This window comes from Danio rerio, chromosome 7, assembly GCF_052040795.2.
Source record: "Danio rerio strain M-AB ecotype USA chromosome 7, GRCz13ab, whole genome shotgun sequence".
In the NCBI taxonomy this organism is placed as follows: Eukaryota; Metazoa; Chordata; class Actinopteri; order Cypriniformes; family Danionidae; genus Danio; species Danio rerio.
The window spans coordinates 41821087-41942062 of NC_141027.1; the positions used below are offsets into that span (position 1 = coordinate 41821087).

General features: G+C 36.4%; 2 protein-coding genes across 5 annotated transcripts in view; both read right to left on the reverse strand.

Moving 5' to 3' along the window:
• Positions 1 to 2740, reverse strand: part of nfx1 (nuclear transcription factor, X-box binding 1) — a 21381-nt gene extending 18641 nt beyond the window's left edge. For both annotated transcript variants that reach the window (XR_015496036.1, XM_087261628.1), the window contains exons 1-3: positions 2646 to 2740; positions 1225 to 2121; positions 1 to 73 (exon numbers count right to left, since the gene is read on the reverse strand). The exon at positions 1 to 73 is cut by the window's left edge and continues 92 nt beyond it. Coding sequence is in view for 1 of the 2 variants with exons in the window: in XM_087261628.1 (XP_087117754.1) it covers positions 1 to 73; positions 1225 to 2121; positions 2646 to 2667 (992 nt within the window). In the remaining variant the exon portion in view is untranslated. The remainder of the gene's footprint in view (positions 74 to 1224; positions 2122 to 2645) is intronic.
• A 4292-nt stretch (positions 2741 to 7032) lies between these two features.
• Positions 7033 to 117804, reverse strand: plxdc2b (plexin domain containing 2b). Of its 3 annotated transcripts, NM_001146305.2 has the most exons (14): positions 117440 to 117804; positions 64436 to 64638; positions 54749 to 54895; positions 50559 to 50628; positions 48036 to 48158; positions 46530 to 46648; positions 43806 to 43905; positions 40644 to 40739; positions 38560 to 38641; positions 30825 to 30885; positions 28817 to 28970; positions 20928 to 20966; positions 11956 to 12116; positions 7033 to 9891 (listed from the first exon to the last, which is right to left on the reverse strand). In NM_001146305.2, the coding sequence occupies exons 1-14, from the start codon at positions 117540 to 117542 to the stop codon at positions 9772 to 9774; spliced, it is 1578 nt and encodes a 525-aa protein (NP_001139777.1). In that variant the 5' UTR covers positions 117543 to 117804; the 3' UTR covers positions 7033 to 9771. The 3 variants fall into 3 exon arrangements, 1 of the variants encoding a protein (NP_001139777.1); XR_015494464.1 differs by lacking the exons at positions 7033 to 9891; positions 11956 to 12116 and adding an exon at positions 17270 to 18424 and having other exon boundaries at positions 20072 to 20966; positions 117440 to 117753; XR_015494465.1 differs by lacking the exons at positions 7033 to 9891; positions 11956 to 12116; positions 20928 to 20966; positions 28817 to 28970 and having other exon boundaries at positions 30825 to 33057; positions 37878 to 38641; positions 117440 to 117753.
• Between the last annotated feature and the right edge of the window lie 3172 nt (positions 117805 to 120976).

Below are 120976 nucleotides of genomic sequence, written 5' to 3' on the forward strand. Positions count from 1 at the left end.
GCCATGACCCGAATCACTTCACAACAGACCATACACTCATACTTTTCCTCTGTCAGCTGCTCAATTAGACAACCTATATATGCCAAAACACAATTTTGAAGAGGTTAAAAAAGCAAGTCAAGAGTCTCTGAAAATTAAATTTCACTACAGAGGTAGCAAAAAATGACAGTCCATGCAAAATTCATGCCATGTGACAACAAATGAATACAATTAACAATTCTATTAAAACAATTCAATTCTTAATATCAAATTGAATTGATGATATCAAGAATGCATATCCTGAAAAAAAAAAAAGTCAAAACGACTGTATATGAATTGTTGATATCAAGAACCGAATCGTTAATATCAACAATTACATTTTTGATAACAAGAAATACATATTTTTTACTTACATCAAGAACTGAATTATTGATATCAAGAATTGAATCTGACATATCAAGAACTGAATAGTTGTTTTTATAAACTGATATAAAAATGCAATTAAATGTAACTCCTATTATCAACAATTAAATTCTTGACCACAATTAAATGTTTGTTAAATTTGAACTATCAAGAATTAATAAGATCAGTGAGATCAAGAATGCATTTCCTGAGAACAAATATGTAAAAACTGCTGTGTATGAATTGTTGATATCAACTATTCATATTATCCAGCCATTTTGACTTTTATTCATTCTCAGGATATACATTTTTCATATCAACAATTTAATTGTTTGAATCCATGATCAGCATTCTTGATATCAAGAACTGAATTGTTGATATCAATATTTAGATTGCTACTAGTAAAAATTTCAATTCCTGATATCAAAAATTCAAAATGTCAATTCTTAATATCTGAATCTATATTTCAACATGCTACATTTGTTATACATATCTAAAGTATTTTTGACATCAGCAATTCATGAATCAGCAAAAAAGTAATTTCTTATATTTAGAATTAATCAATTCACTAGTAACAATTACTTTCATGATATCAGAATTTAACATTGCCATTAGTGGCACACATCAAAAACAAACATTTTACTAGTAGCAATTCAATAGCTGACAATTACATTTCTGATATAAACAATGAAAGAAATCAATTCTTGATATCAACATTTAGATTTTAATGGCAGCCTATGGTGAAAATAAATTGCTGATGTAAAAAGTCAAACGGTATGCCACAGAGAATCTGTAGTTTAACAATCTGTAGTGCAGTAGTAACAAGCATGCAGATCACCTCACCTGTCTGTGTTTCTTTGCTTTTGGGAGGTTCTATGCGTTTCACCGGTCCTGTTCTTCGCTCAGGACCTCCACCTCTCTTAGGACCTGGATTCTGAAGTGGTGGCTGTTTTCCCCTCATTCCCCTTCTATTCCTGTTGGCCTCCTCGGGTCTCTCACCCTCCTCTTCAGCCCCTCTCCTCTCGTCCTCTTTCATCTGAACAGGTTCCCTCTCTCTCCAGTTACCCTCAATTCCATGGCTAGGGCCTGGTCCTTTCCTCCGGAAATTGGGCTGCATACGGTGTTCGCCACCCCTCCATCCCTTATGGTTCCTCTGCTCAGGCTCGGGGTGTTCATAAACAGCTACAGGCTTTGTGTCTTTTCCTGCAGCCTGGTTTTCTAGGTTTTCCTCCTGGTCTCTGGACATAGGCTCCTTCATCAACCTCTCAGCTCTTGCTTTATTGGGTTTCTTCCATCGGTTGTCTCGATAAGGCTCTCTTACATCGACTTCAAAGGTTGCTCTTTCTTTATTCTCCTCATCTGTTGATCTATTAGAAGTGGGTGTATTAGGTCGATCATGACCACGATCACTGACTGGTTTTATCCATCTCTGGCTCTGAAGTCGACGGTCAGTGTCACCATTACCTCGTCCTCCTCTTGGTCTTCCTCCTCTGCCTCTGCCTCTTAAGCCTCCTCTGAAGGCTGGTTCAGGAGAGGGTAATGCATTATCAGTAGGGTTTTCGAACTCATTGCCGCCATGATTAGCTGCATTGGATTGTCTAAGGTGATGGTGAGGCCTAACATGATTCGCCCTCCAGTCCTGATAGTGGTTTGACTGTCTGTAACTTCTTCTAGAGTCGGGCTGATTGAGTTTAGCCTTTGGAACAAACTCTGCAGACTCTGGATTCAACTTTGATGTGTCTAAAAGTGAAAATCAAACGGTTAGCATGTTTTTTTTTGCACTTTGACTTTTTTTTTTTTAGTGAAGCGTTACGTTATCTATACAGTCATGATTGTCTTACACGCACTGTACAGTCAGTGTGTGCTTACTGACTCAGCTATTTCTGCAACACGCTGTAACATCACATGACAAAGATAAAAGACATCACCTGTTTTCCAGTCGACTGCTACAAAATTAATCTACTAACGTTAGATATGAATATGATTTATACATTTAACGACACTCTTTCGTGCTTTTATCTTGTCACAGAATGACAAAACTACTTCCACTTCGTCATAATAGACTTGGTAACGTGACGATGATAAAATATAAATTGCTAAACGGCTAAGTAAATTCGGGTAACAAGTGATAAAACACATTTGTATTCTATTTTATTTTTGATATGGCTAGGTTAGAGGCTGTGTATATGGCCAGGATCATAAACACGCTCACTTCTTCACAGCTAACGTTAGCCGTTAAGAGGAAAACAGCCAATATCGCTTACCTGTAACTGAGGCTTCTGCCATTCAGCCGGAACTCGGGGCAATTTAGATGAGATTTCCTCAGATCTATTAAGCAAATAATAATAACCGAGAAGCCGATAAAAAGAGTAGGCCCTTGTTTATAAACTACACCGCCTGAGTTCTGCTAGTCGTTCTGAAACTGCTCGTCCAATCAGCGCTCGCTGACGGCAAGACACGTGACTGCAGCGTCACAGTTCTATGCAAATAATCTGAATACCTTATAGATTTTTTGGTCCCTTTCATATAATTATATTTTGCTTTTTGTACCTATTTTATTTAGAACAATAAAAATACTAGGTATGAAAGTAAATCTCTTTTTTAAATAACTGGTTTAATAAAAATATAATTTAGTTATTAAGCTCTCAGATGACTGTGGTTTATGGAGGATGAAACCTGCAAACACAATAAATAAATATATAAATAAATAGGCAAATATATAAATGAATTAAATAAATAAATACACAAATTCATGCATAAATTAAACAATAAACAAATAAATATGCAAATTAATAAATACACAAATTCCTGCAAAAATAAATAAATACATTCCTGCAAAAATAAAACAATAAAAATCATATATGCAAATAAATAAATACACAAATTCCTGCATAAATAAGTAAATAAATACACAAATCCTGCATGAATAAAACAATAAATAAATATGCAAATAAATAAATACACAAATTCCTGCATAATTAAAACAATAAATAAATATGCAAATACATAAATGAATTAATAAATAAATACACAAATTCACACATAAATAAATACACAAATAAATAAATGGGTAAATAAATAAATGAATAAATAAATAAATACACTAATTCATGCATTAACAAAACAATAAACAAATACACAAAGAAATAAAAAAATGAATGAATAAATACACAAATTCCAGCATAAATAAATAAATCAATAAATAACTAAATATACAAATAAACAAATAAATGTTAAATAAATCTGCAAATTCCTGTAAATACATGAATACATGATAGTGTGGTGTGAAAGTGGGAAAATCTACTTTCAGTTTAGCATTTTCTTATGCTCTCAACATCCAAGTAGTTTTTAAATTAATAATCTGCCCACACTATTTATATAATTTATTTATGCAGGATTTTGTGGATTAATTAATTAATTAATTAATTTCCATATTAATTAATTCATTGTTTTTGCAGGTTTTGTCCTCCATAGTGGTGTCCCTTTCTTAAATGAAACATTTATGCTTCGGTTTTCTTTTCCAGTTCCCCCCAAAGAATGTGCCATTGTTTTTGGTGCAATCCCTGTTTGTATACAGTACCTTTGGCCAAATCTGTCCCTAAAGGTTCTTTAGATTTTTTTCTTTTTGACAGCACATTTTTGTTGTCCAATCTCTTGCAGTTTTATGTCAAACACAGATATTCACTTAGTTATTAAAAGTTCTCTTTACCTGCTTGCAGTTTTTTGGAATAATATATTTGGTGACAGATTGGGAACAGTTTTGGTTTAAAAGTGTCTTACTCCTGGGCTTGTAAAGTGATATAATGTAAACTTTATAATAAAAAAATAATAGTTGGAAACATCATCAATTCATTATCATCATTATATATATATATATATATATATATATATATATATATATATATATATATATATATATATATATATATATATATATATATATATATATTATATAATATATATAATATCATACAAATTATTTGAAGCACGTTTTTAATGGACCGTTCATTTTTTAAAATGTACCATGGAAAATGACTTATTTAATGTATGAACTATAGCAACATTAAGATTAACATTAACTGTTTAGCTAAATTAACATATACCATTACTCTTTGTTTCTGTGGAGCAGTTGTAAACCAAATTGACCCACAAACAATCCTTTGTATGTGGTTTTATGATCTTAAATGAGTTAATCACACACAAACAGTAGTTTTTCCAATAATATAACACAGCCTTTAAAAGAGAGCTAGAAATAACACATTCATTATGAAGACCGTGGATGGGCAGTATTAATGATACATGTATTTCAAATATGTATTTTAAATACAAAATAGCAATTTGTCATTTGTATTTGATAGCGTTTATGAAAAGGGATTCATATTTTGTATCAAAATACTTTAGTGTCTGGTTTTTTAAAATACTGTAAAACACTTTGTGAGAAGTCTTGATGATGACATAAAAATGTAGTCTTTAATAGTGGCGTTTGCTCAGTTATTTGCCAAGGCTTGAGATCAAACTAGAAAATGAATTGATATTGAAGAAGTTGATCAATGCTTGGAGTACAGATGGAAATTCTGCATCACATATAAAGAAAGTAACAGACAAATCGCAGGGGTAGATTTGGGAGCAGCTCAAAAACAGGAAAATAAGACAAACTACATCTTACAACATCATACCTGCCAATACTTCAATGGCTGTTTTTAATGCCAGTAGCTGATCTGCAGGAAGCAAAGAATTCTGGCCCAGATTTGGCATAAAGCTGGCACAGCAGGCATTCATCTGGCACTGGCATACAGCATGTGGGCCAAACATGGTTCAGGTTTGGCAGAGGCGGCAGACAAGACATGGGCCAGATTTCAAATGTAATATTTGTCCCAGATGTTGAAAATTGATTTGTGGGCCATGTATGCTTGGTCAATCTTGACCCACATTTAAAATCCTTTAAATTATATATATTTTTTTGAGATAGGAAATATTTCAATACACCTTCCTGTTTGCATCCTCTAATGCCTTTATTTTAATCCAGAAAACAATCAAGATTTAATCATTTGAATTATTAATCTATTCTTTTCTGTATGTTGCAACTAAATTTAACCTACCCACATAGCAAAATTTTCAGGCCCAGCTCTGGACCAAGTCTGGCTTTCAGACAATAGCCATTCTTGCATATCTGCTCCAGCTCAGGCCCAGTTATGGGTTATAAACTTGGCTGAGACCTGGGCCAGATTTGGTCGATGTTTGGCCCTTTCCTGGAAGCCAGACTTGGTCCAGTCATGTACCGTAATTCACTGCGGCATGTGGCCCAAGTAAAAGCTGATTGTGTGAGCCAAAGCAATTTTGCTTTGTGGCTAATTATAAACTTTGACAGTTAATCAGTATAAGACAAAAATATGAAATACCCCATACTACTGGTCAAAAACTCCCACATTTTCAGAAATCATGATTTTACATTGACTATTGAAGATTTCAATTGCAAAAATAGTGAAAAATAAAACTTTTAAAAGATGGTGGCGATTTTCAGAATCATGAGATATAGTATATTCCAACTCATTATCTGATTTCAATGATTTTTACAGTGATTAAAGACATAATCTTTAAGACAGGACTTTCTCTATGAAATTTGTTCAAAATCTATTGTAAAATAAAGAGAAACACAAGTTTTATGAATAAAACTTACACAAGTTACATTTTCTTATACATACCTCCTCATGTACATTGGCAGAGAAGCTAACTTAAACTTAGAGAAACACTGTTGCTGTCAATCATTGTTTACCTTACTAATTCAGTTTAATGGTGAAGGGATTGATCCAATATAGAAGGCTTGTGAAAAAAATGCCACGCTCCCTTGTAAAAGTATTTTGTAGTATTTTCAAAATACAGTGTTTTATTTTGATACATTTGTGGCTGCTGTAGTTTGTTTTGTAGTGCTGTGCTGTGCGGTTTTGTAGTTTATTTTGATCGACTTAAAATGTAGGTATTTGGTATTTTATTTTAAGTGTAGTTTATTTATAAACTAATTTCGAGAGGATCACAGGCTTATGACCAACACGACTGGCACCTCATTAGCTTCGTAATCTGCCCTATTAGATGATTACTGAAGCATTATAAATAACCAGAGTTTTTCACTCCAGTTATCTTCGTCTTGAAGCCTCCCCCCCAACCCCCTTCCACCCCAACTTCTTCCCCTTTTTTCCGATATGGCGACACGGTGGCCCAGTGGCTAGCACTGTTGGCTCACAGCTAGAACACCGCTGGTCCAACCTCCTATCAGGCCGGTTGGCGTTTCTGAGCGGAGTTTCCATGTTCTCCCCGTGTTCGCGTAGGTTTCCCCCGGTTTCCTCCCACCGTCCAAAAACATAAACCATAGCTTATCTACTAAACCAACTTATCACCCAAAACAACCTTAGTTTACACTTCTCACACGGCGACAAGCAGGGGAGTTCTCGAGACCTACCTGAGCTCGAACTCCTCTCTCGCCCTCCTGACGGGAGGGAGCCCCAGGCTCGAAGATATTACGAGCTTCGGGTTCGCTCCCGGGAAAGCATACCAATTACGCTTTATAGATCATCAGCTAAGTGTAAACTCTTGAAAATGCATTTCAATGTTTTTTTGCCAATCCCTGATGAAAACCGAATGCACGATGCCAAATCATCATTTTAAACCACTTTATTATTTAATCAAATTGTACTATGTAGTCAAATTGACAGTAGTAACTCAAGAGTACACAGATTACAGCATTGTGTGTTTCACTGTCTCTCAAAGTGTGGCACGACATGACGATTACGCTTATCAAAAATTCAGCTCTCTAATATCTTTGTTTCCCCAAATCTCAAGATCAGGTGTCACTGCGGAGCACAAAGCTGGTCTCATTCAGCGTATCATTTGAGATTATTTCACAAAATAAACATCCACTTGGACCTCACATTAGTGTGCACTCATACACAATAAGATAGGTTCATTTATCACACACACACACACACACATACACATTCAGGTTACGTCTGCAGAAAATAACCAGGTCTTCCAGTGAAGAAAGTTGATAAAAATAGAATTTAGACCTTGATATTTGGTGGACCACCCTGTTATGAGGATTAAAAAAGAAACAAATGCTGCATGCATGAAACACCTAAGAGACGATAAAACGTGAAAAGAAATGCTCAGGAAATATGCATAGCTATGCTGAGACAATCAAACTGTTTGATTGGCAAATCAATTGGTATTACAGTAATAAGGAAATGTTTTCCAATTGTTTTTGATCTATAGATATACATTTACCGGCCACTTTATTAGGTACACCTTACTAGTACTGGGTTGGACCCCCTCAGAACTGCCTTAATCCTTTGTGGCATAGATTTAACAAGGTACTGGAAATATTCCTCAGAGATTTTGGTTCATATTGACATGATAGCATCACACAATTGTTGCAGATTTCACTACCACAGATCCGGCTGCACATTCACGATGCGAATCTCCTGTTCCACCACATCCCAAAGGTGCTCTACTGGATTAGGATCTGTTGACTGCGGAGGCCATTTGAGAACAGTGAACTCATTTTCATGTTCCAGAAACCAGTCATGATTTACTCCACATTTTTCCAATTTTCTATTGTCCAGTTTTGGTGAGCCTCTGCAAATTGTCCTGTTCTTAGCTGACAGGAGTGACCCGGTGTGGTCTTTTGCTGCTGTAGTCCATCCGCCTTAATGTTGGACATGTTGTGCATTCAGAGATGCTCTTCTGCAGACCTCAGTTGTAATGAGTGGTTACTTGAGTTACTGTTGCCTTTCTATCAGCTGGAACAAGTCTGTTCATTCTCCTTTGACCTCTGGCATCAACAAGGCATTTGCGCCCACAAAACTGCCGCTCACTGGATATTTTCTTGTTTATGGCCCATTCTCTGTAAATCCTAGAGATGGTTGTGTGTGAAAATCCCAGTAGATCAGCAGTTTCTGAAATACTCACACAAGCCCGTCTGGCACCAACAACCATGCCACATTCAAAGTCACTTAAATCCCCTTTCTTCCCCATTCTGATGCTTGCTTTGAACTGTGGGAGATTGTCTTGGTCATGTCTACATGCCTAATTGAATTGAGTTGCTGCCATGTGATTGGCTGATTAGAAATTTGTGTTAACGAGCAGTTGAACAGCTGTACCTAATAAAGTGGCCGGTGAGTGTATATTTGTATATGTGTGTGTGTAAGGACAGCTCTTTGGTCACGATACTTGAAATGTCTTCATGAGACATTTTTAAAGGATAAGGTAATATGTGACATAATTAATTAGGTTTTATCAGGATATATATCGTAAACATTCATAGTCAAAATCCAGATTATTACAGAAATATGTAGATTAATGTTTAAGGTTGGGATGTGCTGTGTTACTCTTTCAGTACAGTAATAAATCACATTTCTGAAGTCAAAATCAACTCATTATTGCAGTTTTCAGTTTGTTGCTTCCACTCTTTCAAGCTGGGATGATTTAAGTGAACAAATATTATAATCTGATATTATTAAAGAAATCAAGGTCTCGGTCATGATAACAGCTCGCAGTCTCACTTCCTGTCGTTCAAAAGGAAATCAGTACAAATTCTTGATTTCTATTATCTGTAAAGGGAATCATTGTGTACAACAATTGCAAAAAATAAAAACAAAGATATACACGCACGCAATCTCACAAGCGCCTGTCTTGTAAATATGCATTAGTACTGTGATATAAACCAGAAAAAAAGCAATATATGTGCGTTAAGTGAATATGTGCAAAAAAGTCCTAAATGGTTTGCGTATGGATGAGGAGTGTTAATCAATACTATTGACACAATTGTTCACAGAACATTTTCCGATTGTATCCAAACAAGAGGAAGAGACACAGTATCTGTAACTGAAGTCATCCAACGTGCTCCAAAACACCTGCTGAAATCATAGAGAGAGAAACATAAAACCCCTACAAACCCTTTCGGCGATATTTAAAGGCCTATATAAGATTTTCAACAAATCAACTGAATGAATGTGCATTTCAGAAACTGTCATGAAAAGAAAAATCCCTCCTGGAGGCACATCAGATCAGAGAACCAAACAGCTCGGTGGCCATTTTGAGGGTGAAAGGCTCAAAGCCTCAGTCAAGGTTAACAGAGCTGCTTGACACGTCCTGCCAGGAACTGAGCAGAAGCCAAAATACATCCAGCTGACTGACAAACTTTCCTCTGTGGACAGTGTTTTTGAGTGTTTCCCAAGCATTTGTTGAGTGGACGTCTCTTCCGCTCAGACTCCACACCCTCAGTGTTTTCAGCTGCATCAGGGTTCTGGAGGGTTGCTGGACTTTATCATAGAAGATGTGTGGATAGACATCAGGAGGGTTGCTGGATTGTGTGTGACTTAAGAAGTCAAAGGTCAAACCTCAGCACTGCTCGGATTCAATAATGCCTTCTTTTTCTTGGCCCATGGGCTCTACCTCTGCGTATGCTGGATGACCAGAACCTCGCCGAAATTTCATTGCTGGCCATCGGCTGGGGCGTCTCTGTAAATATACATGAAGTTCAAATGCGCTCAGCACAGAGACAATAAATACATATTCTACCACAAGTAGAAGTAGATTCTTAAATCAACATATACATTTATGTGTAAAGTAGTCTTGTTTATTATCTACAGTTGAAGTCACAATTATTAGCCCCCCTTTGATTTGTTTTTCTTTTTTTAACTATTTGGCCAAAGGTGATTAACAGAGCAAGGACATTTTCACAGTATGTCTGAAAATATTTTTTCTTCTGGAGAAAGTCTTTTTTCTTTTATTTCGGCTAGAATAAAAGCAATTTTTATTTTTTTAAACACCATTTTAAGGACAAAATTATTAGCCCCTTTAAGCTACATTTTTTTCCGATAGTCTACAGAACAAATAATCGTTATACAATAACTTGCCAAATTACCCTAACCTGCCTAGTTAACCCAATTAACCTAATTAAGCCTTTAAATGTCACTTTAAGCTGTATAGAAGTGTCTTGAAAATATCTAGGCAAATATTATTTACTGTCATCATGGCAAAGATCAAATAAATCAGTCAATAGAAATTAGTTATTAAAACTCTGGTCTATAAAACTCTATAAAAAAATCTGGTCTCTGTTAAACAGAAATTGGGGGCTAATAAACAGGGGGTCTAATAATTCAGGGGGGCTAATAATTCTGACTTCAACTGTAAATAAAGTTAGTTTATAATTTATTCTTGTTTCAACTTTGAACAATTTTTTTTATTCCATTTCTCAAAAAGCAAGAGTTTATTTTGTATTTAAAGTAAACCCTGCAGGCACAGGATGTCAACATGATGTAAGATTGACATTTTAACCCAAACTCGTGGGCACGTTGCACTTTGTTTTGAAACGCCCAACCTAAAAACAGCCAAATATCAACATATAATAATGTTACAGCTTGACGTTGTGTGGATGTTACCACAATGACGTCGATCAGACAGATGTTGGATTTTGGTTGTTATACCAGAAGAATAAATGTCAGTATTTGACGTCAATCTGAGGTTGGTTTAGAATGTTGGATCGACGTTGGATTTTGGTCACTTTACAACATAACCTAAAATCAACCAAATATCAACGTCATTTGATGTCGTTTTTGGACATCAAAATAACATTGTCCTTAGACCCTGGCTAGACATTGAATTTTGGTCACCAGACGTCTAAATCAAACCTAATGTTAAAGTCTTATGGTGTTGTGTGCCTGTTGGAAATGCACCTTCATTTTAGGATGCTTAGAGATTATTATAGCAATACAAACATTTTTAGCAGTTTAATAAATGTTCTGACAAGAAGTTCTTATAATTAGCAGATTTAATTTAGGTTTTTATACTGATATAAATATTGATGCTTCACCAGTTCTGCTTGACACATGTAAAAAAAACCTCACTGGTTCTTGCATAATCTCAAGTATGCAAAAATGAACCTCATTTAGAAAACTGCACATCAACGAACATGCTGCTCCATAACTTTATCAGTGACCCAGAGGTCATTATTGCTTATACATCTATATACTGGGAACCTATTTAAAAATCTGAAAGAATTACCCAGCTGTTAAGTAATCTGTATATATCTTTATATCCACTTCATGGTGCTTTGTGTTTAATTTAGTTTGTCCTGCAATTTATTTTTTATTTGTAATTGTTTTTCCATCATTGCTGTTATGTCACAACATGCATGACTCCAGACTTTTTAATTATTGTATTTGACTCTAATTATTGTTAAGCTGCCTTAGGATGTTCAGGTTTTAGAGTGGGGCTTGGGTTAAAACAAAAAAATAGAAGGAAAGGAAACAAATGTTTATTGTTGTATTGCATTAAAATGTTCTTTTTCTTCAATTAAACATGCTTCTGAGACAAAATCTGTTGGGCTGTAATTCGTAAACAGCGTTCACTGATCAATGAATAAAAGCCTATTAAACCTGTTCGTCCCATTTAGTCACATCCGATTATGAATCAGTCTCTTATGTGACAAAAATCTTTCAGAGTTCATTTGTGTATCTCAAAGTTTTGTAAAGACATGAGGTTGAGTGTTTATTTGAAGGGAACTAACTAAAACTCTCTCACCTCAATGAAGAAGAGTCCCGCAGTAGAGCTCGGGTGGTGGTAGATGTAAACAGTCACCAGGACTATGACCACCATTACGAGGAGCAGCAGAAGCATCCCGAGAATCAGGCCCATGTGCAGCGGGTGAGTGCCGCTGTCTGCTGTACTTTTCGCCGCAGCAGCTGAAACACACACATTATACCATATTTAATACAGTTCAATCACTCTATCAGGCTCAATTAGTCTGTGGTTGTACACGCTGCTTTTTAAAACCAAACCGAACAAAAACTCGTTTTCCCTCAATAATCGCATCCCTGCCTTATAAGCCTTGCAGTTCCTCTGTTGAACAGAAGAGAGCGCTGTGTCCACGCCTGATTTATGCCCCTTATGTATTGTGATTTTAAGGCTTCTGTGGTTTGTATATCTGTCCAACATGGAGATAAAACGATTAATGACGGAAAAGAGACAGAACCGTAAATCTTAATTTTGTATCGCGGACATTTCCAAGCGGCTCCTGAAAGATTTACTGTGGTCTGCAGTTCTTGTGCTTTTGCAGTAAAGCCAGATTTCTATTAAAACCAAAAGCTGCCGAGCAGAGTCTGTGCGAAAAATCTCTTTCCTTTTTATATAATGTCAGTTACAGATGTATAGATATCAGTCAAATTCAAACATAGATTATATAAATATCCTACGTCTTTTTCATGTAATAAATGCATTGCTATTAATGTAAACATATACAATCCTCCTACTCCTGTCAAAAATGCTTAAAGAAAAAATTTACCTAAAAATAAAAATGAACTCACTATTTAATCACTCTCAAGTGATTCCAAACCATTAACCCTTTCTTCTCTTAAACACAGAAGAAGATGTGTTGATGAAAGCTGAAAAACAGTAACTATTTAAGAACCATTAGGGAAACAAAAACTACAGAAGTAAATAGTTAACGGTTTCCATCTTTCTTTAAAATATATTCTGTTGTTTTAAACATTGAGGATCGAATTGTCAGTTTACAGTGGGTGAACTATCCCTTATGTAATGTAATATCATGGAACCTATAAAAGAAGATATTTTGAAGAATGAGTTTACTTTGTTTGAGTCCAATTTGTTCCAACAACACTGATTTTCAGTGTGCTGACTAAATAAATGAACGAATGAACAAACAAATGAATGAACAAACAGCAAATAAGACTTTTTTTAAAAAGCCTTTTTAGGTCCTTTTAACTAGTGCTGCACAATATATTGTTTCAGCATCGATATCGCAATGTGTGCATTCGCAATAGTCACATCGCAGCATCTGCAATTTTAATGAGTAAAGGTGATCAGCAATGAAGAATGTGCAGAGTTTCCATTTTCCATTATATATAATTATTCACTTATAGTGGCAGGACAAAATATTGATATGATGTTTTATTGTGAACATTCTTTCCCCGATATATCAATGTAGTCAAGTATTGATATTTATTTAACGGTACAAAAGATCTGATTAATTTCAGGTCTTTAGACCTCCGAGATAGGACTGTCTCGACACACAAGCCTGGGGAAAGTTATAGAAAAATTTCTGCTGCTCTGAAAGTTCCAACGAGCCTAGTGGCATCCATCATCCATAAGTGGAAGATGTTTGGAACCACCAGGAGTCTTCCTAGAGCTGACCGGCCATATAAGCTCAGTGATCGGGGGAGAAGGGTCTCAGTCAAGGTGGTGATCAATAACCCGATGGTCACTGTCTGAGGTCTAGCTTTCTTTTGTGGAGAGAGGAAAACCTTACAGAAGGACAACCATCTGTGCAGCAATCCACCAATCAGGCCTGTATGGTAGAATGGCCAGACTGAAGCCACTCCCCACCTGGAATTTGCCAAAAGGCATCTGAAGGACTCTCAGACCATAAGAAACAAAACTCTCTGGTCTAATGAGAATAAAATTGAACTCTTTGGAGTGAATGTCAGGCGTTACGTTTGGAGAAAACCAGGCATCACTCATCACCAGGCTTATACCATCCCAGATCTAAATCCTATTGAACATCTCAGGACAGATCTGAAAATGGCTGTATACCGTCGCTTCCCATCCATCCTGATAGAGCTTGAGAGCTATTGCAAAGTGGAATAAGCAAAATTTCCCAAAGACAAGTGTGCTAAGCTTGTGGCATCATATTCAAAAAGACTTGAGGCTGCCAAAGGTGCTCAAAAGTATTGAGCAAATACTTATACTTATGAATACTTACGAATACTTATGTACATGTTTTTTATTTGTAATAAATTTGCAACAATGTCAAAGAATCTTTTTCACATTGTCATTATGTGCTATTGTGTGTAAAAAACAAAACAAAAACAAATACCTTGCTAAGAAATATTTGAAAAAGAAATCCAATTTTGCATGAGAGGTAATAATTGTTTTTTCACCTGTGCTGCTTCTTTGCAGATAAATGTTCCCTTTAAAACAACTATACAGTTATTTGTTACAGCATATTTTAGTAATGGGCTGTCTATATCAAGCATTGAAAAAAAACTTGTTCTGCGCCCATGCAAAAATACCATAAAACAGAAAAAAAAACAAGCGTGAAATATTAAATGTTAGAATACAATTATAACAAGTGTGAAAGATTTCAAATATTCAGCAACATCATGTTTTTCAAAACTGTAATGCTAACACTAATCAAACTATAGTTGTTATGCCCATATGTCACGTCATTTCCAGAAATGTCCAATAAATGTGACTTTAAAAGAAGGAATCCTTTCTCTCTATCAAAATAAGGAACACATTAAGTATATTATATAGTTATTCAAGCCAAGAGGTGCCAAAATGATTGACAGATATCACAGGGCAGAATAAATGAGAAGACAGGATTTTTGATGTTATTCATTCCAGACGAAAGAGCCCATGACCACTTAAGCATGGGAAGTAATTTATTCTCAATAAGAGAGGGACTGAAGCTTGGCAGCTAAAGACAGCCTGGCTCGACGACTGTCATACTGAAACAAAATGAGGAAAACTGTAACCACACAGTGTGCTGTGAAGCAACTATTTAAATCCCTTGAAGGTTTTGTCACTCTTAACCTTCAAATACCTTCTAGACTGCTAGACTTCTGTGAAATTAAATCACATGTCGACATCTCCGGTTAGCACCAGCAGAGCTAATGGAAACATTATGTTGAAATCGATTATAAAATCAAATGTGACATTTTCTGAAGATTTGATCCCACTTGTTTAATTGGTGTGGACCCCAGGCACCACACATTCATCAGAACATCTTCCAGATTCACCCCAACTGTAGTCTAACGATGCTGGGTCATTCAAAATGCATGGGTTTGATCTGGACTATTTTTTTTCTCTCTCTTTCTCATACACTGTACAGAAACAGCAACAGGATGTTTCATCCCAAAATTAACATTTTCATTACTTTGTTCTTCGTTGAACACACACACACAAACACACACATGCACACACACACACACACGCACGCACGCACGCACGCACGCACGCACGCACGCACGCACACGCACACACACACACACACACGCGCGCGCACACACACGCGCGCGCACACACACACACACAAAATATACTTTGAAAATATAAAATCAGCACCCCCAAGTCCGCAGCCATGGTGCTCCACCGGAAAAAGGTGGCTTGCCATCTCCAGATGGGAGGAAAGTCCTTACCCCAGGTGGAGGAGTTCAAGTATCTTGTGATTTTGTTCATGAGTGAGGGAAGGATGGAACATGAGATTGACAGAGGAATTGGTGCAGCGGCAGCAGTAATGCGGTCAATGTAGCGGTCTGTTGTGGTAAAGAAGGAGCTGAGCTAAAAGGCAAAGCTGTCGATTTACCGGTCAATCTACGTTTCTACTCTCACCTATGGTCATGAGCTTTGGTTCATGACAGAAAAGACAAGATCTCCAATACAAGCGGCCGAATTGAGTTTCCTTCGCAGGGTGGCAGGGCGCACCCTTATGGATGGGGTGAGGAGTTTTGTCACCCAGGAGGAGCTCAGAGTAGAGCCGCTGCTTCTCCACATCGAGTGGTCAGCTGAGGTGGCTCGGGCATCTGTTCCGGACGCCTTCTGGACCCCTACCTAGAGAGGTGTTCCAGGCATGTCCCACCAGGAGAACACCTCGTGGAAGACCCAGAACACGCTGGAGGGACTATGTCTCTCGGCTGGCCTGGGAACGCCTCAGGATCCCCCTGGAGGAGCTAGAGCAGTGGTTCTCAAACTGTGGTACGTGTACCACTAGTGTTACGTGGGCTTACTACTAGTGGTACACGGAGGAATCACTGAGTAATGAATTGGTTGCGTACAATAACACCAATGTGATCAGCTTTTCAATTCAATTGGCGCAAAACTAGGTGCGTGGTGCTTGCAGAGCAGATACTTGCTAGAGCAGTGTTCTCAAACCCTCAGGCCACAGACCGGCACCAGTCTATAGATCAATTGGTACCGGGTTGAACAAAACATCATTAATGATTTCAGTTTCATTTATGATCTGAATCTGAACGATCATTTATTTTGAAAAATGACTATTTTGAAAAATGACTATTTTCTTGTTACTCTCTGTCATATTTTGTATGGAGTACAATTTCGTTGAATGAATATGACTCTGCCTCCTTTTCAAACTGTGCAGTGCTGTAGCTGCTTAATTTGGCCAACTACGTTACTTTATTTCAATACTGGTGATTATGGTGGTACTTGGAGAGACTATTTTTTTTCTGAGGTGGTACTTGGTGAAAAAAGTTTGAGAACCACTGAGCTAGAAGAAGTGTCTGGGGATGGTAAAGTCTGGAGTTCTCTCGAGGAAGAGCATGAGTGAAACACTTATTATCTCCTAAAAGATATTTGATTAACGTTTACGTTTAACTTTAGTATCTCATATATTTAGATTCAAAGGTGTTAAGAACAAAAAATCATCAAACTAACTCCACATCTTCAGGTTAAATGTATTTTTATGACACAATAAATGTGTCTATGGTTGTAAACATATTGTTGGAGATTTACAAATCAGAATTGGGAACATAAAATCAGCTTAAAGGCATAGTTCATCATCCAAAACTGAAAAATCGTCTATCATTTATCTACCCTTCAGTTGTTACAAAACCTGCTTGAGTTTTTTTCTGTTCTGTTGAACACAAAAGAAGCTGTTGCTAGTGAAGAATGTGGTAAAGCTATAACTAAGCAATTGACATCCATAGTAGGAAAAGCAAATATAGGAACGTCAACATTGTAATATTCTTCAAAATATCCTCTTTTATGTTCAACAGAACAAAAACAGTGATACACATGATGGCAGTTTTCAATTTTGGCTGCACTCTCCCTATAACTTGGACACTTTAAGCTGTATTGCATGTTTTTCATTTACTTTTCATCATTTTTGCATTATCAAAGCATTAACAGTTGCAGGAATCTTTGCACAAAAACACCACATGATAATTCTTAACTACATTTTTCAGCTCAAGCTGCTAGAATTCCAAGTGTTTCCACATGATGTTGCAGTTTATAAGTTGTAATTACGAGTTATTGGAGGATCATAGAATGCTTTTACTAGTCTAATATACTGAATTTAGTAAGAATGATTCATATTTAATCATATGTCTTGCATAAAAGACATTTTTTATATGTTTCTTTCCATGCTTGTTTATATAAGTCCTATTTTCATTTATAGCACTTCATTTTCGCATTGACTTTTAATATCTCTTGTTCAAATACATTATAAACAGCTGCTACGCATTTTTTTTGTTCTCTATTTCCATCTGGGGATGCCCATTCCAAGGCCTCTCAGGATTGTGCTGCACCATTTATGGGATCCAAGACATGTGAAGAGATAATGCAAACCAGCAAGGACTTCGAGGACAACACACACACTTAATACAGAAATGCAATTCATTGAACATGTACACATAAACATAATCTATAAACTATATAACTGCAGGTTAACTAAGCTTATATAAAATAACTTTAACTGTAAAAAGCTATTAGTTACTAGTTAATTAGATACAATTATTAATAACTAATAATGTGATGGTAACTAATATCTTTAACTTTTCAGAATTTGATTGTAATGCATTAATGTGCACCTATTTAAAGCTGCTTTGAAACAATAACTATTGTGAAAAGTGCTATACAAATAAACTTAAATTCAACTGAATGAAAGCAGCATATATAGAGGGTTACTTTAATTGTATTTACTGTCTATAATATATACACATACCTCTGACCATTGCAAGTAGGTTGAATGGGACATGAATGGATTAATATAAGAAGGGTGGTGGTGGTGTATTCACTTTGACTCTGCTTAGTTCCCTTATTAATTTGGGGTCGCCACAGCGGAATGAACCGGCAACTTATCCAGCATATGTTTTATGCAGCAGATGCCCTTCTAGCTGCAACCCATCACTAAGAAACACCCATACACTTCCATTCAAACACATATACTACGGACAATTTAGCTTACCCAATTCATCTATAGCGCATGTCTTTGGACTTGTGAGGGAAACCAGAGCACCTGGAGGAAACCCATGCCAACACAGGGAGAACATGCAAACTCCACACAGAAATGCCAACTGACCCAGTCATTGCTCGAACCAGCACCCTTCTTGCTGTGAGGCGAGAGCGCTACCCACTGCGCCACCGTGCAGCCCATGTTTCACTTTGACTCTTGAAGTCAAAAATTTGCTTAGTTAAAATACTGAACGAGTATTGCTTAGCAAATTCGTCAAATGTGTGTGCAGTAATTTAAAACAAAACATCACGTCTTTATGAGAGAACAATGCACTGCTCACATTAATATATCATTTTTTAAAAATCGCAGATTATTTAGGGAATGCTAGGTCTGGTGTCTTTGGGAAGTTGTGATGTCATGAAAGATTGAAATTTGTACACAGACAGCTGGCAACCGAACCACATGAACAACAGGCTTCCCCTCAATCAAATGAAAATCGTCATTCTTCCTTTATTGTGTCAAGATGGCCTTGCAAAATCAGACTTGTATATTACTTCTGACAGGGTGTGAACTCAATACAGATGCTTCATGGTTCATTTGATGTGAGAAGCAGTACAGTTTCCAGCTGCATTGAGATTTTACACCAGAAACAAATATAGGTAGCATTAAAAACAGCCCCTGAATTTAATACACCCAACAGTCAACTTTATCAAATGAAATGAGAGTATAGTTAACTCAAAATTGACTGAAAGTTAATTCTACTCATTTGAAAAAAAGTTTTGAACTAAGTGTTGAAGGTAATGAGCTAATTATAAACCTCATTACTTCAACTTAAATGGAGTGAGTTCACAGTACTCATATAGATTCCTTTTTAACTCAAATGGTTTGTATAAATCCGTTTCCTCAAATGGTTTGAGTTGCTTTAACTTATTAGGTTTTACAGTACTCAGTTGGGTTGAGTTCTCTGCATGTATTGGGTTTTACTGTGCTCAAATTGCTTCATTACTCAATTGCTTTATTACAGTACTCATCAGGATTAGTTTTTGAACTGAAATGGTTCGTTGCAATCGGTTTCCTCAAACGGTTCGAGTTACCTTAACTTTTTGGGTTTTACAGTGTAGATTTCAATTTGAGTGAATCCTAATATGTGTTATATTCTATAAAGGTCTGATAACTTTTTTTCTTCATTTCAAACTAAAATATTGTCATTTTAAGACTTTATTTATTCAGAAAGGGACCAAATGTTTTCAGTTATTGTTATTGAAAATTAGGGTTAGTCCATCAAACATTGTTTTCTTAACACTTCTCAAGTTAAAACATGGTTAATGACTATTGTGTTGTGCATAAATTATTAAAATTCTGAAACTTTCTAATTATGTTTACTAATTTTCATTGTAGATACTAGATCAAACATTTTCTTACTTTCTTTTTAATATTCAGAGTCATCATAGTTTAAAATCAACGGAATTTCCAGAACAGAGCAAAAGGTTTTATGCTCAAATCCAGAAAAATCTGGATTTCTACCATAGTTTTTTAAATAACAACTTAAAATTGTTGTAAACACGGTGGCTCAGTGGTTACCACTGTTGCCTCAAAGCAAGAAGATCGCTGGTTTAATTCCTGGCTGGGTCAGTTGGCATTTTTGTCAGGAGTTTGCATGTTCTTCTCGTTTTCACTTGAGTTTCCTCCGGGTGCTTCAGTTTGCCTCACAGTCAAGACATGCGCTATAGGTGAATTAAATAAACTAAATTGGCCGTAGTGTATGAGTGTGTGTGTATGGGTGTTTTCCAGTACTGGGATTCAGCTGGAAGGGCATCTGCTGTGTAAAACAAATGCTGTATAAGTTGGCGGTTCATTCCGCTGTGGTGACCCCTGATGAATAAAGGGACTAAGCTAAAGGAAAATTAATGAATAAATGAATTTATATGTCACTGAATAGAATTTAACAATAATTTTCATTTTTATGTGAGAAAATATTTGAGCATAAGCCATCTATTACAGCGACACCTGCACCCTTTTACCAAATTTAAGAAGGAATTCCCACATTTTTGTTATTCTGCATTAAGTTAGAGAGCGCTTTCCTCTGGCTACATGTTTTCATTGGCTGCATGTGCTGTTTTCTGCTTTATTGATGAAATGTTGAAGCCCTGACTGCCGTTTCCGACTGGTAAAGAAATACTGAGCCCGCTCCAAATCAAAAACACATGACCTGGATCTGACTAACACAATTCTGGGAATAAAGAGAGGGAGAGACAAAAGTGAGAGATATCAAGCTAATAAAGTACATCAAGGGAGAAAGAAAGACCCTGTATGTGATGAACAGAGAGAGTAGAAGATGGGAAAAAGTAAAAGGTACGAAACAAAAATCTGCTGTTGGACAGGAAATGAACTGGCGCAATACACTGCTTCATGGAAAAGACATTTAGTTGGAAATTTTGTACTTACTACCACACACACACACACACACACAAACACACACAATTTGACCTTATTTGGGCAAGAGGAGGAAAAGCTCAAGCGGAAGAAAAGCTGTAGTGCAAAGACAAACTTTGAAAACACATCTTACCTCCGTTGTCTTTGAGATGCAGCGCAATCTTGGTGTCATCTATAAAAGCAAACAAGAAAACAGACAGAAGAAGAGAAGTACGTAAAAAACTCAGTTTACACGTAAACAGTTTCTATGTTACAGTGAAATGTAACATCACAGACCATAAAAACACAACCCCATCTTATAAACAAATGGGTCACACATGTGTGAGGAGCACTTCAAAGAGATGTTATGGAGCAAGTTATGGATTTGTAATGAATTTTTAATGAGCGATCTACTCCAGCATTCCTGAATATGATTTGTAGTGAGCAGAAAAGCTCCTGTGTGCAACAGACAGGTCAACATCTGCTGTAGGCATTTCTGATGAGGACTGAAGCGGCACAATAACTGCGGAATATCCATTGTAGACAGAGTCAATTTAGCAAGGTATTAAGATTCTCATTTACATTGTTACATCAAAGTTTCCCAATCACACACATGTATTCTATGATTAACGAGGGATAATTATAATTAGTTAATTGAATTACTAGAAAATAATGTACATGTTACTCAGTTCCAGCCTCTCCATATGTGTGTATCACTCCAACCACATCGAGTGCCAAAAAGAGGACTAAACTTGGTCAGAATACACAAGATGCGTCACTCGTATAGTTTTGAATTGGGAAAAGTGTAATGGTCAATATGGCGAATCAAGCACCACTTACTAATACAGGAACCAACCAGCAATCGCTATAGACTGATGTTTCTCCATGGGAGAATCTCGGACCAGACATGTGCTTTTATGACAGTTTGGTGGTCAAAAAACACACTGAAAACTTAGTGAATACTTGCTTCACACACAAGAAATATATCCACATAAAGCTTCAAATCTCTAGTTTTAAATAAACCACGTGCACTTGAAAACAAAAGGTTTTTGTAATCTGTATGAAATGACAATGAGGTACCGTCAGTCCTGTCAAACGCAACTACTCAATCGCCCACAAACTTGTAAACAAAGAGTCGCTGTCATTCCTGGAAGAGATTCGCCATCAAGATGTTGATTACTTCAGAAGACCAGCATGATCTGATGAAGCTTTATCTAGAGCAAGGGTCTCAAACTCAAATTGGCTGGGGGCCGTTTCAGTGAACGACAATTCACAGGAGGGCTGTAAATTAAATATTTCTTTTTTGTAAAACTACAACAAAGAAGGGACAAGTATGTATAAATATGCATATTTACTTTAACATGTTTAATTCAGCCAGCGGTACAATTTTATACAATTCTTGATATGCATACTAGTAAAATTTATTAATGAGACCATTTGATCCAAACAATGGCAAACTGTTCATATTTACACCACCAGCATAACGCTTAAACCATGAAGATGTGTTTGTACAACAAAATACAGGCGGTATAAAACTTAATTAAATCAGCCCTAGAAAAATTCTACATTTGCGTTACTCTTGACCACAAAGAAACTGAAAGTAACACGAATATATAGTACAGTACTTTAAATGTCCAATAGGTGGAGGGCAAAAACCACAAGTGGCTATATGTGACTGCACAACAATGATACTGATTCAAAAATATATGCTTTGTTGGGCGGAATCTCGTAATATTTTTAATGTCAGTTGCGGGCTGGAAAGAGGAGGAGAGGGCTGCAAATTGCCCGCGGGCCGGCAGTTTGTGTCCCCTGATCTAGATGATTATAATGTGTAACAAAGCCATAAATGAGGTATGTGCCGTGATCTCGCTTGCTTTAAGTTCACATCAATTCAGGCAACCTAAAAAAACACAGTTTTGTTTGAACATTTAGAAACTAAACTTTTGAGTTAGCTATTGTTTAATTTTATTGGTGATTCCAAATACGTAGTGTAATCGTAAGCTCGGCAAACTTACGCTTGGAGAATGTGATGTTTCCCCATTCAGACAGAATGCACGAGCATACTGCCCAAGAGGCATTTCAAAGATGGCAGCCGAGTGAAATGACTTGCCTTAAAGGGACTTTGATATAGTCTGACAAATACTTCTCCTCTTGTACTTGATAATGTATTTTGAGGACTTTTTAGGTGAAAGTGTAGTTGTTTAGATTTTCAAATATGCAGTTTATTTATAAGATATAGTGCCTTTATGAAAATGTGTTTAGATGATTTTGAAGGAGAGACTTACAGCCTTTCAGCTGCTAATTGTCTACAAGAAAATCTCATGACAGACACTTATTCTGGAGTAGAGCTATGCAATTAATCGAAATTCAGTTTCAATTTTAACTTTAGCCTCTAACGATTATGAAAAAACATTGATTGAGATAAAATGATTATTGCAGCAGTACACATTTGTTCCCCTGCAAAGTTAATTTCACATAAAACCGAGTAAAAGCATGTTTTGTAATGTGACTTTTGCAGCATAGGAGGGCTTCATTTAATGATAAATTGTGTATTTGATTAATTCATGTTATTAAAAAATTCCAAAGAGAATGCATCCTATTGAGTAGACATGCTGAGCCTCTGAAACGAGCAAAGGACACACTTCTAAAGTCACCTGAGCGATTTAATGGTCAAATACATGCAAAAATGTGTCAAAACACAGTGTTTGGAGATTATTCACATTAACTCTCATTTGTTATGTAATAAACGAATGTAATGAGTTGAGAATGACAAGGCATGTAAATTGGAACTGCATAGCTCTTAAAGCGACAGTGCCTTATATTCCTGCTGCCGACTGTTTTTATCAGAACTAATCAAACAAAAAACATGGACAAAATCACTCACTGCTCCTGACGTTCGTAGCTTTGATAAGAAACAAGTTAGGTTTTTTCCTACAGTGAAGATGCCTAAAGCACAACTTGTTTCATATATTTATCCTATTGTATGTTTACATATTCTATTATTTCATGAACTTTTTGTTAGTTTGTTTTTTACTTTGCCCCTTTTTGCTATTGTATTAAGAATTGTGAAATTAAATGGTTTTCGAAGATGTGATAGCAAACTTATTTACAGAAAGGAAAAACTTTTTTTTACACAACTGAAGTCAGAATTATTAGCCCCCTTTTAAATTAGTTTTTCATTTTTAAATATGTCCCAGAGTGTTTAACAGAGCAAGGAAATTTTCACAGTATGTCTGATAATATCTTTTCTTCTGGAGAAAGTCTTATTTGTTTTATTTTGGCTAGAATAAAAGCAGTTTTTAATTATTTAAACACCATTTTAAGGACAAAATTATTAGCCCCTTTAAACTTTATACAGAACAAACCATCTTTATGCAATTAACCTAGTTAAGCCTTTAAATGTCACTTTAAGCTGTAGAGAAGTGTCTTGAAAAATATCTAGTCAAATATTATTTACTGTCATCATGGCAAAGATAAACTAAATTAGTTGTTAGAAATGAGTTATTAAAAATATTATGTTCAGAAATGTGTTGAAAAAAATCTTCTCTCCATTAAACAGAAATTAAGGAAAAATAAAACAGGGGGCTAATAATTCTGACTTCAACTGTATATCCTTTTAAATTATCATTTATTAATTAATTTTCCTTCCTCTTAGTCCCTTTATCCATCAGGGGTGGCCAACTGCAAACTAGCCCAGCCGGGACTCGAACCAGCGACCTTCTAGCTGTGAGGCGGCAGTGCTAACCACCGAGCCACCCTTTAAAACAATTATGATTTCAATTATGCCCCAAATAATTGTGATTATGATTTTTTACATAATCAAGCATTTAGTTGGATGTCTATATTGTGGTTAAATGTAAAATATACTTAATTTTGAGTTTGCCAAAAGGAAATCTTTAGTTGTAATCATCTGTTACTTGCTCCAGAGCAGATAGAATTGACTGCAATGCTTTACAGCTTTACATGTAATAAATGTTATATGAAAACTTAGTGGTTGTTTATTTTTTATGATGTACTTAAATTATTATGACTTACTGTTTCATATTGTTTTTGTTTAATGTAACTAATCAATAAATGACATCTGATATAAATTGCAGAAGAATTTAATAAAAGTACTTCACATGACATGGTTTAGTGATTGGCAGATGATGTTGTATTGTTCTGACATGAGAAATACAGGACAAATTTGTTAGATATTATGTCGTTCTGTGTTATAATCCTAAGCTGTAATTTTTATTTATTTATTAAAACTCAGTTCTTTCTCCCTGAAAGCATCCTACCTAATATGTGTTTTTTACATGCTAAGAAAGTCTATTTATTTGTTTACTTGTTTATATATATATATATATATATATATATATATATATATATATATATAGTGATTCAGGAAAGTGCAGTGAGTGGTTTTGCCTTTTTATGGTGTTGTCATTATCACCGAATGAACAGAGCAGCAGGAACACCAGACTGCGGTCACTTTACGAGCTGAACAGTCTCAAATTAATGACGCACAGATTCCTTCTCAGCTGTTTTTATTCGCCAGGACCTGTGTTTACCTACAACTGTCTTTATAGGAATATTTACCGACATGGGCATTTTCAGCACCAGGGTATTGCAATACTTTTTAATAGCACCAGTATATAATGCAATAGATTCATACACAGAAAAGGTCCACAGAGGGCGGTGGGGGTGATTACCAGAATAGGGAAGTCCCAGAGTAAAATGAGAAAATATGATACACCAGTGTTTTTGAATAAGGAAAAACTGTCTTTACGCTGTTTGCATCTGTTTTTATATTATTTGTTTTTATTTTATTTATACTTGTCTCTTTTATTCCGGTTTATGTAAAGCACTTTGAATTGGCACTGTGTATGAAATGTGCTATATAAATAAACGTGCCTTGACAGTTGTAAATTTTTTTCTTTGATAGAGAAAGGAAGATATTTAGAAAAGAAAACATTTTTGATTCTTACTAGAGTTAACAATAACCAAAACTGGTTATCAACAATTACCCAAATGTACTTATTTGCTTTCAGTTAAAAAAACTAATTTAAACACGATGTTGCATAAATTATGACAGATTACCACATTTTACTGTGTACAACTCAACCACAGTTATATAGTATGCATCAATTTCTTGATTATTCCATATGGACCTGTCAGCATTTTAATTCTCTTGTCATAATAACATAAGTGGCCTGTTAATGAAATAACCATTCAGTAATGAATAGGGGATGAAGGACAGAGAGTAGAAACAAGAGCTATATGCCTTTTCAATGACCTCATAATTCACTGGCTTATTGAGTATTCTGAGAAACTGTTAATGATGAACAGATTGTTTCGTGTACTTAATCACTTTAAGTGGACCCCTGGCAAAACAGAAACTAATGTAATCTTTGTAGCCAGATCCAGTCCTGCCTGTAAAAACAGAGCGCGCTACTGATTTACGTGAAGTGAAGTGAGCAAATATTCATAGTTAGCAGCTTTTAGTTTTGAGACATGACAGAACAAACACCAGCATCATATTTTATACAAGGCTTCATAAAAGCCCCACTTACCATGAAATTTCATTGCTCCTCATAAATGTGCATTAATAATCAGAAATGTTCTCAATGGCTGTGACTGTCATGCAGTTCAGTAAATACAAACAGTGTGACATTACTGGAAATTCCCTGAAATAGCAAAACTGCCAAGAATTGGGAAAAAAATCCCTTCATTATGTTGACTAGGCCTGTCGTCTAAAAATGAATTGCCATACAAGTAATTGCAAAACAATTAATAGTATATGACATAATTTCTAATAAAATTGTGTCTATTTAATGTTTAACAAATGTGTTTTAAGTCTTGATTTGAACGTGCCTAATGTTAGAGCACATCTGATCTTTTCTGGAAGCTGATTCCAGCAGTAAGGGGCGTAATAGCTGAAGGCCAGTTCACTCAGCTTTAACTGAACTCTGGGAATTTCTATTTTTCTATCCTAATGATCTGAGTGATTTGTTTGTATCAGTGAGCATATCTGTCATGTATTAAGGTCCTAAGCCATTTAGTGATTTATAGTCAAGTAATAATACTTTAAAATCTATTCTGAATGTCACTGGGAGCAAGTGTAGAGACCTGAGATGTAATGTGCTCTGATTTTCAGGTTCTCGTCAGAATCCTGGCTGCAGTGTTCTGAAGGAGCTGCAACAGCCTGACTGTCTTTTGGGGAAGACCAGTGAGGAGGCTGTTACAGTAATCCGCTCTGCATAAAAGCATGAACAAGTTTCTCTAAGGCTTTGTTTACACTGCGAGATTGCTGATTTTTTCAATAGAGTCTGGTTGCAGATTTGCACTTGCACCTCCATGCTTGCACGCTTGGACTTACACACTCAGGCAACCACGCTTCCTCTGCAAGTGCTGTCATTTACAATCACCACCTGTGTCCGCTTGCATGAAAGTCCTTCGGTAATTTAACTTAAGGGTGTCTCTGAGGCGGAAAAATCTCTGAGGTAACGGATTTCATTATGATCGTTGCAACAAACTTCTTTTCTGTCACCCTTACTCAAGAGCCTTTTTTCTAAGAGTTTCACTGTAATTTCTGGCAACATATGGCGACGGGCACCACAGTTGTTATAGAATGAACAACCAACTTTCTGTGGTAAAGTTATTGCCCTGTGTGCCATTCTACTATGCTGCAGAGGAGTATGTTGTGTGCATGTTTGTGGCACAGAATGATGACACATGCCGCTCAAAAATTATGTAAAAGTCAGATGAAATCCTGCATAACTGTTTACACTACAGTCGCATTGCAAAACATCAGATCTGTGTCTGATTTAATACTACAAATGAAAGTGGCACAGAGTCTGAATTAAAAAGATCAGATTCTATGCAGTTTGGGTTGTTCACACTATCATTACCCGAGCCACATTTGGCTGTAGTGTGAACCAAGTCCTCACTGGAAACACAGTATCTAATTCTTGCAACGTTTTTGAGATGATACTATGCTGATTTACCTACTGCTTTGACATGACTACTGAAACTCAGATATGACTCCAGAACTACTCCAAGATTCATGACCTTATTTTTTGATGTTTGACCCCTAGAGCCAAGGTACGCATTCACCCTGAGAACCTCATCTCTGTTGCCAAATATCTTCAGTTGGATGGCAAATTGAAATGTAATTAAAATCGCACAATTACTACTGTTTTTTCCAGTAACCGCTTAGATTATTACAGACAATAGAACATTAACAGTTGCAACAGGCCTAGGCTAAACAAACAAGGAGAGAGAAAATTAAATAAAAAGTTAAATCAAACTCGCGCTGAATTTTGTATAAAAAACATTGTTTCTGTAAATAATTATAGGTGCGCTCATAATTCACAGACAAGACTGATCATTTATGCCGTGTTGCTGTGTCTGGTAATGTGTTTGTGTCTATCTTGAAGAAAAATAAAGCGAAGCACACAATATGACGCTGAGATTATATAACAGCTAAAGTGATAGTTCACACAAGAGTGAAAAAATACTTAGTATTTCCCTACAGTGTTTCTAAACCACGAGTGTCTTTTTTCTGTTGAACAAAGAAGAAGATATTTAGAAGAATGCACTCATTCTTATGCAAACATTTTCCGACATCTTTCTGTATCCTCTTTTGTGTTCAACAGAAGAAAGAAACTCAAAGAGGTTGTGAACTGTCCCTTTAAGCGGTGAATGGATGAGAGTGTGTGTCTTCATAAGTGCCAGTGTTTATTTAAGCAGAAAGACGAGCATGATTATCTATTGAAGCCATTTATGAGCAAAGCCCTTTAACCATGTTCTGAATGTTCTTACACACTGAACATTTCTTCTCCAGGAATTGATTTTCCTCAAGCGCATAAAGCACAAATAAGCCTTTCTTTTTCCGTGTCTATTGATTTATGTAGAATCCATTGGTGCCCTCTTAACATTATCCTGCCGCATTCTTACCACGAGCAGTCACTTGTAACTAATGGTTCAGATCACTGACCCGTTTGTTTCCTTTCTCTCAGAGGATTGTAAGATCAGTTTAATGTTCTGTGGTGTCTGTACCTTCTGTCGGTATGCTGGTGGGCATGTGTGATGGGGCTCGGCTCGAGTGACCCTCAGTAGTTCCTCTGTTCCTTGTGCTCATCTTCACCACTGATGCAGTGGTCAGCAGATCCATATTAGTGGTGCTGATAATGTCACACGAGTTATCCTTAGTCTGCCAGTGAAAGACAAGTGATATTAGCAGTTGAACCAAAACATATGTGACATAAGCAAAAATGACATTGCTTATCAGTGCCAATAGGTCAACCTCAATGACATGTCTTATGTTGCATAGCTATAATATAAAAAAATAGCCGACAATGCATTAATTATAGATTTTTCTTTTATGCCAAAAATCATAAGTATATGAAGTGAGGGCCATGTTCCATATATTTTGTAAATACACTTAGTGGCCACTATATTAGGTACACCTTACTAGTACTGGGTTGGACCTACTTTTGCCTTCAGAACTGCCTTAATGCTTCATGGCATAGAATCAGCAAGGTAATGGAAATATTCCTCCAAGATTTTGGTCCAAAATGACCTGATAGCATCATGCAGTTGCTGCAGATATGTCAGCAGCACATTTATGTTTAACCACATCCCAAACGTGCTCTATTGGATTGAGATCTGGCGACTGTGGAGGCCATTTGAGTACAGTGAACTCATTTGTCATGTTTAAGAAACTAGTCCGAGATGGTTCATGCTTTATTACATGATCCTGCTGGAAGTAGCCATCAGAAGATGGGTACACTGTGGTCATAAAGGGATGGACATGGTCAGCAACAATACTCAGGCAGGCTGTGGCGTTAAAATGATGGTACTAATGGGCCAGAAGTGTGCCAAGAAAATATGCCCCCCACCGTTAAACCACCACTACCAGCCTGTACCGTTAATACAAGGCAGGATGGATCTATGCTTTCATGCTGTTTATGCCAAAATTTGACCCTACCAGCCGAATGTCACAACAGAAATTGAGACCTATCACACCAGGCAACATTTTTCTAAACTTCTGTTGTCCATTTTGGTGAGCCTGTATGAATTGTAGCCTCAGTTTCCTGTTCTTAGCTGAAAGTAGTGGCACACGGTACCAGTAGATCTGCAGTTTCTGAAATACCCAGACTGGCACAACAACCATACCACGTTCAAAGTCATTTAAATCACCTTTCCTCCCCATTCTGATGCTTGGTTTGAACTGCAGCAGATCGACTTAACCATGTCTACATGCCTAAATGCATTGAGTAGCTGCAAAGTGATTGGCTGATTAGAAATTTGTGTTAACGAACAGTTAGACTGGTGGACCTAATAAAGTGGCCAGTTAGTGTATATCAAAACTCATTTTTTTAATTAGTAAAATTATATTTGGAAAATTTTTAAGACAATTTTCTCTCTGTTTTTTTTTCAAAGTCTCAGATTTCAGATTTTCATACAGTTGGCAGTTATGTTGTTCTGACATTAAATACCCAAATACGGCTGAGTAATACGAACTGAACTTTGGAGATTGTTGCTTTGATTGTTAGACTTTAGATTTAGATCTGTTCTCTCTAAACACCAGTATGAAAGCTTACTCTAAAAGCAATGGAACATCAATTAGGATTCCTTCATTTTAAATGTAAGGCTACCTTATCAGCTCTACAGTTCACAGTGATACAAACAAAAACACTAAATAATTATTTAATGGAGAGCTTTAATAATGTCAATAACATGTAAAGAGGTCAGAGTCTGTAGACAGACAATCAGTCTGTACAAAGACATAAATAAAAAAAAATGTTATAGACCCTCCAAATTATGCATTAGTAAATGCATTAAATAGAAATAAAAAAACATTTACTGCTAGAAAAGCTAAAATGTGATGCTACACATGTTTTTACTTAATACTGGGTTTCGCTGTACATGTAGTATTTTAGTGAAGGCAGAAGAAGAAAGATATAGTGAACATGAGGTATCCTTTTCTCTCTGCAAACTGCAGATGAATTCATACATCATGCAGGCAGAGATTTATGATAGAAAAAAATACAAACAAACACACCTCATCTGGGCAGCTGTTATCCACCCAGTCCTGCCGGTGGCGATCAAAGCCGCTGGAACATCTGAGGTGAAAAATGAAAACCACTCATTATCATTTAAAGATGGACAAGTAAAATACAGAAACAAGATGACCATATTAATTGATATCATTAAATTCAGGGAAATCGTCTTCCACACATGGATTTAAAATAACAAAAAGACAAGTAATCATGAAATCAGGTTTAATTTTAGTTCTCCCAGAAACTTCTGTTCAGAACACTCTGTTCACTGTGGTCGCAAACAACAGGAAATTCAGGCCGATGAAATATACGAAGGACTGTCTGCAGCGGTATATCACTGAGAGATGCTGGCTTATAGAGTCTAGAGCGAGGCAGTTCAGCTTCAGACAGAATGAAGCACAACAGAGCTCAGCTGCTTGGCATTCCTGATGTTTGCTGAGATACAGTCACCCTTACTCCAAATCCTTCAGCTATTCCCCATTCGCCATTCATCTTCATGTGATATCTCTTTTCAGGTCAGCGCAATTCAGCATAAACACACTCGTATCACCCCTCTCCCTGTTTCATGCTGATATATTGGGGCTTAGAAAAGAAGACACATTTGTTGCCCAGCCACTTCACATGCTTTTGTAAGATTTTTTTGGGGGCCTGTCGCGGCTCATCAATGTAAAGCAAAATCAAAAGGATCCTCTTCTTTTTTTCTGATCGCAGAACTAAGGGTCTGATAAAAATGGACAAAACAGTTATTCAAACATGGAAGGGAAACTTTCATCTATGCAAAAAGAAAATATAAACTGACAGTCAATGGAAAATGAGTCTTAGAACAGCAATGTGTTTTCAGTTTTTTCCCCTGGTAATAGTGTTTGTGAGACTCTGCTCTGAACACGTGGACAGAAGCACCTTCAGCAGCTGTGTCAGGGGGCACACAAAAGCTTTGGATCAGAGATTTCGTGACCCGTGGACAGGAAGCAGAGCTCTGCTAAGAGCCACCGCTGGCTCAGACACACACACATACGAGTCTCTGTGGGCCAAAGACATGAAACAGAACAGCCTTAAGCTTCAGTTCAAAAAAGAACATTGGATCAACTTAAACAAATTAGTCCAACTTGTTACACCTAAAAGAATTACGTTTATTCAACTTCAATTATTACTGAAAATTGTAATAAATTAGGTTGATTCTTTTAGGTGTAACAAGTTAGAGTAATGTGCTCTGGTTTTCACTTTTTACAGCTCAGTGTTGTTGTTCTTCTGTTATAGCAGATTTTTTGTGTTTGTTTATCTTTACTTACATATCACTAACAGCCAAGTAAACTTGTTGATCAAGAGTAATGCAATCAATAGTATCATTTATACATGTACATATTTATACATGTATCACAATATATTATCATCATATCATTCTCCAACTAATATTAGAAATATTTTGTGCTTCAGAATTTTACACCAACACTGAAACTTATTATTTTTCAGTTAATTTGCCAAGTAATTTAATTTAACTCTGGTTTCATTTTCATCCTCCTGGTAATGTTGGTGTTGGGTTGGGTTGCTTTCTATGCCGAGAGATTTCAGCTGCTGTCTGGGCTTTTTACACCTCTTTTTCTTTGGGTTCAATACACTTTCACTGTGTCATTTTATTACAATACACATAACTGAATTTTTTAAGTAATTAGTTTTGTTTTCTTTCCTGATTACTTTGGTTGCAGGACTATATATAATGTATTCAAACAATCACTTGCTCAATTATCTTAAATTAACCCATGATGGGCAACTTTGATAATCTTTTTCACGTTTAAAAATGTTTACATTTACCCATGTCCTGTTCTAATCAGTGTTGAGGAAAGTTACCTTTGAAAGTAACGCATTACAATATCGAGTTACTCCGCAAAAAAGTAACTAGTTGTGTTACTTGGTTACTTTTTTATAGTAAGTAATGCATTACAGTACTTATGCATTACTTTTTCATGGCTGAGGAGCTCTACAATTACCAATGCACTATATAACCTCCATTAACTTAAACATTCATTCATTCATTCATTTATTCATTCATTCATTCATTTTCTTGTCGGCTTAGTTCCTTTATTAATCCGGGGTCGCCACAGCGGAATGAACCGCCAACTTATCCAGCGAGTTTTTATGCAGCGGATGCCCTTCCAGCAGCAACCCATCTCTGGGAAACATCCACACACACATTCACACACACACTCATACACTACGGACCTAGCCTACCTAATTCACCTGTACCACATGTCTTTGAACTGTGGGGGAAACCGGAAAACCCGGAGGAAACCCACGTGAAGGCAGGGAGAACATGCAAACTCCACACAGAAACGGCAACTGAGCCGAGGTTCGAACGAACGACCCAGCGACCTTCTTGCTGTGAGGCGACAGCACTACCTACTGTGCCACTGCCTCGCCTAACTTAAACATATCAAAAGTAATTTAGGATAATGTTATCTTCTGACAATGTCCTGACCCAGAGCTATACATGTCATTTATACAGTTTAATGAAAGTTTAAAGCAATGTGTTTGCTACTTTTGCACTTTTTGTTTTACTAGTTACAATAAAATCACTGTCCACTGAGACAATTCTCGTTTCCTTTTCTTCAATGTGTTCAGAATAATGTGAATACTTCCATCGCAGGAATGTAAGGCTCTGCCATCTTTGTTTCTGTCTGTTCCTGTGAATTCTCACATTCTCTTATTGAGTGCAGGATTAATTTTTAATTCTGCATTTTTTTTAAAGCTTATTAATTCAACTAAAAAGTAAGTTGCATTAAATTTTTTGTAAAAGCATTGCATTACAAAAATTCTCAAAATATAAATATAAATATAAAATATAAATACTCAAATATTATTTGCTTAATTTAAAAAAAAGTAATGCTTTACTTTACTCGTTACTTAAAAAAGTAATATTATTACGTGATTTGGGTTACTTGTAATGCGTTACCCCTTAACACCGATTTTAATGCTCTGCTAAGCAAACCCAGCAGGCACACAACAACATAAGACTTAGCTTAGCTTAGATTTAGGTCATGATGCCAGGTGACCAAAATTTAATGTCTAGTCAGTGTCTAAGGACAACGTTATTTTGACATCCAACAATGACACCAAATTACGTTGATATTTGGTTGATTTTAGGTTGTTTTGGAAAGTGACCAAAATCCAACGTCTGATAGATGTCATAGTGATATGTCAAAAATGTCATAGTGAATGTCCTCACAACGTCAAGGTGTAACATGATTATACGTTGATATTTGGTTGATTTAAGGTTGGATTTTGGACATTGACATTGGCCTGACGTTGGGTTCTGATGTCAACCCAATTTCATTTGCAAACAAATCCAACGTCCCTATGACATACAACGTCAATAGGACATCATGTTGACGTCCTGTGCCTGCAGGAAAATTAATATTAAAAATAAAAAACAAATAACAAGAATTAATAACTTATAATATAAGTGTGCATAAAAACAAATTCATACTAAATGTGTATTTTATTGTTCCTTATATTATTTAATGTAATAACTGTCATTTTGAACATAGACAGATTTATAATTATGGATGTAAAGACACTTATTGTTCATGAATAGTTTGCAAAACAAACCTGATTGGTCTCTTTTTAAAAAAATATCTGATCAGATTATCTTATTTTATAATAACAAAAGTATAAAAAGAAGTGACGCAAGCTTCAAACATGCACAAGGTAAAAAAAAGTCCAAGCTAGATTTCAAATAACTGATTTATTTGCAGACATTTCCATCAACACTTGACCTGTTATACTTGCACTTTCTATAGCACTTTCTATCTACTTTTTTCTTTTCATCTATAAAAAGTCCTTGCTAATAATACCATATTGGATTAGCTGGGACTTACATTTACCAAACAAATTTGATTTTGAGTCATTTACTTTTATAGCTTTGCCACGGTCATTATGCCTGCTTTTCTTTTCTCTCCCAAGCAGTTAACCTGAGCCCCAATGAATCACACAAGGAAGACAAGTAAAAGTGCAATACATCTCTCTGGATTTGAGTTCGCCCATCCTTCGTCAGCACTTCTCCATCCTTTCATAATCTCATTTACATGTTAATGGCTGCAAAAGCAGTCAGCTCAAATTTATTCTCATCCAGTAATAATCTGACCTTCAGGGTGAAAGAAGGCTTTTCCGAGAATGCAGATCTATGTTTCTGATGCACGTAATGTTACAAACAGACTCATCTGTTAAAGTAATCTCATTATTTCAGCCTAATGAAATATGAAAGATATCATATTCAACACCTGCTAACAGTCTGACACCCTTCCTCTCCTCAATTAAAACTTGCTTTTTCGGATTTTGTGTGCTTCAGATCAGACCTCATCTCCTTTCTCCAAAGACAAAGGGCAATATGTTTATTATTTGCATTGGGAAGACCAGGCTGTCATTATTAGCTTAAATCAACTGAGTTACCTGCATTTACTGTATCATTACCCTGCTCTTTCTCTCTCTCTAGCACACAAGCACACACATACATATACAGTGTTTATCAAGCCAAAAAAAAAAAAAAAACTTTAATTACAGTAGCAATTTCTAACTGCACATTGTTTCCATAACCTCCAGCCAAACAAACGTGGTTATGAATATTGATGAAGTCTGAATATAACTCCCTTGTCTACTAGGAGAAATTTCAAGACTGTGTTTCCCATTTAATTATCCAGTCTAGCCGGTTTAGAGGCACATTTTCTTGGATTGATGGAAAAAAAACACGATCCCACTGACTGAAGATGTGCATGTGCATCATGTTACTGTATGTATTAAAAGCGCAACTAATATGCAATTTTCGACATACTATATTTTGTAGAAAGTAATGTGCTTAAGAATAATCAGAGTGCACAGCAATTATTATTATTATTATTATTATATTAGTCAATTTATTCTAAACGAGTGGCCATCAACGAGGTTCACTTCTGTAATTAATGTATGTAGATCTGTAACACATTTGCATGATCTCTTCTCTGGCTGCCCAAAAACATTGTCAGCTTTAGCCCCCAAATACCGCAGTTATACTTAATTTATTTGTGTCCAATTTGCAGTATGTACACTACTCGGATCCATCTTGCTTAACTTGTCTTTATGATGGGAGTTCAGGCTGATTACCTAATGTTTGATCATTGAACTGATTCTTGAATTGATACAACAGTAGCTATGTTTCCATCCAAAAATGCAAATTAATGATGTGGAAAATTGAAATATTGCATAAAAAACAATTGAATAAAGCAGCGTTTCCATCCAAGAGAACAAATCATCCCTTCCTGATTAACTGGCGCCAAATATCAACATATCATCAACATATCAATATATTTGCTATGGTAGGAGAAGCTGCGTCAATCTTTTCTTTATTTAATAACTGACTTGCAACTCAGATGACGATGCCGTCATGCAATGAACACGTAGTGGCTTTTGAAGGCGTGAGACGTGAAAGACAGGTGCTCTTGACAATTCTGGAGGTCATTAATAATATAATAACACTAAACTCTAACAGTTAAGGCATTTAAGAATCATCAAAACAACTTTTCAGATGTTTACCAGTGTACTCAGCCTGCTGGTTTGTCCATTCACACACATTTTCATCATCAGATGATCTCTTTTAACAAAATCACTACATTTTTTAAGCACATACTGGAATTTGTTTGGTGAAAGTGTTTTCATCGTAGTTTATATATTCTTATTAAATAAAAAGTTTATCCTACTTAGTTATGAGCATATGTTTCTTATGCACATTAAAAAGTATGTGTATCTTGACGTTTCCATCAACTGTCTTTAATGCACATTTTGGATAAAAAAAATAGGTGGATGGAATCATAGCTAGTGTGTACAATTGCCAAGGGTTTGTGCAGGATTTATGCGGGTAAATTTAAGAGGTTTTAAAGATCTTTTTAAGGCCAATACCAGCAGGCATCAGACATCAGGTGACTAAATTTTAATGTCTAGGCAGCATCTAAGGATAACACTAATATGACGTCTAATAATGACATCAAATGACGTTGATTTCTGGTTATATCTGATATCTGGTGATTTTAGGTTGTGTTGGAAAGTGACCAAAATCCAACGTCTGGGCAACATCTTAAACCAACTTCACATTGACATCAAATACAGACATTCAGTTGTCAGGTATGGCAACCAAAATCCAAAATCCGTCCGACAGATATAGTACTAACGCACACACAACGTCAAGCTGTAACATCATTAGATGTTGATATTTGGTTGATTTTAGGTTGTGTTGGAAAATGACCAAAATCCAATGTCAAGCCATCATTTAAACCAACCCCATACTGACATCAAATACAGTAATTTATTCGTCAGGTATGGCAATCAAAATTCAATGTCTGATAGGTGTCATAGTGGTAACGTCCACACAAAATCAATCTGTCACATCATTAGATGCTAATATTTGAATAATTGTAGGTTGGATGTTAGACATTGATGTTGGGTTCTGATGACCGGTTTCCCCAACAAACCAAAGACATGTGGTACAGGTGAATTGGGTAAGCTAAAATTGTCCATAGTGTATATGTGTGAATGAGAGTGTATAGGTGTTTCCCAGTGATGGGTTGCAGCTGGAAGGGCATTCGCTGATTAAAAACATATGCTGGATAAATTGACAGATCATTCCGCTGTGGCGACCCCGGATTAATAAAGAGACTAAGCTGAAAAGTAAATGAATGAATGAATGAATCAATCTATATACCCCTATAGGTCAACAGTTGCTATAAATTAAATACAACTCTTCATCTGCTCCCTAGACATTAGACATAGTGAAAGAGATTAGTTTTTAAAAAGTTTTGTTCAACTACTGAATATAGTAGGTTATTTTAAATGTGAATTATCAACAAATAAGCTGTTTCTCAAACTTGTGTGTATAAAATTATATTGTAACTGACATCCAAAACAAAATTAGGAGGAAGCTTTAAAAGAAAAGCATCATAGGAGCACTCTGTAATGATTTATTGAACAATAACACGTGCACAGATAAATGCTGCGTCTTGAAATTCATAAGCACTTCATAAACCGAAAACTGAAACCTGTACAAAGACCTCAATACCTAAATCTCACAATAAACACCAACTGGGATTTTATACTCCTGAATCCGTGAGAAATTAAGTATGCGTGTGGGTGTGCATATATCTGCCTGAGAATAAGAGCGAGGGATTGAAAGTCTGCAGATGGAAAGATTGCCAGGAAAATAAAGCAGAAGGGGGTCGGGCGTCTCGGTCTCGTCTGTTCTTTGGTATGTGATCTACAGAGTAAAGCTGTCTGGGCTCAGGAGGTGAGAGAGCCCGGGCATGAATCGGCAGGAATGCGACTTTATTTTTCCTCTTTCGCACTTTAAGAAAAGAAAAAAGCAGTCCTGGTATAAAAGACTCAATGTCACTTTGGTGTTATTTTGGAAATATGTAATGTAAGAGGTATTTCATTAATGCAGTCGTTTACGTGTGATGTTTACAGTTTTTTTGATTTTAGTCTATCTCTAAATACTGAGGCATCTTATAACTCTGTGTGGCTGCTGAATCAGAAGTGGTGAATTCTTTCTGCACATCTCGTGAATGTCTGTGTCGGGAGCACTTCTGTTTCAGTAACTGCTGACAGAACTTGTAAAATGTAAATTACTCCCCTCGTTCACTGCACCACCTCCAGGCATCTTTAATTCCAGCAAAATGGCATTAGACTAGTGAAGAGAGAAATGAAGGAGACTTGTTTTCTCACCTATTGAGCCGGTGACACCAGCTGCAGTTGAAGTTAATCTGTGATGCTATGCAAGAAGTGCAGCTTGTGAATTGAAGACATGCTGTGAAAGAGAAAGAAAGAAACATGTAAAACACGTAAGCACAGAACCAGTTGTGTATAAACCAAAAGCCTAATCTAACAATGAACTGGACTTTCATATAGCGCTCAGCATAAACTTAAAAAAATTTGTTGTTTTACTTTTTTTCTGGCAGCTTTTAAATTACAGACATTTACTGTAAAATAACAGACTTTGCAAATAACGGAAATCTAAATTTAAGGAAATGGCGGTAGCTTACGGTCCATTATTTTACGGTTAATTTCTGTGATTTAACCGTCATTATATTATTATTTTACCCCAGCTGCTGAAAAAAGTAAAATAACGATTTTCTTTACAGCTTATAAGTACATTCTTCTCAAATCTATCTTTTCAATTCATATATTTAATAGGAAGCTATACAATGTTATATTTGTGCATATTAGATTAGTCAGTACTGAAGCCAAAACTGGAGCTAATCTAACAAAATAACTTACAATAACACTCCAAAAACTAGTACACCCAAATGTACATGTTATAGAAAAATATTAAATACAAATTTAAAAAAGAGGAAAAATCAAGAGATGCAAAATAATTTAACATTTACTTGAAATTTTATAGGTTGTAATTTTATTTTTGCGACTTTTCGTTTGAATTGAATTGCATTATCTTTCGATTTATAAATATGTTTGATGAAGAAAATATTACTTTAATAAATATTATTTTGTTTATATGCACCAAAATACATTGCCTATATTCACTGAGAAATTGATACAACTATTAATTTTAAAATGGGCTGTACTAAAATTATGCTGAGCACTGTATGACCTAAGAGAAATGTTCAGTATACAGTCTATTATGAAAATCTAACATTGCAAAAAAATGTACAGGCCAAAGTATACTTCAGCTATTTTTGGGGAGATCTGTTTTGTCCTCAAACCGTTTGCACAACATGGCTTTTGTATGTGATCATCAGTAACGTGTGCTCAGAATACATTATGATCAGATCAGATGTAAGCTTTAAATTGTGGCTTTACAGAGGGGAAAGAAATGGACATAATGCTGAAGACAAAATACTGCAGTTCTTCTTAAAATGAGTACAAAGATATATTATTGCAATTAAATTTTGCAGAAAAAAGCTCAGACACTGCATGAGGATGAGCATGTTGAATGTCTGTACATGTACGCTATGATATAAAACTGGGGTGCCCAATTTTTTTCTTTTAAAAAGCCAAAAACCAAATTTGATTGAGATCTGTGGGCCAAAGGTAAGTATACCAAACCATATACTTTAAATTTGCCATGGTTGGTTTCCTAATTTATTTGCTAGAAAACTTACATAAATTAACATACTGTAATAATTAAAGATGCAGTATCCTTTTTTACATTTTATGATGAAATCATTATAATACAAACCTAAACAATCCCATTTATAACACACTGGAGTTCAACGCTGAATACACTAGTCAAGCTGCTCCTGCCTTTGTCTTGATTTGCTCAACTTGTGCATTCTCCTCATTTGTAAAGTGGCATTATTTACATTTTAAAAGTCTGATTTATTTACAACAGGGGTGTCCGAACTCGGGCCTTGAGGGCTGGTGTCCTGTTGAGTTTAGCTTCAACTTGTCTCAACACACCTGCATGGATGTTTCTAGGCAGCCTAATAAGAGCTTGATTAGCTGGGGTTGAAACCAAATTATGTAGGACACAGTCCCCCAGGATCGGGTTTGGGCACCCTTGATTAGCAACAATTAACTGAAACATAAATTTTTTGTAGCTCCTCAATTAAACAAAGAAACTAAAGGTTACGTTAAATTTGAAATGATGATCTCTGTCAAAGGCATTTGCCCCAACCAACTCCCCATCATTCTCCCTCTCTTTTCAGATGGGATTCTCTACTTTTGGCACCTCTGATATAAAGCTTTCATATATATATATATATAAATGAAACAGTATAAGGAACATGGCATTTATATTTTAAAATATTGTAAGTTTGTGTATTTGAGTGTGTGTATTTTCATTGGCTTACTGCGTAGTGGCATCATTTCCACAGCTGTAGAGTTGGTAATTTTGGTCTTTAACAGCTCCACTCTGTGGTACTCATAGATAGTCTTCCTCCGCACATCTAGTGTCACACAGATAAATATTACAGTTAGCATGGGAATCATTTGGATTGCTGAACTGCTGTCTTGCACAAGGAACTAGTGAGAGAGAGAGTTGTTGAGTTTCAAGTACAACACATTTATCATACTTTTAACTTATCCACCTCATTTTTAATGGTCATTCGTGACTTGAATGTGCAAGACTTCTGGTATGAGCCACTTCCAGTTAATTTAGATGTACTAAAACAGTCTGTTATGCTGCTTGAAGTTTAAAATGATTTTCTGCCAAGGAGAGCAGGGTATTTTTCCACAGAGCAAAAATAAAACAGCACCAATTGGAAATATTACAGAAAATATTTACATATTTAAAGTGTTTTTCTGTCCCACAGAGACACCAGTAGTTAATGTTACAGAAGGATTCAACATATCTCATTATTTACAACATTGCCTTTTAGTTTCTTCTTTATGTTTTTTTTTAAATAAAACCAAAAGCTGTTGACTTGCATCATAGTCTAAATCCCCAAGAACCAAAGTTTCAGATAAAAAAGTTATACTAAGAGAAAAAAAGTCACATAAATATTGGATAAATAAATTAAAAATGACATTTTCCTACTATTCCTTTACTCATTTATCCCTTTATCCTTGAAAATGTGTCACCATATAGTCTAAAATCATGTTCCATGAAGATATTTTGTAAAATTCTCAATGTAAATATTTATTAAAAATAGTTTAGAAATTTGAAAAAAATTGAAAAAAAAAAATTGAAAATTGAAAATGTTAAAGGCAATTTTCTCTCTATTTTGATTTTTGTAACCCTTATATTCCAGATTTCCAACAGTCACTTCTTTGCCAAATATTGTTCTATCATAATAAATCTAAAAAATAAATCAGTTATTAGAGATGAGTTATTAAAACTATTATGTTTAGAAATGTGTTGAAAAATCTCTCCGTTAAACAGAAAACGGAGAAAAAATAAAAAGGGGGGCTAATAATTCAAAAGGGCTAATAATTCTGACTTCAACAGTATATAATGGTCTCCGAGTTAAAGTTAAGCCCACCATCACTGACACATACTGGATCAAATGCATGTACACGCATGCATGAATAAGGCTGCAATACAGATGCATTCAGTTATAACCCATCTACGTGACTGGTAGCTGAATTGCCTAAAAGCAGTGAAATGGAAAATTGAATTAGAATGAAGACAGGCTGTGTACTGTAGCAAGATTTCTCGATGTGTACAGATTTATAAAGGCTTTCCACACTGAATTAAATCACCAAAAATCTAGACGGTGTCATGGGATATTATTGCTACACTTGGTTCATAATTTACCTGAGGTTAACAATTCATCCAGGGTGTTCATACACTGACATTTCACACTCTGAATTCTAACCAACAATATGTCCTCTTTTGAACTTTGATATGTGACCTATAATGTTGTGTGCCTTGTAATATTTTAAGCAGAACTGTGATACTACTCTGCGAATTAAACCATCACACTTTGCTCTTACTGGTGGAACGTGCAATCAATGAAGATTGGCCACCAGGCTGGTCAAATGTTTCATTTCAGTTTCATGGTTCAACCCCTGGATGTGTGTTGGAAGTAAATGCCCAGGTGCTGCGTAATTAAGCTGTATATTTAATAATACACATTACCAACAGAGTATGTGTGCTAAATGTACACAGATTACATAAAGTTGTGAGTTGCAAGTTGGAACTTGAGTAATCATAATTTGTCAAACATAACATAACATAATCTAAACTGGCTAGAAACTTAACACCATTTTTAACCTCATTAACCAGAATTTTTCCTTTGTTACATCCCTAATTCAAACAAAAGTGAAATTAAACTAAAGACATGCAGCAAAGTTGAGTTTACACAGATTCATTTTGCCGACTGTTGCTACAGAAATGTATTAGCCCAATTCGAGGACGAACAGTTCCAATTTAATTGATTGTTGTCTAGTCAGAACTACAGAAATGTTATGGTTCAGATGATTTATTTTGAGTTGACACTAATTTATGTTAGGCAGTGGCCCTCAACAAACAAGACTGGATGCCCATGAGTCAAAGTCAAACCCAACTGCTTTTGTGAGTGTGTGTGGCTTTTCATGTGTCAGCTCTCCAGCTGAATGTGCACGGCAGGTCAGTGTATCTCTCAGATAAAGTGACTGTTTGTCTGCAGCTGAGGAAGTAACTGCCTGACCTTGCTGGAACCCACATCTCCAGTGTATTAATACATAAAAGAGAGGCTAAACTTCAAGGCAGGAAATTGCAGCTTGTTCATTGAAGGCTGTTTTTCTCTTCCTGTGGGTAATTACATTTCTTGCCCATGGGGTGTCAGAAAACTCCTCAGTAGCATGCTGATATTGCCTGGAGAAACGTAAGTCTTCGTGAGAGCATCTTAAACAGTGTCACCTGATGAGTCTCCAGACACTAATTAGCCAACGGGTAGCTTAACTATTAAGCTCTCACAGTAAGTCTATCTCATTCTCATCTTCCCCTCAGAGTCGTCTCTTCCCATATTGTGACAGACAGAACGACAGAATGATGCAAATCCTGACCTTTCTCAGCCGACAGTCACAAACAAACATACGCTCGGAAAGAATAAGCTGTCTTGGAAAATCATAAGCCTCCATTCATGACGTCCCGACAGCAAACAGCTCCTCTCCTCAAACACACTCACTCACTGCCCGACTCCAGACATATTTATCTGCTAATTTCAGCTCAGGTTTGGTCCTGCTGGGCTCACAGTTACTACTACATCAAAGACTGTTCCTGCTGGGTACGGCAGACAACAAACAGACATCCTGAGAATGAATGAAGATGGAGGTTTGAATTCGTCCCTGAAGTACTTGACTGTCAGAACAAACATATTCACAGTTGTCTGGAAGGCTGAAGAGCATCTGTCAAATCCAGCCATCAACTCACGTCTCAGAAAACAACACACATGAAGAATATGCAGATGGTTTGCTGGTGTTTTGATACATTATTTGTGTGTGTGTGTGTGTGTGTGTGTGTGTGTGTGTGTGTGTGTGTGTGTGTGTGTGTGTGTGTGTGGGTTTGGTATTTGGTGTTTTTCACTCACTAGGGATCTGCTGAATCTTGTGGACCACCACAAAAGCATCAGAAAGCCCAACCTTTACTGGATGATTGACAGAGCTTATCTTTGCGATCTGTACTGGCACCTGAAATAAAAACATTGTTTATGTAATTTACTGTGACATGAACTGGTAAATTTGGAAGGAAACAAACAAACAAACAAAAAAGAAAGAAAAAAAGAAAGAAAGAAACAAAAAAAACCAAACAAAAAAGAAACAAACAAACAAAAAAGAAACAAACAAACAAAAAGAAGAAAGAAAAAAGAAAGAAAGAAACAAACAAACAAAAAAGAAACAAACAAAAAAGAAAGAAACAAACAAGCAAAAAAGAAAAAAGAAAGAAACAGACAAACAAAAAAGGAGAAAAGACAGAATGAAAGAAACAATCAAACAAAAAAGAAAAAACAAACAAAAAAATACTAAAGAAAGAAAACAAACAAAAAGAGAAAAAGAAACAAACAAAGAAAAAAAAACATAAAACAAAGAAAGAAGAAACAAAGAAACAAAAAGAAGAAAGAAAAAATAAACAAACAAAAAAGAAACAAACAAACAAGCAAAAATGAAGAACGAATGAAAGAAAGGAGAAAGACAGAAAGAAAAAAGAAGGAAGAAAGAAAGAAAGAAAGAGTCACACAAAAAATAAGAAAGAAAAAAATCTAACAAAAAATATAGAAGAAAACAAACAAAAAGAAAAAGAAAGAAACAATCAAAGAAAAAAGAAAGAAAAAACAAACAAAGAAAAAAAGAAAATGAAATAAAGAAAGAAGAAACAAAGAAAGAAAAAAGAAGAAAGAAAGAAAGAAAGAAAGAACCAAACAGACAAACAAAAAAGAAAGAAAGAAACAAACAAAAAGAAAGGAGAAAGAAAGAAAAAAGAAGAAACTAACAAACAAACAAAAAAGCAAAAAGCAAACGGAAAATACAGAAGAAAGAAAACAAACAAAAAGAAGAAAAATAAAGAAACAAACAAAAAAGAAGAAAGAAAGAAAGAAAGAAAGAAAGAAAGAAAGAAAGAAAGAAAGAAAGAAAGGGAATATATGGAGTGTGTAATGCAGAAATGCAAAGCGAAAGGAGCCTAATTCAGTTAGGAGATTTGCGGGCTGAATGAGTTTTGCAATAATCAAATCAATCTCAGCAGCATTCCCAAGAATGCCTTCTGACTAGAGGCTTACCATTTTGTTATATATTTCTATCAACAACATTACACATACATAGTAAACATTTTTGTTATGGGTTTTTGCAACTCATATGTCATATTTGACAATCTAAGGAATATTCAATGTATAAGTAGTTTTTATTTATTTAATTTAAGAAATGTAATATTTACAATGGTGACACAGGGGCTTAATGTTTAGCACAACCGCCTCACAGCAAGAATGTCATGGGTTTCCATGGGGTGCTCCAGTTTCCCCCATAATCCTATAAGACATGAAGTATAGGGGAAATGAATAAGCTAAATTGGCCGTAGTGTATGTGTGTGAATAACTGTGTATGGGTGCTTCCCAGTACTGTGTTGCGGCTGGAAGGGCATCCGCTGTGTAAAACTTATGCTGGATAAGTTGGCAGTTCATGTCGTGGCAATTTTGTAGAATTTTTTTGGCGACCCCTGATTAATAAGGGACTAAGCCTAACAAAAATGAATGAGTGAATGAATGAATAATATTTAAAATATGTAATTTAACTACATATAAAATGTTGTGCAGAAATTACCCAAATTAAGTGTGTTAAATGCAAAAAGTATCACAGTCTTTACAAAAAGCAGCTTTAAAAATAAATTATTTGATTAAACAGAATTAATTACACACAAGCTTGCAGAAGTTGCATATGAATTAGTATTTGGATTTAGAAATGGCTCAGGTTCACTTGGTTCATTAAGAATGTTAATTCATTCAAAAATAAAACAGACAAGGTTGTGTCTAAAATATAACTGTTGAACAGAATCAATATCACATGTGCAGTTGAGCTATTTGGGACAAAACAGCCCTTTTAAATTTGCACTCATTGCTTGCTTGAATAACTTATTGCTAACTTAAATATATGAGATGTAAAATTAGATGTTTGTGGCTCAGTGGTTAGCACTGTCAGCAAGAAGGTCGCTGGTTCGAGTCTTAGCTGAGTCAGTTGGCATTTCTATGTGGAGTTTGCATGTTCTCCCTGCGTTCACGTGGGTTTCCTCCGGGTGCTCATATTTCCCCCACATTCCAAAGACATGCGGTACAGGTGAATTGGGTAGGCTAAATTGTCCGTAGTGTATGAGTGTGTGTGAATGTGTGTGTGGATTCTGTTTCCCAGAGATGGTTTGCGGCTGGAAGGGCATCCACTGCGTAAAAACGTGCTGGATAAGTTGGCGGTTCATTACACTGTGGCGACCCCGGATAAATAAAGGGACTAAGCCGACAAGAAAATGAATGAATGAATGAATGAATAAACAGGATGAGAGCATTTTATTTTCACGTGTGATTGCATTTGGTTTGTACTAATGCTGTTGGAATATTTTAACTGAACTGGTTTCATTTCAATTTGACATTGCATGGTGCCCGACTGTGTTTGTAAAAGGCAAATTGAAAAAAGAATGGCACTGACAAAACCACACAAACTCTGATGGAACAGAAAGTAATCACAGAAGAGACGATTTACAGAGGCCGAGAAAAACAGAAAACAGAATCAAAGACACATGGAGGATGAAAAACGAAACACAAAAAATATCAGACCTCTTTGTAAGCAAACACAATTCGTCCATCATTGTGTAATGTGGCCTGAAAGGTGAAACTTCCCAGATTATAAGAATCCTGAAGATGAACGTGATCCCACTGGACAACCAAAGCCGTTCCTATAAAACACACATACACACCATGCAATTGTAACATTCAATATTAATATTACAGGCTTCATATGAACATCTTGAAAGTATAACTTGATCAATAAATGACATATTTGATTTATGAAAAGTCCAGTTTTTTATGTGTGAAGACTGGTAGTTCTATATACTATATGATACAGAATAATGAACAGAATAATGAATGAAACTTGTTCAAACTGCAAGCTTAAAATGAGCTGAAGCAACACTATTCTACTAAATAAATTAAAAATGAAAGAACTGTGTTGGAGAATGAGGGGAAAATGATGACAATGAAGGTAATCTTAGATGTCTCTTAGGAAAAGACCATCTAAGACATATCATACACCCAGTGCAATAAGGAGCAAGACATGTTTGGCGCGATTTGTTGCTATTTTCAGACCAGCAGAACCCTAATTTTCATGTTGTTTAAATAGCAAATACATTTGAGCCCCTTTGTGGACTCATTGGTGTGCCGGTCTAAAAAGAAGATTTGTTAAGGCACATTGCTATTTTGAGAAACTGAAATAGACTGCGCCGTTGACCAGCTAAAACCTGGTCTAAAGTCCAGCACAGAGCACGTTAGTTATACACTTATGCAGGTTTAAACACTTACATAACTTGCATACTTACAACACTTGCAAAATGTTATTATTATTAGCAGTATTATTTATTATATGCATATTTGTCCACCTGTCTGTATCACAATATGGAGCATTATTTAGAAGTAGTTTTAAAACAAATCTTTGCGCTTACCAAACAAAATTAAATATAAAGGCTAATGGATGTCTTCAGTAAAGTGCATAAAACACCATTTCTTTATCCACGAAAGTAAAAAAGCAAAGTTAAGAGTAAAGTAAAGAGAAGGTAAAGATGCCAAATGGAGGAGGCTCGTTCTTTATCCTTGCGCTGCAGATGGTCTGTTAAAGTGTTGTCTCACTATTGAAGAGTTCAGTTTTTCCACTTACAAAGTCTGCAGTGTAAATAGCAAATGTGCCATGACACAACGCAACTGACTCTCGCAGGGAACTTGAGATGAGAATTAATTTAATGCACGTTATGCTCAAAACACACCCATAACTCATTAAGAGAATAAGCACAACTCTTTTAGACCATGCGCAAGGGTGCAGATCATATTTTCCATCCTTCCATCCTTTGGTTCCCTTTGCCAAAAATAAGTTGAATCACATGAGTGGAAATGTGTGTCATAATTAAATTATGTGTCAACTATTTCTTTTTCAAGTCTATATTATGGTATATTTCCATTATTTATTACTGTCACCCTCTGTGTATCTCAGTTTCACTCAAAATGGAATGCATACATTCACGCAAACACACAAGCACACACAGTCAGTCAGTCAGTGCAGGCTCTATCTCTCACCATTGTCAAAATAGATGACGGTTGAGTTTCTCGACAGGCTGGGGTCAAAGTTTGCCATAAGTGGAGCGATATATTGTGTGGCTGTCAACATTCGGTGAACCACATCTCCTGTGTAGATGAACCCTGAAAGCACACACAATACAGACTATTACAGTACATATCAATGCATTCTGAAAAGGAAAAAAAGTCTTATTTAGGATGGAAATAAGATAAAAGCACTGAGTTTATTTATGGATGAAATGTTTTTGGCACCAATGCATGAACATGTGCTTCTCTTGCCTTTTCTTAATCTCTGTTCTCTCCTTCTTCCTCATCTATCCATCCTGGCAAGCAGCCCTGGCTTGTCTCCAAAGTGATTAATTCTCTAATTAGCCATATAAATGCCTGCTTCCACACCACTCACCAAAAGCAGAGAGGACTTTCCAAACATGCATACGTAATCTAATAATGCATTTGTTTGCTTAAATCAATGCAAATCTTTCCACAGGAGATCAGCCAACATGGACTCTGCTGACCACCCCACTATAAACACACGTGCACTTATAAACCCATTAAATCCAGCTCAATTGAACATTTAATCGTTATAATATATTTCACAACAGGAAAAAACAAACACATTTTCAACTCATATTGATTATGGCATTCATAAACTAAAGGATCTTCACAAATAGGGTTGCATGATATTGGAAAAAATTATATTGCCATATTTTTCTTTTCTGCATTAAATGTTGCAACATAAATACAATTTAGCAAGACAGTTTGAATAGTTGATGGTTTTCTGGGGAGTCTAACAGTTTTCAGATGCAGAAATTGAATAATTACAATGGAATAAAGGCTTTTCTTTTTTTGCTTTGCTTTTTTGGTCTAAATATCTAAACATTCGTAGATCAAGTAAAAATATTGTTTGTGTTCAACTTGAGAAGAAAGAAAGAAAGATTTGAATTAACTCCACAACAAATACATCAAATAATCATTGGGATTGTTCTTAATGTAGTATTTCTTATAAACATTAGGTGAGATCTGCCTCCTTCACGTCTGTTACTGTGCTGTTTATCTGACGCAGCCAGAAATTGAGACACACTCTTGGAAAACCAGCACAGGCACATTCTACAGACACAAAAGACTTAAATCTTGAAAAGACGTAAAAAAAAGGTGCCCTTTAATAATGAATTTGGTTTCATTTAGAGTAGTTCAGCTTTGTTCCAAATATCGACTGTTACTTGTTCAGGACTAACGATAATACAGATGTTTTATTATATATTTAGTTAAAAAAAAAACTTTTTTGCAGATATCTGCATACTTGAGGTAGCCTAAATGTCATGTAAATTATTTTATCTTCGTTTTATAATAAATTATTTTTTATATTATTGTGCAGAGACTCAGTAAAAAGTATTTCCAAAAATCATTATTATACACATGACTCTAAATAAGAAGAAATAAGTAAAAAGAAATAGTAATTATAGTCAAAAACATCATAATTGTTTCATTGTATACTCCACACTTGTTGATTTTCACTTCCAAAAACCTTTAAATTAACAATATTTTACTCTTAAATTGCTTTAAATAACACAGTTATTGACCTTATATATTAAGGAAACATACTGTTTATCATAGTGTTATTGTTACACTCTTTTAATAATTAGATAATTATTTACATTATCTATCTATTATGTTTAGTGCAGATAAAAACTGCACCTCAGTTTTTTTTTTATAATCACAAATGATATGATATGAAATCAATGTAATAAAAAAAACAAAATTTTCAGCTGAGACAGAAACAATGTGATCATGTATGAAAATGTATCTCAAAAGACAAAGTTACTGCCCTTACTCCTTCACTGTCCCAGTTACCAAAGAAGTTTCTTTTGTAATTATGTCCGGCTCAGACAGACAATGGTAGGCTGAAGGAGTGCAAATAACGTATGTCAAAAAGTTGACACTTGAAGTACTGTGTTCTGGACACTCAAAAGTTAATAATCCAGTTTCTTTCGTAAGGCAGGAAAGTACCTTTATTATCACCGATACAGTGCATGATTTTTCAATCACCAGAAAGTGTCTGGGAAAACTGGGAAATTTAGATCACTTGTGCCTCACCGTTCATAACCGCAGAGCGATGGCTGATGTAATTACAGGGAGAAATTATATGGTGGTTTTTTCTCTCTATCTTCCCCTCTCACCCGCCGCTTCATCTCAGATGCATTCCAGCAGCCAGTGAGTCACATGAACCACGATCATAATAAAAATCCCCACACATGCCCTCATATCTCCAGCCGCACAAGTCAGCCATTATTAAGAAGAGCCTCTGACAGCTGATAAACACATCCGGATGCCCAAGAACATTAGTGTGACTCACAGTCAAGCTCTTATGCCTACAAGCAAGAACCAATCAATTATAGATTCCTCTTCAAGCTCATATACATCATATGTTCTGCTTCAGCCATATAATACTCATATCGCAGTAAGGCAGGCTGATGCTTTCATGTAACCTCACCGATTGAGCTCAATTCACTGCTGTTTACTTACCGCCGGTTGCAACAGTGATCTCTCGCAACAAATGCCCATAGAATGGAAAATCAAAGGACAGATTGACCCTCTGGGGAGGAAAAGAAGACACTGTTTAGCTTGCAGTTAGTGAAAAAACAAGCAGAATCAATGTAAAACGAATAGTCTCAGAGAGAGGTGGTGAATAGAGAATGAAACACACAACAAGTGTACAGTACATCCAGACAGACCCCGTGGACTCATTCTGTGGTCAACTAAAGCAAGCATAACTCTGCTAATAAATTTGACTTTTCTCCTAAATCTACGCTGCGCCTGTCTGCTGCGGTTTCTTTTGTTTGGAAAGTGCAGTGTGGGGATATCGAAGTCCGTTCCAGTAATGGGATGGCGACGCACCAAAATCTGATCATATTTCTGAGAAATCTGGCACTCAGGGATCAGCACTTGGTACTGTATGTTTCCTTCATAATCCACAAAAGCATACACACCTATACCCAAACAACAAATAACAGGATTATTACTATTATTATTATTATTATTATTATTATTATTATTATCATTATTACTATTTTTATTATTTTATTGTTATTTAAAATCTTACAGAACCCAAACTTTTGAACTATTGCTGTGAGTCTTTTCTCTTCTGCCAATCTTTCTCTTCTGACAAGACAATTTATAATAACATAGAAATGTTTCATATAACTCATGAAGAAACAAACCGCTGAAAGCTGTGGGTTTGATTCAATAGTCTGCGGATAAGTGTTTTTGGGTAGACTACGCCAAACTATTTGAAAATGAGTTTTTTAAAAAGTGCTGCTATTATGATTTTTTTCAAATACCACCCTTTATGTAGTCTGTAATATGCTTGTCGCTATTTTGAGGTGCATGACAAATAAATGTATTGTCTCCTAAAAAAGCTTAAATTGCATAAATAAGTCATCAGGAATTCCAGATTCACCTTCATAATTTTAAATCTTGCGTTATTTTCTTTTGACTTGTACTCAAGCACTTTAGTTGCTCAGTGTTAAAAACATTAAGTTGAGAAGTACGCTTTATTGTTGAGGCAAAAATGTATTCTAGCATGACTTACATGAAGGGATAGCCCACCTAAAAGTGAAACTTTTCAAAATTTACTTGTCATCCACTTCTTCTAAACCTGTTTGAGTATCCTTCTTCTGTTAAACACAAAGGAAGATATATATTGAATAATTCTGGAAACTGAAAGTTTAAGATATAGTATGTTTCCATCAAGGGGCGACACGGTGGCTTAGTGGTTAGCACTGTTGCCTCACAGCAAGAAGGCAACTGGTTTGAGTCCCAAGTGGGTCAGTTGGCGTTTCAATGTGGAGTTTGCATGTTCTCTCCATGTTCCGCCAGGTGCTTCGGTTTCCCAGATAGTCCAAAGACATGCGCTATAGGTGAATTGAATAAAGCTAAATTGGCCGTAGTGTAATTCTGAGAGTGTTTCCCAGTACTGGGTTGCAGCTGGAAAGGCATTCACTGTGTGAAACATTTGCTGGACAAGTTGCCGGTTTATTCCACTGTAGCAACCCCTGATAAATAAAGGGACTAAACTGAAGGAAATAAATAAATCAATAATTGTTTCCATCAACCTATATTTTTACGCACATTTTTATATATAAAAATGCATAAAAATGCTTAATGGAAATGGCAAGATGTGCATAAAAACTACAATAGGAACACATTTACAGAATAAATTCAGGCATTTGCATCGAAAAACATCATGTGATTTTAATTTAACAGGTAAATTAAGACATTTTATAAAGCACAATGATAATCTGCTTTCATGTCGGATCTGGGGCGCATTTAATAGACAAACCAGAGGACTGACCACATTGCACAACATCTGAAATGTTGTTTTGGTCATTTTAAAATGCCTTAGCCAGAGTCCGTCATCAAAATCTCACATAGTCTTGAGAAGCTGTGGTTCCACAGAGTGGTTTTGCATTTCTAAAAGCCCGTTCATTCATTGCGTTTCATCTTCTGAAGTGCAAATAATTGATTATATAAGAAAACATTCCCCAGTGAATTCCATTTTTCTTTTTGATATTTGGTGGCAGTTTATCAGTAAGTTACAGTTTTGTTCTCTTTGAATCACGGGATGGAAAATGGATGGCTTTATTTGACATTTTTCTACAAAATATTCCAGTTTTGCACATAAGTTTAGTTTTCATCTTTTGGATAAAAACAACTAATGACATCTAGAGCAAGAAAAACAATTACTATGGAAGTAAATGCACTCAAAAAAGGGATTACTACTGCTTGTTCAAAATACATGTTTAAAATGAGTTGAAACAACACAATTGTTGCAATTTCTTTGGCTAATTTATTAGTTTTATGTTCAGTCCACTTAAATATGTAAATCATTAAGTTAACTTAAGCGTTTTGTGTTGGGACAATATGAAGGAATTGCGTTGACCCAATAGGGTATATGCACAACTTGTGTTTTTCAGCAAACGGTAAACTATCGGTAAAGGTTTCAGTGACTATTCTAAATTTTATAAGTTTCCTTTAACAGTATCTATACCGTAATGTTGTTAAAATACATTTAGTTCAATAAACTTAAGCATTCATTTGTTCAAGCGTAAAACAAGCTAAAAGACCGTGTAATTGATAGTGTCGTACCAGCAGGCTAGCGCAAAAACTCCATTTTAAAATACTGAAGTAAAATTAATTTTATATTTTTAAGGCATGGCGGGGAAAAATGAAATTTAATGTCTGGTCTGAGACCCAATTTATATCGTATATCTATCAGGCAGTAAAGATCGCAGATTTTTTTTTTTTAAAGAAATCAGACCTTATAGGGCTCGAAATTGCGACCATTTTGGTTGCATATGCGCCCGAAATTTTGTCTATGCGACCTCAAAAAATATTTGGGAGCATTTGTGCGAGTGCATAAAATTGTTGTGTGCAGCCAGTTTTTACTGCAAAATGTTCACCACATGCGCGGATTTGGGAGACATTCACGCAGAATGCATCTCTGCACTTCAAACGGCAAACGCAGCGCTCAGTAATGTTTTAAAATAGTTGTCATGTCAACTTGCTGCAGTAAACAAAGCCAAGCCCGTAAGGATTGCCCCGCCTTCGCGCTTTTCTTATTGGCCCACTGCTCTAGCACTGATATCAGCTGTTATCAGTCTCAATCAACAATATATTTAACTCATGAAATTTGCTTTTAGCTTATTTAGGTTATCTTCAAATATAACCAAGATACTTTGAAATGTACGACACATAATAGACATACATGATATTATCAGACCTTTGAGTTTAAGTTAAATAAAAATACAAATATATTTAAACTTTTATTTGATAAAATCATTTTGGAAAAACTTAAATGCATTTAATTGAGTAAATAGTTTTTTTTTTAATTAATGTTAAACAAATTTGTTGGATGAAATCCTGCCTTCAATTAAATTGAGTTTATCCAATGAGTTATTTTTTAAGTGTGGCCACAAGTTTTTAACATTTTTCAAGTATTTTCTTTTGTGTTCAACAGAAGAAATAAACTCAAAGCAGGCTTGAAACAAGCTTGAAAAGTAAATAACATTTTTGGTGAACTGTCTCTTTAATGATCATTTAATGATGAACACTTGTTTAGGACTACCGACTTCAGTCCCTTAGCAAGTGTGTGCACTCAACAATATATTTTTCAGCATGTTTGTAGGCTATTCATTTATGTTCATATTTATAGCCATTTTGGCCATTTATCACTGTGATGAATGTAACTCAAACCGTTTGAGAAAACCGATTGCAACAAACCATTTTAGTTCAAAAACTAATCCTGATGAGTACTGTGAACTTAATCCATTTAAGTAATGAAGCAATTTGAGCACAGTAAACCCAATAAATGAAGGGAACTCAAACCAATTGAGTACTGTAAAACCTAATTAGTTAAGGCAACTCAAACCATTTGATTAAACCGATTGCTACAAACCATTTGAGTTAAAAACTGATCTATATGAGTACTGTGAACTTTATCCATTTAAATTGAAGTAATGAGGTTTATAATTAGCTCATTACCTTCAACACTGAGTTCAAAACTCTTTTCAAATGAGTTGAATTAACTTTCAGTCAATTTTGAGTTAACTACACTCATTTCATTTGATAAAGTTGACTGTTGGGTTTTACAGTGTACAACAAACACATTTTACAAGTGTGACAGATAATAAATGAGTGAATAAATGCTCTCTTACCGCTGCTTGTCTGTGTGTATTAGACAGTATGCCATGAATCTTCACCTTCTCCTTGTCCATCTGATCAATATTTACCCACAATTCTCTGCTCATAGGGTCACTGGGACCATAAGTCTTTGAGGTGTAGTAGTTATGATCTATGTCCTCCTACAAGGGAATAAAATGACACAGTACTTACTCTCAACAAAGAAACAGTCTGATAGTGTGCAAGTAGACAAAATGTTTCCCTTTTCTCTGAACTCTCCATTTAATAAAGAACACAATCCATAGTTGTTTATGGCAGGCTTTTTGTAGTCGGGGCAACGAGCCCATTCTGATTATCACATCACAAGCAAATACCATTTCAGGTCTTTCACTATTAAAAACAAACCCAAACTCTCTCCCAAATGAAAAAATGTGCACACGGAGGCATGTTTACAACAAACCGAGCCAATCTCCGTCTGTCTGTATGCATTTTCATTGAAGGGCACATAATTAGGAGGGACACGAAGGGGTATAATGAACTGAGCATTGATCAGAAGCACGTGTAAAGGTGTTTCAGCCTTGGCCTGGATAATATGATGATATCAAAAAAGCAAAAGGGTCAATCGAGTTCCAAGTTTTCCATTCACCAACGCACAGCTGGCAGACAGAAAGACTTGAGATAGAGGTAGACAGTTGATTGAGACCAGGGCATGTATGCGACATCTGTATTCAAACTAACAGATGTGCCGAAACATGAATTTACAAGTCACATTCAATAAGGTGACATTAAACTCCATAAACAGGTCTGCAGGTTACATCTGCCAAGCAAATGGATGGAAAATGTTTGGAGAGCCAGAAAAAAAAATACACACACACAGAACAATGCTGCTGATTGGTAACAGCATAACGCTTTGGACAGGAACAAAAGAGCTTGATCAACTCATGGAAAGAGAATCAGCTCACAGAAATTGTATTCCTTAATTTGCAGATCATTACAAATCATTTTCTACAAACACTGTTATCAGTGCTCCAGTTATTAAAAACTTATGGGTTTTAGAAGCAAAAAAGAATTATTACCTTTTTCACTAGTGCCAAACCGGGTTCTTTCTTCTGTTAAATACCAAGGAAGATATTTTGAAGAATGTTAGAAAGCAGCAGACATTGATTTCCATGCTGTTTTTTCCTACTATTGATGTCAGTGACTGCTGGCTTACAATACTCTTTTCAAAATGTTTTTTTATGTTTAAAAGAAGAAAGAAACTTAAGTTTAGAACCGCTTTAGTTGTGTGAAAATATATATTTTGGGCATTTATTTTGGTAATAAATATTTTTGGTCCAACTGATCATTTGAAGCTATCTGAAATCTCATTTTCTTCTCTCTTTTAAGTCAAGAAGACTGCAAAAACAACTTAAAAATGTAAATGTTCCCTTTTAGACACATGCTACACTCTCAGAAAAAAAGGTACACGGTGGCACAAATAATGTTCCTTGAGGAACAGTTGTGTACTTTTGTAAAAATTGTACCTTATCTGGTACAGAATAGTCCATATAAAAGATCCAAAAGTGTTGAACAACTCCTTTTATTACAATATCTATGAAAATAAATATGACTGGAAGGCAAAGTGATTTTATTAATAATCTCCATATTAAAACACAAATCATCATTTAAAAGCATATGTTTAAAGAAACTCATAAACATTAATTATTAAGTTCTATAATACAAAACAACTGGTAAAACATAACACTATAGGTATTGAAAGCTAAACATTTAAGGCATTTTAAATGTTTGGTGAGCATTTCAGATTTGTACCTTTGATGAAGGTACAATATTGTATCTGCAGATTTTTAAAACCAAAGGTACATTTTGGTTTCCCATGGTACAAATAATGTCCTTAAAGGTACAAACTGCAATGGTACTAATTTGTTTCTTTGTCTTAAGGTTTAATTCTGTTCCATAAAAAGGTACTGCCCCAGTGACAAGGGTTTGTACCTTCTTTGGTACAATATTGTACAATGTTTTCTGAGAGTATAGATTATTTCAAGACATGATGAATAATGGCAAACAAATAATCAAAAAGAGGACCTATTGGTTCATAACCCAGTGAACAGCCTCTCAAATTGTATTTACTACTGGCAAGAGTTTGAAGTCTGGAGTTGGGCAGGCCGTAAACTTTAAACATGGTGGAAAAGAAAACAACTCCTACTGTGACCTAATTTTTAAATAGTTTTTTCCACAACTGCTAAACTGCTTAGTATGGATGTTAAAGCATTAATGATGATGATGGGGCAAAATCATGAACAAGTTGTCTATCTTAGTAGCACAGATTCAACAAGGTACTAGAAATATTCCACTGAGATTTTGGTCAATATTGACATGATAGCATCCAGCTGTGAATCTCCCGTTCCACCACATCCTAAAGGAGCTCCATTGGAATGAGATCTGGTGACTGTGGAAGCCATTTGAGTACAGTGAACTCATTGTCATGTTCAAGAAACCAGTCTGAGATGATATACACTTTATTACGTGGTGCATTATCCTGCTGGAAGTAATGCGATTTTAGGACATAAAATTAGCAATACTCAGGTAAGCTGTGGCGCTGACCAATGCTCAATTAGTACTAATGGTCCCAAAGTGTGGCAAGAAAATATCCCCCACACTATTACACTACTACCACCAGCCAGAACCACTGATACAAGGCAGGATGGATCCATGCTTCCATGTTGTTGACGCCAAATTCTGACCCTACCATCTGAATGTCACAGCAGAAATTGAGACCAGGCATCAGACCAGGCAACATTTTTTCAATCTTCTCTTGTCCAGTTTTAGTGAGCCCTTGCGAACTGTAGCCTCAGTTTCCTGTTCTTCGCTGACAGGAGTAGCACCTGGTGTGGTCTTCTGCTGCTGTAGCCCATCCGCCTCAAGGTTTGATGTGTTGTGTGTTCAGAGATGTGTAACTTTAGATCTGCAAACTTTTGTGGTAACGAGTGACTATTTGAGTTACTGTTGCCTTTCTATCAGTTGGAACCAGTCTGGTCATTCTCCTCTGACCTCTGGCATCAACAGAGGATATTTTCCCTTTTTCAGACCTTTCTCTGTAAACCCCAGAGATGGTTGCGTGTGAAAATCACAGTAGATCAGCAGTTTCTGAAATACTCAAACCAGCCTGTCTGGCACCAACAACCATGCCATATTTAAAGTCACTTAAATCTCCTTTCTTCTCCATTCTGATGCTCGGTTTGAACAGTAGCAGATCGTCTTGACCATGTCTACCTGCTATTAAGTACAATTATACTTGTGGTGTATTTTTGCTCTGAGGCCTTGTATGGACAGCAATTGTTACTCATGAGGACGTCTGTAAAAGTAAAAAAAATCTCCATAGCTCCTCAGTGATTAAACTTGTGGTTTGGGACAAAAATAATTTTGCAGTGGACATCTGAGTTTGTAATCACTTACATGCTTAGTCAGATGCTAGTAACAATATTTATATATGGGATCCTCAAATATGGCCCAAGAGATTAACTTTCCTGCAGAGTTTAGCTTCAACCCAACTCTGATCTGTTCATGACAACAACCAGTTACTTTAAGTGAATGAGCGTAAAACTATATACTTTTTGCTGACTTTATTGTTGTTTTTTTGTTTGTTTTTACTTTCTTATATTTACATCTGATGATAAATTAAGTTTTTGTATAATGTAATGTATTCATATATAAGTATTGTATATATGATTAGTAGTTGTATAAATGACACCAAGTGCCTTCTCCATATTAGTATATTCATATAAATGCTTACTGACTTTGCCTTTGTTTCAGTTTTTAAAAAAAAAGTTTTACACTGTGATTTGTGGTGATTTTACTGACCTTAATTTGACTTAGTTTAACCCACACAAGGAAAATTACACCCACAATTCAAACATAAGGATTACGTATAGCTGAATATAAGGTTTGTACTCTTTGACAATTTAATCTCTCAAAGTATAAAGAAAACCACATGGGCTGAAACAAAAGCATACTAAGATCTAAAAGCCAAGACTTAAGCCATGCCATAAAGAGCCATAGAAATTCAGGCCTTTGAAAGACACAAAATGTAAAATGCCAAGCTCTCTGTCGTGTGTGAAATAAATGATCCACCTGGCAGATGTGTGTTTATACAGGAATGTGTTTGTATACAGAAGCTGGTAGGAGTTCAAACAAAGAAACACCATCGAACAGGCCTTGTAAAACAACATCAAAGAAAACAGCCAGCGGACATAAAAATTAGCAAGTACAAACTGTATAGATTCACAAAGCTTTGAAGAACTATTTTGTGGAGAATAATTCAGTGCTGAAAACATGTGCGCATAAATCGTCTAGTGATGTTTCTCATATGTACATGTATGTAATGACCACACTGGTCAATGTACAACTGCTTTAATATAATAAGTTTAAATAAAAATGTATAATAGTCCATCCACTCAGACCTTGTCAGAATATATATAAGAATATCCTTAAATGAATTTCTTCTTCACAAAAGAAGATATACCGAAGAGTGTTATTAATTTGGTGATGACTGCTGATCTTCTTTTATGTTCCACAGAAGAAAGGAGCTGCAACACAGGCTCATTGGAAATACGTGCTTCAGCCGACATTTTTTGCGAAACCTCAAAAATGTCCTTGAACATATGCTTGACTGCAGTTTTTAAGTTAAATGAACGCTACGGGGCAGAGTGAAGCCAACAACTGTTGTTCCTTTTCACTATAATGACATCAATGATGTTTACAGGGACATATTGCTGATAAATAAATAATTACTTTCAAGATACCAAACAAATACCTCAAAACAACCTAACGGTGTCTCAGTTTGTAACTGAATACAGTGATTTCTCAAAAGAGGTCAAATCTAGGTAAAAGTATATGGATGCACTGCATTCTTTGCTTGTTTGCTTCTATAAACACTGTTGGTTGGGTTTAGGTCGTTGGCTTAGGTGATCTGTATGACGAACCCGATTTGGAGAGAGTTTGACTATCGAGTCTAAAGGCTGATTTAAATCATGTTCTAAATAAAAGCACCAGCATACAATACAAGGAATATTTTCCATAATAAAATGTGTTTTTGTCCTAACCAACACCTCAAATTTATATTTTAGAAATGGATAATATTTTTTGCAACAGAACAACAGAAAACTTGATGACAATGTTCCCCTCAGGTACACCTTTTGTGCTTTATTCAGTGTCAAACACTAATGAAAGTGAGTTTGAATGAAATTTTACATGATATTTATTGCCATACTACTAAAAGCAGCAGCAGATAGTTCACTTCAGATCTTGAAAATAAAATAAACTTTAGGACTGTGACTCAAAACCAACACATATTGATTCAGCATCTACATTAAATAATGCTAAAGAGGTTTAATATGCATTAATTAGATTATAAACCTTACCACTTTATATGTAAGTGCATATTCTGTGCTTCTGAATGGCTGTATTTACATTTCTGTTGTGTTTTGTCTGGTGCAAACAGCCAAACAGCTTATTGCTGTAACTCGTCAGGTAGTGTGCTGTTAGGACACGGGTTAACAATGTGCAGTGCATCCATAAAGTATTAACAGCGCTTCATTTTTTCCACATTTTTTATGTCCAAAATGGATACAATTCATTTATTTCCTCAAAATTCTACACACAATACCCCATAATGACAATGTAACTTTTTTGATTAATGCGATTAGATTAATTGAATTAATGTGACCTTTTTTTAATTATTAAAAAATAAAAAAACCTGAATATCACAGCTAAATTGAGCTCAGGTAAATTTTGTTTCAACTGATCATTCTTGGCATGTTTCAGCAGCTTAATTGGAGTTCGCTTGTGGTAAATTCAGTTGATTGGACCTGATTTGAAAAGGCATACAACTGTCTATATAATGTCCCAGGGTTGACAGTGCTTGTCAAAGCACAAACCAAGCATGATGACAAAGGAATTGTCTCCGAGACAGGATTGTCTCTAGGCACAAGGCTGGGAAAAGTTACAGAAACATTTCTGCTGCTCTGAAAGTTCCAATGAGCCCAGTGGCCTCCAACATCCATAAGTGGAAGATGTTTGGAAGCACCAGCATTTTTCCTAGAGCTGGCTGGCCATCTTAGCAGAGTGATCAGGGAGAAGGGCCTTAGTCAGGGAGGTAATTAATAACCCGATTGTCACTCTGTCTGGGCTCCAGCGTTTTTCTGTGGAGAGAGGAGAACCTTACAGTAGTAAAACCATCTGTGCAGCAATCCACCAATCAGGCCTGTATGGTAGAGTGGCCAGAGAGAAGCCACTTCCCGCCTGGAATTTGCCAAAAGGCATCTAAAAGACTCTCAGACCATAAGAAACCAAATTCTCTGGTCTGATGAGAATAAAATTGAACTGGAGTGAATGCCAGGCGTTACATTTAGAGAAAACCAGGCACCGCTCATCACAAGGCTAATAACATCCCTACAGTTAAGCATGGTGGTGGCAGCATCATGCTGTTGGGATGTTTTTCAGCAGCAGGAACTGGAAGACTAGTCAGGATAGAGTGAAAGATGAATGCAGCAATGTACAAAGACATCCTGAATAAAAACCTGATTTAGAGTGCTCTTGACCTCAGACTGGGGTGACGGTTCATCTTCCAGCAGGACAATGATCCAAAGCACATGACCAAATTATCAATGAAGTGGCTTCACAACAACTCGCTGAATGTCCTTGGGTGGCCCAGCCAGAGCCCAGACCTAAACCTATTGAACACCTCTGGAGAGATCTAAAAATGGCTGTACAACGTCGCTTCCCATCCAACCTGATAGAGCTTGAGGTACTGCAAGGAGGATAGGGCAAAAACTCCTAAAGACAGGTGTGCCAAGCTTGTGGCATCATATTCAAAAAGTATTTGTATTACAGCGAAGGCTGTGAATACTTATGTACATGTGATTATTTAGTTTTTTTATTTGTAATAAATTTGCAACAATTTAAAAAAAATCTTTTTTCATATTGTCATTATGGTGTATTGTGTGTAAAGTTTCGAGGAAATAAATGAATTTAATCCATTCTGGAATAAGGCTGTAACAAAAAAAAAATGAGGAAAAAGTGAAGCGCTATGAATACTTTCCGGATTTACTGTAACCTGCTCACCTAATGTTTACGTTCGTAATATTTATATCATTTGCTAATTAATAACCTCATGTGGAACTCTAAATTTGCATTTCATTTCTGAGGCTGGTACTGTCCACCAAAGGTTACAATTCGGTCACAGATGCATGCTTTTGAGCCTTCTTGACTGACTGAATGAAATAAGCAGTCTTCCACCTGGTGCTGAAATATAATTGGATAAAGTGGATGTGAGCAGGTTAAAAGAACCAAAACAAAGACAGCCGTTTCAGCACATCACTCACATTTTTTTTTAAAGCAGAATATCTGACTTCAGCACTGTTTTTCAGATGAACAAGTATGTTCACTTAGCATGTTTCTTAAATATCTGCAAACATAATAATGTATTTTTGTGCTGTAGAACACTTGTTTTTTTATGTTGTTGTTGTTTTTGTCATTCATTTGAGTATTGTTTATAGTTTAAATTTGTATTTTTATCTGAACAGGCCTTTAATATCTGGCAAACATACCACCAAATAAAATTTTGTGCTTATTTGGGTACATTTACAATTTGGAGGAATGTTGATTAATGTAGACTATCACTTGTGAAATAAATAAATAAATAAATAAATAGATAAATAAATAGATAAATAAATAGATAAATAAATACCCTAAGTAACTATATCAGATACACAAAAAAAGTAGATAGTGCCCACAAATGCAGTGGTCCTCAACCACTGGGCTGTGGATCAATCGGTACCAGGCCGCACAAGAAATCATTAATTACTTCCATTTTATTTATTATCTGAGTCTGAAGGATCTTTTATTTTGAAAAATGATCATATTCTCCCGGTTACATCTCGGTTACTTGAGCGCCAAAATTTAACCCACAAGCAGGAAAATGAGTAAGAAACAGAAGTCTTTGGAAAGTTTCTTTGCTAAGGGGAAAAGGCCCAGGAACGGATCCGCAACCCATTTGTCAACAAATCAGGTGAATCCATGTCTGTGCAAGAACGTCAACCGCTGGAGATCGCAAATGATGGCGGCCTTTTGCATATTGTGTCTTTTCTAGAGTTCGTGCAGGTTCATTATTTCCAATGGAGGTGAACGGCTTGGCCGCCTTCCAGACGCACAGTTGAATGAATACCAGGAGCACTCTGCAAGTCACGTGACAAGAACTGACCGATCAACTTCAGCTTGTATAGAATACACACATTTTGGTAGACGTATTTTCTCAGGGGCAGCATGGTGGCGCAGTTGGTAGCGTTCTCGCCTTACAGCAAGAAGGTCGCAGGTACGAGCCTCGGCTGGGTCAGTTTGTCATTTCTATGTGGAGTTCTACGTGCATGTTTCCTCCGAGTGCTCCGGTTCCCCCAAAAGTCTAAAGACGTGGTATAGGTAAATTAGGTAAGCTAAAAAATTGTCTGTAGTGAATGTGTGTGAATGGGTTTTTCCCAGTGATGGGTTGCATTTGGAAGATCATCCACTAAGTAAAACATATGTTGGATAAGTTGGTGGTTCATTCCGCTGTGGCAACACAGAACACCCAAACACTGCAGTGCTTTGTAGTTTTCTCCACAAATAAAACTTGTATCAAAGTGACAGCAATGTTTTGTCAGCTTGTAATCCTCTGAGAAAACAGTTGATGGTCGCATAGCAGCGTATAAACCTCCACCAACCCAAACCACCCCCACCCCTCCCCCAGTCCGTGGTAAAATTGCTAAATGTTCACGGTAATTAAAAGGTTGGGAACCACTGCACTATATTGGATTTGGCATCTTAAACTTTGCAAAAATGTAGGCTGATGTACGTATTTCCAATGAGCCTGGGATGGAAGAACAACAGATATAACATGACATGAGGATGAGTAAACAATGACAGAATTATCTCTTTTATTAAAGTCAACTATCACTTCGATCCTGTTAAGACACCTGGTAGGGAAACCAGCACACCACCATCTCCCTCCAAACACAACAACTGCTGGTGGAAGAAAAACTCTAGAGCTGTTTGACTGACAGCAGCCGGAAGCCTCTCGATATGTCTTCATGGCCTCTCATGTTTACCCTGCTGAATTTCATGCCAGTCCTGGCTGGTTCAAATTAAGCCTTACTGTGGATTAACATTTTTATGTACATTTTTATACAGGTCATTTCCCTAAAAAACAAACCTGAGCTGAAATCTCTGACTCTTTTCCTTATTCCCTTTCACAGTAAATTAACTTCACCTTTTTTCACTCTGCTGTGTTCTAGCTTAGAGATTGTGTGTGTGTGTGTGTGTGTGTGTGTGTGTGTGTGTGTGTGTGTGTGTGTGTGTGTGTGTGTGTGTATGTGTGTGTGTGAGTGAGTGAGAGAAAAACTGTCTAATTCACTTATAATAATTTAAAAATGCAATTTACCCCTGTGATGGCAAAACTGAATTTTCAGCTCCATTACTCCAGTCTTTAGTGTCACATGATCCTTCAAATATGCTGATTTGCAGCTCTTGCAACATTTCTTATTCAGAGTGCTTTTATAAAATAAAATAAAATAAAATAAAATAAAATAAAATAAAAATATTTTTTGTTTAAAAAAAAATCAATTTAGTGTTTATCTTTTTTTTTTTTTTTTTTTTTAGGGAAAATTTATAGTGTGCAACATATTCATGGTTACCATAATTTGTGAGCTGTTGTCTCCTCCGTCGTCATCAGCCAGTGTTCTGGGTGAATCCTGAGACTCGAGCTTCAAACCATCCTGACTGGCTTTCTTAGTCTCCATTGGTAGAGGCTCCATCAGAAGCCAGCGTCTCCTCCTGAGCAGCTCCACTGTGACATCAGCGTCATGTGACCATCCGTGAAGAATTGAATAAGCAGCTCCTGGAAATGACACAAAGCAACATGGGCACATTTTAAAATTGCACAATGCTATGAAATGCTTCCTATTTCTTTTAAACATACACAGTTTTCCTCATCAAAAGATCTCCAGAGGTCTTGAGAATCAGTTTGATTGCTCGATTACATCAAATTCAATCCAGACTGAAACATCACCCACACGTCTATGTATTTTTTTACGGTTACGTAGACACATGTACATGCTTTATACTCCCTCTCCCGCTCAGCCATGAGAAAGGCTGATTTTGTTTTATATGAGCCTGTTTAAGAGCAGATGGTATGCTGCACTCTTGATTTATTGTTAAACAGAGATAGTGTTACAATGCTACGTTCGTTGAATGGCTTCTTTTACAGTCAAGGTTGAAAAGGTGAAGAAACAGTTTCAACTGCATGCCAAGAAGTGAGCCATCTGCTTTCTTCTTCTATGGTCGGTGTATCACTCTTTATATGTCCCTAATCACTTTCTTTTATTAAGCCACTACCACGTGCACAGGGCTGTCGAATTCCTATGCAAATCTAGACTCAGAGTTGTGATCAGAGTTTAATTAAACCTTTTATTTACTTTGCTCTCTTAGTCCTCTCATTGGATATTAAGATGTGAGCGATGATGGGAATGAGTTTGCTGGAACTCCAGAACAGCTGAATAGCCAAAATGTGAATTACCACAAGCACTTCATAATGTGACTGAGCAGACTAAACAAAAAGAAGGGCGAAAAGAAGAAACAAAGAGAGAGAGACCAATGAATCACCCAGGAATGTGGGTTTGTGTCCTCCAAACACCCACCCACCTAATCTAAATAGCCTAAGTTTAGTCAGAAGTTTGGTGCTTTTAGTGGCTGACACCAATAGAAAAATAATAACTTCTCAATAATTCATTTATATTTTAAAAGTAGGCCTATCTGAAACATTTCTGCAGTGTTTAAAATAAAATGTCAATAAGTTATTCAAATAAAGAACAAAACAAAATAATTAAGAAAAAATTTTATTAGACAAGGCTGCCCTAATCTACTATCACTGCATGATCATTTCTCATATCACTTATTGTTTAACCACTTGGTCCCAAGCTAGCATTACATTGAAGCCACTTGAATCATTGTAAAAATAATCCTTTAAACCCTTGATAAGAAATCAGCTCAATTTCATCATCGTTCATTATTAAAGAAATACAACCTGCTTAGTTGGGAAAATTTTATTAAATATGTACATATTTGTTTAATGTTTAAGACTTTACGTAACCTGACTTCACTAATAAATCACTTTGTGAAAGTTAGAACAACAGCGAACAGAATATCAACGAACTACTAGGGGTGGTGAAAGAGGGGACTCAAAAAAGTAAAATCAGTCAGTCTGTATTTTCAGTGAAAGCTGCTTAGGGAATGAAACTCCATCCCACCAACAATTACAAGATCACTTACTTTTTGTTCTTTTCAGTTTCATGTTAAAATTAGTTACTGACAAATCAGCATTGTCAGCATTAGTACTGTATTCTTGACAATTATTTGTATTTATTTGTGTCTTTGGCTTTTTTGTCCTCTTCTGCTGCCATCAATCTGGTTTCGCTTTTTGCTTTTTTATTGTATTTTATATTTGAGATATTCTATGTTATTATGCTGTGCTTCTATTTAGGATGTGACTTTTCAACATTCTGTAAGGGGTCTACAGAAGAAAAATATTTAACAGTGATGTTTATTACACTTAAACTAAACAAACAAAAAGAAATGTTACTATATGGTCATATTTCTGTTTTGTAAACGAAATTAAGAAACATGTTTCGTAGAGGTTTTATATTTTGTTTACAAAAGCAATTAGAATTGCAATTTACGGTTTAATTTACATGCTTGAATTTATGGATCTCCGAGTTCAGGAAACACTTGTCACTATATAATTTTTTTTCATAAACAATGTATCATACTATGATAGTTCAGCCACAAGTCACTTTGATGTTGTGGCAAACGCACCACAGACCAATTCTCCACTCTCCATGTAGTTCTCGTTATAGTGTACAGGGTTAGTCTTGTACATAAAAACTTGTCCATTAGTATGCAGAAGCTCCTCTTGCCTGAACTAGATCTCACAGCCTTCCTCACTCAATCACTCACTTTAAGTTTTCCTGTATCTTAATCTTAAAATATATTTAATTCTTTATCTTAAGTTAAGCATTTAATGTAATAAACTTTTAACTTGGGAACAAAAACAAGCCAAAATAGACCACATATATTTATGATTGGGGATAAACATTCCAAGGTAAATTTAGCACATTCAGAATCCGATGTATGAGCAATATGCAATGAGCGATATGGCTGTATGGCATGTAGGCTCAAGGCCACAGGCCAAAGGTCTTAGTACCCCACGATGTTCAGCCATATTGTACTGCTAAAGATTTAGTTTTTGGCTTTGTGGCTGTTCATCACGATGACAACAAGTTTTGTTTGAGCTTGGGTTGTTGAAGTCTTGTTATTATTTGTATATAATATTACGATGTAATGTCACGGCTGTGTTTTTAAAATGGCACTTCCTTTATTTTCATTCTGGCTTGTTGTCCGAGCGAATTACATATCTCTGTAAACCAATCGCATTCAGCTGTGTGTCTAGCTCCACCTTTTGGTACCCTTTGCAAATGGTGACCAAAAAGTGGTATGGTATGTTTCGGTTCGGTACGGCATTTGACAGTGGAAACGGCCATAAAATCGTACCGCATTGAACTCTACAATACAGTGGTATTGTCTCGCAACCCTGCAGGGGGTCCAGACCACCACTTTGGGAACCACTGGTGTAAATGAACTGGCAAAAAAGTTAATGTAAATGGCCCCTTAGTTAAAATTCATAAAACCTTTCTGACCATTAGATGAGTGTTTCCAGTACTCCGTCGTATGCAGATGTATTGCTTTGATAATCCCAGCACACATCACTTCTAGTCTAGGGTCTAGTCTATTCTTTGTACTGCTAAACAATCCAAGTGAAAACGAAAAGGAGAAAACTGCACAACTTGCAGAACGCAGTTTTGTTTGCATGTCATGATGGTATACTGTTTCCCCTTTAAACTGTTGATTGTGAGAAAAGATCCTCAGAGCCAAGTCCTTCTGTAAAGCCCATTATACATAACAGGTCAATGAGGATTTAGAGAGGCGGCTGTCAGTGACTTTTATTGTGGCTGAGTGGAAATCAGTGTCTGCTCGTGACACGCTTTGAAAAGCCATCGCAGCAGGGACAGGATCTGTCTTTCTCTTCTACTTGTGCTTTCTTTCTGCAGACACATTAAATCCAGTCCCACATTTCCTTCGCTTTCTGCTTGTTTTTGCATTTGAGGGGCAAAGTGGAAGGTATGGCTTTCTTTTCAGCTTTTAAGAATTCCATGAATGAATGATTGAACGTCAAGTTATATATTCTCATGCTGCCACTTAAACTTAGAAACACAAAATAAAAAAAAATAAAATAAAAAAACCAGGACAATAAGATAACACCGAAAAAAATAAGCGTAAAAAAAGCACTTGGAAAATACACTGTAGAAGAAAAATGCTACCTTGAATTTTTTACAAGTCTTTACAACTTACATTATATTAAAACTTCAGGTCCCACTTTTTTAATAAGTGACCTAAACTCTGCGGACCCGATACCGGGTCCGTGACGTGATCGACTTTCACTTTCAGATTTAAAGGGCTAGCATTGCACCAGACCCTTGTAAGTGGTTTCGTTTGAAAGTGTAGAATCTATATTTTATGCACATATGCATCACTTTGGTTTTTATTCTACTGTACAAAAGTTATTTACACTTAAATACACATTATTTTGGATACCTGTGCTAGGTATTTTACATTGGTTTATTTTCATATTTTTCAAATGACACATGTACAAGTTATAGCTCAAATGAAAGCTCTTGCCGGTGCTCATACAGTTCTAGCATTCTTTTTACTGAATTATATTCATATGCCAAACTGTTGTTGAATGAATTGTGGTGTTTCCATGGCGCAGAAATGTAAACAATACATTCATGATCAATAAGCAGCCCCAGACAGCACAGACAGCTGTCATCTCTTACCTTATGCTGTGCCCTTCAGGGCCATTCTCCTCTGTTTTTGAGCTGATGTGCATACGTAATCCTTTTATATGTCTGATGTGGTCCAAACAGTGAATTATGTTAGATCAAACAAAAGAATAGTAAAATATGTAAACAAGGATCGGTCTCTGTGGCTTGTACAGCACCTCTCATCAGTTGGAATGCAATAACTTTTGCATAGATTCTGGTAGAGACATTTTCTTTTTTCCTATGCTTACAGACATGTGCAGGAACCACCAAAATTAATTACAGCACACTAGACCACACAGAACCTAAAAGGTACACTTCAAATTTGAGTTTATAAAAAAAAATACAAAAAGCGCCTCTTTTTTTAGTGTTTATTATAACACAGACGACATGCACAGTTATTTTAAACACTTTCAATAGTGTTTTATGAAAATTCAAAGGGTTTTCTTTAAAATGAATATACCAAATGAAATACCAAATTTTTGCATTTACACCTCTGCATGTGGATTTCCCCAAATAGCAGCAGAGTTTAAGTGGTTAACTAATATGCACTTACACTGAAATGAATCATTTGTTATGATGTGCTTATTACAGTATGTAAATACAAGGTTTTTATTTTGTTCTGATGATTGATTAAATACCTGCATGTAATAACATTTGTATTCTTACAATTCTGTATTTACATCTTTAATTACACTGTTGATGATCCCTTACACCTTAAGCCATTCTTACACCAAATCTTACCACCAGACTTGTCCCTAAACCTACCCGTATCCCACCTTAAGGACAGTAAAAATGTTCTGCAAAACATTATGAACAAAATAACTACATTGAATTTATTTTTTGCTGCAAGAACATTGTCTAAGAGCCCCTATTATGGGTTTTTGAAAATGACCTTCTATGCAGTGTGTAACACAGCTCTAAGTGAATGAAAACATCCAGATGAGGTTTAAAAATTGAAAGTGCAGCGTGTTTAAACTAATGATTTTTTAACGAAATAGTCGACTCAGAGTCGAATAAATGAATCATGTTGGGTTGGGATTTTTAGCTTGAACGCATCAACATCAATACAGTACTTCACCAAATATGAAGTGCCAGATCCAGTAAAACATAAAAGTGCTATTCCCTTCAGACCCTCGCAGAGTGCAAGGAATCATGGAACTGATCATGACAGGAAGATGACAATCACTGACAGATGGAGATTCGGCTGTTTTCACAACAACACCACAGTATAGCCAACCCAGTGCTTTTTCCTGTCATTTTTTGTGATTTTTGGTACAATAACCTACGCTGCAATGCGGGATTTGCTTTCTATTAAAGGAAGGAGCAGCAGAGATTATGTATGGGACTTTCTCAGTAACTGTTACAGTTCATACAGATCAGTTTCTTCTTCTTCCTAATTATAACATGTAAGTGTAATTAAAATTGTTGCCTCGTTTTCTGTAGTTTGCAAAATATATATTTAATTGTGTGTTGTAACTTGTGATCGCTACTATTACTGTATATCTTTTATCTATTACATATCAGTGCTTGTAATGTATCTCTCAGGTTAAATCTCTATGGGGGTATTCACAGATTGTGCCCCAAAACTACATTGAAAACGCGACACGTGCTTCTACCTTTACTGATTTAAATGCGTTTCTGAACTTGTGATCCCCTGCGGTTTGCCTTTGCTATGGCCACCATCAGCTGTTCCTCACATGCGCGGTAAATTTTCTAAATAGTTAAACTTTTGCCACTGTGTGGATTAATACTGAATGTCTGTTATTGTTATTACTAGGGCTTAGGTTTAAGAGTAGAGTAATATGCTGGTGTTTAACTGCATTGCTTTATTGCAATACTGCATTGGGCTCACACATATACTCTGTGTGCTACTTCATAGCCGTGCTGGGCATTTCTCTCTGTCTTGCACTGAACTCAGTCAACCAATCGCAACAGACTGGTTCATTGGACCAATCAGCACAGATAAGCCTCACGCAAAGGAGGGGTTTGAGAACAAATGAATCACTGAAAGAATCATATGGGAGTCGTAGGGATAATTAGATAAAAATAAATGCATATTATAAGACATTGAATGTGTTTGTTGACCTTGTATGCATATCAGCCTGTTGTTGGAGAGCCTCAAAACCAAAATATGACCTTTTATAATGCATAGTAGGGGCTCTTTAAGGCCAATTTAAATAAAAAATAGACCATATTTGAATCATATACATTACGTGACCCTGGATCACAAAACAGTCATACACGATAAAGTTGTTTAAATTAAGTTCATTAACTTAATGCATATACTAATCAAAAATTGCAATTTTGTTATATTTGATGGCAGCAAATGTCTTCACTGACCTTTACTTAATAATCTAATGTTCTTTCATAGAAGAAGAGTAAATAAAATGCAAAAATATTTGTTGTTATGGTCATATAATCAAATCAAATTTTAAAGGAAGCAGAGGAAGCAAAACTCTTAGCGTTTCTTGTGAAGTGTCTTTATGTGCACATAAAAAAGTAAGGGCGAGAGAAATTTGCCCACAAATGTGAATTTCCTTCCAGTCATGTCTAAAACGATCACGATGACTGATATATTACTCTTAATTAATGTGAGGAGGACAACCGGAGGGAGAGAACAAAAGAAAAAAATGGCAAAACAAAAGTTAATAGACCACATGCATTTATCTTGAGTCACTGCACTGGAACAAAAGAAAACATTCAACCGAGCGCAAGAAGTAATCTGAGGTAAAAAAAAAAAAAAGCAAGGAGTTAGGGTGTGGGATGAGGTCATGGGGTTCAAAACCACTCACAAGGCACTTTAAAGTTCAAAATCATTACAGAGCACTCCAACATACAGAGCAGACATCTAGCTCTAAAAGCCTGGAGTAGTCTGATTGATTGGCTCACTCTGTGTCCAGCCACCATATGAAGCAGACGTATTACAGGGTGTAATTTTACAAAGGTAAAGCATGCTGGAACAGGTCATCTGAACTCAGGATACATACAAATACCTCAGCATGTGGGAGAATAATGTGTTCGCAGCTTGATCAATGATCACATCATCCATTTTTTATAAGATAAGCTCCTAAATAAAGGTTCTTAGAGGACGGTTTAACAATGATGGCTACTCAAAACAAACCATATGCATTCAACGATTCAATTTGAGTATTTGAGTAATGAGAATACTTTGTGTGCACATTAAACAACAACAAAAATAAGACTTTATTTAACAGTTTTCTTATCAGTGTCAGTATAGGGCCTTTGCTTCAAACCGAGGAAGTCATGTGCACAGGCATCTGGGAAGATATGTCAATGCACATTGCTAGAAATGTACACTGACCTTTGGTATTTATCTGGATTTCTGGAGTTCTGGAACCTTGGCGAGGAAGAAAACCTTTATTCACAATATAACTGTGGTGCTTGATACTGGTTTTACTGTATAGAGAAATGCTCAGACTATGGCACTTCAATAAAACATGAGCAGAATAAATTTTCTTTTTAAGTGGTTGGTAAAACCATCCTTATATAAACTGTCACATTCAATTCATTGCATATTCACATGGCTTCCAATAACCATTTAATCAAAAATGTATTAGTTCTGCTCATGTTTCACAAAAGTGTGTGGCTTTTAGAGTAAAGTCCAGATCCACAAAGCTAAACTTTTTTTTGTAAAAAAAATATAGCTGACTGTCAATAACTAAAGACTACAACACTTGTAATATTGTAACCCACTTACTGTAGTCACAGCCATATCACCCTGCAGCCCAAGACCGGTCACTCACTGTAGGTAAACAGGGCTGAGCCTGGTTAGTACCAGGAAAGGAGACCACATGGGATAAGTAGGTTGCTATTGAAAGTGATGTTAGGGTTTAGCAGGAGGTGCTCATCCCGTGGTCTCTGTGGGTCCTGATGCCTAAGTATAGTGAAGGGGACGATATACTGTCAGTGAGCACTATATTTCCAACACAGGCTCAATGTGGATACGTACCACTGTCTACATTTCTGGAGAGCGTGAATTATGTAGCCAGATGTTCATCTGGTTGTATTTCGTCTTTAAAACGATATGACACCGACTTCTGTTTCTTTTTCACGCTACCAGCTGACCACTTCCCTCCTTGTAGATGACTTTTATGGTGTTACAAGTTTGCACAGTAACTCGCAGCAAAACATAGTTGACCAAATTAACAACACAATGGAACGAAGTAGAGGTTTGCGCTACAACACTTTTTTAGTTTGTAAGGCCTGCTCTGAGGACGGTTATGCAGATGATGCATGTATAGACTTTGCAAAAAAAAAAAAAACACATGCAGAAAACACTAGTCATGCATTCAGCATGTGTACGTAACAGTCATGAGCACTGGCTGTGCTGGTGCTAAATAAGAATGAGGAAATCACAGATAATTTGTTACCGAAGTAACGTCGGGACTCAGGAACGCTATATTGTTAGCCCGCCAACTTCTGTTCAAATTACACCAGAGTTACCATCCGCTACTGCTTTTTATTAGAAAATTTATTTCCACGCTGCAAGAAATCTGGTCAGGTCCCAAGGCCCACAGTGAGACAACAGCGGGAATGCAGACCTCTAGAACGAAGGCTCCAGAAACCAGGTAAAACAAAAAATAAATAAACAACAGTCTAAAAACATGGAGAAATCACGCAAAAGCGACAACTTTTTCTAGATTGCTTTTGAAAACATTATTGGTTGGGTTTAGGGAAGGGGGTGGGTGGGTCAGTCAGTCAGTCAGTCGACAGCAAGCTGACCTGGTCAGATGAAGTGTATATTGCACCCTCTGGTGGATTTATGCAAGAAGAGGATGCACGAGAGAAACTTGACATCATCAAAAAGTGTACACAGCGGCCTGGTGGATTTGCAGAAAAAAAAACTGTACCTCCGGTTACGTATTTTGCTGTCCCTAGAAATTTAGACCTGGGTCCCTATCTGTAATGAGCCTGAGTTGCATATTTGGACATTAAAGAGAGGTCCTGGCTCTTGGTGGTCAATAAAAATCCTGTGGCAAGGGTGTAACCCTGGTGTCCTGTTTAAATTCCCTTTATCAATTGGGTGTATCACTGTCTATGTCTATCCACTTCACCTCACTGTCTATCCACTTCACCTATAGCTGGTGTGTGGTGAGCGCACTTTGTGTGGTGAGCTCCGTTGTCCTCCGGCTGCCTTTGCGTCCTCGAAGTGGATGCTTTACTTTAAATTACATTACATTATGCTGTTCATTTATATAAATTTGTTTATTCACACAGGCGGCCATTCGCACTAAGCAGACTGTAAGTACTGATGACTATTAAAGGTGTAGGGAAGCACACCCTGGCTGTTTATTGGTTCCAGCAGTAAACACCTACTTACAGTAGTGGAAAAAACACTGCATCTACCTCTGAGAGACTTTTAAAAAACACTTAAAAACACACACACAAATGGACACTCACTGTATCCATCCCAGAAGGACTAAATGCCTTGGAAAAATGCCTTTCCTTCTTTGCATCAATCTGACTGATTGCGTCACTCAATTGAATGATGTGAATGTAGTTGAGGACAAAACCCAGAATGACTTTGTAATCATTTCAAGTGTGCGTGCGTGTGTCTGGATGGTAGTTTTCATACATTATATGGTCTGTGGCTGACAGTAATGACAGAATACAGATGACTGGCTTTGCCCTAGGGTGATATAAGGTTTCGTTGACTAACCATTCACACAGAGATGTATACTTAACAAAGCTAAACACTGGTCTCCAAACCCATACTCAAACCACACGCAGATTCATATCATCGCTTTTAGTACAATGTTATGATGAACAGAATGAAGACAAGCTTAACTTTACATAAGTTCATGTAGCTCAGCTGTTAAATGACGGCCCTAGCAATGTCATGGCTGTGGGGTTAGCTGTTAAGCATAAACAGTCTATTGATTGTAATGACAAATGTAAATGTACAAAGCGATGTAAACACTCCCCAAGTTTGCTGATAACTCTGCAAGAAAAAAAACCTTGTTTTACAAAGTGCTGCTGTAATCTTTATGAACAGAACTGCCATAAGGTAAATGTAACATAATCTAACAGTGTACATTCCCAGAACATTCAGTAATGTTCATAAAAAAAGTCATTGTTAGCATGTAACATTATTAAAATGACATTTCTGGAACATTCTTGTAATGTTGCTACAAATCCATTCTTCAATATAATGTGGATGGTGTGTTCTGGTAACTTTAAATAACAGTCTGAGTCCATTTAAATAACGAGACTTGTTCTGAAATGTCCTGAAAACCTTTTAAATAATGTATTTTTAACCCAAAAGTAGTGTACATTTTCTAAAAAACCTGGATGTTTTGAATGTTCAAAGAACATAAAAAAATAACTTTATATAACATAATAGGAATGTAAAGGGAAGCAATTTTAGCTGGCAGTGCATGTGTGTGTATGCGTGTGTGTGTGTGTGTGTGTGTGTGTGTGTGTGTGGGGTGCATGTATAATTAGAAGTACTCATTCTGTGCTCAACAGCTTTTAATTAATGTCCTCCTCACAGTTTAACCTCATCCATCTCTCAACTGTCATACTCCTGCATTGCTCAATTACACCACTGATTTTTTCAAAAGGATCCATTTCCGTCCACCACCACATATCCTGGTAATTTAAAGAGCCAATTAGTTAAAGGTGGATCTAATCTAGGGGTGTGTGTTATTTATCACCTGCAATAATATCATAATTGCTGTTTCAAACATGTGGAAGCTTTTAAGCCAAAACCAAAATCATAACTTTAGATTCCAATAATCTGGCCTGAAACCTAATAGAACACAGTTTTACTGTGTAATGACCCTAAAATTCAAGTTATGAAAGAACAAAAACAGTGCTGTATGTGTTATATACATATGAACAATATCATATGAGTAGCAGTGCGATATGGCTGTATATTGGCACTGGTGGGAGGCATGTGCATGAGGCCACAGGCCGAGTGTCTTAGTGTCCCACCAGTGACTATACAGCCATATCGCCCATCTACAACTGCAAAAATGAGGTTATACAGTTTGATGGCATTATGGTGTATGTATATACACACACACATATATATATATATATATATATATATATATATATATATATATCAAACACAGAGTCTCAAAATCCTTTTGTATGAGGAATTTCTTCTGCCATTCACTTACATCTGCAGCTGACGTCAGAAACCAATACTAATTTCACCAGCGTCAGCAATATTTGAATGATTCTCCTGCATAATGTCTAAAGTGATCACAAAACAGGTGATTTTGCTGACATTTTAAGATTATAAGGCTGAACAGCATGAAATGTCACTAGTCTACGAAGATTTCCCAGTATTTCTCTGTTGCAATCGAAAAATCACAATAATTAACCCCAAAAAAGCCAAAGCAAAACAAACGCTACCAGTTTAGTATGGTATAAATGCAGCACTACAACATACGAAAGAGAGATAAACCTAGAGTGTCACTTACCAGTTTTATAATAACTTGATCAGCTGTATTTTGAATTTTTTGCTGAGTTTTGTTCTTACCCTAAGGATTTATTATGCGGTCTCCCTTACCATCTTGTGGCAGAACGTCAACCCTCTTTGCTCTGCTCAATTCCGATGCACGGAATCTCCAAAATTATAAATATTTAAAATAGGCAGTATCCTTATAAATAAACTACACAGTTACAATCTAAACAATTACATTCTCATCTAAAAAAAGGCCTCAAAAATACATTATGTTGTCCAACAGCTGGAATATTTATCAAATTAGTGAGTCTATTCATCTACTGTCAATATATATGTGGACGGAGTAATACGCAAGGCTGTAGAGGCTGTACAAGTGCTGATATTGCATAATATTGATAATCAGATTCAAAAACCAGACAGAACTGTTGTATAAACATATTTATAAGAGGTAACACGGTGGCTTAGTGCTTTGCACTGTCCCCTTACAGCAAGAAGGTCAAATTCATTTGTGTAAATGTGAGATTGTATGATTGCTTCCCAGTACTGGGTTGGGGCTGGAAGGGTATATGCGGTGTAAAACATATGCCGGAATAGTTGGCGATTTGTTCCGCTGTGGTGACCCCTGATAAATAAGAGACTAAGCAGAAAATAAATGAATATTGTTAAGATAAAAATGTAGCTTACTATAAAACAAGGGTGCTATTTTCCTAAAAAGCAGTATGTGAGAATGACCACAAACGTGATACTTATTTTATACCACATAAACAATGCAGTGTTTTGTTTATGAGTTTTGAAATTTGAAATGATTCGTTCATTTGTGTCATCACCAGTAATCTATTCTTGGCAGATTGCTGGTGAACTATATGTCATTCACCAACTACAAATCCCAGCATGCTGTTTCACACACACCGGTCACCGTTCACCACTGATCACTTACACACAGCTCATCACGGATTATCTGGACTATTTATCCACTTTCCTTACACCAGTCTGGACTGAGCCTTTCTGTCACGTGTGGAGACAAGGCGAAGACAACAAAGGTAGATCCAAGCGCAATTTAATGGGAAGAATATTCATGCAAGCATACTGTACAAGTGGTCAATAACAGGGAAAACTCATATACATAACAGGGCATCCAAAATCATATTAAAAACAGGTCAAAAACAAGGTGGCAACCAAAAATCAAAAGTATCAAATCAATGATCAGGAACAAAGTAAGAAAACTGAAACAAGACAAATACAAGTGATGGGAAACAAATATTCAGTACAGACTGGTGTGAGCAAAGTGTTTAAATAGTCTAGATAATTAGTGAGGACAGGATTCAACTGTAAGTGATCAGTGGTGAACGCTGACCAGTGTGTGTGAAACGGGATTCGTAGTTTGTGAATGACATGAGTAGTTCACCAGCGATCTGCAGGAATAGATCATGACGCACTTATATATACCGGCCAATCTTGTATATAATAGCCATCAAAAATGTGGTTAAGTCATTGTGTACATATTTGATCATGATAAACACTTGTGATGAACCAATAAGTGGCAGGAAACACAAAAAGAGGCACAAAAAACAGGGCAGGCATGCGGCAATGAAGAATGAAAAATAAAAGGCAATACCCAGTCTTACTGCTGAATGTCAGAATTAGATAGCATTGAGCCATCCCAACACATAGGTATTGAGGAAAAGAAGCTTATACAAAAGCAAATCAAGAAAAGCAATCATTTAGTCCAACCTAAATACAATACAACAATATTATTTAAGTACAAGTTTATGTCAGGAATCTATTGAGAGCACAAGCTGATAGGTCCTACCCAATCTGTATCTACATGTGCAGGTGATTGGTTGATGTCACCTCAGCAGCCAATGAGCTTGCTCCTAAACATTTATATACTTCAGTGATGTTTGTATTAGCAATGTGCAGCAAGTTGTTGGATAAGGAGGTTTGATGTATGTTATGTTTGCACGGCAATGTTATATTATCAGACATAATTCCTGTGAATAAACGTCTCGGAACTAGCTCTCAACGTCTCAACTACTAATCAAAGCAGCAGCAGCGTAGCAGATATATGCTGCCAAGAACACATCAACATCATACATATTTATTACCATACTAAATCACTCTGATAAATAAACAGAATAAACTGAAGATATCAAATGTCAAGTGCAAATTATTAAAGAAAAATGGTCAGTGTGCCATTAAAAATCACCATCATACAATGTATGAAATGTCTCTCTTTAGGCCACTGGTTGATTCATTTGCCACAAACATTTAATTTGCTGGAACAAGCATTTGGATATTTAGAAAAGCCAAAGATTTGACCTCAGTTCTGAACCCACACATTTTGTATATCACTAAAGTCCTTTTTGTAATCCCCTCTTCACATAAAAGCTTTAGCTGACAGGCAAATTCAATTAACTAAATGAGTGCAGAACCATAAAAGCGTGTTTATCTCAGACAGAAGAACACACACAGACTGCACCCACACCCAAAACCAAAGAGATACAACTTCTGCTTCAACAATTGATCTATAATTTCATCATAATGCTGTTAAACTACAGGGATACATGCAATTCTTTTTAATGAATGACCATAAATATTAAAATGTTAAATATCTACAGGTTATCTGTGTTAAATACTAGTTAAGAAATCATTTATCAAAACACATTACATAATGAAGATACTGCCAGTAGGGAAAAATAGGTTAATTAATATGTAATATGCTTATACATTAAACAAACTGCTTCTCTCTAGAGCTATTTGTTATTGTGTGGATGTAAAACTCTTAGTCCAGTTCAAACACAGGTTGTCTAGAAAAAGTAAATGAAATATCAGTATTTCTGACCTGTTTTAGCTCTCAAAATCAGTTAGGATGAAGCTTGATTTTTTGTCCCCTGCTTTGGATGATTATGTTTTAGTGGCATTACTAGTACAATATGTAAATTCTTTAGGTTAAAGTTACATGACATACACTTTATTTCCTTCTTTCTAGACAGTTCACTGGTAATCTGGACATTACATAAATTGAGGGAAAGTGCTGTAGTTCACCAGCCTGTCAAACTTCTGTTATACACGCAGTCACAGACACATCCAATAGGAGTGGAAATCTTTAGAGATTTCACAATCTGATCCGATTCCCATTTTGGGAGTTACAATCCGATTACAAAACAATTCTTGACTTAAATTTTTTTTTTCAAATACATCTTTCCCACTTTAGATTTTAGCCAGAAATTCAGTCCCAATACTTTTTTATGACTGGAATCTGTGTATGACAGTACTGCCATCTTAAACAATACTTATTTTATTAACAAAAACTTATATCCATCATTACCAAGCCCTGAGTCTAACATGAAGCGCAGATTACAAAGAGCAATTTTATAAAACAGACAGTTCTTATTTCAAAAAAGACATTACATTTTTTTGTTTGTTTATAACATTTTAGGAAAGAAATGTCATTAAAATGTTTATATAAAAATAATATGTGGGCATTATATCAGAATTGCTTTTAGGAGTCACAGAGAACAAGTATAGCATAAAGCATAGCACACAATACCTGCATTTCCACTGTTGGGCCAGTGCGAACCAGGGCTTTTATCGGGCCGGGTCAGGCCAAAAGCATATCACATTTCCACTGTCGGGATAGCCTAAAGCAAATCCCGCCCCCAGAACGCCCCCCGAATCAATATCACACAAGTCATATCAGAATCAGGCAGATAAAGCACACCATCATCAACAATCAAAATGGAGACAACCAAAGGAAACAAATAATTCATTACTGTACAGCATTACATTTTATGTCTAAACATATAGGCCTTTGTTTTTTATTCATCATATTCATTAACTCGCTGACCGACTGTTGACATACGAGTGGTCTCACCACAAACAAAGGGATGACCCAGCACACAATCCATAAAATAAAACCACAGAATTTTTCTGGTAATCACTACCGATTCCGAGTCCATATAAATTATTTAATGCAACACCCTTAAATTTAAAAGGGATTTTAAATTTTATAAGGATGTCTAGCCTATAAGGTGCTTTATGAAATATCTTAACTAAACAGTAGCTATATTTTTTTCTTTCCCTTATTAATTTATTTTTTGTAATATATTTTAGACTACTCGTGCTTGGTCTGAAAATTAGTGTAATGGTGACACACCCCACTTTACCAACCTCGAGCAAAAGGCTAGTTGCTCTCCCTGAGAAAGCCCCACTTTGGCCTGATAAGGCCCCGGTAGTGACTATGGAAACATGACTGGCCCTGGCTCGCTTGCTTTAGGCGCGGCAGTGGAAACGCAGCTAATGCTTAATTTGCTGCAACGATTTCACTTACATTCACAGTATGAACAAAAGCAATGATACGATCCTGTTATAAACTGGTTCCATGTATCACTAATGCCACTCTTAATTTTCTGTTTCTAGTTCACCCTTACTTGTATCGGCCCAAACAAGTACTAATGTAAATACAGATTTGATTCTGAAGAATCATTTCAGAATAATGATAGAATCTCCCACCCCTCTCCAATCTAATTTTAATTGTAAAACACCACATTACATTTAACAATAAACAATAAGGCAGTTATTGACAAATTGATGTAATAGCATGCAGTACAATTATGTTCCTCAGTTTTACAAAGCCGTATAATAAACCAAACATTACATTTAAATGATGTATAGATACAACAGTGCCAGATTTCTGTTTTTCACAACCAAAAACTGTCAAAAAGTTGGTTAGGTGAGTTAATCAATTCATGAATAAAGTCCCCTTTATCCAGTAAATATTATGACATACCTAATATAACAATGGCAGTGCAAAACTAAATGAATTTTGTAGTCTGACCTCTAACAAAAAGGTAAAAAACAAAATTCATTCGCTATCTGGAGCCCTGGAATTGATTATGTACTGGACTGTGCAGCTCTGACTGTGGAGATGCTTTCAGTGCGCGTGTGTTTGTGTATGTGTGTGTGTGCACATGTGATTTAGTGCCAGGTCCTTGAGCTACAAGGCACTAGTGGCCTTGACTTACACCATTAATCAAACCAACGAACGGACATATACACCTATATAACATTTCAATTATGAGCTGTTTGGCTTTTAAGTCACATCCTGTGATTATTCTTAGTACGGTTATTTGTGGCAAACCCATGAACAGCTTGAGGTTTCATTACTGTATGGACTGCTGTGCTTCAATAGTGCTCAGTTTGCTCACCCACGCTTTCCTGCTCCAATATCTGCCTCATTACAATGGGCATCACAGAGGGCATGAATGCTCCTACATTTTTAAAAAGGTGCTTTTCAACAGTCCTTTGGATGACGAATGTTTCTAAGTAGAGCCATTAACATTCAAAAGACCCCCAGTGAGCTGAAAGGGTTCAATGCAGCTCCACACAGTTCTCCTTTGCATGTATACTCATTTTCGGCCTTTTAGTTTCTTAAGGTTCCCAGTAAAATCATTTTCATTGATCAAACATGACAAGACATATGGAAGTGCTGAATATTGGAGACTTTTCTGAATTGGGTTTAAAATCAATCCTGTGGGAAGAAATAACAAATAATCATAAAAGATCATAAAAAGGTCTTCATCCTTCAGTTAGAAACCAGATGATTTCTGGCTAACATTCTGCCAAAATAACTTCATATTTATAGTATAACTGTTATATGTTTTAACATTTAATGATGATAAATATTATAAAATATATTAATATCTATTTTCATGCTATATAGTCCTTATTTTAGATGCTACCCTTTTTTAAGATTTGATATTAATATCATGGTTCTTCTGAGTGTGCCAGTTTAGGTTCAGTTCAAAACAATTCAGATTTTTTTTATTATAATGTGTTTAAAAGTGTCATTTTGACGGCGTGTACACAGCTCGTTGTTTTAGGGGTGTGTTGCTTCACATGAAAATTAGTTTCACCTTCCGGCCCAACTTAACAAGGGGGCGGAGCCAAGAGCTCCCCCGCTTTGTGTATGGCAACAGACAGGCAGACAGAGAGAAGCAACATTAGTGAGAGGACCAACATTCAGCCATACTTGTACGACCACAGACCAAGCAGAGACTACTGTTGAGGAATCAAAATTCCTAATGTGCCAGAATGTGTCAGAGCGGCAGTTACAAAACCACTTGAGTCTTTGTATAGTTTTACAGCCGATGCATGCGCCATCTGTATAGGGATGTGATGATTAACCGGTTTCACTATTTACCGAGCTTTAATTCGTCACGGTTAATTAATCATAAAGGCTTCTCAACACCGTGTTTCTGCACGGAACTAACAGCGGCACCTAGATGAGATAGGAGCTTCTGTAACCGCGGGAAATGCAAACAGCTGAAATTTAAGGTAGATGCAATGAAGTTACAAACAATGACGCTGATGAGAGTAATCATGTGGTGAATGTTGATCCACCAGCCGAGATCAATCGAGTGTTTTCAGAGAGAGTGCTGAAAGACTCGGTGGATCAGTTGTTTTTAATGGCCCGAATCTCAATATGCTGCATTCACTGCTTGTTCAGCGCAAATGGCAGCTAAATGTAAAATCTTTGTTGCTCCTTCGCAGGAAGACGATGAAGGCTCTTGTGTTGAGCCCAATGAGCCTTACATCACAAAAAAAATCGAGCAATTGTGTTCCTTTGGTGACATTGCGTTGACTCACATGCTGAAAATTATTGGTTATTATCAATATTGGTGGGCGGGGGGACCACACTCCCACGTCAAGTTGCGGTCTGTCTCAAAACCGTTACAATTGGTCCACCGTTTTTATGTTGTTAAAGTGAAAAAAAAAGGACTGGGTGTGTTTATATCAACCCAATATGATGGTCTATACATAATACCTTCACACATGTCTGTTCAAACAGCTTGAAAAGTAGATTTTTCACCAAAGCTGCCCTTTAAGTACTGGTAATGTTTTTTGAAAGACAAAAATAATATTTTAATTTAATTACTATTACCAGGATTTATTTACTGATTCGTTCATTTTCTTTCAGCTTAGTCCCTTTATTAATCTAGGCTCACCACAGCAGAATGAACCGCCAACGTATCCAGCATATTTTATACGCAGTAGATGCCCTTCCAGCTGCAACCCTTCACTGGGAAACAACCATACACTCTTACATTCACACACATACACTACGGCCAATTTAGCTTACCCAGTTTACCCATAGCGCATGTCTTTGGACTATAGGGGAAATCTGAGAACCTGGAGGAAACCCACGCCAACACGGGGAGAACATGCAAACTCCACAAAGAAATGCCAACTGACCCAGCTGGGACTTAAACCAGTGACCTTCTTACTGTGATTCGACAGTGCTTTCCACTGAGCCGCCTTGTCACCTTTATTTACTAATTTATTACTATAACTTATTCAATAATCTAGATACTAATACTGCTATACTTTTTAAAAACTGTACTAGTAAGATTTTTTTTTGTGCTATTAGTAAATTCTTTATTGAAACTAAACCATTCTCATTATAAACCTAAGCAACACTTTGTCTGTCATGTTGTGGTTCTGCATTTTTATTCCAGTCCTTTTGCAAGAAGCTGTTTTAATCTCGTTCCAAAGGGTTATAATATATTCTCATTCCTTGAAAGTAGTCATCCAATCTGTTTTCTTTGGACGTTTTACCTTAAGATGATCTCAAGATTTATCTGCACGATCATCACACAGGAATGCGGGAAGCTTCAGTAACTCATTGTCTTGCCGGAACTACCCAGCTACAACCTCACTCTACTGTATAGGAAATCTCATTCAGAGATTGCATTTAATTTGCTATCAGGCAGAGGTTGAATCATGACTGCTGCGCTGCATACAAATGTCTTGACTGGTGCATTATAGGGCCATTTTGCAAGGGTAACTGATTCTTTATGAATATCTCAAAAGTAAGGTTATGAAAGTTTTTTTAATAAAGTATCTGACAATTCAGCATCCACTGAAAAAGAGTGCTCTGAAGCATGCAAAAATAAACCGGTTCCACATTATAATAATCCTTTAAGCAATCAAGAACAGGCTAAAGTGTGGTCATTTCCTGTTTTTTTAAAAAAAAGTCAGAAGTTATACCAAAGAGACCTCTTCACGCACACACAGGGCTGAGAAGGTTACTTTTACAGTTCAATACAGATTACAAAATAAACGGTTTAAAATTTCATTTGTAATGAATTTACTTAGATTACTCCGTTTTAATAACTTAATCTAAATACTTTCAAATACTTAATCTTTTAAATACTTTCTTTTAAGCTTTTAAAGTATTTAAGCTTTTAAATACTATGCTTTTGAAATACTTAAGCTTAATTTTTTTCAAAATGGCCTTTAATACATGGTAGCACTGACACTTTTCTCTATTTTAAAGTTTTGCTGTATTTTATTGATATTTCTTGTATTCTTTTTGCATTGTCTGCTTTTTAGCTGTGTTGTATAATTTGTTTTTACTGTTGTAAAGCACTTCGGTCAACCTTGGTTGCAGTAAGGCGATATATAAATAAAGGTTGATTGATTGATTGATTGAGCAATACGTAACACAACCAAGTTTGTGTCCTGTTTACTGCTGCATTCCAAGCTTCAAAACAAATCCAAACAAACCACAATTAGCCAAAACAACTTGGCACAGTTCTCCAAGTCATACAATAGATTTGTTTACCAAAACGGAACAAACTTTAAATGATTACTTTAACGGAAACTTCTTTATAGAAAAGTAAATGGCACAAAAGAATCCCTGAATTAAAATTGACAGCCAAAGCAATACGGTCACAAGTAATGTCATTAAAGTATATGTTTCAGGAAAACACACTCCAGTCTCCAGCCCAGACTCCAAACTTTCCAGTCTGTGAATGAATCAACAAACAAAATTAAACAAAAGTAATTTATAATTTAAAATCGACTCAAAAGAATTGTCTGTTCACAATGAACTGGATCATGAACTTACATTACCCCACCAACATTTCATATAAATATAGACTTCAAATTCATCCGTAAGGCACACAAAGCTATCATTTGACCTATTAAACTTTATTCTATGGGTGATTCAATCTGTAAACTGAATGCAAAGCAAATGCAATAAAACTATTAGAATTATTCTACACATTATACTCTATATTATTCTGTAAATTATTTAAAATAAAAAAATGAGGTGAACCTCTAAACTTACCAAATATGAGATCATTTAGAAACAAGCATTACTGGATACAAACTCAATGATCAAGAACTACCTCTTTTTCAGAATGGCCGCTGAATCCTTCAATGCTAAATGAAGTTTGTTCCAGGTAGGCATTGATTCCACTGCACGAAGATACTGCATCCTTTTTAATATTTAAGTAAAGTACTATTTGTATATCCAAATCCAAAATGCATTCTGCGAATGACTGTCTGTATTGTCCATTTTTGTGTTGTGATGATGAGCACTACAACTAGATGCTAAATTGATTTTTTTTTTTTTTTTTTTTAACTGAGAATGAGTTTTCTTATTGGTTATAACATTGCTTACTTAAATATTAAATGAAGAAATGACATTAAAATGTAAAGTAATCACTTTGGTTATCTAAATATGTTTTGGATGTAATTGTAATGTGACTACCATGCATTTAAAATGTACTTTTGTTTAATGGACTATTTTTTTTACTTTAAATATGTAAAGCCATTACATGCATTAGGTTACTCCCCACTAGATGTACAGGGATTATCCACAAACTTTATGGGCCAAAATCCTATACTGTACGGCAACATCATTAACATTGATTCCAAGATAACTTTTGACTTTTAAGACATAAAAAAGTCCAGGATTTTTCCAATTAGTATTTCAATGAGGTAAAATACAACTGCAACTCTACCCAATAACTTAACACAACTCACAACTTTATTATTCTTATAAGAAAGCCATTTGTTTAACGTGGACACATAAAACATCCTCATTAATCATGTTTATGAAGTAATACTATTTGAACCCATGTGTCCTGAATGAATTCATAACACATACACACATTCAGACAGTCACATGTACATGTAAACACACACACACACACACACACACACACACACACACACACACACACACACACACACACACACACACACACACACACACACACACACACACACACACACACACACACACACACACACACACAATTTGATGCCTTATTCATCTCTATTGGGGCTCTGTAATATGTTCAGTTTGTTCATACATGATGTGTTATTAGATGATTGAAGTGCTGTATGTTGTTATGGTTATGGATAAAACAGTTAAGGAAAGGCTGTATTGAAAATAACACTCAAGTAAGCACACTCTCATTCCAGAATGTTAGACTGATGCATTTCCTTGAAATCACATGTCCAAATTTATTATAAAAAATCAATAATAACGGTATGGAAGAACTGGTCTGTTACTAAGAAAGCCAAAAAGCCTTGATTACATCTGCTGGAAGAATGTTGGCCTGTCTACAGCAGTCTCCTTAACATCCAACATTACAGCTTCGCTAAAGGCTACAACCAGAGTGCTTTGATTTTAATAGCACTCTACCTGTTTATTCTGGTGATTTACTTTGTAGTTTGACATTTTGCCCTTAACATACAATGAAATCTACATCTAACCATGTAGTAGTATACATTATATTCATTCATTTTCTTTTCGGCTTAGTCCCTTAATTCATCCAGGGGTCGCCACAGCAGAATGAGCCGCCAACTATTCAAGCATATGTTTTACGCAGCAGATGCCCTTCCAACTGCAACCCAGCACTGGGAAACACCCATACACACTTATTCACTACAAGACAATTTAGCTTATGCAGTTCACCTATAGTGCATGCCTTTGGACTGTGGGGGAAACCATTATACTGTAAAATTCAAATGTTCAATTCAGAAAAATAGCAATAAGAAATATATGGTTTAAAAATGAATTTGCTGGACTTGTATTGCTTGCTCTCCCCTATCTGAGTGATAATTAGAGATGTAACAAGGAATGAGGAGCCGGTTGAAAATTGATTCTTTAGAAAAGTTTATGTAGTATTTTCTGCTCATCTTGCTTATTCAGACCATTATGATTATGCTCAAGCTGAAAGTGTGTCACGTCTTTGTTTTTAATCACCATTAAAATACAGTTGATGCCTCTAATTAAATTTAAATGGAAAGAATCAAAGACAACTTTGTTCATTTGAAGATATTTTCTTTTATTTTTGTAACTCTCTTCGGCTTAGTCCCTTTATTAATCTGGGGTCGCCACAGTAGAATGAACCACCTTCTTTTCCAGCATATGTTTTACACAGCGGATGTCCTTCCAGCTGCAACCCATCTCTGGGAAACATCCATTCACACTCATTCACACACATACACTACGGACGATTTAGGGTTACCAATTCACCTATAGCGCAAGTCTTTGGACTGTTGGGTAAACCGGAGCACCCGGAAGAACACATTCTTTCTGTATTTAACCAATAGCGTCTTTGCAACTAAGTGATGTCATGCTGCACACATTCTGTATGAAGTTAAGAGGTCTAACTCTGTTCCACCACATAACTATTGATGTGTTATGAAATAATGAGAATATATATATACTGTATACATACTGTATATATTTGAGTCCTCATTGGGAGGGAACGTCTGATTCCAATCAAGTCTGAAACTGCCTGATCGGGCCCGATTTTTTGATCACATGATCGGATCTGGACATCCCTATAAAAATGAATGAACTCTACTTTTTATAATCACACTTAATATAGTCAGACTCTTCTGCAGAAACACTTTGATTGACATTCCCCCTTTGTGAAAATCATCAGTGGGAGGACAGTTCTGACTATCTCTCCCTCATTTTCACAGAGATAATGGTAGTCCTGTTTTGAATCTGCTGCTGGGCTGATGCAGAGGCATTTCCCAGCACACAAATTTGTGTTTAAATGTGTAGTCATTCATTTCTGTTTATTTGATGACTAGTGTAGTTTTAACCTATTTTTAGATGTCGATTAGATTTTCACTGACAGCCCAAATTTAGCCTTGTTTTAGCCAAGATTACTATGTTTAGACGTCTATTAGACATTTATTAGGCATCTATTACAAACAAAAAATGCTCCAGATTGTAGATCTGACCTCTTTTGAAAAGAGCACAATCTCATTTTAATTTACAGAGACAGTCCACAAAAGAGAACTATTTGGATCAAAGAGCAGTTTCAAACAAATAATTATAGTTATAAACAAATATTTGTGTGGTATTTTGAGTTGAATCTTCACATTCACAACTTATATCCCTGTACATCTTGTAAAAAAGGGCATAGTAGGCCTCCCATTTAACATTAATGTTTTACACAAATAGTTCATTGTAACTGGCAGATTATTTCACTGAGGTGACCTACGATAAAGAAGAGAACACAAGAGAAAGTGAGAGAGTAGCAAAGAGCTTAGAATCACCAAGAGGCGACACTCTAGTGTAATTTGGTAAACAGCCACTAGAGGTCGCGGCGGCCATTTAATAGTAAGTAGTAAGTGTTGTATTGTCGTCTTTCAGGTTGTATCTCAGCCTTATGTGCTTTTTAAATAAATTAATTAAAAACAAAGCAGCTGCTTGCCATCGCGACAGTAATGAGATCCAATGGACGGCCGATCACTTTCACTCCAAAATGGCGGAATCCGGGACTGTTGCTGGGCGCTGCTGTTGCAATGGAACGTTCAATTGAGTGTCGCCTCTTGGTCATTCTAAGCTTTTTGACAGTAGTTAATGGTGTTCTCAATCATATTCAAATAAAAACATACATTTATATCTTAAATTCTGCTTTGCTTATACAAAAAAGTGATGTCTTAATGTCTTAAATGGCAAAGAATGAAGTGAGACAAGGCTGTCGCTGTGCACTTTAAATGTGCAATCACATTTTTATATGTTTTGATAGCACTAGTCCTCAGGCGAGGCAGATCTGATTTGAAAAGTGTCTTCCCTCAAAAAGCAACCTCTGCTCACAGCAGCACTTCAAAGTGGATTTCCTATGTCTCGGTTGCCATGCTCATTTCCTCTGAGAAACCGATAGACCTCACAACACATGGCCCAGATTTGCACTTACACAGCCTGGTCCTATTAAAGCATGTTTCCACATCTCAGTTTATGACGCGTGCGATACAGCTTAAAAGCTTTTTGGAGCTTCTTTAAAACATTAAATACGGTTTCAGGCTAATGTCAATGTTAATTAGAATAAAAATGCTAAAATTCCACAAACATCAGCAAACCCTTTATGGAATGAAATCACCGGTTTGGTTTCTATTACAGATTAGCACAATATTTTAGCAGCTCTAAATGTTGATAATAGAAAACTAATGCAAAGTGACGGCATTTTAATTAGCTGATGTTATGTGATTAAGACATTATTTTCCCCTCAAGTGATAAGTCTGTCCAGACAAATCATGACAATGAATGTTGATAGGTTTCTGTTTACCGCAGAAAGTCATTTTTTTCGATCAGTGGAGAAATAGAATGTGTTATCCAAGAATTAATATCAAAGAAAACCTTATATACAGTACTGGTGAGTGGGTTATACTATGTGATTTCACAGAGGAACTGGGAATAGGGCCTCTTGAAGCGCCTGCTGCTTCACACCCAAGGGTCATGACAAAGATCATATGATTTGTGATGTGTCAGATGACCTGTAAATGCTAAAAAAAAAAAAAAAAAAAAAAAAACAGTTTCCATTTCACTTTCACAAAATATTTCTTTTTCAAACACTCCATCCAGCTCGCAAGAGTGTATACCTGTAGGTAGTTTGTCCCTTGCTTGAAATATGATCCCTAAGAGTGTTTACTAAAATAGTGTCCTACTACAAATAACACAGAATGCTTTTTGAGCTTTCATAAGTGCTACAGTTGGTGAACCGTGTAGCCTGATTTGTAGAGCATTTAGTTGCAGCAGAGCAGAAATCATGGGTTTGTTACCAGAGAACAAATGCATTGGTAAAATAACATCATTTGCTACAAATCACCTGCAAAACAAAAAAGTTTAAATATCAAAAAATTACATTTTGTGATTTAAAAATTTTAAAATTATTGCTTAAGGGGCTTCCTATAAAATCCACAAACCTAAATTTAACAATTTTGCATTTTGGTTGGTTACACAGGCAATAAATGATTTAATGATGGCATTTATAGCCCAATGCTATCCTTGCCTTTAAGTCTGCTTGAAGGTGTTTAAGGTCTAAAACTGCTTGTACAAATTACCTAAATTGACATTGAGGCATTCTTTTAATTCGTAATTCTATGTTGCCTGACAGATAATGGAAACACAACTACTAAATCCATTTAGGTGGTTATTAAATCACGTCCTGATTCACATTCTGAATCAGTGAATCAGTCTATAATTATAGTCATGTGCTTTTTTAAATTTAGCAGGAACTACTGTGTCAAATGTTGTGTCCCAACTGGCATACTATCTGACCTAAATAGTATTCGAAAATAGAATTCGTTTGTCCCAAATCATAGTTTGTTGATAAAAATGTGCCAAAGATTTCCAGATGGTTTACTATTTCCGGTAAAAATTTTAGGGTTAGAACCGTCCATACTCCCAACGCTGATATTGTCCACAATACAATGTGCGCTGGACTTGAATTCGATTAGAGTTACAAGCGCATGTGAAAACGTGTAAATAAACAACAAACGTGGCAGACATGTGAGACCAACCATCAAGTAGAGAGGCTTCAGTAAAGATGTTTGTATGACTGATAATTTATAACTAGTTCACTGGAAAATATTTAAATCACGTATTCTGTGCTATTTAATCTGCAACAACAATATTGAACTTTTATAAAGACGTGTTTGGACATTAACATCTGAATGCATAATTATCCAAAGACCTGAGGAGATTTCTCTGCATGAAAGACTCTTGAAAGGCGGATTATCCTGCTGCTGCTTCCCCTATAAGGTAGGAAATTAAATACAACAGAAATGTGGATGACGTGTAAACAACGATCTGTTAACAAGGAAGTAGAGTGTTCCAAAGATTACATACTCTTCTGTTACACTCAAAAGTATCTAATTTTCCTTAACGAATAAGTACATACTTTTAGGGTGTAGTATAATGATACGAATTGGGATGCAGCATGTTGTTTGTACTTCCTGGTATGTCTGTGTTATCTTCACGTGGTTTTGTTTTGTTTCATTCATGTGTGTTGTGGTGGAGTGTTGTTGTTGTTTTGGTCATGTGATTGATTGTTTTGCCGATCAACTGTGCTGATCATTCGCAGCAGCTGTGGTTAATTATTGTCTGAGCACTGGGTTTTTGTATCATCATCAGTTCGTTATCGTTTTCCGTTGTTACTCTGTGTCTCGTGAGGACGCTCTGTGTTTGTCGGGACCACTAGCTGTTTTCTGGAGAGCTACTCTGATCTGGACTTCTCCAGCTCAATGTTAATTTATTTTTTTTCTATTTTGATCCGTTTTTTTTCCACAGTTTGTCTTTTCCACCGGTCATTGAAGACCTTGCATCTTGGATCCTTGTTGTTGTTATTATTTTGGTAAGGTGAAACTTTGTGTAACAAGTTTTGTGTAACTAGATGTTTATAAGACAACGTCTAGTTAGTAGTGATGGACTCGGATCTTTGAGTCTCGTTCATCAAGATAAACGAATCTTTTTTCGAGTCATTTCGTTCATTTGGTTCAACTTGCCAAAATATTATTAAAATGTTACGAATTGCTTCCAAACATATCTACAACTAGCCCAAAAGGTTGATTGTATGACAAATAAGTCATAAGTAGAATATAAAAAGGAGAAAATAATAATTCAATGTTGACCTGCTCTTTTGTCTATAAAGGGCATTTTTGTCTCTGCTCAGCTCACCTCTTCATGTCTTCAAATGTCAGGGGTTCATTCACGTTACACTGACAGCCACATATAATCTTAATCAATGCACAGTCTAAGCCGATAGGAGCCATGATCGTTCGTTCATCACGTGACAGAATGACTCAAACCCGAGGACTCGAGAGATAAACGGTTCAATTCTTTTTTCCGGCTCTAAACGCGTATGATTGGCCCGTGAGGAACGAGTGACTCAGACCCTACAGAGGACTCGAGAGATGAACGGATCAAAACTTTTTCCGGCTCTAAACGCATATGATTGGCTTGTGATGAACGAGTGACTCAGACGCATATGATTGGCTTCTGCCAATGTGATGAAGACTAACGATACTACCTGCACAAATGTGCTCACACGCGGATGAACGAATCACTCCCTGAGAGGACTCGTAGTTCCCGAGTCATATTGAAAATTCGTTCAAAAAGAATGAATCGTTCATGAACGACCCATCACTACTAGTTAGTGGTGCAGTTTTTACGATAAAACACATTCATTTGATCAAGAGAATACTAAAGCATTAAATAATGATTTGCTTTTTTGTATACACATAGTAATGTGCCTATCGCAGGCACTATAAACAGTTTGAACTGATGCAAAAACAACATTCTGGAAGAAACACTGACACATGAATGCACACAAAAAAAATGTGTTTTTGGCTGGGTAAACTTGACATCTGCTGTTAAATGCATTAATGACGTACCAGCTGCTATTGAACACAGCAAGAGTCTCACTCTCATACACTCACATATATCACTATCACCTAATGCTCCCTAATCTCTCGTGACCGAACACATCTGGAGACACATCATAATGCCTAAATGAAACATTTTGGGCTGTTTAGTCTCGTGAGCTATCCCATTTTTAAACTCTTGTTGTAAGCTGCTGCATCGGCCTGGTTTCTGTTTTCCTTGCATTTGTTTTACTCCTGGGGATGGAGCTAAATGTTTTTATGAAGTACATCTGTCAGGGGTCACCACAGGACTTTCCACTGAATACATCAAACCTATACTTGACCGCTGCTTTTCAGGCCAGAACAAAATAAAAAGTGACAGTTTTACCCGATAGTGACTTATTTCAGCTCCAGCTGTGTTTATGAGTGTGAATGTGTGAAAAAGAGATGTTGGCTCCCTCTAACTCCCTAAAAATCAGCCCACATGGCATTAAGAGCACTTATGTGCTTAAGATCGATGGAACTTGGTAGACGGGTGAGTTAACACCAACACCACAGGAAATAATCAATACACCTGCAACACAAAGCACCTGAAAAGATTTCTCAACCTGAGAAAGAACATACACATGGTTATACAAACAAAACGCTGAATTAGTTTTCTCAAAGAAACTGAAGAGATTTTTGGGCAGCAGGAAAATCTAGAGACTTACTGTAGCTGTTCAAAATAACTTCTTTTGCCCTCTACAAAGGCTCATTCTGATTATGTACCCCATTTCTGGAGACAGCAAAATGCTTCCCAACAGATGGTTGTTTACAGTTGTTGTTTTCAAGAATCTACCAGCGGTCGCTGTGTACGCTTTTTCAGATCTCAAATTTCTCTCATGAGGGCCATTCGCGCCTGCTGTTCTCATGTAAATCCATCAGAGGCAACTGACTAACTGACTGACTGACCAATCCACCATCCTCCTTCTTCCCTAAACCCAACCAATAATATTTTAAAACACACCTATTGACATGCCCACCCCCTTCCCTAAACCCAACCGACAGTGTTTCCAAAAAAAGCAATCTAGAAAAAGAAAAGACCCCTGATTTTTTTCTACGTTTTCAGATTTTGTTTTTGTCCTACTGCTTTCTGAAACCGAACTCGAACCCCGTCATTGCAGTCAACTCAACTTTGCATGTCAAGTTCACCAACGTACATGGTGAGCTAGCTGGACAAACTTGCAACAGCGGGAAAGCCGTCCATATGGAGGTAAGCGGTCAGCTGGTGTGCGCGAAAAGAAACGGTGTCATACTGTCCCATAGCATTTGTTTTAAAGACAAAATGCAGCCATGCGTAGCTCTGGCTACATAATTCGTGATCTTCAGAAATGTATATAAGGCTACATTTTCAGAATGAGCCTATGTTGAAAGAAACCCATACAAGTTTGTAACATCATCAATAAGGTGAAAAAAGTCAACCCTGTTGTTTGGATAAACAACCATTTTAAATGCTACGCATAAAACACACACAAGGACATATTCAAATTCCTACATCAGCCACATAATCTCAGGTTTTATAAACTTTCACGCGCCTTCAGTCATAGTTGCATCTATTTTCTCCCTTAGTTATTTGGCATCGCACAGACATGAACTCTGACCTCCCTGCCAAGGACAGAGAGTCTATTATGCATAATTTATTCCTAATTAACATGTCATACCTAATTTCTTTGTGCTTAAAAAGTGTCACCCAGGGCACAGCACAAAAATTCATTACAAGTAATTAGGTTTCACTTATTAAATGATCCAAGAAACATAAATCCTCAATGCTCCACCACATGCACAGCTGTTTTAACAGAGCATCAACACTCTTTAACAGAGTCAAAAACATATAAATGTTGAAGAATAATACAATTTTAAGGTAAAACGATTAGTTGTAGAGTTAAAAAAAAATCACTGTAAGTAGTCACAATAATAATGAAATAACAACAAATGAACAGATAATATTAACGTTTAACTATTTGTAATGAACAGTGATCAGATAAAGAGATTTTAAATAACAGAGTTTGATCAAATCATAATGACTAGAGCATACTGCAGTCACTAATTACGTCTCGTGAAATCCTTCTTTGATAATCTAAAAGGAACATTTAAACATTTTTAAAATAGCACCTTAAAATAAACATCTCAAAATAGCTTTAAAAGCACATCTCCTACTTACATAATTTAGTAAATGTGATCTTATAAATATGCAAATTAGCATATTCAACAACTCAGACCTGCTCCACTTTTATTCAGATAAGTGAATTCAGAAGTGAACACCACACGAACTACAAATGGATCGTGGGTAAATCATTATCTCTATGTAAATCATTGCATTTTCAAGAGTGAATCTGACTAACTTAAACACTTCTAATTGGTTACTGCATTCAACATGTCAACAGATATGTGTGTGATTGGCTACATTGCTCAACGCTGTAAACAAAAAAACTTTAAAGCTTTCCAGAATGCAAATAACTACTCCAGCATCTGCCAAACATATTTCACCAGGATACTAGTACAGCAAAACCCCTAGACCCTGCCCTGGCTCGCTACAATGTTGGACAAATGCCAGTAATTGATATCATTAGCCTTTTGACTTGACTACATCATCAGGCAGCTAAATCATAGTCATGTGTTTACAGTCATGTGACTGCTGCATGGAGCCTTGGTAGGCAAAACAAGCACTTATTTTAACGTTAAGATCATCTCACATGCTGATAAACTGCAAGTTGCAATTCATACACAACACCTGTAACATTATTTGACTCCCTAAAATGGTGTTGTCATTTATTAAAACAGCTATATTACAATTCACATTTATTTTACATCTTACTGACAACTTGAGATTCAGCTGTGTGTACAAAAGCCTTACAAAACACGCAGTTCATATAAATTTCCTTCGATTGAACACATCGTCCATGTCTATATGGGATGAGAACTTAGTTTTAAATTTTTGGTTAGAATGAAGGTTTGTGCTGTTATTTTGGTGTTATATCAGGGTCCTCTTTGTCCCGTAGCCAAACATGTGCACTTCAATTAGACGGCAGAACACTGGTTAAACCATTTACATAGCATGCATAATCAGAGTAATGGGCAATAATCAAGTTCTGTCAATTAGCTTAAATCTTATTCTGATAAAGTAAAACAGGTTAACACATTTATGGTCAAACCTAATGGCAAAAGAATTGGACTTGTGATCCAGGAATTGTATCAGCAGGGACTGTAGGGGCATGGGAATAGTGAATAACCAGTGCTCTCTTCCACCTTCAGTACCATGACGCATGTGATACCCTTCCGCTAGGCACCAAAATAAAATAAAAAATAAAATTAAAAATTAATAAATAAATAAAAACAAATTAAGGGCATCACGATGGCGCAGTGGGTAGCACGATTGCCTCACAGCCTCCTGTGAAGCTTGCATCTTTTCCCCGTGATCACATGAGTTTTCTTTGGGTGCTCTGGTTTCTCCCAGTCTAAAGACATGCGCTATAGGTGAATTGGGTAAGCTAAATTGACCGTAGTGTATGTGTGTGGATGAGAGTGTATGGATGTTTCCCACTGATGGGTTGCAGCTGGAAACTTGCACAAAACATATGCGGGATAAGTTGTGGGTTCATTCCACTGTGGCAACCCAAGATTAATAAAGGGACTAAGCCGAAAAGAAAATCAATGAATGAATAAAATAAAAATAGATAATACAAAAAAAAACAGTTGCTGTGTACTGTGTTACATGATATTAAATGCAGAGCACCAAGTCCAAGTTTGGTTTTTGGCCAGATGTAATCCTTTCCCTTTCCTTACCCTTCCCTTATCATATACACCAAATGTACAAAAGATGTCACTGGGGTGCTATCTTTTGAACATGTACTGTACATCTTCAATTCTCAATATTAGGAATCAATGTTTTTGACCTTTGCTTTGTTTATTGTTTTATGTTGATTTGCTTCCTGTCCTTTTTTCTGACTACACTTTGGATTACCTGTATGCTCCAGTTTGCTCCTGTTTTGACCATTGTCTGCCTGACTATTCTGTTTAATAAAGCTGTGCATGGATCCTCATCTCCGTTGTACCCAAACTAGTTACAGTAACACTTAAGTTTAGGTAACAGTTCTTACTACTAACTAGTGGCTTATTACCTGCCTTTTATTAAGATACTGACTGTTTATTAGTACTAATAAAGTATGATAGTATTCTGCAGCCCAAATCTCACCCAACAACTTAATCTACTATTACCATATTAACTTTTCATTAAACTCAACGTTCATTAAGCTAAAAGTCTTAGTTACTGGTTTGTTAAAAAAAATCTAAAATCTAAATCTAAAATCTGTTTTAATGGTTACTGACATAATTGACAATAGATGATTTATCACTGTCCACTGGTAAAACCTAAATTCACACAAATATAAAAACACACAGAACTACTCTTAGGAAGATGTCAAAGATGAATGATGCTGTTGTCTGCATTGGGAAAAGAATTATGGGAAAACAATATCTCTGGGGCTGTTCTCAGATCAAGCAATTCATACAGTCGCCCACAAACTCCGTGTCAGCACAGCTGGATCTGTTTTATCTCCCACCCACATTACTGTGTTCAACAAGACATTCAGACACAGGCAATAGCTATCAGCATGTTTATGGGAAATGGGCATCCCTTAGCACAAGTTCTTTGTCTCACTCTTAGGTCATGAGTGTAAATTCATTCATAATGAAACAAAATGATATTCATTCATAATGACATGCAAATGAGGCAGCATGCAGAGCAAATGTCAGTAAATCAATAACATTACTGTGACAAGTCATTGTAAATAAAAGCAAATAAATACATCTTAAAATTATGGTAACACTTTAGTTTAAGTAACAATTCACATCATTTATTACCAGCTTATTTTCTGCCTATTGTTAAGATATTAACTGTTTATTAGCACATCCCTAATCCTACCCAATACCTAACCCCAACTACCTCACAAACTAGGTTTATTAAGGTTTATTATTAAGGTAGGTGACACGGCGCAGTGGGTAGCACAAACATATGCTGGATAAGTTGGCAGTTCATTCCACTGTGGCGACCCCAGATTAATAAAGAGACTAATCCGAAAAGAAAATGTATGAATGAATTAAGGTATTATTATTGTTATAAGGTTTATTATTATAGTGTTTTAGGTATCTAACAATAGTTTTCAGTTACGTGAACTAAAAAATCTAATAAAGTATAACACTGCATACTGTATCTTCACTGCATAAATTAAATTAAGGGTAACCATTATTGACTGAATGATAAAGTCGGACAGGTGGACATAATTATTAGTCATAATTGAGTTTTACCCTTGAAAAGCAAAACTTGATTTGTGCATCAGAACATTTCATTCAGCTGCTCAGATCGGGTATTTCTCAGATCTACTGTGTGTTGAATGAGTTCTGGATCACTTTAATTTTCAGGTGAAATCATCCATAACTTTAGTGCTCTCTGATGAACATTAACTCGTGTTGCAGCACAGGGACATGCATTCTAACATGCACGGTGCCAGTTCAGAGAGTAGTTAAGGGAAGGGGAAAAGGCTAAATATAATACAATCCCTAATGTGCACTTTTATTTTTAGGGAAGGAGGGGCATTTAGCAGATGCTTTCATTTGAAGCAAGTTAAACTGTGTGAAAGGTACGCATTTTCAATTAGTTATTGCTTTGCCAGAGAAACAAACATACTTTTTAACTTTGGCATTGACGTATCAAAACTTTCCATACGGAGCTCCTTCACGGGACTCCACACTCGGTCCCGCCCAGACTCGTCAGCGCTACCAAGCCGACCAATCACAGAGCTTGCGCTATGCGTCGTTGCGACGTGTAGTTAAATTTTTTTGAGGTGCGTAGCATCGACGCCGACGGCCACATCGTAGGGCTATGCGTCCACACGTAGGCTGCGCCGTAGTACAAGCTTGCGCTTGACGCCGAAGTATAAATCAGCCTTAAGTCATCGTGCTGCCCCTTAGGAGCTCGGTTCAATAATAATTTAGAATGTAAAAGACTAGTTTTAAAGTTTAAATCACTGAATATAAAAATAAATACTACACAAAAACATGAACAATTCCTTAATCTTGATCTAATACGGCATAATTACATTAGTGTTTAACAGTGGACGAGGCTCAAGGGAGCTTTTGTTAGAAACACACATTAAGTTTAATGTGTTTATGTTTTACAGCTCTGTAGATCTGAGTGTTTTTCTCTTGAATTTCTCTTGAAAGTGAATTTCCATCAACCAACAAACACACACTCCCCACTCGTACATACACTCCCTACCACACACACACACGGAGAGTTCCAGTTGCAGAAGCACAAAGCTTTATTGTTAAAGTGTGAGTAAGTCTGAGCCCACACAGTCCTGTTAAGGCTTGCATACAGCTGAAAACACCATCATGAACACGAGCCGGCTGTTTATGTGTGCCACTGAGCCAATGAGCTAAATATTTTGAAGTATTACAACATCTTTAAACATTTCAAGCTCAAATAAACAAGACTGAAGATGTTTGCAAAACTGAACTCCACTGTAAATGCAAAAGTAAAGTACCAACAAAAAATGCGGTAACATTTTATTTTGATGATCAGTGTTGTGGAGAAACTAGTTAAATGTAATGTTCATTCATTCATTTTCTTGTCGGCTTAGTCCCTCTATTAATCCGGAGTCGCCACAGCGGAATGAACTGCCAACTTATCCAGAAAGTTTATACACAGCGGATGCCCTTCCAGCCGCAACCCATCTCTGGGAAATAAATGTAACGTTACATAATTTAACTACAAAATAAATGCAACAGTAATTCGTTACAGTTACTGAGAAAAAATGTGTAACTAAATTAAAGTTACTTATGAAAATGTTAAAGATTACAAATGGGATTACATCTAAAAAAAATCTTCTAATAATCTGGGATCTGTTGAATATTATTAATCTAAGCTACATTTCCCAATCGCGGATCAATAAGTGACGGCACTGACATTCACAGAGCTGTGAGGCCGGTGTCTAGCCGATGAAAGTAAATCCATATGATGGCAAGAATGACAATATCTTCTTCTACCTGTTTCTCAGTGATCAACACCTTTTTGGTGCGTTACTGCCACCTCTTCCTCCGGTCGGTGACGTAGCCAACCAATTAGGCTACCATGAGAAATTTGCTTGATGGAAAGATGACTAAGGGAGAGGAGATCTATATATTGTTTACTGTAGTAAAGGCTAAAGTATACAATGGTAATTACTATTATTTCATGATAGTTACTAATGATACTACATCATAGTTTAATTTATTAATGAAGATTTAAAAAAAAAAAAAAAAAAAAATATATATATATATATATATATATACAATTTAATGCTCATACCTAAATATTTATCTTTATTATAAATGATTATAATATTTTAAATATGGATTTTATTGGATTGTTTGTTTTTGCTGTTATATATATATTTTAATTTAGGTCTGTTTAGTACAATATTATTTACAGTAAATAATTAAACTGAACAATTCTGCCTTATTTGATTTTTTGACAGTTTTATTGATCGCTAAGATATGATTGACTTGGATTTAAGTTGCTTTGTTGAAAATATACATTAGAAAATTAGCAGTAATCCAAAAGTAATCAGAAGTAATCAGTTACTCTTATAAAGTACTTGAAAAGGTACACTACTTATTACATTTTAAATAGGGTAATTTGTTCTCTGTAATCGATTACATTTCTAAAGTAACCTTCCAAAAACCGTTGATGTTCCATTTGAGTATTAGTAGACTGTCTGCTTAGTATCTGTTGATACTGCTCCTTCAACAGTCATTTAACTGACTATAAAAAACTTTGCAAGTATGTCAACTTAACCCTAACCCCAACCTAACAGTCTACTTATAATCTAATGAGAATTAGTTGGCATGCAGATGCAATGTAACTTAAATTCAACAAACGGACCATCAAAACAAAGTGTGAGCAAAAATGCAAACATAGTGACCTTTTCCAAACTGGTGGGGACGCTCAAACAAACAGCAGTGCTTTGACAATGGGCCATTTGGTGCTGAATATTCTTGATGAAATATTATCAAACCAGATACATTCAAGTCTGGTACAAGGGTGTGGTGTTTTGTTTATGCTTCTTAAAAATGTCGCTTTAAAAAGCCGCAGTCTCTCTGAACTGTAAAGCATGTGTTTGAGAACTCTGAGCTGCTGGGAGAAAATAATGTGGAGAATATCAAAAATTAGCAAATGAGTCAAGACATGGGCTGCTCTAAGATTCTTTACCACACTGAAGCAGACTGACAACCATATTTAGCAGTGGAAGGGTAACATGTGTAAAAATATATCTCTATAAATCCATAATCCGCATTCATAACTCAGGCCAGCGCTGTGATATTTTAGGTATTTTACACCTAGGGCCAGATTAACTAAAAGCTTGCGCCAGCACAAACCCCTTGTTCAGAAGCTACTGTCAGGATTTAGCAAAGACACGCAGAGAAACATGAGCAATGTAAAGGCATGGACACAGTTATTTTTGTAGCTGACCTTAATGCGTTTGTTGGAGTATTTAAAAGAACTGTGCAATGGTTTGCAGTCATTTTACTGTCATTTGTGCAAATATTTAATGTCCAAAAAAAAGACTCATTTTGCACCTGTGCTTTCAGTAGATTACATGCACATTATCATCATCGGCTCTACTTGTTTGTGACCTGATTTGCATTGCTTTTTGTAGATTGCGTAAGTTATGGAAATGAGATGCTGCGCTTGTGTTCTTTAATTTGCTCACTGACATTAGATCAATCTAATAAATAATATCAGTGCTTTTAGGAGATTTAGCTCTTACTGTAATTTTACCTGTTTAATACATCACTAATACATCATGTAATACTTACATTTAGGAAGACTTCTTCAAAAATGTTCTATGATTTGGGAGTTTTTAAACACTATATGAGGGTAATCCTTAGCTCTAACTGAATAAAATGCAGTACTAATTAACTATATATTACTTTAAAACATTTTTTCAAATAATAATAGAAATTTTAATAGCTGTTTTAAAGTGTTATTTACTCTGGTACATTCTCCTAGTGTTCTGTGCAGGGCTATTTTTGTATCACTGTGCAACTATTGTGTTTTTGTTGTAGTTGTTGTTTTATATACAAACATTATTTTTTATTTTAATATTTTCAGTTTTTATTTTAACTGTAGTTACATTTTTTAATAATTTGTTAAATATATATATATATATATATATATATATATATATATATATATATATATATATATATATATATATATATATATATATCGGACTAAGGCTCAGTTTAATACTAATATGTTTTAGTTTTAAAATAGCATTCTAGAATAAAAAACGATACATGTCCACGCTGGCGGCGTTTCACCTAGCTTTTCTGAACAGCTCTCTGTCCACACTACACTGCTGAAAATGCACATCATGTGACCACACACACATTCTGGCATGCACTGCATCATATACGTGCGTCTGAGCTCCAGACAGTCAGCGAGTATTGACTGATTGCTTGCATTTATTTCCTATATTTATTAAACTTTTATACTTATACAAGATACTTTTATAAAAGTATAAGAGTTATACTCTTATACTTTTATGATTTTTAAGACTGAACTTTGTGTATTTAATATTGAGGAAAATGCCCCAATCCACCCGCAAATATCTGCAGCCACGCCTCCGTTTCCGGGTGTCTCCATTTTCCCCCATCCACACTAACAAGGAGCAGCAGCGTTTTAAAATGAAAACGGCCTCTCCAGCAATTTTAATAATTTCAGTTTTCGGGGGCTCAAAACTCTGGGATAGTGTGGATGGATGGCATAACCGTAGTAAAACGTATGTGTTTAAAAACTAAACCTTATTAGTTTAAATAGGGCCTTAGTAAACTTAAATGCCAAAGTACTATCAATTAGTTCAGTGGTTCCCAAAGTGGGGGTCGTCAGACAATGAGAAGGGGTCACTTGGTGATTTCAAAAAATGTAATTCATTTTATTAAAGTAGTTTTGATCATTTAGATTTTATGACACCAGGTTAAACTTTCTGACACCTTTACGGCACTCACGTACATCAAAAATAAATACAGGCCACAACTAAACATGGTCTGCGAGTCTGCGTTCTTCAAAATTAAATGGTGAAAAGACGTTGACCTATTGGTATATGTGCGCTGCTGTGTGCGAGGTTTATATATTAATAACCACCTCAGTGGATATTGGAGGTCATGAGTCACTGACATTGTTATTTTGAGGGTTGCAGGCTGAAAAGTTTGGAAACCTCTGATATAGGTGACTGACAAAAAAAACAATATGTTACAAAAAATACATAAGATTTAGATTTTAATTTTATACTTGTTAAATACACTTTTTTCCATCTCACGTGTAAAAAAGACTTTAGTTTTATTCATTGATTCATTTATTTTCCTTCGGCTTAGTCCCTTATTTATCTGCGGTCGCCACAGTGGAATGAACCGCCAACTTGTCCTGCATATGCTTTACACAGCAGATGCTCTTCCAGTTGCAACCCAGTCCTGGGAAAGACTTTAGTTTCATGGTTTCAATTTTCACTTTAGTTTAAAAAGCTAGAACTGTGGTTGGATGTCACATGATCTATCAGAAATCTCTTGAACATGCTGATTTCTCAGGACACTTTGATGAAGTTATGGTTTGAAAGAACTGCATTCATTTGAAATAGAAAACCCCTGTAACCATGCGAAAATCAATTGCTGTCTCTTGATCAATTTAACGCATCCTTACTAAATAAAAGCATTTAAAAAATCCCCTTAGCAGTCACTCTAAATCACCCCGTTTACTTTAGAAAGCCTATCGAAACAGCAGGAGCCTCGTGTTGCTGTTGTTGCAACACCCAAAACTCTACTGAGAAACAGAAGTTCATTAGTCCATAAAAAGAAATGCAACATCTTTAATTGAAACTGACATCAGTGACTACTAAAAAGAGATGAACTGCATGATAAACTCAAGCAACACAAGATCCATAACATTCTGCAAAAAGAAAAAGTAACGGCACAATAAACAGGTAGCCCTCATGTGGAATAGCATTGTGCTGATTAATAGTCCTTTCCTGAGCGCTCAAGTTTTGCTGGAGGGAACTGAAACTTTCACTCCCTTTGAGGCAACCTCTGCAAACCCCCATAGTGACACACACACACACACACACACACACACACACACACACACACACACACACACACACACACACACACACACACACACACACACACACACACACACACACACACACACACGTACAGCTATCTCTAAGGGCACTTCCAACAGATATAAAGATTCTACAATGTATAGGCTGTATATTTTATACCCCTAGCCCAGGGATCACCAAACCTGTTCCTGGAGGGCTGGTGTCCAGCTCCAACCCTAATCAAACACCATAGATATATATACACTAGATATCGCATTGGGATCCAGAGCATGTGTCAATAGCGCCGCCATATTGGTACAGTGCTCCCAGGACAAATGTCATTCAACCGCACTAGTCAAGACAGTGTTATTAAATGAAGATGCTGGACTTTAGCGCTGCCTACGGGTGTAGTAACGAGCAAACAAAGAAAACAAAGCACAAAGGCAGAACATTTCATAGGTAAGATTAAGTTTTTTTTCTGTTTTTGTATGTTCTGAACTTTTGTGCTAATCAGGTAACGTTATTGATGATAACAGTCACTTACTGCATTCACCATACGGCAAAGCAGCTCCAACTCGCACTAAACACTCGGCTTATGCTAGTTTTGTTGAATAAAATCAGCAAACAATGTAAAAGAAATATGACAACGAGATGCTGCGCTGCCAGAAACTTGTATTATTGTCGGCTAACGTTAGTGAAAGAGTCGAATCGCTCAAATTCACAAACGAATCGCTCCCTCCGTCAGTATGAGAAGTGAAAGCAGGAGAGGAGGTGTGTTTCAGGACACGGATTAGATTAAATTAATATGGAGGGTGAATAGTACATTTCTGTACACACAAACACAAGCTTTTTGTCAGGAATGCCCGTGCGGTCACTGATCCATCAATACTAACATCCTAACATACTACATACTAACATCCAGGAAAACTCCTGATTACAGATATATGTGTATATCTCTGGCTTCGGATGGCCACAGTCCTCCACTGTACCTTGGTCCCGCATTCATTTCAAAGGAGCGCTACCCTGTAGCAAGATGGCGGTGCTATTGACGCATTCCGTCCAATAGACAACAATAGGCCAGGCGACATCTTATGTATATATCTATGATCAAACACACCTGAACTAGCTAATCAAGGTCTTACTAGGTATACTTGAAACACCCAGGCAGGTGTGTTGAAGCAAGTTGGAGCTAAACCCTGTAGGGACACCGGCCCTCCAGGACTGAGATTAGTGACCCCTGCCCTAGCCTAAACCCAAGTGCAATCTCCACTTTACATTTTCAAAATACTTCATTCTGTGCGACTTATGAGCCATTTTCCTCAAGGAGAACAACAAAGTGTCCTTATATTGAAATTAAAATGTCAAAATGTACTGGAATAGCTATACTTCGAGACATTTGGTCCTCACAAAGTAAGCAATACTGGGTACACACACACAAATATAGTAATGCGCACAATCCAGGCTTATTGCGATTACGTACCCCTATATACATTTCTGGAGAGAGCAAAATACGTCCCAGGTGCTACATTTTTTGCAGTTTCTGTTTTTACGAATCCACCAAAGAAAAGCCCTCACCTGGATTTTACCATGTTTTCATATTTTACCTCACCCAGTTATTTACTAGTTAATTTTATTTCTTGGCTTTTGTTTTTGTCTTTCCTGCCATTCTTCAATGGACTCTAACTCTATCATCGCAGTCAACTCCACTCTGTGTCTCGAAGTCTGCCGTAGTACATGTCGAGCTACTGGACAAACTTGTAACAGCAGGAAAGCCATCCATACTGAGGTAAGCGAGAAAAGAAATGGCATCATACCACCTCGTATCATTAATTTTAAAGATGAAATGCAGCCAAACGTACCTCTGGCTACATAATTCACAATCTTAAGAAGTGTATATAAGAATATGCTTTTAAAATGAGCCTATTTTGCATGTGCATGTTTTTAATGGTGGATTATGAGGACTTTCCATTGGCAAAATGTATTTTATACTGTAACTACCACTTGTTATATCATCTTACCCTAATCATACCCCTAAAAACAATACTCACTTAAATCCTGTAGTGAATTTTTAATGTAAAAAGACCACCTTGTGTTTTAAATTATGAGGACATGCTCTATGTGCCCTCATAATTCAACCACGTCAACACTGCAATACCTAGATCACATTAATACAAATTTGTATCTCTGTAAACCATACAAACCAGTGCACAAACATACACACAACATTTCTGTCTTTCCGTGGCTTTGCCTCATCACCCATTCCATCTCATTCTCACCAGACGCTTTGCTCTAAAGTCACTAGACGCTCTGCATTCACTTCTTACTTTTGGGTCAGTGCACTCGAACAGGTGCAAGAAATCCTTTTTCGGTGTCGTGAGAGCAGATTATAACAGCTAGCCAGCCTGTTGTTTGCGTTTAAGACATAGAAGAAAATCATCTGGTCTTCACTTTTAACATGTAAATACACAACCAAGGTTAATAGCACACATAATCTGCTGTTAAGTAGCCATGTTTGAGAATAGCACGCTGAATATGTTTGTGAAAGAATAACAAACACTTCAGAGCGGTGTAATTAACTTTTGTTGAAAGGTAATTAGTTGAGCTATGAAGAAAAGGACCTCTTACTGAGCACTATTATTGTGGCCCTGCTGAGGAAAGACAGAGAAAGATGGAAAGACATCCAGCAAGGAATTGAAACAAAAGCACCACTGGAAGCCTGAAAAGCATTGTGAACATGTGAAACACACAAGGCCCTCAGAGCACAATAGATGACTACTGGAAACCTCTGTGACTTTCTCTGAGAAAACTCTCTTTCTCCTCCCATCGCTCTCTCACAGCTGTATTCGGGGAAGTCAAGCAGAGCACTTTTAAATGCGATTTAGTTAAGGTTGTCCAGGCATACACTTTTACCTTTCTTCTGTGGCAAATGCAACTGAAGAACTTTATACAGTAGTACTTTGAGCTTGGTGGTTCATTCAAAAAGTAAGTTATTAGTTTTTTGTAAATGAATGCATGGTGGTGCTTCTGGGAACAGCGGACAGGAGCACCTACCCAGAAGGACCCCCTCGATCCTTTTCTTCACTGCTCTATTCACTCTTTCTTACGAACTCATTCAAGAACAGATAAAGCCTGACTCAAACTATCCATTCACTTATCCTCCATAAAGAGCTTAGCGTTCACACCAAAACTCATTCAATCCCAATGACTGTCCTGCACAAACTTGAATAGGAGACTGGGGTAAGATGAGCCATTTTTACATATGTGATCCACAATGGAAAACAAGTGCTACATACAATCAAGTATTGTACATCATTTTAGGTTGGTTTCCTCTTGTCAGTTTATGTGACAAAAATGTGTGCAAGATTAAAATAAATATTTGTAATTTTTTAAATATTTTTAATTTTTTTAAATTTATTTTTAAATTTTTTTATTAATTAGGCTCAGTTTGGCCTAAATCTGGACAAATTTGCACCATGCAAATTAGGGTAGACTGATCATCTAATTGAATCTGAATCATACATGTAGATTTAAAGGTATGTACCTATTTTAAAAATTAAGTAATTTCAATACTGGCTGAAATTCTTTTAAAGGGCTCCTTTGATGAAAATAATTTTTGTAAGCTGTTTGGACAGAACTGTGTGCAGGTATAGTGTGTCCACAGTCATATTGGGGTGATTTGAATACAATAAGTTTCTTTGTTTAACGTCCTAATGTTAAAATAGGATCCAAATCCTTCTCATTTTGAGGCTGACTGCAATGTGATGTTGGAGTGCAATCTCTCCGCCCACCGACTGACTGCTGCATTTTTACATGTCTTCATAAGAATGGGTATAATCATATAAACAAATAAGGACGTGCGCAAAGCAACCGAGATAAAAAGATCTGGTGATCTTTCTGGGATCATCAATTATCATTAAATGTGATCAAGAATGAGTTTTACAAGTTTAAAACATTTTAAAACAGTGCATGTTTGTAATAAAATACAGCGATTTTACCATCTTTATCACCACAGCCGCATGTCAGCACAATTATAAAAAAGACGCTTCAATCCCGGTTTGTGGATGATAAATCTGAATTATTTTGTACATTAACATAACGCATATCCATACAGCAGTGGATAGTAATATGTATCCTGTCACATTTGCCGTGCAAAAACAATGCAAAGTGTGTGTTTGTGTATGTGTGAACTTAGTAACAGCATAACTCATCGTCACAGAAAGGCTTGAATTAACTCCACAACAAATACATCAAATAATCATTGGTAAAGTTCTTACTAAAGTATTTCTCACAAACGTTGTGTGAAATCTGCTTCCTTCATGTCTTTGTCACTGTGCTGTTCAGAGCAGAAAAATTCCAATATTCTGAAAGGTAAAATAAATAATCTGCTGAGTGTTTTGAGCTAAAACTTTACAGACACATTCTGGAGACACAAAATACTGATAAATCTTTAAAAAGAGGTAAAATAGGTGTGCTCTAATAAACAATCTAATTTCTTTTAACTGATTGCTTTTGTGGTAGAATATGTTAAAAAGCTATTTTTTTCTTTCCAAAACAGAGTAAACAAATAGTTTATTGAATAAAACTTAATTAAAAAACTAAATAAGAGTGAGTGTGTGAATTATTAAAAAAGGCCACTAAAACTAACAAACACTTCAAGTCAAAAGAATTCATATCAACTATATACTGCTCATTAGAAATACGTGCTTCAGACTACATTTTCTAAGTATAAACAGATTTAAACATTCTAAAAAAGAATGCTATGGAGCAGTATAGTGCCAACAACTTGTTTTTCTTTTCATACTGATGATAGTTACAGGGATATATTATCGGTAAATGATAAGAAAGAAGAATTTAAAACATACAACAAATTGCGCCAAGTAAAATACATGTGCTAGACAGCGCCCTCTAGTGGATTTGTCATCTGAAATGTGCAACGAAACGTACCTAGAGCAATGTATTTTATGTTTCACTAAAATGTAGGCAAATGTGAGGCATGCATTTCAAAAGAGCCTGGGTTGATATTGGGTGACGGCCATTTTGTAGTGTCCAAATTCTGATTCAACAACATTCCCTAAGTTCATTCACCCAGCTCATCTGGCTCTTCCAAATCAGAATTGAACGAAGACATCTGAATCAATATACAGCCCTAATAAAGAGAGTAGTGATTAAGGAAAAGAGTTTTAGACACAGTTTAAATCTGAAACTGAATCAAAAATGAACTGCTGTACTTCTAAACTCTCCATATCAAATACTACTCAATGACCCATCTGAAAAATCCTGTGTAAAGTATATAAGTTCAGCTGCTGGCTCAATTTACAACAGACAAACTTTACTTCATGCCTGGAAAACACTTGCTGGAACAACAATTCATGGAAACATATTTCCATGGTTTATATATTGGTAAAATCACCCATATGCATCCCAAATCTTTTTAGACATGGGTCCATTTGCTTTACTGTAGCAGATATTACATCTGATAAGCTAAAATGTCATTGTGAAAAATAAAATGCTACTTTTCACTAGTCCCATGTGCTTCTCATTTTCAGTACAATTACTAGGCGATTCTGAAACGCAAGGTCACATGACAATAAAAGGGTATTGCCAAGATACAGTACAAGGGAGTACGTCAGCTTATCCACTGCCTCATCGTACCCAAGGTTTTTTCTGTGCTTTCTCCAACTAATTTCACATTTTATTCTGCATCATCTGACTATTAAGTGCTGCTTTTAATCTTCTCAAGCGGTGTCTTTCTTTCCTTCTCTCCCACTCTCCTACCAAGATCTTCCTACAAACGCCCTTAGAGTCTTCTCCCCCTACAGCAGTCACTTCTGAGAGACATGAAGGTCAATGGAGGTTCCGCTGGCTGCCTCTGCAGGGCTCGTTTTTGTGTGTGTGAGTATGAGTTTGTGTGTGTGGGAGGCTGCTGCTTTTGGCATTATGATGGATGATGAACTTAGAACCAGGCTGTGTATTAGAAACAGGCTGTGCATCAGTGCTATGGTCAGTTAACTTGATGCCTACATGATGCCAGGAGGTCTCTGTGTTAGTGTGTGTTTGTTAGAGAGAAGGAGTTTTGTGTCGGTGTTAAGGAAAATTACATAAAAAAAAATATCCAATGAGCTCATGCTATCTTCCATCGCCTCACTGTCTCATATACACAAATATCGGTCACACCCACAGGGCTCGTCCAAACAGTTTCAGGGTTGTGCGAGAATGAAGATGTAGACAGTCTTGTTAAGCGAAAAATTTACAGAAAAGAAGAGAGGGGTGGAAAATATGCAGGAAGGATGTGCTATTCTAATGACGTCCAGATGGAGCAACCACAACTATCTGTTACTAAAGGACAACTCTAATAGTAAACACTTGGTGTTTTGCAATTCTCAGTATACAAATATAAAGTACAGGGTCACAGGAACAAAATAATAACTGGACCTTTCGAGGAAAACATCTGAAATTGTCAGCTTGTACGTGTCCAGTACTTAATCCAAACCAGACTTATTGGACGCTAAAATAACTGGAGCTCGTCAAAAATGACCTAAAGTTCTGGCCAGCTTTCTGACAGCTTGAAACGACATTGCAGGATCTCTGCTGACAGTCCAACTAGCAGACCCTAGAAACATGGTCATTTTGTAAAGATCTTTCCCATTCTACGATGTTGGACTTGAGAGAGACTGAGGATTTATTTACACTAATCCAGAAATCCATCTTTATCCCGATGTTTTGGCCTTCCATATACAATGAGACAGTGTTTTTGTCCTGCCAAAACCAAGCTTTTTGAAGATGCTCTCCCAAGTGGAAAATTTAGAAAATGCTGTTCTTGTGCTGTAGTGGGGATTGTAAAAACGGGAGGAATTTGAAAATGTTGGCACATTCATAGACGTGTGATGCAGCAGATCTGTCTAAGTTTAGACTCATATGGTCCTGCTATGTGCTGTTCACGTTCACAGTGAAACATCATTGTACAGTGTCAAAACATAGAACATGAAATAGCGACTACATGTGACCTGGACCCACTAGTCCAGGGATGTCAAACTCTGCTTTTGGAGTACATGAAACTAGGGGTGTCAAACTTAATTGTTTCTTCGGCGCACGCGATGCAGACAATACGGCATCGGTTCAGTTATAATCATAATCGGTTATTGTGTACTGACGTCATTTATCTTATATGGGCTTTGTCTCGGTAGCTTACTAGGGAGGAGAGCGTCAGTATTTACAACGCTCCAACTACTTAAAAACGCAGAAACTGTGCACAATTTGACTGCGTGTGTTTGCTACATCAGTCTTTCACTGACACTTACAGCAAAAGCACCTATTTTACTGCAATTGAGAGGATAAAATAACTCAATTTCTCTCTCTCTCTCTCACTGTGGGCCCATTTGACCTGCTGGCATGACTTTTCCTCTCCTCTCGGCTGTTTTATAGCGATACTTCTGGATACACAAGTGCGTGCCTGCAGAGTTTTCTCCACCGTGTCTATCATGGATCAGCTGTGATCATCGCTGCTGCCTGCCGCTTATCAGTGTCACTCATCTGTGAAGAGCGCAGCGTGCAATAGCCAATAGCAGCCGTTTTGTTTAGGGTGTGACCAATCAAAAGGGTGCAAAAGAACTTGGTAAACAAGGATCAGAAAGCAAGTGGGAAATTTAGATTTGTTTATATTAATTGCTATGAATGCTTGAGTTGTTTAAAGGTACAGTTTATATATCTGACTTTTTGTTTTAAATAACAAAATTGCATTACAAATAGTATAGAAATATTAACATATTCATACATTTAAATACAAGAATTCTGCTGTGAAGAAAATATAAAACTGTGTATGGAAAGCACCGTGATGCACTGAGATATCAATTTGAACCGAATCGATGGCATGATAATCGTAACCGAACCGTGAGACAAGTGTAGGTTCACAGCTCTACATGGAACACAGTTTTAGTCCCAAACCTGCTCCAACACACTTACCTGTAGGTTTCAAACAAGACTGAGGGACTCAATTAGTTTGATCAGGTTTGTTTAATTAGGGATGGAACTAAACTGTGTAGTGCTGCAGCCCTCCAGGACTGAATTTGACACAAGTGCACTAGTCCAACCCAGGCTCATTCTAAATAAGGACCCCATACAGTACATTTCTGGAGAGCGCCAAAAGTGTCCCAGGAAGTATGTTTTTTTTTATGCAGTTCTTGTTTTCATGAATCCACCAGAGGTTATTGTGTACACTTTTTAAGATCTCATATTTTTCTTGCAAATTCCATTTCCTCCTGCCTGTCTAGCATAAAATCCACCAGAGCGCGCTGTTGACTGATTAATTGACTGATTAATCAACTGACCCACCCTCCTCCTTTCCTAAACTTAATCAATAGTGCTTTCAAAAGCACCAACTTGCCCAGCAAGGGCGCCGGACAATTCTAAGGGCCAACGCATTTTGGGGAGCCACATAGATATAATTTTAGAGGCCCACAGCACCTCCCACACTCTTCGCTTTCTTCCGCAACTCCCATAGCCCCCGCTCTTCACTTTTATCTGAGAAACTTCAACAAATTTAATTTGACACAATTAACACCAAACTGCAACAAAAAGCTCCTTTTGCAATTTTGCCTTTCTCCTGCCAGACTAAGTTTTGCTATAGGTGCAACTACCAATGTATCATCTGATGGCATTTCCATTCTTTTCTGTATAAAAAAGCTTAACTTACTCTTTAATTTCAACTGGTTGATGTACATACTGCACTATTTATTAGTTCAGTGCAACACCATAATGGTTTCAGCATTGTGAAACAAAGATCTAGTGCTTCAATATCCAAACATTAACCATGATTTTACAGCAGAAATATTATCAAATCATATCAACAGTACTGTGGCAGTAATATGGGATCTTCATAATATTTTTTTTCTTATGAAAACGCATTTAGGAGTAACAGAATACAATTATTAATAAATTCAAAGTTTTGTCTTTAAGCTCATAATTTTTATAGAACAAATACTACAGAAATTGAGATATACAAAATATAAAGCTATTACAATGTCAAAGCAGTCATTTCTGAAAGTCTATTTTTTAGCAGTGCATTTGTCAATATTAAGCTGAAATGGGGAAAATGTTCTGTCATGCTCAACCTAAAACTTCTGCTTGCGCTCACAACTTTTGTTATGTATGTGATATGTGACTAGCTTCAGTTCTCTTAGAGGAAAGTTCTAGTCTGGAGAACTGACCCTGAGAGAATTAGATATGCTAACATGCTAACTTTCTATTGAGAAGTGGGCAGGAAAAGAGATCAGAAACCTGCAATTATCATACATTTTGTTTTTCTCATGCGGTCTGTGAAAACTCCAAAATCTTCTAAAGTTTGTTTCTCAAGTTTGTTTGCATAAAGGTACATAGTACCTTTAATGTTTGTGTACATTTAGTGTCCAGCCACAAAGTTAGAAGATTCTTCCACCTGTGTGACCTCTGACTTCGCTTCACTAAACTTAGAAACAAACTATTAATTTACTTGTATCGGAAGGGAGTGAAACACACCCAGCTCCATAGTCCTATTAATAAAGTCTTTTTGACACAGCACTGCAGATGGCCAGCACTCTCTATAAATAATGCTTTATCTGGGCCACGAGCCGAGAGACAGCCACTTCATGTGTACAAGAGATGCTAAAACTCCACCACATGAGGAGATGAAGCTATACCTGACGGCTCACATGAGCTGTAAAGGTACAAAAGAAATCCAGAGGAGCTCCATGTGATGGGTCTGAGCTGCCAAGATGTAGTTTATATTGCTGCCAAGGTATAATAGATTGATAATCCACTGCCAAAGACATGAGGTGGCCTATAGCCAGGAGCAGCTCTGGATTCAATGTTCTGATAAGATAATATACCTCCTCAATATCACTCTAGAGACTTCAGAGAGCAGATGTGCAGTGCCAATGACTGACAACAGTGCAGATTTGATCTTTACAAGTGTTAAAAAGCTCCACAGGGTAATTCAAGATGCTAACCGGCTTGCTACAAGAAGCAAACACTCTGATTTCCAAATAAATTGAGACCTAAACACTGATTCAAATGTTGCAAAGAGTGTTAGTAATATGATTAATATGGCTAAATTTGAGTATTAGCCTAAAGAAAGACTTTTTCATGACTGTTAAGCTCACAAATAAAATACAATGTAATGGTAAAAAGTATAACCGTTCAGCAGAGATTTAGGGCAGAAAGAGAAAAAGAGAAGAGCCAAAGGGAGGGGGTGACAGACTGAATACAAACCTAAACCCAACCCATTGGATGAACTACTTAAGACTTGTGGGGCCCCACATTCTCACCATCTCTCCTTTTCTCAGAGAATCCGTCACTGCAGTTTCAGGGCTAAATATCAACTATTACTCATAAACCCTCCCTGTGAAAGGCTTCCTTCAGATAACCAGCAACAATCTTATGTCCCTCTAAAACGCAAAGAAATGCGGAAGGTAAAGATAAGATAAACTGTTGCAAATTCATCGATAATAGCTTTAGCACAATAGCATAGATAATAGCTGACTTGACCTCTTCAAAACATGTTGGCAAGTCACTCAGCTCCAGGATTTGGAAAGTAATGGTTATCATAAGCTGCACAATGCTGATTCACTGTAAGATTATGTAATATTGCTCTACCCTTGGCCTACTTGGTTGTTTTCCTCTATCATAAGAAATGAAAGATTGTGCAAAAATCACACACAGCCACAGGACTGAATGTACACATGTGAGAGACATTATGCAGCAATGTTTTTTTTTTCCAAGCTCACATGTAGTTCCACTCTTGCCAAGACCTGTAAAGTAGGCTACAAACTAGGTCACAGAGTTCTGTTTCTGTTTCAGAAATTTGAATACTTTATCAAAAAATAAATACATTGGGCCACTTCTCTCATTGTATAACACATTTTACACAGCAGTCTGTTCTGGTTTGATTTGTCAAGCAGTCTGAGTACTGATATGTATGTCATACTGCCTTCAAGTGCACTTGGAAACACCCTACATCCAAGCTAGGCAGTCATTGTTTTCGACATAATTTATGCATTCAATGTACAGAATATTACAAATCTATGAAAAAAAATTAAAGGGTACCTATTTGACCCCTTTTATAAGATGCAAGATAAGCCGTTGGTGTCTCCAGAATATGTCTAAAGTTTCAGCTCAAAACACCCATCAGATTATTTATTATGGCCTACAGAATCTGGCCATTTTGATGTCTGAGTGCATTGTAGCTGTTTTTGTAGCCTGTGGCTTTAAATGCAAATGAGCTGCTTCTCCCCGCCCACCATCATGCATTATGTCAGATAAACAGTGGTCAGTGACAGACTCAGATGAAGCTGAAATACAGCTCATTGGTCAAAAATAGCAAGAAAGTTTGTAGTGGAGTCTATTCAAGCCTTTCTGAAATGATGAGTCACACACAAATGCCGTTTGCAATACACACACTTGCATATACTATAGGAACAGTATAGTGATCAATGTTGGCGGTTTTAAAACCTTGACTTTTCCAAACCATGGTAAACCTTGAAAGTGGTTATCATCACATGCCTACTTCCACGTCACGTTGCAGTGGGCCTCAAAATCACTGGGACTTGGGTCCTATTTAATCGTCAGGAAACTTAAAAAATGAGACTTTTTGTGTTACATCAATATGACAGTGGTCACTCTATACATACAGACAGTTCTGTCCAAACAACTTACAAAAGATGATTTTCATTATAGGTGACCTTTAATTTATATGACTAATTACTCCTATATCATTTTAAATTATATGAATTATTTAAACAGAACAAAAAAAAATCAATTTATTCTACAATCTAGTGCACTACATATGCTTTTATTGAGCCCAGGCAATTCGACCAATAAGATAGATGGAAAAAACTAAATCAAAGCAAAATAGATATTTAGCTGTACCACTCACACAAAGCACTGTAAATAACAACAGAGTCAGTCTCTCAACACTAAAAATACCTCATTATGTGTACTTGAAATATACTGTGTAGTTACTTGCTTCATGGCTTATCTCTATGGGACCAATTAAAGGAATTATTAGTGGGCACTAATTCTCTTTTGTTGATGCAAGGAGAAACTAATGCATTTAAATAATTATGCATGAGTTATATGTACTAGATGCCTTTCTGTGTAGAATTGTCATGTTCTCCCCATGTCTGTGTGGGTTTTCTCCAGGCGCTCTCGTTTCCCCTATAGCCCAAGGACACATGAGATGGGTAAATTGGACAAAACCAAACTGGCAGTAGTTGTGAGTGCGGATGGGAGAGTGTGTGGCTGTTTCCCAGTACTGGGGGTTGATTAAGCTAGTCCACTCTAAAGGCTGGGTTTGAAGCAGGACGGATCTGCTGGTAAAGCCCATGTAAAATAAAACAAATTAAAGTAAAAGGGAATAAGCAGAAATGAGTGGATATATACATAGGCCAAATGGTAATGATGGATGGATGGATGGATGGATGGATGGATGGATGGATGGATGGATGGATGGATGGATGGATGGATGGATGGATGGATGGATGGATGGATGGATGGATGGATAGATAGATAGATAGATAGATAGATAGATAGATAGATAGATAGATAGATAGATAGAAAGAGTGGAGTTGGAGCCAAGTGACTTCAAATACTCGCTGACAAACCAAAAGTTTTGGCTTTAAATAATTACAAATAATAATTTTTAATTAATAATAATTTAATTATTAATAATTTAATTAATAATAATTTAAATATGTTTTAAATAAAACTTATTAAAAGTGATTTACTGAAACTTTTTTATTACAGATTAAATAACATATTTTACTTTTTATTGACAATGCTGTACAAAAGTGCTATTAAAACAGCGCGGGCATTCAGCACAACAGCTCTCACATTTGTGCTATACTAGTTAAATAATTTAATTATATGAGATCTCTGAAGAGACAGAGCCAGACACCGACAGACAAAGGCTATAATGCGAACACGAGCTCTTGGGTTGGTCGAAAAGGAGAAACACCGTTGGAATGTATAAGTTGAGGAGGACTAAATTACTGCAGTGTACTTTTCTCTTATATGTGTAGTTTGGAAAAAAAAGACTACTGGAAGCTCCAGTGTCTCACGGTAAATAACCTTGCGCAGTGTGCAGAGACACCGAAGAAGGCGATGACAGACACCCTATAGCTGCTCCAGGGATGAACAGGTTAGCCTACAGTATGTGCTTCAGGGAAAAGTCAAGGAAAACAGCATAACGGCAGCTGAAGGTACAGGTTTCTCCAGCACTCATAATCTTTCTGCAGGAAGCGATAGCACGGTCACATACCGTTCAAAAAAACAGCTGCTGATAAACATCGCCTCTGGCATACAAACAGCACATCACAACAACACAGCCACAACAGCACAGCTCATTCATAACAGAGCACAATGCATCGACTTTGTTACTGAAATGAATAAAACACGTTAAGAATAAAAGTTGCAGCGAGCTGACTGAAATAAGAGGCAGAGCTTTTAAATGTCCGGGCAACTTCTGATCATTCCCATAATGCATTTGATCCAAAGTCATTATATCAAAAGGGAAAAATATATTATATATCTAACTTATGGTTTCAGGTCACAGTGACTACCTGATGTTCCCCACATCTCTATTGCCAAAACAAACTAGTGTCATTAACGCAGGCTGTAAGCTGTAGACACCATATAACGTTAGGCACTCACCTTCCGCCGTTAATTCTCCTCGGGTGATCTGGAAAACACTTCCCAAAGCCTGCAAAACTAGAACAATCCCCACAAACACATCGAGCGTGCTTGAACCCGCCATGGCAGATAGTATCCACTGAGTCAGATGTCCTCAGTTTCTTTCGCTGTGCCGTCGCCAAAGAGAATGTGAAATAAAGGCAAAGAGCGTGTGGTCAGCGGCTGGTCATTCCCGCTCCGCCGCTCTCCGCCTCAGTGATGCGGGGACTCGCGCTCGTGATAACGCGTTTTCCTACACACCCAAACAAATCCTAACAGAGTTGAAGACCGTCTAGAAAACAGTGCTGTTTGGCTCGCCTCTTATCCCTGCATTCAGCACGAAACCAGGAGGTGTAGATGGCGTCACACATGTAGCACCAATAGTGTCCTGACTCTGACTTGTGAGGGGCTTCGCAGACGTGAAGCGGGTCTGGCGTTCCCGCCGCGGCTTTCATAAACGCGGTTCAACACAAGCATACACTACAAAAAATGTCACTGAACTTTATCTTACAACAGGTATTAAAAGAGTTCCGCTTCAAAATTAACTAGAGATGATAGACTATTCATAACACAATTATTACATTATTTCATTACGATTAGGCTCTGTTTAAGAAATACCACATTATTTAAAAGTCCCTATAGCCAATGTGTGTATGCTATTCCGGTTGAACTGTAAATGCGTTTAATGTGACATTTGACCAATTTAAGGCTTTCTTTAAGAAAACAATGACTAATTTCTTAGCAAATTAACATATTAGACAGCAAATGACAGGCGTTTTCATTTCAGAAGGGTTAAAAATAAATATCTGTGACACTGGATCAGAAAACCATACACATGCTTTTTAAAATTGAGATTTATGCATCACGTGAAAGCTGATAAATAAGCTTTCCATTCATGAATGGTTTGTTAGGATACAATGATATTTGACTGAGATGCTAATCTATTTGAAAATCTGAATTAGAACCACTTTATTAGGTACATCTGTCCAGCTGCTTGTTAACACAAATTTCTAATCAGCCTATTAAATGGTAGTAACTCAGTGCATTTAGGCATAGAACATGGTCAAGACGATCTGCTTCAGTTCAAAGCGAGCATCAGAATGGAGAAGAAAGGGGATTTAAGTGACTTTGAGCGAGGCATGATTGTTAATGCCAGACGGGCTGGTCTGAGTATTTCAGAAACTGCTGATCTACTGGGATTTTCACACACAACCATCACTAGGTTTACAGAGAATGGTCTGAAAATGAGAAAATATCCAGTGAGCGGCAGTTCTGTGAGCACAAATACCTTGATGCCAGAGGTCAGAGGAGAATGGCCAGGCTGGTTCAAGCTGATAAAAAGGCAACAGTACCTCAAATAACCACTCATTACAACTGAAGTATGCAGAAGAGCATCTCTGAACACACAACATGTCCAACCTTAAGTCAAATGGGCTACATTAGCAAAAGACCACACCGGGAGCCACTTCTGTCAGCTAAGAACAGGAAACTAAGCTACAATTTGCACAGGCTCAGAAAAAATTGGACTATAAAAGATTGGAAAAATGTTGCCTGGTCTGATCAGTCTCCATTTCTGCTTCAGCCACAGACATAACAAAAGGGTAGTGTTTTTAAGTGTATTGTAGATTTTTTTTTACATTTTCTCAAAGCATTTTTCCCAAAATATGTATCAAAATAATATTTGTACCAAAAATCATTCTCAAGACTTAAAATCACCTCAGAGTGGATGAAATCATCACCAACAGCACATAAAGGTAAGAGATCGGTGGGCTTGAGACACATTTGATGCAATAACCCTAAATTTCCAATCACAACTTGAAAACATTTATGACTGATCAAGTGCTCTGAATGACAATATTTTTATTTCAAATTAAGAATGTTGTCAGACCTTATTTACACATAATTTACCTTATTTTATATGCATGAGAATTGTGTAGTAAGAGAACTTGTCATGTTCAGTTGCTCTCAGTGTTGATTGCCCTTGATGTTAGCACATTATAAATTTGGTAAAGCCTGTCTCCTCTTAAAAGAGCCTAGAGGCAAGACAGGCAATGGAGGGGGTGAACAGGGGATCATTAATGTTTGGGAATGGCACTGGCAGGCTTTTCCACACCGTCTGCCAAGCGGAGTCCCTCTAGAGGCCCGAGAGGCAGTGAGCTGCGGTTGATCGCTAAACCAGCTCCCTCTGCTCCTTCACATCAGGACAAGCAGCCTAGCAAAAACATTTAAGGATGAAGACTGCTAAAGCCACCACATTAGCATTCCAATTTACACACCCTTATAGTGTCACATCAAGAGCCAAAACACGTAGAAGCGCCCCCCCAAAAACCTGAAAACCTTGATTTATTGAGCTCATGTTAGTATTCCTTGGACAGGGGTTTTGCAAGGTAACCTATTTGTAATTCGGTTGCATAGATGTTATCTAATCTATTCCTCTTTGAAGTTTGAGCTGATGTAAACTAAATATGTCAAAGGCTAAGTATAAACATGCTGTATTAATAAGAGCAGCGCAGAAAGACGCTACATGTGGAATTGTTCGAAAACAGATGATAGCAAATAAGAGCGAAAGAGAAATACGACTGGGTAAATTGAATAAAAAGGTTGAGCATCTGTAGACAAAATTGCAACAAATAATATTTAACAGATTAACATAACTATTTTGTCAAGACTTGAGTTTTTTTTTGGCTTTTTATGTTTTTTTTCTGTCTGATGTACAAATTACAAGTGATTTTTCTTTTGTTGGACTTAAGATTTAAACTGCAATAATATACATTTTAAAGGTGGTTTTCTTGTGATAAGGTTTTTCTCCTGCAATTAGCCATAAATCTCTACTTCAGCAGCACTTCTACCAAACTTTGAAAGTCTTAATAATGTCATTATTAATGTTTTTACAAACAATATATTTAATTTGCTTGTAATACTGTAAATTAGCACATACAGTGTTGTGAAAAAGTGCTTGCCTCTTACTGATTTGCAAGTTTGTCATTTTATATGTTCAGATCGTCAAACTAATTTAAATATTAGTCAAAGTAGTAAGCACAAGTAAGCACATCATGCAGTTTTGAAATGAAGGCTTTTACTAAAATAAAATAAAAAATCAGTAAGGAGGCATATACTTTTTCACACCACAGTATACAATCATATATACTGTATATACAGTTAAAGTCAGAATTATTAGCCCCCCTTTGAATTTATTTATTTTTTACATTTTTCCCAAATGATGTTTAACAGAGCAAGAAAATTTTCACAGTATGTCTGATAATATTTTTTCTTCTGCAGAAAGTCTTATTTGTTTTATTTCAGCTAAAATAAAAGCAGTTTTTTATTTTTTTAAAAGCAATTTTAAGGTCAAAATTATTAGCCCTTTTAAGCTATGTTTTTTCAGTGGTCTACAGAACAAGCCATCCTTATACAATAACTTGCCTAATTACCCTAAACTGCTTAGTTAACCTAATTAACCTAGTTATGCAATTAAATGCCACTTTAAGCTGTATAGAAGTGTCTTGAAAAATATCTAGT

Coding starts and splice junctions, on each gene's coding strand:
- plxdc2b (NM_001146305.2), bottom strand. CDS start 117,542: ATGGCGGGTTCAAGCACGCTCGATGTGTTTGTGGGGATTGTTCTAGTT. Junction 43,906..46,529: donor TTGTGTTTGCTTACAAAGAG/GTCTGATATTTT, acceptor TTTTTATTTCAG/GTGCCAGTACAGATCGCAAA. Junction 20,967..28,816: donor CACCAGCATACCGACAGAAG/GTACAGACACCA, acceptor TTGCTTTTATAG/ATGACACCAAGATTGCGCTG.